This window comes from Zea mays, chromosome 10, assembly GCF_902167145.1.
Source record: "Zea mays cultivar B73 chromosome 10, Zm-B73-REFERENCE-NAM-5.0, whole genome shotgun sequence".
In the NCBI taxonomy this organism is placed as follows: domain Eukaryota; kingdom Viridiplantae; phylum Streptophyta; class Magnoliopsida; order Poales; family Poaceae; genus Zea; species Zea mays.
The window spans coordinates 99,208,828-99,353,006 of NC_050105.1; the positions used below are offsets into that span (position 1 = coordinate 99,208,828).

Sequence of the window (144,179 nt, forward strand, 5' to 3'; positions counted from 1 at the left end):
ACCCGAAGCAGTTCCTCATGAGTTACGAAGCAACCATTTCATCATATGGTGGCAACACTGCTGTCATGGTGAAATCCTTCATCATGGCAGTCAGGAGTGTTGCCCAAACATGGTATTCTTCTCTTCGACCGGGAATAATCACATCATGGCAGAAGCTGAAGGATACGCTAGTCACCAGCTTTTAGGGCTTTCAGACGAAGCCAGGTGACTGCTCAAGCCCTATTCTAGTGCACACATGACCACGAGGAGTATTTGCAGGCATATGTCCGAAGGTTTCTACGTCTCAGAGCTCAAGCGCCAATGGTGCCAAATGAAATTGTTATCCAAGCCATGATCAAGGGACTTCGTCCAGGACCAACAACGCAATATTTTGCCAGGAAGCCCCCACAAACCCTGGAGAAGCTTCTACAGAAGATGGTTCAGTACATCAGAGCCGACAAAAGATTTTTGGCAAAGAAGGGAAGAAGCTTACAGATATTCTGAGATGGCCAGGGGCTTCGGAGGAAGGCTCCACCCAAGGCATGTCAAAACGATACACAATCCTAGCCAAATTGAAGACAGACGTAACCACAACCAAGGACATCAACATTGTTCCCAGTCATTTGGGACGCAACAAAGCTCCTTCAGACCACCAGCCCCAAGAGGCAGAGGGGGACGAAGCTTTGGAGGAAGATTCATCTCACAACCACAAGAAGGTTGTTCTTCTTGTTCTATGGAGAAGATAAGGGGCACAGAACTAGGACATGCCAAGTTACAATACAGAAGCAAAAGGAGATAGCTGAGGCCGAAGCACGACAGAATCAGCCGAAGCAAGTCCTACATACTGCTTCGTGGTATTCCTCATACATTCCTGAGTATGTGGGCAATCAACAACCATTTTCACAACCCACGGTGCCAGTAGCTTTGGCGAGCCACTCCCCAGCTGCATTGGCCTTTCCACCACCACCGGTCATGGCTCCAACTTTGTCCCACAACCAACAGCCTGAAGGGCATCGCCAAATTCAGCAACAACGCAATGCAAGGGAAGAGTCCCAAGCCCGGACAGTTAACAACACTGTACCAGAATCAAGGCACATCTACTGAAGCAACAGAGGGGCTGGATCAAAAAACTTTCATACACACCTAATGTAATTTTCATTTCTCTTGATTTCATGTTTTTTCCTCAAAGACAATTTGAGAAGGTACAACCTTCGACATGTTGTAATAAATCTGGAGTTACACCATCGAGTGTAACAGAAAGGGTGGAAAAGCTCCAAAGTCGTTCCTAAGGAGATGCAGAGCTAAAATACCACCTAAGTAAAAGGTGAAGAAGTGTCACACCCGGATTTAGGGGTCCAAACCCGGGCGCGACTCACATGTGTGCTAGGATCAAGTCTCACGCATATGATGACCCATGGTACAGAAACAAATGTCACATCTTTAATATATAATGGAGTTATGTGCACAATAGATAAATAATTACATCATACGAAGAAAAAGATCTAGCAACCGTAGTTGACTGGGGACGACGGCCTAGACCACTCACGAACTCATCACAGCATCCTTTATGGGCTTTATCCTGTGGTAGTTGTCCTTGACCTAGGGAGGATGTGAGTACAACAAGGGTGATCTCACATACGTTCATCGCTCAACAAGTTGTGGGGAATAATGTGCATGAACTCACCAAATGTGGGAGCTCATGTGAAGCGTAAGGCTTACCAAAGAGGATGGTTAAAGCTGAGCATTGCCTTTAGAGTTGGTCAAAATTTTATTAGCAGTTACTAAGTATAAGTAGATACCAGCCCAAATAACAACACCCACAATGTAATGCATATGACATATTAAGTTTAGTTCCATAAATTAATCATGCGAGAGTCCTGAGTCGCTCTTGATCGTGAGCACGATTGATATACAAATTTTACACTCCGCAGAGGTTGCACATCTTTACCCACAAGTTGTGTTACCCATCTGCCATAGGGTTGTACAGACCCCATACACCTCTACCGAGGAAGCGAAGCAGGGTAGCACTACGAGGTCTTTCCAAAGTTCCACTAGTTCGAGAATACCCATTGCGGTTTTAGGACGAAGGAAGCATAGGAATCCATCATCCGAACTGCCATCGCAGCATATCGACCCGAGAACCTCCCTATACTATGCAGTGACGCCTTCCTGCTTGCCCCTTTCGGGTAAGGTAATCTCTCCCTAGCTTTCCTAATTATTTGGCCAAGGGCGTCCCATTCCACCCTTGTGGAAACTCTATTATCTCAAGTTAAGCTCCATGTTCCAATTAACACAATGATCTTATCATGAACATTAATTAAAACAACAACATAATTGGAACATGATCATAGTATAACATTAATTTCCCAAAACCAGGTAGAGCAATAGCAAATCTACCCAATAATTCTTTTGTTTGCAAGGTGTGGGGTAAACAATGCTAGGGAAACCTATTGGGTCCCATCAAATTAACCTGAGCATGTCACAGTGATTACTAGAGAACATTATTAGGTAGAGAAGAGTGATCAAGGGCACAACTTGCCTTAGACTCGAGATTCCTAGGTACCAACTTGGTCTTCAAGTGGCTTGTAACCTCGCTGCTACTCGTAGCAATACATACAAATACACAAGGAGCACATAAAAATAACATTACACCAAACATGAGAACAAATAGTGTAAGAATATTCTATGCGTCGCTATGAGATTGTGGGTTCGAGAACCACCAAATTCGGAGTTAAGGTTTAAGAGTTATGATTTTCCGAAGGTTTAAGTGTCTACTATAAAACAAAGGAGGTAAAAGATTTTAACCATAGGTTTCATGGTAATACAGGGTTACTAGATGATAAACATATGAGATTAATGCAACTGGAATGGATCAAAAAGGAGTTAGAATGAATTAATTATGAATTAAACAAGATTCTAGAATTATTTCTATACTAGAAGTCATTTTCTATATTATTTTATTTGATTTATTCACTTTCTGGGTTGCACTCATTGTTTTCAGAAAGCACGGGGACAAATCTGCAAATACCAGGACTACTTTGTGATGGTTTCATAACTGACCGAGGCTGCGGGTTAAATCCTAGAAACTCCAGGGGCTCTTTAGAATATCAGTCACGACTGACTACACATGGACCTTCCCCGGCCACAAGATCAAGATCGGACAACACGATTTTAATGAAACGAAGGGGAATTCCCTAATCTAATCTCCACCGCATGATCAAGAATCAACGACCAGGATCAGGATCCCGAACCGTTACGCAACGTGAACCGCACAATGCCAAATCTGCGGTCATGATTTTATTAAGCCCCAGATCTCGCCGCAGCTGTCCATTACGATCTAACGGTGTAGACATAATCACACGAAGGTCTAATCATGGCCCTTGGTCGAAGATCCAGCGGTGCGGGTTCAATGCATTGAAGGGGGATCCCAGTTTTAATCCAATCTGTTCTCACCCCATCCAACGGCTACCCGCCCTTCTTCCTCCCCACAGCCGACCGAGGCAAAAAAGAGTCGGCCACCACCGTGGTGGCATAGCGCACCGGCGAGCGCACAAATCAACGACACCCCCGCACAGACCCCGCTAATGAACGGGATTTAAATGAATCCCCAACCATTGCGAACCTGTTAGCCGCCCACACGACTTGAATTAGGTTGCCCAGGCACCCTGCCCACGGTGAGGCACCGCTCCTCGGTGGCGCATATCCGGCAACCCCTCGGTGAGTAGAAGCGAACTCGAGTGACTCGAATGCCTAGATGACATCGGGGCGAACTCAGAGAAGAAATTCTCATCGACACTCATGGCATAGACGGCTCAGTTATCCTCACGACGGTGACCTGAGCCATCACCCTCCCTGCTCTCTCGATCTCCCTTACCTGGCTTCGCTCCCACGAGGACAAATACGCTGGGGCTTCTCGGGTATGGATACGGGTTGTAGCCTTGTAGGGGACTCCATGTATACAGGTCTTGAGGTATGAATATGCGGCGTGTTTGGTTAGGGGATTGGCTCCATCCGGAATCAGCCGATCCGGAATGGATTCATTCCTCACAGGATTGGATGGTTCTTTCTTTATGTTTGGTTAGAGAAATGAGGTGAATCCATTTTTTGTTTGTTTTGAGGAAGCAGGTGAATCCATTTTTTGTTTGTTTTGAAGAAGCATGTCATCAAGCGACGCTCAATCTGCTTTCACTCACCACACCAAAAAGGTTGCATTTTTATCCAACATACATAAAAACTGAAAGTTATAACATAGATAAAACTGAAAATTGAAACTTGTATCTTCACGAGTACTTATCCAGCATTATCCAACATATATTAAAAACTGAGAATTTATCCAACATACATATTCAACATTATCCAGCATACAAATAAAATTGAGAAGTTATCCAACATCCATATCAATGTTCAAAGAGAAGTTTCATAGACTCCATCCATCATAGAAATAACTAAAAAGTTTCAGACACAAGTTTTAGGCTAATCTGCTTTTTTGATGCATCAATCAGAAAGATGAGTCTTGATGTACCTAGACACCCATACCATTTGATCATCTAGTCCCATCTCTAGAAAGGCATAAGCAAGGGCTGGATTCTCACACAAGTAGCCATAGTAGTGTGCTATATGTTCTCTTTCAAAAACAGGAATCTGTTTCATCATAGTCCATAGGTTGGGTGGGATTATCGGACGTGGTTGTGGTGCTGACTGCTTGATTGCATCTGAAAGAGTCTTAAAAGCTTCAGTGACAGTGCATATCAATGGATCCTCATCTTCCATTATCATGTGCCCTCTCTTCCTTCTTGCACCACTTCGAGTAGATGAGTCTCCACCATCACGAATTGGACCACTTGGGTTCAATGATTCTCCACTATCACGAGTTGGACTTGCATTGTTACTCTCATGACCAGCCAAGTCTCCAGAATAACCCACACCATATGTACCTGCACTTTCAGATGTGTCGAAACCTAGGGGATCACTGGTGCATTTTGCAAATAGTCCAGTTGCTTGATGATTCCCAAATATGACAGTCATGTAATGGTAGTTCTCAAGTGGCTTGTTGAAAAAATTAGCTTCAGATGGTTTTTTCTGAAATAATGTATAGATTCAAATTAAACAATATTGTTTACAAAAACTGTAAAATCTGAAATAGCTATAGCATTTTGTAGACACAATAAAACAGATTATAATAACACTAAAATATAAATTGTAAAACAGTAAAACAGCTTACAAGTAGTTCCCAGAAACAAAATCTAGGCAATAAAACAGCTTACAAGTAGTTCCCAGAAACAAAATATAAATTGTAAAATAGTGGCAAGCAGTAAAACAGTAAAACATAATTCATCTGGGCAATAAAACAGTAATAACAGTAAAACATTGATAACAGTAAAACAGTAATAACAGTAAACTGAAATTCCTCACAGCTGAAGAAGCTTCAAGGAGTACTGGAGTATTTATTTTAAATGCTTCAAGGAGTACTGGAGTATTTCTTGTTAGTACATACTAATAATTAGCTTAGTTTGCTTTTAAATGTTTCAGTTCTCAGTATTAGCTTAGTTTGCTTTTCCATCTTTTCTTAGGTCAAGCATATACATCTTAAACCAAAAACAAACTCTAAAAAGGCAACCGTTATAGATAGTATGGTGAATATACCTAACACTGCCATAGTGACTCACGCTAAACTATATCTCAAAAACAATTAGCCAGGTCCATATTAATTGGTGTTGAGTGTTGACCAAAACTTAAAATATAAATTGTAAAACAGTAAAACATTTTGGAAGGAGGTTGTTAAATATATACACACCTGCACCCGTTCCAAGTAGTTCTTCTCATCAAGCAATATTGTTCCAGTTTGCTCATCAAAATGGGCTGAGCTAATCTTCTTATAATTGCATATGTTTGACCAGCGAGTTCTCCATGTCTTAAGATGATTAGTAACTTGAGAACCAGAAACTTGAACCTGAAATCTTTCCTTCACCACTTTAGCACATTGATTATAGTGCGAGCTTTTGAATCCTTTGTCTACTCGAATTCCATCAGCAACCAACTGGGCCAAATATTTCAAAGCACATGCAGACATTTCTTGTGTCCAGAAAATTTGTGGTTGGGACCTTTGTTCAATTTCTTGGACATCATCCATCTCCCTACAATATTAGAACATTTGAGAATATAGATCACATCTAAGCAAATGAGCAAATAGGCAAAACAACAAAATATCTCACATCCAAAGAATGATGCCACTTTTCAATTTATGATCTAATTTTCTTGTACATGGGAAGCTGCTCTAGTTTCCCACATCCAATTTGCAAGTTGCTGCCTCCACTGAACCCATTGTCTGTTTTCTTGTACTTGCTCCTGATGGGAACTTGTTGAACTAGAAGGTTGGTTTGTTGTCCATGCTTCCTCAGGTGGGAGAAAACAATCTGCCCCGTGCGATAATATCCAATTGTGGAGGATGCAACATGCAAGAACAACATCTACTTGTGTTTTCAAAGGAAAGAAAGGTCAAGCATCATCAAGAAACTTAAAACGGTTCTTCAGGGATCCAAAGGCACGCTCAACAGTAACCCGTAGTTGTGAATGCCTTAAATTAAATAATTCCTTCTCATTTTCTGGCCTGTTATCATTACCCCACTCTTTTAAGTGGTATCGGACACCACGAAAAGGTGGTAAGAACCCTGGCTTTGCACCATAACCGCAGTCAACTAGGTAATATTTTCCTACAATACCATGACATTCATTAGAGAATGATCTATCTTTTGGTGGGTGCATATTGTAGACATTCATTAGAGAAGATTACCTTCAGGTACAACGAGACCATTCTGCCTTTGTAAGGCATCAGCTAGAACGACGGCATCATGTGCCGAACCCTCCCAACCAGCTAGCACATATGTGAAGTGAAGGTCAAAGTCTACCGCGGCCATCACATTTTGGGTTGTGAAACTCTTTCTACCTCGAAAAGCTGCCTCACGAGACTTGGGGACACTAGCTCGTATGTGTGTACCATCAATTGCGCCAATACAATTCTACATTATAATTTTGACTTGATGAGAAATAAGAATACCATTATGTGTAGGTCAAAAATAATTTTAGTGTGCCTAGACCATACCTCAAAGTAAGGATACCATCGAGGATTTCCAAGGATTTTGACTGAAGTTTCAAGAGATGAAGGCCTAATAAGGTCATCACGAAGTTCACCGATAGCACGAAGTACTAACTTAAAGTAGCGACTGACAGTTTCCCCTGATCTCTTGAAATTTTTTCCTACAACAGCATTCCTCTCGTTGTGACCAATTGTGTGAAGGAACATTGCTACTTGTTCCTCAACACAACAATGGATACTATCAGAAAGAAGGCTTCTTTGTTTCAGTGTATCACACAATAAAAAGAATGGTGCTCTCCTCAATCTTAGCATGCGCAAACAACTCGTATCATCTTTATGGTAAATACTAGAAAGGTAGTCATTTCGTTTCATTTCCATATCAATCATTGGGGCATACGAAATCAGTTTCCTTTTCATCTTCCTCCTCACAATCAGAATATAATAAAATGTAGCGGCGGCTAGAGCAACAGCTTTAATAATTAAAGATCTTCTTATTTCATTAGCATCCATCTACATGAAGTTCAGAGAGCTTTAATATATAAAAAGACATACACATGATTGCATATGCATAATTTACAGTCTAGCTAAAAAATACAGAATAGACCCAGCCCAATAGAGAATAGACAAGAAACAATACAGAAAAAAAGATGAAAATAAACATAACAGATTAGATTGTTACCTTACGCTGGTGATGAGAGAATTAAAGACCAAGATATGTGTAAAGAGAGAATTAAATACCTGCAAGAGAAACAAGAAGAGAAGATTGGTAAGAAACTGAATAAGTTATGAATCAAGTTAATGTGCAGATTTCTTTAAGTCATGAGAAATTGAATAAGGTAAACTGAACTATGTAGTATGACATAAGGAAGTATCGCCACACGATGGCTAGCAAATATAGATTCAACATGTATAAATTCAATCTTGCTACAGCTAATCATGCTACAGTTGAAAGATTCAACCTGTATAAATACAGCTAGCAAATACAGCTAATCATGCTACAGTTGAAAGATTCAACCTGTATAAATACAGCTAGCAAATACAGCTAGCAAATGTAGCAAATACAGCTGAAATAAGGTAAACTGAATTATGTAGTCACAAATAAATTCAATCTTGCTACAGCTGAAATGGTATATCCTGATATGGTCAAATGAACTTAACCAAAAGGCAGACAACAGCATTCGGATGCAAAGAGAAGATGTGAGAAATGGTATAAGCACGGGGCCTCAGATTTTTCGTTCGTCAGGACCCCTCTGGCACACACAACATGCAGCAGCTCTTCCAGTTCAACTTGCCTTGAAGCGCTGCAAAAGATATCCATGCATGGACCACACCACAGCGCTTATGAAGAACGGATTAAGGCCGCAAGCAAGGAGGAAGCCAAGGACATGGCTTGTCGCTCAGATCACAAGCTCGCTCGATCTACAGGAAGAGCAGTTCTTCATGTTGCGGCAAAGCGAGCATATCTTTCCGGGTCGGCTTGACGACCCCATCCATGGGAGATCCTGGTGCCGAGAGCGCCACCTTGCCCCGAGACAGGTCCCATGGCGGCGAGCGGCTGGCAGCGGTGCGGGGGTAGGGAGACAACGCGACGGGGAGAAGGTCGGAGGCGGTGGGGTCTGGGGAGAAGTCTGCGGAGGCATAGCGGTCATCGAGGGTGAAGATGGGCGGCGGGGGTGGTGGCGTGGAGGAGGGGAAGCCCCCGAGGCAAAGCAGTAGACCAAACGACGAGAGATCCCTCAGAACTGTCGCCGCTGGGAGGCAAAGCGGTAAATGGCGGTTGGGTGAGTACCTTGAGCCTGGGAGGGATGGAGGGTTGCTGTCGCCGCTGGGAGCCGCGTCGCCGCCGATGAGAGATCCAGATGCCCCGCCGCCGCCCCTGTGCGAGTTGCGAACGGGAGTGAGCTCATCCGGTTGATTTGGAGGAATGAGTCGCTGCTAGGGTTGCGCTGTATTTTGGAATGTGTGGATGACGGATGGGTGGACTCCGTGACGCTATCCAAACGATTTAGTAGGCTCGGATACAGGATCACTTTGGACCATGCCGCTGCAAACCAAACACACTGATGGTGTTTACGCTGGTTCGGCGCACCGTGGCGAAAAACTCGGTGTTTGTTGCTACCGACTTGGGGGAAGGGAATGAACCTGACGCATGGGCCCCACTTGGAAGAGGACTGACGCACCAGAACGCGCTTTCGCACGAAGACGGGGAGGCCGGCCAATGGGCCCCACATGGCGGTGGTGCAGTGCGTGAGGTGAGACCGCTAAGTGGGCCCAATGTGTCAGTGCCACGACACGCCCACGTCGGGGTGTTTGGTTGGGCGAGAACTGGGCCGAAGCAGTTGCTGCTTGGCCGCGTGCGTGAGTTTCGGCCCAACAGCAGATTTTCTCTTTTCCTTTATTTCTTCTATTCCTTTTCCTTTCTTATTTCATATTAAATTCAAATTTAGTTTGAAATTCACACTCAAAATTTGAAATGCTCAAGTAAATAAAACTCCAGCATGAGATGCTATAATATTTTATTGATATATTTATTTGTTATCTTATTTGAGCAAATGCTTCTAGCTATGCAATTCACGCATAAATAGTTTATTTGGGAGAAAATAATATTTCTATTGTATTGTTCCTATATATGATTTAACTTAATCATTTTTAACAGCTACTTATAAATCAATAAATATATAATATATGCATATTTAAAAGAAATATTAACTAAAATAATGTATGCATACTCTTGTGAGGTCTTTGTTAAAAAATCCCTTTTTGTTTTAGAAGATGTAGCTTCAGAATTATTATTAATAGATTCTTTGCTTGTCTTATTCATTGATTTTTTTTAAACTCCAAAATAAATTTTTAGGTGTTACAAGAAGCTCCAAAGTCGTTTCTAAAGGGATGCAGAGCTTAAATACCACCTAAGTAAAAGGTGAAGAAGCTCCAAAGTCGTTCCTAGGGGATGCAGAGCTTAAATGCCACCTAAGTATAAGGTGAAGAGACTCCAAAGTCGTTTCTAAGGGGATGCAGTCTTACTATTACGAAATGTTTGTTCATTAACATTTTTTGCATCATATCATCGCATCATGCTGCATAGCATAGCATCATTCATCATCTCGCATCATCCAAAATAGTGGAAAAGAAGGGAAATTGCTCCTTCGACCACAATGGCTAACTCATGAGGTTAAGCGTATCTTTGATAAAAAAATGAAAGGATGCTTCAATGATACTCGTTGCTATTAAACGGTAAAGAATACCGCATACAAGACCTACAGCAAGGCCTTCGACAATGGTATTTCTTATGCAAGATCTACGGCAGGACCTTCGAGTTTGATAATGACGCTTCGGCAGAAAAGGGATTTTTCTTTATGAAGCGTGAAAAGAAGGGAAAGTGTTTTTTCGCCTTTGGCTAAAAACGGTACATATGACAGTTTCACGCTACACAAAGAAATATATTACATCATGAGATATATAGTTGGCAATTGTTTTTTACATAACAAAACAGCGTACAAAAGTTCTACAGGTGTTTTTATACATAGCCTAATCATCCTCCTTCAGGACTCTCTCAGCAGCTTCGTTTAGAAGTCTATCCACAGCTTCGACAATTGCTGCATTTGCTATTCTGATTTCATCAAGAGTGCTTGTTCTCAAATGCTATGAGTTAAGAACAAGGCAACACAGAAAATGTTAAACGATAAAGTCCTTCGTCCTTTGAAGCATTATTTCCCTTAGGATATAACGATCTCCGGACGAAGGTCATGAAGGACGAACCTTCATCATCACAGTATACAAAAGACGAAGCATATAAAACATAAAAAATAACATGAATATTTATATAATATTATTCATTTAACTTTGTTATATTATCATAGAGAAATAGAAACAATATTGTATTATAAGTGTACCTTCGGCTTGGAAGGAGATGAAAGTACAAGTGTGACGCAAAAAGCGAATGCCAAGTCAGCGTGAACAGTACGGGGGTACTGTTCACCTATTTATAGGCACGGGATACAACCCATACAAAATTACATACATGCCCTTTACATTTGGTGATAATTCCATAGCAATCTATCGAGGTCTAAATGGCCTTTTCATCTTTAAGTCGGTTCCCTTTTCTGCGAACATGCCGAAGCTTTCCTGCTTCACAGCTTCGGCACTGCCAACCTTCGTATCTTTTGAGGTTCTCCCTCTTTGATATAAGTCCGAAGGTACCTGTTCACACATTACACTCTAGAAACACTGTTAAATCATGTTTTTGAGGACCTTCGGAAGCCGAAGGCCCCCAACAGTAGCCCCTCGCAATATTAATTTGTTTGAAATAATAAATTCAGATTGCGATATGAACGAAGGCTTTATGCCGAAGGTCCGAAAAAACACCTTCCCTTTGCTAGAATAGCAACATTCAATGACAAGTGGGGTCTTTCAACTTTCAACGCATCAAGCGTATAAATACGGCCATACCGCAAACTTATTTTGCACGCTTTCTGGCCAACCACTCCTGCTCACTCATTTTTTAGCTCTTGTGCACTGTGATCTGCTAAGTTTTTAGCTTTGAAGCTTCGGCTTTTAAAAACAGTTTTTTAGTGTTTCCGAAGATGTCTGAAGCTGCTAAGAAGGCTGCTGCTGAGATGAAGCTGAGTCTTGATGAAGAGAAGAACTTAGGGTTTCTTATAGCAATGTCGAAGACCAACACAGAAAAGATCACCAGGGAAATTCTGGAAGGGCTGTCTGAAGATACTGGTGACAGTGAAAGTTATGATGTGGACAGCGGTGGCGAAGACTCCGAAGATCGCCCCTGGCGACCAAGCCATTCAGTTTATGGTAAATCAACTATCAAAGAGAATCATCTTGTTAATATGAGAGGAAGGTATTTCCGGGATCTGTCCATTGTGAGGGCGGACGAAGGGGAAAAAACTTGTCCACACCCTGAAGAAAATGAAGTTGTGGTGTATCGAAGCTTTTTGAAAGCTGGATTGCGATTCCCCTTGAGCAGCTTCGTCGTGGAGGTGTTGAAAATCTTCGAAGTCTATCTTCATCAACTTACTCCCGAGGCAATTATAAGGCTAAATATCTTCGTGTGGGCCGCGAGAAGCCAAGGTCTGAAGCCTGACGCAAGAAGCTTCTGTAATGTTCATGAATTATTATATGAAACAAAGCCTTGGGGCAAAGAACAGTACCATAACAACTTTGGCTGCTACAGCTTCGTCTCTCGGTCCGGGGCAAGCTGTCCCGTACCAACCTTTCGGAAGAGATGGCCCGGGGATTGGATGACAGAATGGTTTTATGTGAAGAATGACTTATCAGCACGAGAAGACATCAAAGGTATAATTATGCGTCCTATTTGGCAAAGCTTCGGCCTTCGGAGGCCGAAGGTTGAAATGAACGAAGCCGCCGAAGAGTGCCAAAGAGCCTTCGGCGTTGTCTGCTCTTTTATAGGAACAAGGGACTTGGTACAAGAGCATATTGCCTTCAGGGTGTGGCCGCTTGCGGAGAAATGGGAAATGCCACAAGAAACCATTAAAGAGGCCGACGAAGGTGGACTTGTCAGGTTTAAGTACACTTTTAAATTTGGAGATAAATTTATTGAGCCAGATGATGAGTGGTTGAAAAGCATTGACAATTTAAGTGATGAGCTGCTTGGGACGTACTCGAAGGCCGAAGATACTGCAATGTCAGCAGCCTTCGGAGGCCGAAAAAAGAAAAGGCTGAATCGGGTATTTGATGCCATCGGGTTTGTCTACCCTGATTATTGCTACCCCATTCGAAGGCAGAAGAGAAAAAATACAACCTCTGCAAAAGAAGAAACTGCAGCTGCTCCTAGCGAGCCAGAACCGAAAAGGAAGAAGATAAAGGTTCTTTCTTATCGACCGCGTTATATTGAACCAGCTTCGGTGCCTGAGTTTACCGGAGAGACTTCTTCGGCCACCGAAGCTGAAAAACCAGCCGAGCCAACTTTGCTGCCAGAAGTCACAGAAACAGCCGAAATACCAACGAAGACAAAATTGGAGCAATCAAAAATTTTGTTACCAGAAACGAAAGAGAAGGCCGAAGCGCCATTCACAGAAAAAATGGAAGAGGTAAAGGAAGCAAGCGAGGACTCCAAAACATCAGAAGTTTTGAGTCCTGTGGCAAACATTGAAACAGTAAGAAATCAAAAAGTGCCAGCAGTGACTCCGAAAAGAAGGAGAATGGCTAATGTGCTAGATGTGCTGGAAACGATCAAATCTTCAAGCACCCCTCCGAAGAAGGCTGCCGTCACTCCTGAAACAACAGTCGAAGCTTCGGGTTCTAAAGCTCCAGAGCAAGATACTGAAGCCGAAGCTGGGCCCTCAGAGCCCTCAAAGGCAAAAACCTTGGAAAGTGAGGCAGAAAAAATAACAAAGCCAACTTTTGCTGAAGGAACTGGTGTTGTTACCCCCGAAGCATCCAAAATTCGTGATTATATTTTTCGTCATGCTTCGGGGAAAAAATTAACAGAAAAAGAAGAACAAGAGGCCCAACACTATGCCCAAAAGTTGAAATATCCAAAGGGGGCGTTGATATTTAATGGCAGTGGAGAAGAAGATTTCTTGTATTGCCTCCCCGACAGCAAGGAAATTTCTGTCTGTCGGGAGATGAGCAGAAGCTTCGGATTTCCAACTTTAGAAGACGGACTTTCGGTGCTGTCAAAGAACGATCTGGCTGACAGCCTAGCTTACAACAGTTTAAAGGTGCGACAAATGGAATTCTTATATTTTTGTTGAATTCAAAATTTTTCGTTTGTTTAAAACTATTGACACAGACATATTCCTGTCTGCAGGGCCTGATACTCAGCAATGCCCTCAGAGCACAGAAAGATGCCGAGGACGAAGGATGTACTATAGCCCTGAGCAACCTTCGTTCCGAAGTAATTGAACTGAGGAACGAAGGTCTCGAAAAAGACAAAATATTATACTCATTGATAGATAAAATAAAGGAGGACGAAGCTGCTTTCAAAAGTCAAGCTGAAGCTCAGAAACGCGAAATTGAAGACCTTCGGAAACAACTGGCCAGAGCCAAAGAAGAACGTATACTTGAAGAAACAAAGCGTGAACTCAGCGATCAATGGGCAGATCATCTAGAAGTGACTGTTGAAGAGCTTCGTTCGTCCAAAAAGAAATGCTACAATAAATCTGTAGATTGTGTTAAAAAATTAAAGGCTAGCTTCGCCAAGGTCGGCGCATTCTCAAGTGAAGAAAATTTTTTGAGGGGCAATCCCGAAAGTGTCATTGAATGGATTGACCACGAAGCTGAAGCCTTCGAAGAAATTTTAAATAGCCGAGGAGATATATGTGCCTTCTCTGGCGCCAGAGGGATTGCCACCATTTTAGAGAAGAAGGGCTGTGAGCATGTGAAAATTTTAGCACAGTCCGAAGCTGCTTTGTCCTTTGAAGATACAAAAGATCCTTCGGCCGAAGCTAGCATAATTGGTGGAAAGTTTTTTACTGATATCTGGGATAACGGTGGCCGAGAAATGGCAAGAGAAATTATTCAGAGAAGTGAAAAGGGCATCCATGATGCTAGAGAAGTGGCTAAGGCTGCTGAAAAGAGCACAGAGCCCGAAGGTCAATTAGGTACTAAATAATAGTTTTTACCGTGTTGTAATCTTTAGGCTTTTAAGATCTGTTTGCGATTTGTAATAGTAATGTAGTCGTGTCCTGCTTCAGATCCTACTAAAGCGCCTTCGGGCCCTCAGCCGAAGGGGGACGACGAAATTAAAAAGATGGCCGAAGATATTATGGACGAAGTCGTCAATCGGCTTCTGAATGAAGCTGCAGAAGTCGTTTTGAGAGAGGATTAAACATTTTTGTAAAAAACCTCGGAAATGTAATATAATGTAACACTTTGTAACTCCGAATGTAATATATCTATTTTTGCTACTCAATTCTTTACGATGCATGAAACTTTACACACGTACCGTTTTTGAGTCTGGCGAAAAAACACCTTCCCTTCTTTTCATGCTTCGTGAAGAATATCCAAGCTTCGTAAAAGAAAAATTCTCCGAAGCTATACTTCGAAGATGAAGATTGTGTCTCCTTGTGACCACGATTTTCACTCTTTCAGATCATACTTCCGAAGATCAATATTGTGTCCCCTTCTTATGACCCCGATTTTCACTCTTTCAAATCATACTTCCGAAGATCAATATTGTGTCCCCTTCTTGTGCCATATGCAACATGATGTATGATGCTTATGCTATGCAAAATGATGTGATGATGTTATGCTACGTAGATGACATTTGTTCCGAAAGATACACACATATCCCCACACAATATTTTTGTATCAGCACTGATTCTTCGCTGTAAGCTCTGCATTCCCTTAGGAACGTCTTTGGAGCTTCTTCGCCTTTTACTTAGGCGGTATAAGCTCTGCATTCCCTTAGGAACGTCTTTGGAGCTTCTTCGCCTTTTACTTAGGCGGTATAAGCTCTGCATTCCCTTAGGAACGTCTTTGGAGCTTCTTCGCCTTTTACTTAGGCGGTATAAGCTCTGCATTCCCTTAGGAACGTCTTTGGAGCTTCTTCGCCTTTTACTTAGGCGGTATCAGCGTTGACTTTTCGCTGTATGCTCTGCATTCCTTTTGGAACGACTTTGGAGCAGAAAACTTACACTGCGCTCCCTTCGGAACGACTTTTTGTGACTTCGTCAGGCTTACTCTGCGTTCCTTAGAACGACTTTTTGTTGCTTCGAAGGATTTTCGGTAGTCCGAAGGTCCTTTTTATTATCACAAACCTGTGAAGAAAACATATTTTTCTTGTAGGAATCAACGAAACTAATTACATGAAAACCTGAACAATGTCCTTTATTGTAGAAAATAAAACTGAATGAAAAAGATTGCTATTAAGGTAGGATATTTGTCAATAGATGTGCTTTGATTCTGGCACGGTGCTGTTGACCGTGCGAGCTTCGGACTGTTCTCTGAAGTCCCTTTGGTGTGGAGCATATTGGCTCCCTTCTGGCTGCTGACCTTGTTGCAACGGAGGTGGAGGCGGAGGCTGTTGCCAGGAAGCTGAAGGCTGACTTGCCGAAGCAGCAGAGACTGCAGGATGGTTGCCCACATATTCTGGGATGTAGGGCGAATGATACGAAGCTGTATGCATGACCTGCTTCGGCTGGGCTTGTTGTGCTGCTGCTTCAGCTATTTCCTTTTGCTTCTGTATAGTAACATGGCACATCCTGGTAGTATGGCCTTTGTTCTCACCGCAGAATAAGCAAAAGATTCTTCTTGGTTGATCGCCAAATCTTCCTCCGAAGCCCCTGGCGCCTCTGCCTCTTGGAGCTGGTGGCCGGAAGGAGCTTTGCTGTTGTCCAGAAGCCTGCGAGGAGCATTGTGGCCTTTGCTGTTGGCTTCCTCTGTCATCATTTTGCGTAGAATTGTGAATTGATCTCACATGCCTCGGGTAAAACCTCCCTCCGAAGCCCCTGGTCATTTCAGAAAATCTGAAAGCCTCCTCCCTTCTTTGGCGAAAGTCATTGTCGGCCCGAATGTATTCATCCATTTTCTGGAGAAGCTTCTCCAAAGTTTGAGGAGGCTTTCTGGCGAAGTACTGAGCTGACGGACCTGGCCGAAGCCCCTTGATCATGGCCTCAATGACAATTTCATTGGGCACCGTTGGTGCCTGTGCCCTCAAACGCAAGAACCTTCGGACATATGCCTGAAGGTATTCTTCGTGGTCCTGAGTGCACTGGAACAGAGCCTGAGCAGTGACCGGCTTCGTCTGAAATCCTTGAAAGCTGGTTAACAACAAATCCTTCAGCTTCTGCCATGAAGTGATCGTTCCTGGTCGAAGGGAGGAATACCAGGTTTGAGCAACACTTCTGACAGCCATAACGAAAGATTTGGCCATGACTGAAGCATTGCCACCGTACGAAGACACTGTTGCTTCGTAGCTCATCAAGAACTGCTTCGGGTCTGAATGGCCATCAAATACGGGGAGCTGAGGCGGCTTGTAGGACGGAGGCCAAGGTGTAGCCTGTAACTCAGCGGACAGGGGAGAAGCATCATCAAAAACAAAATTCCCACGATGGAAATTGTCATACCAGTCGTCTTCGTTGTGAAAGCCCTCCTGATGAAGGTCTTGATGCTGAGGCCTTCGGTGTTGCTCATCCTGAGCAAGATGACGAACTTCTTCAGAGGCTTCATCTATCTGCCTCTGCAGTTCAGCTAGCCTGGCCATCTTCTCCTTCCTGCATTGAACCTGCTGCTGAAGGATTTCCAGATTCTGAATCTCCTGATCTAGATCATCCTCCGGATGTGTTGGACTGGTAGCCTTCCTCTTCTGGCTTCGTGCCTCTCTGAGAGAAAGGACGTCTTGATTGGGGTCCAGCGGCTGCAGCGTGCCAGCCCCTGGTGCTGAAGCCTTCTTCGGCGGCATGACGAAGCTGATGCTTGCCGAAGGTGTCGAAAAGCTCAGGAAATGGAAGTGAGTTCACCGGAGGTGGGCGCCAATGTTGGGGACTTGTTCTCAAATGCTATGAGTTAAGAACAAGGCAACACAGAAAATGTTAAACGATAAAGTCCTTCGTCCTTTGAAGCATTATTTCCCTTAGGATATAACGATCTCCGGACGAAGGTCATGAAGGACGAACCTTCATCATCACAGTATACAAAAGACGAAGCATATAAAACATAAAAAATAACATGAATATTTATATAATATTATTCATTTAACTTTGTTATATTATCATAGAGAAATAGAAACAATATTGTATTATAAGTGTACCTTCGGCTTGGAAGGAGATGAAAGTACAAGTGTGACGCAAAAAGCGAATGCCAAGTCAGCGTGAACAGTACGGGGGTACTGTTCACCTATTTATAGGCACGGGATACAACCCATACAAAATTACATACATGCCCTTTACATTTGGTGATAATTCCATAGCAATCTATCGAGGTCTAAATGGCCTTTTCATCTTTAAGTCGGTTCCCTTTTCTGCGAACATGCCGAAGCTTTCCTGCTTCACAGCTTCGGCACTGCCAACCTTCGTATCTTTTGAGGTTCTCCCTCTTTGATATAAGTCCGAAGGTACCTGTTCACACATTACACTCTAGAAACACTGTTAAATCATGTTTTTGAGGACCTTCGGAAGCCGAAGGCCCCCAACAGCTGGATCAGCGTCAGGATCATATGGCTCCGGAGGAGGAGATAGCTCAGCTACACCAAGTTACTAACTTCGGTCAGATACGAAGCCAACATATTTACGAAGCTAAAATGACAAACGTACATATATGTCTTTCACGTTTAGCGGCCTCTTCAGCTTCTCTTGCCAGTTCTAAGACAATATGAGACTCTTCTTCATTTCTCCTGACGCCTTCATCTACTATCTCTTGGCCGCCATTCATCCACACTTCGGAATAAAATTATGTCAGTTGCTGAAACTGAGAAGTCTGGCTGAATTACAGCCTTGGCATGTTCACAGCTAGCTCCGCATGTTCATAGCCAGCTCCGCATCTAGTAGTGATACAACCCCTGAGCCCCTACACATGCACAAAAATCTCCCCTGCCAGTTAGGACTTCATCAAATGCTTCGACTTCGCCCTCAATCCACTTGATTACACACTCGGGATCACCACGAATGAAATTTTGCTCAGCCGAGAATGCACCAACACTAACAAAAGCATTTTTCAACTTGTTTGACCATTGTATAGCAACGTTATAACACACCTCCTTCGCCTGACGAAGCTCCTCAACATTCTTCTGAACCGTCAACCGTTCAGTGTCGGATATCTCAAGTTTTGATTGTTCAACGTGGAAGTTTTCAGTAACTTCATCAAGCTTCTTCTCTAGTCCTGTTACTTCAGATCTATGTAATCCCACTTGAATGGATAAAGCATATTCTAGATCAGCTATGTGTTTTTCATCTGCTTCTTTTTCTTTCTCAAATTTTAGAATCTTTTCGTCCACTTCGGAAAGTTTGGCCAATTTAGCTTCGCTTGTTTTTAATGTTTCGGCCAAAGAAAGCAGGATTTTATCTTTTTCAAGTGCCTCATTCCGAAGAGTTATAATTTCCGAGCGTAAATTCCTGAAGGCTATCTTTGTGGTCTCGTCTTCGCAATCCTTTTGGGCTTTTAAAGCTTTGCTTAAAATTAGAAACTAATAATAAGAGATATGTCTATTAAAACAAGCAAAAAATATACTTGAAATGATACATTGAGAGGAATAGTAAACACAAACCTTCAGACTATTGTATGCTAAGTTGTATGCTAGATGATCCTTCGACATTAAGGATAGCCCAAGCTCAAGCTTCGGATAACCCATCTTGTCCATCATCTCTTGGTAGACATCGATCTCCTTGCTGTCAGGAAAACAATATAGAAAGTCATTTTATTCATCTCCTTCGTACGCCAAGGATCCTCGAGGATATTTCAGTTCCTTGGTGTAATGTCGGGCCTCAGCAATTTGCCTCTATGTCAGCTGCTTTCCCAAAGCATGACGGATAATAAAATCAAGATCTTCGGCCGACACCGCTTCGGGTATCAGCAGTGTTAATTTCTCTGGCAAAATTTCCTTTACTTCCTCTATTGGCCTAGTTTTCGAAGGTTCGGCCTCAACACAGGCAGGAGAAGCGCTTGCAGCGATAGCTTCTCCTAATTCTTCAATCTGTCTTCAGAAACCTACGTAGGAGCAGGAGTAGCCACCTTCGAAGGTTTCAGAACAGCGTCTAGAACGCTGGCCATTCTCCTCCCTTTCCTAGGAGTCGCCACTAGAATATTTGTTGTCCTTGGCAACTCTGGCAGTACTGGAGAAATTTGCAGCTTTGGCTGTTGGTCACTTTTCAAAACTTTCTGTAACTTCTCCAGTTGAGCGGTGGTAGCTCTAGACATCGCAGAGGATATTACCTCCAAAGCTGGGAGGGTAGCTTCGGTAGGTTCAGCACCCTCTACCTTTGGACCTTCTACAACAGACAGTGCAACAGCTCTTTCCAAAACAAAAGACTTTGGCCGATGAGTTACAAACTTCATTCTTTTGGGTTTTGGTGTAATAGAAGGGGCAGTTGATGCAATCCTTCTGTTCGCCCCTTGCTTCCGAGTCGGAAAGCAGTAATCGGGGTACACAAAACCAATAACGTCAAAAACTCTATTCAACCTTTTCTTTCCATGGGCACCGAAGGTAGTATTCATGGCTTCGTCTTCAGCCTTCGTATATGCCCCCAACAAATCATCAACGGTCGCCTCAGTAGCATTGAGCCATTCGTCATCTGGCTCCTCAAACTGACTTCTGTAGTGGTATGTATATTTCAAATAAACTAGGCCACCCTCGCTTGAGCTATCAATGGTCTCCTTTGGTATTTCCCATTCGTTAATAAGGGGCCATACTTGTAGGATTATGGGGAGGCTACACTAGCGAAAAACAAAATTTTCGACCCCATAAAACCAAGAACTACTGCGGTTATAGGTCATGGAATTACCACTAGACGCGCAGGGCAGCGGAAGACGTCTCGATGTAGACGAACGCGTCGAGCAGTGCCGTGCAGTCGCCGGTGTCCTTCACGTCCTCGTGTGGTTCGCCCTAGTGCTCCAAATGCAGCACCTCCGAGGTATCCACACGTACAGGGAGGAAGCGCCGTGTACCGAACTGCTAGATTCGCGACGGCGGCTTCGCGAGGGCGAGAGGCGAGCGACTGCTCATTTGCTGGTGGCGAATTAGGGTTAGCCTAACCGTGCCCCTGGCCCTCATTATATAGGCGTTATGGTGGGCTTCTGACTCCGAGGCCCATCAGTAACCCTAAAGCCCAGTCTAAGTTCGGATCTAATCTGAGTTAGGCTTCCTTCCCCTTAAGTGTGTGACCCTATAGGTTCACTTACAAATAGACATGGCCCGAGTACTCTTACTTGGCCCAATAATTGACAGCGACCTCTAGCAAAACATGTCAACTCCTATGTGCACGTAAAGATCATATCTGATGAATCATTGCAACATTACGTATATGTTGTTCCCTTTGTCCTACGATATTTGGTCTGGCTCTAAGCTGACCACTCTTTCTCGATACTGTGAATTAGAATCCTTTCAATGGTTAACTCTTAACCCTAGCACGACTATGCATTTCTTGATCCAATCACTCGAGGGGCCCAGAGATATCTCTCTCAAGAAGAGAGGGACAGATTGTGATATCCTGGCCCCTGAGATGGTGATATCTTGGCCCAAGGCTTAATAGAATTAATAGATTATCCATACCAACAAGGTGCATCTTCTTTTTCAGAAGCCTGTCTCGAAAGAACCTCCAAGTTAAGCGTGCTTGGCTTGGAGCAATTTAGGATGGGTGATCGACCGGGAAGTTTTCTCGGGTGCACACGAGTGAGGACAAAGTGTGCACAAAAGACTCGTGTTGGTCTGTGGGGACAATATATGATTCTAGAGAACTGCCAGGAGTAAGTACCGCCGGTCCAGGGATTGAACGGGGTGTTACAAGTGGTATCAGAGCCAACCCTCGAGGTTTCACGGGCGTGTGTGGGCTAGGGGGTTTGGGTATATGGCGCATGGCGCATGTGGGCCCGGAGTGGTCACATGGCATGGTAGGGGGTTCGGGTATATGGCGCATGGCGCATGTGGGCCCAGAGTGGTCACATGCACTACACCAAAAACATACACTTCCTACGGTTTTTTAACTTCCTACAACTTTTATAACAAACCGTAGGAAATAAATAACTTCCGAGAGGCAACTGGTAGCTCTAGGAAATAAACATAACTTTCTACGGTATTTTATAAAAGCTGTAGGAAGTTAGCTTTTACATGCTGACCATGTGTGCGGTCAAGCGAGCCGCTAACTTCCTACGGCCGCCTCTAGAAACAAATCTATTTAAAAAGTACTAATGTTTATATATGGTAGGAAATTGTTAATTTTTCCTTATTCTAAAAAATGTAGAAAAACATCCATCACCATTATCTCTTGATGAGTTAAAGTTGACAATTACTTGCGTCACTTATGCTTTGGCTCCTGCGACGCTGCGGCTATGGGCCGCTATTGCGCTCAAAAGAGTAAAAAACCGACAGCGACAGGGCAAGGAGCCAGGGCCGCTCCGCTCCGCTCCGCTCGTGCTCTGCTCCTGCTCTCTCTCTCTCTCGGCGTCGATTGGGCGACCGCCGCCGCCTCCCCCAGGTCTTCGCTGGGCCCGTCGCCGGCGCCGAGCACCCACCAGGTACGTCCATCCATTCTCATCCCCACTCCCTAGGTGCTGTACGAAACCGAGCACCCAAACCCTAACTTAATCTATTTGGCTATTTGTATTCGGATCTGATTCCAATCAAAGCGCTAAGAATGGTCGCTGGCTTATGTGAAATTCTCTGTGGCTACGAACTCCCCCTGTGTCCAGCCTAGCATGCCCCTGAGGCGTACACCTGCCGCCATCTCCTTCCCCTGTCGTCGTATAGATGAGCAACTGAATTAGCAAACCTAGGTAACGTGTGATATTGCCTAAGCTGCATCTCCACACAAAGTTACTAATTGTTTTGCCTTTGTAATGGCATGATTCAGTTTAAGATATTGTGATTGTAGTACTTTTGGGCAGGGGATAAAACAATTTTTGTTATGGCTGATCTGTTAGCCCTAAGGAATTTGTTACTGCTTTTTAGGAATTATATATACTAGTTATAGATGAGCAAATGAATTAGCACACCTGGATAATGTATGCTTCTATTGCCTAAGCTGCATCTCCATACAAAGTTAGTAATTAGCAGACCCCTATTTAATATGTTTGGTTCGAATCTTACACTGGTCTTGCATTGTCTTATGCATGGCACATGGCAGTATGATCAGTGACTCAGTTTTACTTTGAAATTAAGCTACTTGCAGGTACATGGTAGTTGCTTTTTGCTGGGTGAGTGATATGCGTGGCACATGGCTTTATGTATTGTTTCTTTTCAATCAGTGAGTGATATTTCTTGAATTCTCTTAAAACTTCATTAGGATCTTTGAGGTTTGATGCAACAGCTGAAGTTTAGTTTTCTATTTATACCACTGGAACTTCGTCCCGTTCAGTTCCTGATAAGCTAAGTGCTTGTCCCTGAAATAGAATTTGTAATCAACAAACCAGTCACATGTTTGTTGCATTCTTCAGGATGAAACTGAGCCCGCTATGTATTCTTTTTCACTGTTTATAATTGTTGTTTCCTAATATACTACTGTGAATGCTTGTTCTTTGTTTATTTTCGTATATTGTTAATTCCTAATATACATAATTTCCCCAAATAACATGATAATAAATATCGGAAAAGTGGAGAACTGAACGACAATGTTTAGCGCAATGGTGAACAGTGCTTTATAGTTGGCATTAATCTTAGTTCCTACATGTTGTTAATATGTAGTCTATATACTTTGATTATTTTTTATTGATTACAAAATATTGGGAGGACCATAATAATTTTGAAAAAAATGCTTGGATTGTTTCTGAGGATTTGGGCTTGGAAAGGCGTAAGAAATCTGAAAGTTTCTTGTGTTGGGAGAGGACTAATGGGTTACATTAGGGATAAGGTTAATCAGGGTGAGCAAATGAATTGTGCACCTTTTGTTGTTGTAACTTGTCAGTCCATTTGATTTTTAATAAGTGGTCATGATTGTTGTTGTAGGGCAAGTTTTACTTGATAATGTGGACATCAAGACGTTGCAATTAAAGCGACTTAGAGACCAGATCGGATTGGTGAATCAGGAACCTACTCTTTTTGCAACTACAATTCTTGAGAATATTCTTTTTGGCAAACCTGAGGCGACAAAGGCAGAGGTTGGGTCTACGACTACTTCCGCAGGTTCATTGCTCTTCTTCCTAGTGGCCACAACACTCATGCGGGTTCTACTTCTCTTTATATTCTAATTTCTAATGCCATTTGCACTTCATTTCTGTTTTGATTTCAGAATCCTTCATTTCTTGTTTTGTAGTTTTCTCCTAAACACATTTGCTCTGATGTTGTTTGTCACCATAACTGGTATGCTACTCACATCCATCTCAATCAATCCAACCATATAAATCTGCATTATACTCCCCATAAACAGACTTGTGGACGTTTTCCATTAGGCCTTCCAATGTCTTCATAATCCCCTAAATAGACTTGTGAACAATGGACAAGCATGTCTAAATTTTCATGTCTGAACCTATGTGCTGCTTGTTCTGTTCATACTACTAGGCCTATGAGTATTAATTTTTATTTGATTGGATTAGATCAAGACTCTCACTCCCCTGTTCAGATTAATACTAAATTTTATTTGATTTGATTAGATCGGATTGGTTGGGTGTGCATTTGTTGCAGCTCGAGCTGTGTGTGTAATTGATGCAGCTGGTTCGCTTAATTTACTAATGACCTCGCTCGTTACACTTGATGCTCTGCAGTAGATTAAAGGAGCCCTAGCTTTCGGAGGACAACCCAGATGCCTTCAAAGTTCAAAATGACGGTGATGAAGGTGGACAAGAAACAAAATTTTGGATGGTTCAAAATTTTGCTATAGGTCCTAGCAACGCTTATGTGTTGCTATAGGGGGGTTATTTTGTAGTGAACTCCCAGGCCATATGCTAGCTTACTTTGAGGAGTGCCCACTATTTGTGCATGCTACAGGCGCTATCATTACATTTCCATGACCTGTAAAGTGGTGACATCTTTAAATACAGAATGGCCACATTAGCGAACCAGAGGTTTCACACGAGTATTCCCTTGTGATGAGAAAGTCCCATGTCAATAATGTGACTTCTTTTGTTGATTATCTTGCTACTTTTTAAAACATGTGCACTGTTTTGCTTATTATCAAAATCCTGCTGAGAATGCTACGTCGAATACTGTAGGCGCTGAACCGCGCTGGTGGCAAGGCTGGAAACAAGGGTGCTGAAGCTGCTCTTACTTCCGTAAGTTACCCTTCCAGTCGGAAATCCTGATTTCAAACAAACATAGATGCATTAGCATGTGAGAAGCCCAAGTTCCCCTGCAGATTGAGATGGCCTCTCTGTTCCGGCATCACTTAGGCTGACACTTTGCATATTCTGGTTTCTATACACGAGGCAAGACATCATTTCTTCCTATCAAGAGTTTCGGCTAATAGAGCTTTTCTGCCGTGGCTAGTATAATTTATTTTCAATTCTGTTGGTTCGGTGCTGATTTGTTGCTTTCTTTCTATGAGATTTGAAAAGCTCACAAGACATGTTTCTAAACCTGGCACAATGAATAATTGTCACCATGAGGTCATGAATAAGGTTGCACATTTCATGAATTGTGATATCACCCTTGACTCCGTGATAACTGAGAAATTAACATACTAACACAGCCGCTGCTCCAGCACAACTGTCACGGCGTGTGCTAGGGCAGTGGGGCTGTCGCCAAGGACATGCAGCTTGTGAAGCAGTGCTGGAGCCGTCCCCATCGCCGAGCAGCTCGTGAGGGTAATTCAAGCACGCTAATGCAGTCTGGTCCTACAATAGCGATCCTTGGTCTTCACCTACATCTTCACCTACCGAACATCAGGTATACAAATTCATCATCATTTACTTGTTATTAGTTATATTATGATGTAACTCAGCAATATCATTTGTACATGTACTTCCTACGGGCTACAGTCAGCCGTAGGAAGTTAGTCGTAGGAAGTTATTTAGCTAACGGCGGTGACGGCGTGAAGCTACTAACTTTCGAGAACCTACTAACTTCCGAGAGGCTTCTTTGGCTGTAGGAAGTTAGCTAACTTCCGACAAAAAATTTCCGAGAGCCAAACTTCCGACGGGATGGCTTAACTTCCGAGAGTTTAATTAACTTCCTAGAGTTTAGGGCTAACTTCCTAGGGTTTAGGCTCTAGGAAGTTCACTATTTTGGTGTAGTTATGGCATGGCATATGACGACAGTAGACACACAAACATGGCTAAGAGGGGAGGTTCCTGGATTGGGGTTGACCGACGAGGACGTCGGTCTTCTAAGGGCGGTGGATTGTGATATCCTGACCCCTGGGATGGTGATATCCTGGCCCAAGGCTTAATAGAATTAATAGAGTATCCATACCAACAAGGTGCATCTTCTTTTTTGGAAGCCTGTCTCGAAAGAACCTCCAAGTTAAGCGTGCTTGGCTTGGAGCAATTTAGGACGGGTGACCGACTGGGAAGTTTTCTCGGGTGCGCACGAGTGAGGACAAAGTGTGCACAAAATACTCGTGTTGGTTTGTGGGGACAATATATTATTCTAGACAGCTGCCAGGAGTAAGTACCGCCGGTCCAGGGATTGGACGGGGTGTTACACAAATTCCATCTTGACTGACCATGCCTCACATCATGCTTCCTGACAAACCCAAAATTGCCTTTATAACTACCCAATTACATAGTAGCGTTTGATAGTCCCTAAGTAGGTCAATCCACATCTTGAGAACATGCGACAATCTCAGGTCTAAGGACACAGTATACATGTTGCAAAAAGAGAACTATATTACAATATCTCACATTGGGTCGGTCCAGCCTCATGTCATACATGCGCCCACATTATTAGTTCGACATCTCCATGTCCATGACTTGTGAAATGTAGTCATCAACTAATATATGTGCTAGTCATCGACTCTGACCAGGGACATCATTTAGAATAACCATACAAGTAAAGAATCTCACAAACAATTCACATAATTGCTAATCAATACAAGGTGCCTTTCATGGATATTCAATTAAGCAATATATATCATGGATACAAAGAAATATGCTCATCTCTATGATTATCTCTAGGACATATTTCTAACAGTCTCCCACTTGCACTAGAGTTAATCTAGAAGATATCTAATACCCATAGATCTCATGTGTGCCTCATGCTTAGGTTTTGGAAGAGGTTTTATCAAAGGATCAGCAACATTCAAATCCGTATGTATCTTGCATATCTTTATCTCACCCCGTCTAACGAATTCCCGTATGAGGTGAAATTTCCGCAGTACGTGTTTGCTTTTCTGGTGGTTCCTTGGCTCCTTTGCTTGCGCAATTGCCCCATTGTTGTCACAGTAGAGGTTCAATGGACTAGAGGCATTAGGAAACACACCAAGATCGATGAGCAACTTCCTTATCCAAACACCTTCCTTCGTAGATTCAGAAGCTGCAATGTACTCGGCTTCTGTTGTAGAATCAGTCACAGTCTCCTGTTTGGAACTCTTCCAACTAACAGCACCACCATTTATTGTGAACACAAAACTTGATTGCGATTTTAACTTGTCTGGGTCAGTTTGGAAGCTAGCATCGGTGTAACCAGTTACAACGAGCTCCTCCTTACCCCCATATACTAGGAACATATCTTTAGTCCTTCTAAAGTACTTAAGAATGTCTTTTACCTCTGTCCAGTGACCTTCACCTGGATCAGCCTGGTACCTACTCGTAGCACTTATAGCATATGAAACATCTGGGCTTGTACTTATCATGGCATACATGATTGATCCAATTTCTGAGGCGTATGGTACCTTACTCATGCGCTCCCGCTCATTTGCCATCGTAGGACATTGCTTCTGGCTAGGTGTATACCATGTGACACAGGTAAGAACCCTTTCTTGGACTATTCCATGTTGAACCGTTTCAACACCTTGTCAATGTACGTATCTTGACTTAATCCTATAAGCCTCTTTGACCTATCTCTATAGATTCTTATGCCCAAAATATATGCTGCTTCCCCTAAGTTCTTCATAGAAAACTATTTTTCAGTGAAGCCTTAACGAACTCCAAAATAGGAATGTCATTCCCAACCAATAATATGCCATCCACATACAAGATCAAAAATACAACAGCGCTCCCACTTTCCTTCTTGTAAACACAAGCTTCTTCTTCATTCTGATGAAAAACAAACCCTTTGACCACTTCATCAAAACAAATGTTCCAACTCGGAGATGCTTGCTTCAACCCATAAATGGATTTCTGAAGTTTGCATATCTTTCCAGCATTGATCGGATCGACAAAACCCTCGGGCTGTATCATATATATGTCCTCATCAAGTTTCCATTAAAGAAAGTTGTTTTGACATCCATCTGCCAAATTGTAACACCCCAGGTGTTACGATAACTAAAAATTTGGCATGTCATCATATACACTCGCATTAACTTGTTTGATACACTTAGAATGCATTCACTAGGATCCAAAATAATCTAAGTATGATGTTGTGATTAGTGAAGAGTGAAGGACCTAGTTTTAAAAATCTCAGTTTAGAGCTCCAAAAGTGAAAATTGTGATTTGGCAATAATTTTCCAAAAGGTCAAATTACCAAATTTATAGAGTTCTCCAACCCAAACAACTTTCAGGTATAGAGATTTCCATGATTTATAGGAAGAAGTGGAGAAAACTCAAAAATTAACTTTTTGGACCTAAGGTTGGATGGCTGGAAACAATATCAAGTAGCTATCTTTGAATCTTCATAACATTTGATATATAGGAAATTTGAAGATGGTCACAGTAGCAAAGCTGTAGAGCTACACTAGATGTGTAATTTTGTTTAAGCTACTTAACCCTAAATTCATATGGAACTAGGTGGAAAACTGGTCCAAAGTGGGAATGTCAGAATCTGAATTTCAAACTGCAATATCTGAAACTGAAGATTTTATATGCTGAAGCAGCTTTGGAAGCCTGTTGGTGGCTGATCCATACAGCTATGGGTTACAGTTTATGCACCAAAGTGAAAGACCACATGTTGGGGTATAAGTTTGGTTAAGGTTCATACCCCTGAAACTATTTGGAACTAGTAGAAACAGTGGTCCAAAAATGTAGTGTTTAATTCTGGATTTTCAGACTTAGTGAAAAACCAAAGTCTGAATTTATGTGTTTAATGCCAACTTTGGGCTTTGATGGTTTGGAATCCATAGGGTTCTAGCTAAGGGTCATTGTACCAAACTTGTGGAGCAACATGTGGAGCACCAATTTGATTGAGCAACTTGGCCTCAGAAGCATTTGGAACTTGGAGAAAAGGGTGAGGTTGTGTCGTTTCAAAGAGAGCAAGAGAAGTTCAGAGACCTTGTTTGAAATCTAGTACAAACAAACAACTTTTAAACCAATGGAAATTTGGACATGAGCTCTATACACCAAAGTTGGGTTTGAGCTTAAGGTTAACCTTGTTTTTAGTAGGATGCAATAAATTGATCAAACCCTTGAAGCAGATCAAGTCCATTTTCAACTCTAAACTAGCCAAAAAGTGGATTTTAAGATCTAGCTATGTTTTACTAAAAGTCCATATATCAAAGTTGTGGAGCTTGAAAAAGTGAACAATTTTCATATTTGGAGCTCTCCAAGTGATGTGGGAGAATTTGAAGTAATCTGCAAAAGTTCAGATTTGGGTCAGTTGGAATAAGCCCAAAACAGTTTTGTTTATATCTTTTTGGATCCCTGTAACTTTTAATCCATGAGTATTTTGGAAACAGTTGCTATAACAAACCTGTAGAGTAACTAAAGGATAACAATGTTTATGAAATGTGGAAACCCTAAAACCATATGAAACTAGGAGAAAAAGGTGTTCAAAGTGGGGCTGTCAGACTTCTAGATCTTCAGATTTTGAATAGTAGCCTAAGTCTGAAATTAGTGTTGTTAGTGCAGTTTTGGAGCTCTATTGTAGCTAATTTAAGAAGTTTTGGACTATGATTTATGTAGAGTAGTTGAAGAACATATTATATTGAACAAAGTCCTTTAAGTGAGTTGGGCTTGATCACAAACAAAAAGGAAAGTAAAATTTGCCCAAAAATGGATTGTCAGTGTGCACTAACTGAATTTTTGTTCAAATAGCTGGAACTGAAAGTTCAGTATGATGCTCAGTTTGGACATCCTTGGTGATCAATCCATGTTCTTTTAGGCCGTAGTTTCTGTAGAGAACTTGGAGACCAAAGTAAGGTGAGCAAGTTTTCTAAGGAGAGGTAGGCTTAGTGCTGTACAAATCTGAGAATAAACTGCACCTAAACATCCTCTGTCAGTTGGGTATGGTCTGAACTCTGGTTCAGTTAGCTGCAAACTGAGTTTTTGTGAATTTGTGCTCGACTTTGGAGGTCTGTAGTACCAAATCCATGGGGTTTTGGACTGGGGTTTCTGCAGCAAAGATGTATAAGGATGTTGGGAGAGCAATTTATGTTATGGTCGGTTCCCTGTTACCGTTTGGAATCGTGAGGGGTAATGGAGTTAAAAGTGGTGGGTTCAGACTTGTCCAAGGCTGAAAATAGTTTCAGTCGCAATGGTTAATTTAGGAAACAGAACTGGATCTCCACCACTATGTGCTCTGGTTCTCTCAATTTATTTTTTTGTATGTGGACAAGTTTTGGCGCTGTGGGTAAGGATAGACTTTAAGCCTCAAATATCTAAGCCTAGAAGGACCTAAAACCTATCCACTATAGATGGCTGTGCTGTCTGCTTGCTCTCTAACAATTCACCCTTGATCTCATCCGCTTGGAACCTGCGTGGGGCTGAGTTTGGAAAACCACGTGTCCATTCCATGCAGTGATGGAGTCCCCAAATTTCTTGATCGCGAGGTTCTGGCCGAGCAATAACACTTGCTTCCTTATCCCTTTGCTTAGGTGTTGGTCCAGTGCAACCTGCTGTCTTCGAGCTCTAGCAGATCGCCTTGCCTTGCGTAGCCGCGACCACGCCGGCGCTGCAGCACTACAGCTTTACCTCACCGGGTTTAGGGTCCTCCGACCAAGCCGCGCCGACCTCCACTCCAGCTTAGACCGGCGGCGGATGCATGCCTTTCTGTCCTCGCGTTCGGATCTCAGTGTCCCACGCTGTCGTGCCGTCTCAGTCATCCCTAGCTCTTCCTCGTCCGTACCGTGTGTCACAGCAAACTCTTCTTCGGTCCTGGCGCTCGTCTCCTCGCCATCGTTTTACGGATTCGGCGTCGTCGAGTTTCACCTCGCTGTTACAACGTCCTGGTCTTTTGGAGCTTCGGCAAATTGTTGTCCTGCTGCATTGTCGTGTGGTGCTCCCTACTCCCTAGTCCCTACCTAGTGGTGAGTTGGCGTTGATCCTGATCTTCATTTTGCTGTTTCCAATCAATTTAGCACATTTACCATAGTTGTGTATGTCGATATGGTGCTCGACGTGTTGTGATTGTCCTGGGATTAAGAGGGTTTGTTGTTGGCCGTCGCAGGCAAGTTTTGCCTGGTGCAGCCTACCGTGTGGGCCGAGCCGGGTCCAAATCGGATTAAGAAGATTTTTTTTCATTTATCTAATAAAGATATACCTTGTGAATTTTTCCTAGAGCTACATGAAGAAGTAACAGTTGTGAGGTAAATTCTGTTAGGCTCACAAAAATGGGTTCTCTAGGTTAAAATAGTTTTAGGGATTCTCAGGCAAGTCCTTAATTTTGGATAATTAAAACTTGGTTTTTATAGGATTATATGAGTTTTAGTTATAAAAATAGAGCACTAAAAATTGTGTAAGCTTATCTTGAGCATGTGAACCCTTGGGTAAAGTTTGGAACTGTTTGGACAAGATTTGCTTAGCAAATTAATTATTCCTCAGTAAAGGAAAAGAGTTTTACCCTAGGGTATTTAGGACACCTAGTGTCTTAGTAAGGAATGAAGTTGTTTAGCAAGTTTTGGATGGTTAGATGAGTTCTAAGGATAAGTAGCTCCCTGGTAGCTATTACTTATGATGATAGTGTTGGGGCGAAGGCAAAGACGCTACCCTTCGCTCGAGGCCTTCGCTGCAGCCGCTGGTCCGACAGAGACAAAGCGGGCAGGGACACCCTTCGCAGGACTCGGCACTTTGACGAAGGCCTGCGGCGACGTCCTCCCACGGCGCGTCCTCGTTCAGTCCCAAGGCCCACGTGTGATCTGGCCCATTGTAACGGGCCCCGCGTGGCCGCCTCTGTATTACGGGCCTAACTTGTAAAGGAATACTTGTAATTACAGTTTGTAACCCTGCTTTATGGGAATATTCTGGGGATAAAATAGGTGTCTGAGGGCACATGCGTCCTTAACACAAGACGCTGGGCACTCAGATACCTATAAATACCCCCGCACAGTGCCCGTGAGAGGCGAGATCAACAGAGCTATTGCCCCCGAGCACGTAACCCTGTTGTCACCACCTTTCACCCTTGTTGGCCTCCTTGCTGCTGAGAGCAAGTTCCAACATTTGGCGCCCACCGTTCGTGCTACGACAAGACCACCCGCGATGGCACCCAAGAGAGCTAACCCCAAGGCTGACGAGGCTGCGAAGGCAGCACTGCTGGCCGCAAGAAAGGGCAAGGCCCTCGCCCTCACCCAATCCACCCACCAAGAGCCCACCGAAGACAACATTCCCCGCACCTGCGAAGACGACACCTTCCGCACCTGCGGGCCCGAAGGACAATCGCAGCCGCCCCCAGGCTTCGCCCCAGTGGAGGGCGCGGATCTCACCGAGGACGGCGAGGTCCTCGGCGTCTCAACAGAAGAACAGTTACAGCTGCGCGCCCTGCGCCTCAAGAACCGCAATCTCCAGAGGCAGAAGGAGATACTGGAAGCCAAGCGCCAACGTGTGTCCGCACTAGCCAAGGTGCGGCAGATGATACGCGACGAGGAGCAGAAGGCCCAAGACCTCGAGCGCGAGATCGCGCTGATGCAGCGCGAAGGCCACCTCGGTCTACAGCAAGAGCCACCCCTCCAGCAGCGCGCGCAACCGGAGGACACGCGCGAAGGCCACCTCGGCCTGCAGCATGGCCCACCCCTGCAACACCGGCCGCAGCCGGAGAACCCGCGTTTCCCCCAACATGATTACGCCTTCCAGCACGGCGCACCATTCCAAGGGGTCAACTACCTCGATGAGCGAAGTCCCCTGGCGCCACATCTGCAAGTGACGCCGTGGCCAGCTAACTTCCGAGCAGGGGCATATCCCAAGTACAACGGCAGCACCGATCCGGCGCAATACATAATGAGTTATCAAGTCGCCGTTGCATCTGCCGGAGGGGACGACGCCACAATGGCGAAGTCTTTCATCATCGCCCTAGAGGGCCCAGCACTCACCTGGTTCACCAGATTGCCTCCGCTGTCCATTGATTCGTGGAGAAGTCTCAGGGACAAGTTCCTTCTCAACTTCCAAGGGTACCGCCCAGACACCGACGCTTTGGCCGAGCTCTCGCTTTGCAAACAGCTGGAAAAGGAGACTCTGCGGGAGTATTACCGCAAATTCCTAACGCTCAAGTCACAGCTGCCCTCAGTCGATGATCAGATCGCTATCCACTACGCCATCAGTGGCCTGCGGGCCGGCGTCCTCTACAGCCACTGTATAAGAGATCCACCCAAGAACCTTCAGGAGCTATATCAGCTCTTTGAAAAATATGCCAAATCCGAAGAGCTCCACCAGCGCAAAGTTGAGTCACAGCGGAAGCCCAAGGATGCCCCGCAGTCCAGCCGCACATGGACGAGGACTCCGCAACCAGACTCCGGTCGAGATGGCCGCAGTCAGCAGCAAGTGCACAACATCGCAAACCAGCAGCCTGCTGCTGACCCCCCTCGTCGCCAGGAATATCCCCCCCAAGGCCGCGGGAACGGAACCCGTGGCAGGGGCCGAGGGCGCGCGCAGCCGCCGCGCCGGTTCTACTGCCTTTTCCACGGCGAAGACTGCGCCCACCAAACGAAAGACTGCCCCGAAACGAAGGCCACCAGAGACAGAATGGCGCGGGCGCAGCCGGCCGACAATCCCAGAATTGTCGCGCATAATTACCAGCCACCCCCTCCACCATATACCCACGCCCCCGCTCCGCATCCACCGCACCACGCTTACCAACACCATCAGGAAGTACAAATCGTACCTCCTCCACCCCCACCACCACACCAGCAACACCAAAACATCCCCCACGCCCCAAAACAGGAAGACTTCGCCGATCAACCATATCACGGAGTCATTCACATGATAACAGGGGGGTCCAGCACTGACTTCGACACCAAGCGGCAGAAGCGGGACCACTACCGCAGCATCAACCATGTCGCGGTCACCGGCCCAGTCGTGCAGACGAAGTGGTCCCATATACCGCTAACCTTCGATGCACGAGACGTCGACCTGCGCAGCGCCCCCCACATCGACGCTATGGTCATCAATTGCAGCGTGGCAGGCTGGGACTTGCACAAAGTCCTAGTCGACAACGGCAGTCAGGCGGACATTATCTTCCTCCACGCCTTCGACCGCATGGGTATAAGCCACAGCCTGCTCAAGCCTTCGGACAATCCGTTGTACGGCTTCGGCGGCAAAGGCACCTTCCCCGTTGGCAAAATAGAGCTTCCCCTCTCCTTCGGTGTAGCACCCAATGCCCGAAGTGAGCAAGTAACCTTCGACATCGTCGACATGGTATATCCGTACAACGCCATCATGGGCCGGGGCTCAATCAATAAGTTCGAAGCCGCCATCCACGGACTGTACCTATGTATGAAGATACCAGGTCCGCTAGGCGCTATCACGATCTACGGCAACCAGCAGACGGTGCGCAACATAGAGCGGGACTTCGTGCCTGGCCAGAGGAACGTACACTGTCTCACGGCCCAGCGCGAGGTCCCCGCGCCCGCCAGCCCAGCCGACAAGCAGAACGAGAAGGCACAGTTGCAGAGCCAAGATGGAACCAGGACTGTTCCCCTTGATCAGGCCACGCCCAAGCAGACAGTCACTATCAGCGAAGACCTTACGTCACATGAAGAAGAAAGGCTTCTCTGCTGCCTGGCCAAAAATAAAGATGTCTTCGCCTGGTCCGCCCTAGACCTGGTCGGAGTCAGCCGATCCATAATTGAGCACAGCTTGGGAATTGACCCTTCGGTGCGACCAAAAAAGCAAAGGCTCCACAAAATGTCCGACGAAAAGACAGAGGCCGCCAAGGCGGAAGTGCACCGCCTCCTAGAAGCTAAATTCATCGAGCCAGTGGCTTACCCCACGTGGCTCTCCAATGTCGTAATGGTGCAGAAAAAAAGCGGGAAATGGCGAATGTGCATAGACTTCACCAGTCTCAATAAGGCCTGCCCGAAGGACAACTTCCCGTTGCCGCGGATCGACAAGATAGTCGATAGCGCGGCCGGGTGCGAGGTCATGTCACTCCTCGACTGCTTCTCCGGCTATCACCAGATATACATGAAGGAGGAAGACAAGGCTAGCACCAGCTTTATAACACCCTTCGGCACTTATTGCTTCATCAGGATGCCGGAGGGACTCAAGAATGCGGGGTCCACCTTCTCCAGACTCACCAAAACAGTACTCGAGGGACAGGTCGGCAGAAATATATTTACATATGTGGACGACATCGTCGTCGCCAGCAAGAATAAGGAGGACCACCTCGCCGACCTCGCCGAGACATTCGCGAACATGCGAGATGCACGACTCCGCCTGAACCCGGAAAAGTGCGTCTTCGGTGTTCGCCAGGGCAAGATATTGGGTTACCTGGTGTCACACCGCGGCATCGAGGCCAACCCAACCAAGATCCAGGCCATCGTCGACATGTCGCCTCCGCAGTCCGTCAGGGACGTCCAGCGTCTGACAGGCAGACTGGCCGCTCTCAACAGATTCATCTCCAGGTCCGCCGAGCGAAGTCTCCCCTTCCTCAAAACACTCCGCGGCGCGAAAGACTTCGCCTGGGGACCGGAGCAAGCAGCGGCCTTCGCCTCACTCAAACAGTACCTGTCGGAGCTGGCCATCCTCACCAGCCCCGACTCCTCGCTCCCCCTATTGCTCTATGTCGCGGCTTCGCCGCACGCGGTCAGCGCGGCACTAGTGCAGGAGCAGTCAGTCGAAGGCGCAGTCAGACAGTGCCCTGTTTACTATGTCTCCGAAGTCCTGACACCGTCCAAATGCAACATGACAGAGCTGGAGAAGATCGCCTACGCAGTTGTCATGTCCTCGCGCAAACTGCGCCATTACTTTGAAGCATTCAAGGTCCGAGTCACCTCTGACAGAGGGCTCGGCGAACTATTCAGAAACCCGGAGGCATCGGTGAGGATTGCCAAGTGGGCAGCCGAACTCTCCGGCTACCACATCAGCTTCGAGCCCAGGACAGCCATCAAGTCGCAAGTCCTGGCAGACTTCGTCGTCGACTGGACTGGGCCAGCAACACAGTCGGACTCGTCCACAGAGAAGATCTGGACCATCCATTGCGACGGCGCATGGTGCCACGCAGGGGCAGGCGTCGCTGCAGTCGTCACCTCACCTGCCGGAGTCAAACACAGATATGCAGCACGCCTCAACTTCGCCCTGGAATCCGACAAATGTACAAACAATATAGCGGAGTATGAAGCGGTTATCCTCGGCCTCCGCAAGCTAAGGGCCCTCGGAGTCACCACATGTATCATCAAGACAGACTCCAAGATAGTTGCCGGACAGGTCGAGAAAGACTATGCAGCAAAAGACCCCGCCCTCATGCAATACCTCGCGGCTATCCGAAGTCTTGAGAGACAATTCAAGGGATTCACACTGCAGCTTGTGGATAGGGCCAAGAACGAGGAGGCCGATGCCTTAGCCAAGGCCGCCGCCAGGGGCGAGCCCCTGCCCTCCGACGTGTTTTTCCACACCATCGGCACTCCAGCTGTCCGGAGCCCCGAAGGGCTCCAGATAACTAATGATAGCGAAGGCCACCGTATAGTCAACCTAATCATGACAGAAGACTGGAGGGCACCAATAACCCTGTTCCTACAGGGGTACTATCATCCAGCCGACGTCAGTGAGGCAAAGCGCCTCAGACATCGAAGCCGGGACTTCGCTCTGATCGAGGGCCAACTGTACAAGAAAGGGGTCAGTCAGCCAATGCTCAAGTGCGTCACCGAAACCGAAGGCATGCAGATCCTACGCGAAGTCCACAGTGGCACGTGCGGCTCGCACGCAGGGCCAAGGGCCCTGGCTGCCAAGGTGATCCGACAAGGGTTTTACTGGCCCGCAATGATCTGCGCCGCAAATCGGGTCACGAGGTCCTGCGAAGCCTGCCAGAAGTTCTCCCCTCGGTCAGGCAACCCCTCGCAATATACAAAGCTGATTGCCCATACATGGCCTCTCCAGCGCTGGGGCCTGGACATCGTCGGGCCCCTGCCCACCGCTCAGGGGAACCTTAAGTTCGCCTTCGTAGCTGTCGAATACTTCACCAAATGGATTGAAGCGAGGGCTGTTTCCACAATCACATCAAAGACTGCCCAAAAATTCTTCTGGCAGAACATCGTTTGCCGCTTCGGAGTACCGTCCGAGCTAACAGTTGACAACGACAAGCAGTTCGACAGCCAAGATTTCAAGGATTTTTGTTTCTCCATCGGCACCAAGCTTGCCTTCGCTTCAGTCTACCATCCGCAGTCCAACGGGGTCGTGGAGCGCGCCAATGGGAAAATATTCACAGCTGTCAAAAAGATGCTCCTCGATGAAAGAAAAGGCAGATGGACCGATTTATTACCAGAGGCAGTCTGGGCGCTAAACACAACCGAGTGCAGAGCGACCGGGTTCACTCCTTTCCGCCTTCTATACGGATCGGAGGCAATGACCCCGCAAGAAATAAAGCATGGGTCCCCGCGTACAGTTCCGTCAGCCGTCCCCGACGTGGATGAGCCAACTTCAAAAGATCTCATTGACGGAGACCGGGTCTTCGCCCTACAGGCCCTAAACAAATATCAAGCCCAGACCAAAGCATGGCGCGACCGCGCAGTCATCCCGAGGGAGTTCAGCGAGGGGGACCTCGTACTCATCCGAACAGCTCGGACGGAGTCCAAGGGCAAGTTGGAGCCCAGGTGGGAGGGCCCCTTCATAGTCAAGTCAAAAGCTTCCCCCAGCGCTTACAGGCTCACAACGCCAAACGGCGAGGACCTAGAGCACTCCTGGAACGTCGACAACCTTCGCAAATTTTTTGTTTGACCCATTTAGGGCTGATTTCGCCCTTGTAATTCGCCCCAAACAATCTTGTACCGGCCCGCACTCTTTTCCTCCCGGGGGGTGAGGTTTTTAACGAGGCGGAGCCATGTAATATATGTGAGAAAAATCCCCCGCAAAAGCATGTGTCGAAAAAAGACCGCAACAACGGTCTTCGGCATTCGACCAATTCGAAGTCACCGCGAGGCTAAGCGCTAGCCACCCTCGCGTGCGACCAATCCACGCAGAAGTCGCCTAAGGGTGCAGCCGGACTAAGCACAACAAGTGCGCAAAAATCCGAAGTCTATCGCGAAGACTATCCGCGCAGAAGTCGCCTAAGGGTGCAGCCGGACTAAGCACAACAAGTGCGCAAAAATCCGAAGGCTATCGCGAAGACTATCCGCGCAGAAGTCGCCTAAGGGTGCAGCCGGACTAAGCACAACAAGTGCGCAAAAATCCGAAGTCTATCGCGAAGACTATCCGCGCAGAAGTCGCCTAAGGGTGCAGCCGGACTAAGCACAACAAGTGCGCAAAAATCCGAAGTCTATCGCGAAGACTATCCGCGCAGAAGTCGCCTAAGGGTGCAGCCGGACTAAGCACAGCAAGTACGCAAAAATCCGAAGGCTATCGCGAAGACTATCCGCGCAGAAGTTGCCTAAAGGTGCAGCCGGACTAAGCACAAGCGCGCAAAAATCCGAAGCCTATCGCAAAGACTTCGCGCAAGAGCCGCCTAAGGGCGCAGCCGACCCAGTACAACAAAAGCAGAAACAACACCAAGACCACTTATAATCATGCTGGCACAGCATAATCAATCACACCAGACAAAGTACACAGCGCCCTCGCAGGCACAGGCACGCGAGGGCACACAACTCCATTTTACAAGCCCTTACACATACACAAGCGAGGGCACCGCGCCCTACATCGGCTCAACCTTAGGAATAATCCCCATCTCTCTATAATTAAACAACATTATCCTAAGCTCCTCACCCGCAAAAAGGCTTCGCAGCTCCCCTTCCCCTGCACCCGCGGCGGCCGGCAAAGACAGCAGCTCCTGCCGACCAGCCCTGCTAACGCGAAGCCGGGCCCCTTCCTCCGCACTAATCCTACGCTTTGCAACCGCCCTTCGTCGTCGGTGCCCGGTGCTAGGACCGGGCACGTCTGGCGCGTCCGCAGCATGTGGCGCAGCCTCCGCCGCAGCCACGTCCAAGGCCGCAAAATAATCCAAGTCCCCCTCCGAAGACTCCTCAGTCCACTCAACCGAGCTCCCAGAGTCAGTAAAATCAAAAAACTCAGAAACAGACCCACCATATTCATTTCCATCTTCCGCGGTCGAAGCCGCCAAAAAACTCAGTAGTAGCGGTTGCGTGCGCAGGCCCAAAATCTTGAACCTGCGCAGCAACCAAAATTCAGTACAACATCCAAAAATTCCTCAACCCTAAACACCACCTATGCCACCTGTGAAGGCCCTGCCGCTGCGGGAGCCTCCGCCGAGGCCTCCGCCGCTGCCTCCGCCCCCACCTCCGCTGGATCTTCAGCGCTCGGCACAGCAGCTGCGGGGGCATCGGGCGCGCCTTCGGCCACCTTTGGGGGAAGGTCTTCGCCGGCCGCAGCAGGTGCAGGGGCGCCTGGTGCATCTTCCGCAGTCTCCGGGGTCGGTCCCGGGGCGACTCCAGTCGCGGCCTCCGCAGGGGTCGTCTCCGGGTCAGGCAGCGCGCTGTTCAGCGCCCCGAAGTCGTCCACCCGCTCGCCGCGCTCCGCCTAAGACAAAACGCACAAAAATTCAGCAAACACACGCACAGACCGCATCCAGCAAACGCCGAGCAAACGACAACATTACCTGAGCCCTCGCAGCCTCGGCCCGCGCCCGGACCACCTCACAACCGTATGAACCCCACATCCGGTCATAGAGGGCCCCGGCGGATTCCTTCACCACGGGGTCTTCGACCTCAAAGACATCTCGCCCAAAATCCTCATCTGCCTGGTCGAGGGCCTCAAAGTGCCGGCAGCCCTCGCGAGAGAGCGCGTTCATCGCTGCCTCGCAGGTGACCAGGGAGGTGAACGACATCAACCCCGCCAAGACAGTGGGGAGCTCCTGCAGTTCCTCCTGCACCCATTCCAGACAGCGAAGTCCGGCCTCTCGCTCCGGCACCTCGAAGTCACCCGTCCGCACACCCAGCTCGCGATATGCAGTCATGAGCTGCGTGCGCGTCCGTTCGGCCTCCGCTCGCATCGCGGCCTCGGCCCCCTCCGCGCGGCTCTCCAGGGCAGTAAGCCGCCGCTGCAGCTCTCCGGCGAGCTCCTTGGCGATATTGCCTTCCGCCCGCGCCAGCCTGGCCTCCGCCTGAGCAGCCTACTCTTCGGCGATGGCTTCGTTGGCCTCCCTCCTCTCCCCCGCCAGCTGGCGCCGGAGGTCAGCCTTCTCCTTCTCCAGGGCGGCCACCTTCTCCGCCAGTTTGTGGCACTTGCTGTCGGAGGCCGACTTCTCACGGACAGCGTCAGCATGTTGCGTCCGAAGTCTCTCGACCTCGGCAGACAAAGCTGCCGTAAGGGCCCCCGACGCGGTGCGGCTGGTGAAGTCAGCCACCTGCAGAACACACGTAAGGTCGTTGCGTAAAAAAAAAGCTCGGCGGACCTGACTCAGCGCCTCCGTCGCTCGACTCAACGCCTCCGTCGCTCCCTTCAGCCGGCGGGTCGCCACGCCCGCCTCGTCCCTGACCAGCGCGAGGGCAGACACCTCGCCTCCGGCGCCAAGGGTCTCTCCCCCCGCCTTCGGCGCTGGCGCAGCCGTCGCGATCGCCGCGCCAGGCACAACCAGAGCAAGCGGGCCCTCGTCCGACCCTGCAACGCGTCAACAAATTAAAAAAAAAATGTGTATATATATTTATATGGACTTACCCCCAAGATAATCCTCCACATTAATCTCGGTGCCGAAGTCGGCAACGCGTTTGCCGGGCGGCGGTAACGTTCGGGCCGCCTTCGCAGCCTCCGCCACTCCGCTGACAGACGGCGCCACCTTCGTCAGCTTGGGGCCTCCGGCGCCCACCGTCACCTCCGGCGCCTTGCCAGGCGCAGAGGCGCCCACCTTCGCCGGCAGCGGCGGCTTGCCTCCGCCGGAGGCCTCAGCCTTCGTCGTTCCCCGCTGCCTTTTCGGCCGGGCTTCGTGAACCCTCACAGTCGCCTGGCGTTTTCGCACCGCCCCTTGGCGATCCTTGTCCATCACTGCCCACACAACATGACCGATATTTCGCCCATAAGGAAAAACTCTCCACCGATGAACCATACGAGATGTAAAACAGTCCTCCTCAGCCGCACAGGGGATAGGAATGTCTTTAGGCCAACAACCCCCGGTAACCCTCAGCATCCGAGCCGAAGACTCCCGGAGCTCGGGCGAAGACATCCTCTCCTCCGGGGCCGCACACGTCCTCATTAACTCTCTAGCGAAACTATCAGACACCCCAAGTCTTCCCATCGCAGTACCTAATTTTCTCTTTTTCGAGGAGGCGGCGGCCACCAGCGCAGGGTCGCCTCCAGTCTCCACTGCCGGTTTCTTCCCACGGCGGTCCGCTTCGTCTTGACCAGGGTAGCCGTCGTACGGCAGTTGATTTAATTCGAAGACCCTGTTCAAACGTTCATTTGACCCGCGGATGTCAAAGCTGCGCTGGCCTTCCGTCCTCGGCACGTAACGCCCCACGAGCCGCACCGCCAAGTCCTCCGCATCACGCACAAAGGCGGCCGAGTCACGGTTTCGCAAATTCAGTGCGAAGGCAGGACTTCGCACCACCCTTCCTCCGTGAAAGGGCATCTGGCGAGGGCATACTTCGCCCAGCGCCCAGCCGTGCGCCAAGGGCCAGACCCCGTACGCCACGAACTCTTCAACTAAATCTCGACCGCTGCTCTGACCGGCGGCGCACCGAAGGGCCCCTTCGTCTGCATCCTCTTCTGCCACTTCAAAAGGCGGATACGCTGAATAATAATGAGAGCACATCTCAGACACAGGGAGACCTTTATGGCCTTCGACAGTACCCTCCGCAACGTAAAACCAAAATTCATTCCAATTGCCCCACTTGTTGCGGGCGCACGGGACCAACTCCACTACTGGCATTGTGGTCTTGCCGGTCTTCGGCGTGAATGTGCATGACCCGAACTGGGCAACTCCGTCCTCAACCATCCTTTTCTGCCAATGCAAACAATAATTCTTCGCAAAAACTTCAACTGACGGCTGTCCGCCGTACGAAGTCGTCGCCCAGACATACTTCGCCAGCGCCACTATGGCGTTCGGTGTCAGCTGATGTATTTGAACGCTGAATCTAAGCAGGACTTCGCCGACAAACCGGTGCACAGGCAAGCGGAGTCCGGCGACGAAGAACGCCTCGAAAACAACCAACTCGCCCTCCGGCTCGGGGACTTCCTCCGTCCCCGGAGCACGAGCGACTCCGCCGCCAAAGTAGCCCAACCGCTGCATATCTTCAATACGGGCTGACGTCATCCGTGACACACCAAATTCAACAGAGTCGCCGGCGCGCAACTCCTCCACCATCACGTTACTCAACGTCTCCTCAGACGAGGCGGCGGCCGGCGGCGTGGCGTCGGTGGAAGAAGAAGAGGATGGCATGGCTACGTACCGTCGTCGGCGGCGGGCGGTCTGCTTCACTCGAGCCAGAACGCCGGCGAGCAAAGGGAGCAGCGGAGGAAAAGGAGCAGCAAGACGGCGGGCGGCTAGGGTTTTGCGGAGCGCGGAAGGCAGAGTTCAAACAGCGCCGCCCCGCCCCCTTTTATAGGCAGGGCGCGGCGCTTCGGGAAACCCGCAATCCAACAGTACGCCGTCCATCAACGGTCACATCAAAAACCCCCGCGGAACCACTTCGAGCGAGGGCAGTGTCTCCGCCATCTAGCGACGTCTTCGGCACCAGGTGACTTTGTCGAAATGGTCCCTCGGAGGGCAAATGTTGGGGCGAAGGCAAAGACGCCACCCTTCGCTCGAGGCCTTCGCTGCAGCCGCTGGTCCGACAGAGACAAAGCGGGCAGGGACACCCTTCGCAGGACTCGGCACTTTGACGAAGGCCTGCGGCGACGTCCTCCCACGGCGCGTCCTCGTTCAGTCCCAAGGCCCATGTGTGATCTGGCCCATTGTAACGGGCCCCGCGTGGCCGCCTCTGTATTACGGGCCTAACTTGTAAAGGAATACTTGTAATTACAGTTTGTAACCCTGCTTTATGGGAATATTCTGGGGATAAAATAGGTGTCTGAGGGCACATGCGTCCTTAACACAAGACGCTGGGCACTCAGATACCTATAAATACCCCCGCACAGTGCCCGTGAGAGGCGAGATCAACAGAGCTATTGCCCCCGAGCACGTAACCCTGTTGTCACCACCTTTCACCCTTGTTGGCCTCCTTGCTGCTGAGAGCAAGTTCCAACAGATAGCTTGTAGGTGTAATCATGTAATGCTTTATAATACCTTATTTGCTAACTACATAAGCATAAGCATCCATGATCATGTAATTTCATGTAGAGCTCCCAAAATAAAGAGTGAAGATTTAAGATAAAGTGGTTGTTGAAGACGAGTCTACTCCAGTGCCTGTTCATTAAGTGGATGGAGCCATCTAACTGATCATCATGTTAGAAGTATCTAGAACCTCTTCTCTGCAATAAAGGATCAACTCGTAGCAAGCTTTTCTGCAAAAAGGAGTCTTTGATCATTGATAAACTTTACCTCAATTCCCAATCAGCTAGCATACCGTTGAGAGTCTTTTCTTTTGTCGGGTAAATCTTGCTGAGTAATTGTGTACTCAGGGTTTTATCCCCTGTTGTTTTTGCAGGAGAAGTTTTATTCCCTTATCTTTTGGTTAGTTACTTCATGTGGAGGCCTTGAAGCTTAGAATGTTTATGTGTATCTCTTATGGAAAGGCTTCACCCTTCCAATTATTATAATAAGTTATGCACTTTGGGTACTATCAGGACTTGTAATAAATACAATTCTTCTTATGTTGTAAAACTTGAGCTTTGGAAATGTAAAATATGTTTTGTAAAGTCTTCCACTCTATCTCTGAAGTGTTTGTGTATCGAGTGTGATTACTGTAATATGCATGAATGTGGGAGATCCTTGGGATAATGAGTTCAAGTTGTTGAACTCGCGATAGCCTTGTTAAGTTACCCGGTACACGTGCACAACCATCTAAGGCCGTTAATGGCAAGGGTTGGTGCATGTGGGCCTGATAACTTGGGAGGGCTGTCACACTAATCTCATAATCGAAATATGTGGCAATAGCTAGAATGATCCGAATAGATTTAAGCAGCACTACTGGCGAGAATGTCTCGTCATAGTCAACTCCTTGAACTTGTCGAAAACCCTTTGCAACAAGTCGAGCATTATAGATGTTAACATTTCCATCCATGTCTTTCTTCTTCTTATAGATCCATTTGCACTCTATGGGTCTAACACCATCAGGTGGGTCCACCAAGTTCCAAACTTGATTTTCTCCCATGGAATCTATCTCGGATCTCATGGCAACTTGCCATTTCTCGGAATCTGGGTCCATCATCGCTTCTGCATATGTTGCAGGTTCAACGTTGTCTAACAACAACACTTCCTCATTGCCCAACAATAGCACTTCTTGACGTGCTTCACGAAGCCTTGCTGACCTTCGTGGTTGTGGTGGTGTTTCTCTTGCCACAGACGTCTCAACTTATTCTGCTACATTAGCATCACTTGTTGGATCATGTGACACTGGCTCATCCTGAACTTCTTCAAGATACACTTTTTGTTTACTTTTCTCTCTTTTGAGAAACTCTTTCTCTAAGAACACACTATTCTGGGCAACAAACACTTTGCCCTCTGTCCGGTGGTAAAAGTAATATCCCAAAGTTTCCTTTGGATATCCCAGAAACATGCACTTGTCCGATTTTGGAGTGAGTTTATCTGACTGAAGTCTGAAAGGGAAATGTGCCCTTGGGCCATTTCTAAGTATTTTGGTGATTGAGTGCCAACACAAGTGCTTAAATGTGAATTCATGTTTATGGATGAATAAAGTGAAAATCAAGAGCAAAGGTATGTTTCTAAGTCTTAGTACATTGGTTTTGTGTACTAATATACTTGTCTAAGTATTGGAAACAGGAAGAAAAAGAAAAGAAAAGAGTTGGCTGTGTACAGCCAAGAGGCTGTTTCGGTCTGGGGCACCGGACTGTCCGGTGGTGCACCGGACAGTGTCCGGTGCGCCAGGCTGCCTCGGCCGAAGTAGCCGCTCTCGGGAATTCGCTGACGACGTACGGCTATAATTCACCGGACTGTCCGGTGTGCACCGGACTGTCCGGTGAGCCAACGGTCGGCCGAGCCAACGGTCGGCCGCGCGATCTGCGCGTGACACGTGGCCGAGCCAACGGCTAGAAGGGAGCACCGGACTGTCCGGTGCGCCAACGGCTCTCTGGCGGGCAACGGGCGGCTGCGCCATTTTAGGAAGGAAATCGGGCACCGGACAGTGTCCGGTGTGCACCGGACTGTCCGGTGCGCCCGACGACAGAAGGCAAGGATGGCCTTCCAGATTTGTTCTCAACGGCTCCTAGCTGCCTTGGGGCTATAAAAGGGACCCCTAGGCGCATGGAGGAGACACCAAGCATTTCTACAACATTCCTAAGCACCAAGACAGCGATCTCACGCATTCGTTTCATTGTGATAGCATCTAGAGCTCTTGTTGAGTTGCGAACTCTTTGAGTTGTGTTGCGAGCTCTTGTTGCGACTTGTGTGCGTGTTGTTGCTCTGATCTTTTGAAGTCTTGTGTGCGTTGCTCATTCCCCCTTTGCTCTGTGTTCTTTGTGAACTTCAATTGTAAGGGCGAGAGGCTCCAAGTTGTGGAGATTCCTCGCAAACGGGATTGAGAAAAAGCAAGCAAAACACCGTGGTATTCAAGTGGGTCTTTGGACCACTTGAGAGGGGTTGATTGCAACCCTCGTCCGTTGGGACGCCACAACGTGGAGTAGGCAAGCGTTGGTCTTGGCCGAACCACGGGATAAACCACTGTGTCATCTCTGTGATTGATCTCTTGTGGTATTGTGTTTTGTTGAGACTCCTTCCTAGCCACTTGGCATTTATTGTTCTAACACTTAACAAGTTTTTGTGGCTATAAGTTTAAGTTTTACAGGATCACCTATTCACCCCCCCTCTAGGTGCTCTCAATTGGTATCAGAGGCGTTCTCTTCAAGAAAGGGACTAACCGCCCGAAGAGATGGATCCTAAGGGGAAGGGAATCGTGATCAACGACAAGGAAAAGGAGTCCTTCGTCAACGAGCCAAAAGATGACAAATCCAACGACTCTGGCTCGGGCCACAGACATAAAGATGGGAAGAAGAAGAAGACAAGACGTATCAAGGAGATCGTCTACTACGACAGCGACGAGTCTACTTCTTCCCACAAGGACGACGACTACGACAAACAAAAGACGGTTAACTCAAACTTTTCTTTTGATTATTCGCGCATTCCGCACAACTCAAATGCTCATTTGCTCCCCATTCCACTTGGCAAGCCTCCTCACTTTGATGGAGAGGACTACGGATTTTGGAGTCACAAAATGCGTACACACCTATTTTCTCTCCATCCAAGCATTTGGGAGATTGTGGAAAGTGGAATGAAATTTGATAGCTCGGATAGTCCTTCGTTTATTAATGAACAGATCCATAAAAATGCACAAGCTACTACTGTGTTGCTAGCCTCTTTGTGCAGGGACGAGTATCACAAGGTGAGCGGCTTGGACAATGCCAAGCAAATTTGGGACACCCTCAAGATCTCTCATGAGGGGAATGATGTCACCTTACTCACCAAGATGGAGTTGGTGGAGGGCGAGCTCGGACGATTCGCAATGATAAGGGGCGAGGAGCCGATGCAAACATACAACCGGCTCAAGATCCTTATCAACAAAATAAGGAGCTACGGAAGCACGCGATGGACGGACCACGACGTCGTCCGCCTAATGCTAAGGTCATTTACCGTTCTTGATCCTCATCTCGTGAACAATATTCGTGAGAATCCCAGGTACATGAAGATGACGCCCGAGGAGGTACTCGGAAAATTCGTAAGCGGGCGGATGATGATCAAGGAGGCAAGATACGTGGACGACGCCTTGAATGGACCGATCAACGAGCCTCAACCCCTTGCTCTTAAGGCAACAAGAAGCAAGGAGGCGCTACCTAGCAGGGTGGCACAAATTGAGGCGGCCGGACTTAATGATGAAGAGATGGCCCTCATCATCAAAAGATTCAAGACGGCGCTTAAAGGTCGCAAGGGACAGCCAAGCAAGACCAAAGCCAAGGGGAAGCGTTCGTGCTTCAAATGCGGTAAGCTTGGTCATTTTATTGCTAACTGTCCCGACAATGATAGTGATCAGGACCAAGGGAACAAGAGGGAGAAGAAGAAGAATTATAAGAAGGGCGAGGCTCATCTTGGCAAGGAGTGGGATTCGGACTGCTCCTCGTCTGACTCCGACAATGAGGGACTCGCCGCCACTGCATTCAACAAGTCATCCCTCTTCCCCAACGAGCGTCACACTTGCCTCATGGCAAGAGAGAAGAAGGTAATCACTCGTAATGATATCACTTATGATTCTTCTAGTGACGATGAGTCTAGTGATGATGAAATAGATTACTCTAGTTTGTTCAAGGGATTGGATAGAAATAAAATTGATAAAATCAATGAATTGATTGATGCCTTGAATGAAAAGGATAGGCTTTTAGAAAAGCAAGAGGATTTGTTGTATGATGAACATGATAAGTTTATAGAGGCACAAAAATCCTATGCTTTAGAAGTTAAAAGAAATGAAGTGCTTTCTAGTGAATTATCTTCTTGTCATGAAACCATTGCTACTTTAAAAGGTGTTAATAATGATTTAAATGCTAAACTAGAAGTGGCTAGTAAATCTAACTCTTGTGTAGAACAGGTTATGGTTTGCACTAGGTGTAAAGATTTTAGTGTTGATGCTTGTAGTGAACACCTAGTTTCAATTTCTAAATTGAATGATGAAGTGGCTAGTCTTAATGCCCAACTTAAGACTAGCAAAAGCGAATTTGATAAATTAAAATTTGCAAGGGATGCCTATACGATTGGTAGACATCCCTCAATTAAGGATGGACTTGGCTACAAAAGGGAAGCCAAGAACTTGACAAGCCATAAGGCTCCCATCTCCGCCAAGGAGAAAGGGAAGGCCCCTATGGCTAGTAGTGTGCAAAAGAACCATGCCTTTATGTACTATGATAGAAGACAACCTAGAAATGCTTATAGGAGTTGTAATGCATATAATGCCTTTGATTCTCATGCCATGTTTGCTTCTAGCTCTTCTTATGTGCATGATAGAAATGTTGGTAGGAAAAATGTTGTTCATAATATGCCTAGGAGAAATGTTATTAATGTTCCTAGGAAAGTAAATGAACCTTCTACAATATATCACGCTTTGAATGCTTCCTTTGCAATTTGTAGAAAGGATAGAAAGGTGATTGCTAGGAAATTAGGGGCAAAATGCAAGGGTGATAAAACTTGCATTTGGGTCCCTAAGACAATTGTGACTAACCTTGTAGGACCCAACAAGAGTTGGGTACCTAAGTCCCAAGCCTAAAGTTGCCTTGCAGGTTTATGCATCCGGGGGTTCAAGCTGGATTATCGACAGCGGATGCACAAACCATATGACGGGGGAGAAGAAGATGTTCACCTCCTATGTCAAGAATAAGGATTCCCAAGATTCAATTATATTCGGTGATGGGAATCAAGGCAAGGTAAAAGGGTTAGGTAAAATTGCAATTTCTAATGAGCACTCCATATCTAATGTGTTTTTAGTAGAGTCTCTCGGATATAATTTGCTATCTGTTAGTCAATTATGCAACATGGGAAATAACTGTCTATTTACAAATGTAGATGTGTCTATCTTTAGAAGAAGTGATGGTTCACTGGCTTTTAAGGGTGTATTAGACGGCAAACTTTATTTAGTTGATTTTGCAAAAGAAGAGGCCGGTCTAGATGCATGCTTAATAGCTAAGACTAGCATGGGCTGGCTGTGGCATCGCCGCTTAGCACATGTGGGGATGAAGAACCTTCACAAGCTTCTAAAGGGAGAACACGTGATAGGTTTGACTAACGTGCAATTCGAAAAAGATAGACCTTGTGCAGCTTGTCAGGCAGGTAAACAAGTGGAAGGAGCGCATCACAGCAAGAATGTGATGACCACTTCAAGACCCCTGGAGCTGCTGCATATGGACCTCTTCGGACCCGTCGCCTATCTGAGCATAGGAGGAAGTAAGTATGGTCTAGTTATCGTTGATGACTTTTCCCGCTTCACTTGGGTGTTCTTTTTCCAGGATAAGTCTGAAACCCAAGGGACCCTCAAGCGCTTCCTCAGGAGAGCTCAAAATGAGTTTGAGCTCAAGGTGAAGAAGATAAGGAGCGACAACGGGTCCGAGTTCAAGAACCTTCAAGTGGAGGAGTTCCTTGAGGAGGAAGGGATCAAGCACGAGTTCTCCGCTCCCTACACACCACAACAAAATGGTGTGGTAGAGAGGAAGAACAGGACGCTAATCGATATGGCGAGGACGATGCTTGGAGAATTCAAGACCCCCGAGTGTTTCTGGTCGGAAGCCGTGAACACGGCTTGCCACGCCATCAACAGGGTCTACCTTCACCGCCTCCTCAAGAAGACGTCATATGAGCTTCTAACCGGTAACAAACCCAATGTATCTTACTTTCGTGTATTTGGGAGCAAATGCTACATTCTAGTGAAGAAGGGTAGAAATTCTAAGTTTGCTCCCAAAGCTGTAGAAGGGTTTTTGTTAGGTTATGACCCAAATACAAAGGCGTATAGAGTCTTCAACAAATCATCGGGTTTGGTTGAAGTCTCTAGCGACGTTGTATTTGATGAGACTAATGGCTCTCCAAGAGAGCAAGTTGTTGATTGTGATGATGTAGATGAAGAAGATGTTCCGACGGCAGCTATACGAACCATGGCGATTGGAGAAGTGCGGCCACAGGAACAAGATGGACGAGATCAACCTTCTTCCTCAACAACGGTGCAACCCCCAACTCAAGACGATGAACAGGTTCATCAACAGGAGGTGTGTGATCAAGGGGGAGCACAAGATGATCATGTGATGGAGGAAGAAGCGCAACCGGCACCTCCAACCCAAGTTCGAGCGATGATTCAAAGGGATCATCCCGTCGATCAAATTCTGGGTGATATTAGCAAGGGAGTAACTACTCGATCTCGATTAGTTAATTTTTGTGAGCATTACTCTTTTGTCTCTTCTATTGAGCCTTTCAGGGTAGAAGAGGCCTTGCTAGATCCGGACTGGGTGTTGGCCATGCAGGAGGAACTCAACAACTTCAAGCGCAATGAAGTTTGGACACTGGTGCCTCATCCCAAGCAAAACGTTGTGGGAACCAAGTGGGTGTTCCGCAACAAACAGGACGAGCACGGAGTGGTGACGAGGAACAAGGCTCGACTTGTGGCAAAAGGTTATGCCCAAGTCGCAGGTTTGGACTTTGAGGAGACGTTTGCTCCTGTGGCTAGGCTAGAATCAGTTCGTATCTTGCTAGCATATGCCGCTCACCATTCTTTCAGGTTGTACCAAATGGATGTGAAGAGCGCTTTCCTCAACGGGCCAATCAAGGAGGAGGTGTACGTGGAGCAACCCCCTGGTTTCGAGGATGAACGATACCCCGACCATGTGTGTAAGCTCTCTAAGGCGCTCTATGGACTTAAGCAAGCCCCAAGAGCATGGTATGAATGCCTTAGAGACTTTCTAATTGTTAATGCTTTCAAGGTTGGGAAAGCCGATCCAACTCTTTTTACTAAGACATGTGATGGTGATTTGTTTGTGTGCCAAATTTATGTCGATGACATAATATTTGGTTCTACTAACCAAAAGTCTTGTGAAGAGTTTAGCAGGGTGATGACGCAGAAATTCGAGATGTCGATGATGGGCGAGTTGAACTATTTCCTTGGGTTCCAAGTGAAGCAACTCAAGGACGGCACCTTCATCTCCCAAACGAAGTACACGCAAGATCTGCTAAAGCGGTTTGGGATGAAGGACGCCAAGCCCGCAAAGACTCCGATAGGGACCGACGGATACACCGACCTCAACAAAGGAGGTAAGTCCGTTGATCAAAAAGCATACCGGTCAATGATAGGGTCGTTACTTTATTTATGTGCTAGTAGACCGGATATTATGCTTAGCTTATGCATGTGTGCTAGATTTCAATCCGATCCTAAGGAGTGTCACTTAGTGGCGGTAAAGCGAATTCTAAGATATTTGGTTGCTACGCCTTGCTTCGGGCTCTGGTATCCAAAAGGGTCTACCTTTGACTTGGTTGGATACTTAGATTCCGACTATGCTGGATGTAAGGTCGATAGGAAGAGTACATCAGGGACGTGCCAATTCTTAGGAAGGTCCCTGGTGTCATGGAACTCTAAGAAACAAACCTCCGTTGCCCTATCCACCGCTGAGGCCGAGTATGTTGCCGCAGGACAGTGTTGCGCGCAACTACTTTGGATGAGGCAAACCCTCCGGGACTTTGGCTACAATCTGAGCAAAGTCCCACTCCTATGTGACAATGAGAGTGCTATCCGCATGGCGGAAAATCCTGTTGAACACAGCCGCACAAAGCACATAGACATCCGGCATCACTTTTTGAGAGACCACCAGCAAAAGGGAGATATCGAAGTGTTTCATGTTAGCACCGAGAACCAGCTAGCCGATATCTTTACCAAGCCTCTAGATGAGAAGACCTTTTGCAGGTTGCGTAGTGAGCTAAATGTCTTAGATTCGCGGAACCTGGATTGATTTATAGCATACATGTGTTTATGCCTTTGATCATATTCCTTATGCATTTTGTTGCTTAATAATGGTGCTCAAGTTGTACAAACACTCCCTGGACCTCACAAGTCCGTTGCAAAGTGATGCACATGTTTAGGGGGAGATGTGTTACAACTTGACCCTTTGAGACTAACCCTGTGCTTGAGTTTGATGCTTTAGTCTTAAAGAAGGATTGAAAGGGAAAAGGTGGACTTGGACCGTGAAAGACTTCCACTGCACTCCGATGAAAAGAGTAATTTCTCCAAGTTCATCTTTTAACTCTTATTGCCTATTTGCTCTTAGTTGAAGATTTTGGTGAGGCAATGGGGTTAAAGGGCCAAGATTGATCCCGTTTTGGTGCTTGATGCCAAAGGGGGAGAAAATAAAGGCCAAAGTGATAAATGGATCAGCTACCACTTGAGAGATTTTGAAAACAGTAGAATAGAGCTTTTGGTTTGTCAAATCTCTTTTGTTGTCTCTCTTGTCAAAAGTTGGCTTCTTGTGGGGAGAAGTATTGATTATGGGAAATAGGGGGAGTTTTTGGAATCTTGAATCAATTTTCTTTGGAAAACCTCTCTTTATGTCTCTACAAGTGGATTTGACTTAGAGATAGGATTTTGAGGCTGATTTGAAAAACAAACCAAGTGGTGGCAAAGGATGATCCATATATGCCAAATTGAATCAAAATAAATTTGAGTTTTTTATTTGAAGTGATATTGCACTTGTTCTAGTTGCTTTATGTAGTGTTGGCATAAATCACCAAAAAGGGGGAGATTGAAAGGGAAATGTGCCCTTGGGCCATTTCTAAGTATTTTGGTGATTGAGTGCCAACACAAGTGCTTAAATGTGAATTCATGTTTATGGATGAATAAAGTGAAAATCAAGAGCAAAGGTATGTTTCTAAGTCTTAGTACATTGGTTTTGTGTACTAATATACTTGTCTAAGTATTGGAAACAGGAAGAAAAAGAAAAGAAAAGAGTTGGCTGTGTACAGCCAAGAGGCTGTTTCGGTCTGGGGCACCGGACTGTCCGGTGGTGCACCGGACAGTGTCCGGTGCGCCAGGCTGCCTCGGCCGAAGTAGCCGCTCTCGGGAATTCGCTGACGACGTACGGCTATAATTCACCGGACTGTCCGGTGTGCACCGGACTGTCCGGTGAGCCAACGGTCGGCCGAGCCAACGGTCGGCCGCGCGATCTGCGCGTGACACGTGGCCGAGCCAACGGCTAGAAGGGAGCACCGGACTGTCCGGTGTGCACCGGACATGTCCGGTGCGCCAACGGCTCTCTGGCGGGCAACGGGCGGCTGCACCATTTTAGGAAGGAAATCGGGCACCGGACAGTGTCCGGTGTGCACCGGACTGTTCGGTGCGCCCGACGACAGAAGGCAAGGATGGCCTTCCAGATTTGTTCTCAACGGCTCCTAGCTGCCTTGGGGCTATAAAAGGGACCCCTAGGCGCATGGAGGAGACACCAAGCATTTCTACAACATTCCTAAGCACCAAGACAGTGATCTCACGCATTCGTTTCATTGTGATAGCATCTAGAGCTCTTGTTGAGTTGCGAACTCTTTGAGTTGTGTTGCGAGCTCTTGTTGCGACTTGTGTGCGTGTTGTTGCTCTGATCTTTTGAAGTCTTGTGTGCGTTGCTCATTCCCCCTTTGCTCTGTGTTCTTTGTGAACTTCAATTGTAAGGGCGAGAGGCTCCAAGTTGTGGAGATTCCTCGCAAACGGGATTGAGAAAAAGCAAGCAAAACACCGTGGTATTCAAGTGGGTCTTTGGACCGCTTGAGAGGGGTTGATTGCAACCCTCGTCCGTTGGGACGCCACAACGTGGAGTAGGCAAGCGTTGGTCTTGGCCGAACCATGGGATAAACCACTGTGTCATCTCTGTGATTGATCTCTTGTGGTATTGTGTTTTGTTGAGACTCCTTCCTAGCCACTTGGCATTTATTGTGCTAACACTTAACAAATTTCTGTGGCTATAAGTTTAAGTTTTACAGGATCACCTATTCACCCCCCCCTCTAGGTGCTCTCAAAGTCGCTTAACGTAAACCTCACAACCCCAAATCTTTAGAAAAGACAAACTGGGAGTCTTCCCAATCCACATCTCATATGGTGTCTTAACTACGGACTTAGACGATACCCTATTTAGTGTGAAAGCTGCTGTTTCTAGAGCTGTTGTTTCTAAAACGACAAAGGTAGGTCCGACTGGCTCATCATTGATCGAACCATATCCAATAAAGTCTGATTACGTCGCTCAGACACGCCATTCCTCTGAGGCGTTCCAGGCAGCGTAAGCTGCGGAACAATTCCACAACTCTTTTAGATGATTGCTAAACTCATGGCTCAAATATTCACCTCCACGATCAGATCGCAGTGCTTTAATTTTCTTGCCACACTGATTTTCCACTTCATTCTGAAACTCTTTGAACTTTTCTAAAGATTCAGACTTGTGTTTCATTAAGTAGACATACACATATCTACTAAAATCATCAGTGAAGGTTATGATGTATTGGAATCCTCCCCTAGCTGTCGTACTCATTGGTCCGCAAACATCAGTATGTATGAGTTCCAACAAATCTAATGTCCTCTCAGGTAAACTCGTGAAGGGTACCTTGGACATCTTGCCAAGTAAGCATGCTTCACATGTCTCGTATGATTCAAAATCAAACAAAGTTAAAAGCCCATCAGAATGAAGCTTCTTCATGTGATTCTCACTTATATGACCCAAACGACAGTGCCACATGTAGGTAGGACTTAAATCATTAGGCTGAGGCCTTTTAGCACAAATATTACAGATAGGTGCATCATCAAGATTTAAAATTGAAAGGGAAATGTGCCCTTGGGCAATTTCAATAATGTTTTGGTGATTAAGTGCCCAACACGGTTAATTAAGTTCTTATGTGCCAAGTAAAGTGAGAAGTGCAAATCAAAGAAAAAGGTACGTTTCTAGACTTAGTACATTGTTTTGAGTACTAATGTGTGAAAGTCGCCTAGAGGGGGGTGGATAGGCGAAACCTGAAAATTAAAACTTTATCCCCCAACTAGATCCTTTGATTAGTGGTTAGAACAAGATAACAATTATCGGAGTATAAAAACTAAGTTCTTGCTAGTAAAGAGTATAGCTTTCAAATAATGTGGAAGTGATAAATCAATACAACTAATAAGTCTATGATAATAAAGCAAGAAAGCTTAGATGAAAAGAGCACTAACTCAAGTTCTTTCTTGCGGAGTGTTGCTTCACTTAAATGAGAGTTTAACTAGAAGCAACACCAAATGATATGAGCAAAGAATAGTGCAAGAGAACTTAGAGTAAGGGAAAGCAAACAAATCACAAGCAAAAGCACAATGAACACGGGTGATTTGTTTTACCGAGGTTCGGCCCTCGAAGGCCTAGTCCCCGTTGAGGAGTCCACTTAAGGACGGGTCTTTTTCAACCCTTTCCCTCTCTCCCCCGATCACACAAGGATCGGCGAGCTCTTCTTCTTCTCAAGGATCACTCTCGATCCCACAAGGACCACCACACTCTTTGGTGTCTCTTGCTAGCTTTTACAAGTCTCCAACACTTTGGAGGAAGTTCGAATGGGAGACAAAACTCCACGCACAAATGAACACAAAGATGTAGCACACACTATCTCTCAATGAATCTCATAAGGCGCTAGGGCTAAACTCAATTGAGTAGCTCTCAATTGCTTGCTCTCTCTTTTGTGGCACTTATGTTGGTTGTAGTGGACTAAATCTTGTGTATAGGATGGATCAATGAATATAGGTGGTTGGGAGGACTTGAGTATGTCAACTAGATGACTTGGAATGTTGCTTGGACTCCCACTGCTTGAAGTGGCCGGTTGGGGTGGTATTTATAGCCACCATCCAAAAACTAGCCGTTTGGTGGGGCTGTCTGTCGAATGGTGCACCGGACAGTCCGGTGTACACCGGACATGTCCGGTGCCCCAGCCACGTCACCAATGCCTTTGGGTTCCGACCGTTGGAGGTCTGACTTCTGGGCCCGCCTGGATGTCCGGTGGCGCACCGGACATGCACTGTAGAGTGTCCGGTGCGCCAGCATGGGCGTGCCTGCCTTCTGCGCGCGCTGGCGCGCATTCAATGCGCGTGCAGGTAGCCGTTGCGCCGAAGTAGCCGTTGCCCCGCAGTTACACCGGACAGTCCGGTGAGCACCGGACATGTCCGGTGAATTATAGCGGAGCAGCCGTTGCATTTTCCCGAGGCTGCCAAGTTCCAGAGCCGCGTCCTCTTGGAGCACCGGACACTGTCCGGTGTACATCGGACAGTCCGGTGAATTTTAGCGTGCAGGCTCTAAGAATTCCCGAAGGCGACGAGTTTGAGTTGGAGTCCTCTGGTGCACCGGACACTGTCCGGTGGTGCACCGGACACTGTCCGGTGGCACACCGGACAGTCCGGTGCGCCAGACCAGAGGAGCCTTCGGTTGCCCTTTTGCTCTTTTGTTGAACCCAACACTTGGTCTTTTTATTGGCTAAGTGTGAAACTTTGGCACCTGTATAACTTATACACTTAGAGCAAACTAGTTAGTCCAATTATTTGTGTTGGGCAATTCAACCACCAAAATTATATAGGAACTAGGTGTAAGCCTAATTCCCTTTCTCCCCCTTTTTGGTGATTGATGCCAACACAAACCAAAGCAAATATAGAAGTGCATAATTGAACTAGTTTGCATAATAGAAGTGCAAAGGTTGCTTGGAATTGAGCCAATATGCATTTCATAAGATAGGCATGGATGCTTTCTTCAAATATAACATTTTGGACCACGCTTGCACCATGAGTTTTGTTTTTGCAATTCCTTTGGAAATTCTTTTCAAAGACATTTTGCAGATAGTCAAAGGCAGATGAATAAGATTTTTGAGAAGCTTTTACAAGATTTGAAATTCTCTCCCCCTGTTTCAAATGCTTTTCCTTTGACTAAACAAAACTCCCCCTAAATGAGATCCTCCTCTTAGTGTTCAAGAGGGTTTTGATAAATCATTTTTGAAGTACTGCTTTCTCCCCCTTTTGAACATAATAGGATACCAATTGAAAATACTCTTTTGAGAGACTAAGTTTTTGAAATTGGTGGTGGTGCGGTCCTTTTGCTTTGGGCTCATACTCTCTCCCCCTTTGGCATGAATCGCCAAAAACGGAATCATTAGAGCCCTTTTAAATTACTTCCTCCTCCTTTGGTCATAAATAAAAGAGTGAAGATTATACCAAAGTAGGAGTCCTTTTGTTTTGCTCTCTCCCCCAAGGATAGAGAGCGGCTCGGAGTGACGGCGAAGGATGAGTTACGAAGTGGAAGCCTTTTGTCTTCGCCGAAGACTCCAATTCCCTTTCAATCTACGACTTAATCATAGAGATCACTTGAATGCACATTAGTCGTAGACATAAAGAGATATGATCAAAAAGATATATTAATTAAGCATGATCATAGTTCTATATGATATAGATTGCTCCCCCTAAATATGTGTCTTGAGTGGAATACATATTTTGGCCTTGAAATGCCAATTGCACATAATAAGGTTAGTGAGAACATATCTATACCATACAGAATGAGAAGTGCATTGTGTCATAGGATAGGTGTGATGCTCATGACAGTTTATGCACTACTGAAAGCATGTTACAAATATTTTAAGCATTTTCCCTTAAGGATTTCAAAGAGACTTAAGGACCATCCACCTTTGAGACAAAGGCAGCTTATCCTCGTTACAAGGTCAAGCTTTAAGCTCTTTGACAATAAGATTACTTCATCCAGTTTTAACAAAGATGCATAAATGCAATAATGAAAATGTTTAAGAGGTTAAACTAGGTATGAAGCAGAAAAAAAATGCAAAGGACATGCTTTCTCTTCCTTATATATAAGATATGCAAGGAATGCTTATAAGAGGAAGATTTAGGTACAAGTTTAAATGAAAGGAAGTGATTTTATCCTTTTGTACCTTCTCATAGAGACACTCTCTTCATTGTGCTTTGTCCTTAGTCTTAGTTGCTTAAGACCTATACTCAATGACAATATATGGAAATACTTTGCACAAGAGAGAGTTCTACAACTAGTGATCTTTTTCAAGTTATTGTTAGCATAAATCAAATGGATCACAAGTTGCATAAATGAATCATGAATTCTCCTTTTTCCTTAGTGCATATCAAGATAGATGTCAATTAAAATTACTAATTGAGATCAAATTGAAATTACATGAGGCACTAAGAAGCATAAGTGATAATCGAAGTTGTTCAATGATCAACCAATATGCGATCAAGAGAACAACATAGGCATTAGATTTTCAATCAAGCTTAAAAATAGGAGAATCCAATGAGCATGCTACTTTAGAAATGAAAGCAACAATCCTTGATAAAAGCGACATTATTTTAACAAGTTGGATTGATGTGAAGTAGCATACTATATGAGAAACATTATTCTCATGTAAGAGACTATAAGAATTTATTAAGATAAAGCAATAGTCTCAATATAATCAAAATATAAGAATGGACTCCATCTAAAGATATGCATCAAGTAATTGAAAGAATTTATTTCGATGCATTCACTGTTAAGGATATAAAGGGAGAAGCATTATACATCTTGATCAAGGCTCATAAATTTAGCAATAAACAACTTAAGCCTGGTAATCTCATAATGAAAAAGGATTTAGAATGCTTACAACCACACCATTGATTGTTGTGAAGACCTTTTTGTCCAAGTAGGTGTTGTTGTCCTTGATGTTCTTTCTTTTTCATTTGAGTGTCCTCCCTTTGTATTTGTCTCTTTTTCCTTCCAAACTTATTGAAAATACTCAAGAGACATGTTAATAGCGCAAGGGAGTATATGGTGAAGGATGATTACTTTAGATGATTAGCATACATAATTCATCATCCACAAGTCACACAGACATGAAGTAAAATCCTTAACATTAGTGCATTTCATTTGAGAAAAATGAGTGAGCACCTTTTAAGCATTTTAATAATCATTGGAGATTTTACTTTATCATATTGAAGTTAGTTAATCATTACTTGGAAGCAAATCAATATGATAACATATATATAAATATCGCAAAGGCATTAAATAGATTCTAATGGACATGAGCTTTTAAAAGAATGATATTGAATGCACATCTAGTTGAATTGAGTCCAATAAAGAATCTATTTCTCACATGGGTAGAATATGATAATTTAGATTAAATAGTCATTGAGATGGGAACTAAATTTAACTAACAAGATGAGTTCCCATACCTTTGCTTTTACCTCTCTTCCTTTGGGTGAAGAGCAACCCATGAGGCTTGTGGCATTAAACTTGCACTTACTCTCTTGTAGATTTTCATAAGTAAGCTCAAGAGAGATGTTAAAAACAACACAAGCACTAGTTTCCCTTTTTGTAATCATTTTTGATAAAGAATGAAAAGTGAATTACTAAAGCATGGAAATTTTATAATATGAATTAGATTATTCCATGAAGTATGCCTAGTTTTAACTCATAAAACAAGCATGGTTAAATTCTTTGAGACTTAAGGGAGTAAATCTAATTCATAACATGGAGAGCGATAAATATAGAAGAATCATATCCAATTTAAGCAATAAAACATACAACATAAATTATTGGATTGATTTTCCTTGTCATGATGGATTACGCATTTCCATAGAGAAAATTATCTCTACAAGTGAGACTACTTAAATTACTTAGATAAAAACATTAGTCTCACTTTTCTAGCTATAGAGAGAATTTTTTCCTTTTATAAGTGTCCTAAGTATTTGAATTTCTTACATGACACCTTATTCTTTTAAGAACATGAAATATCTCTCTATATCTAGAACATGGCAATAATAGAATAATTAATGTAAAAACATGCCATGAGAACTTGCAACAATTTAAAACATGTAGATTGTCATAATATAGAATTGATAAATACACAATCTACCATATGAGAGGAATTTCTTCAAGAAATGATAACATAATTTTAACATATGCTTAAGTGCTTTCTATTTCTATGTGACTACACAAGACACATGACAAATTAAGATAATTGCACTTAAGAATATAAATGTTACCATCCCTTGACTTTCCTCCATGTTGTAGGCTTTGATATTCCGCACATGATGATTCTTTATTTCCTACAACATTAATATCTTCCCGAGATGATATGAGTTTTGAATACAATAAATTGAAGTAACCTTGGGTCAATCTTGAATATGTAGATCATTTGAAGATTGATAGCTTGAGTTGATAAGAATTGAATTAACTCCCTCAAGCACTCCAAAGGTTCATACCATCTCCTTCTACAAATCTTGTCAAGCACATTTTGGTACCCATCGCTTGATGGGTCCGTTAAGGTTAGTAAACAAATATCTAGGAACCCAAGTGTCCATTGTGCTAGTGCTTGGTAAACTTGTTACCTTTCTAGCACAAGTTGCAATCTTGGGTTGCCTAGTTATATATGAATCAAATGACAAGTTAGGAGTGAGATTTTTACCAATGGGACAATCTTTGCATTGATGTCCCTTTTCCCGGCATGTGTAGCATAGGCGTTTTCCAAGTTTTGAAACTTTCTTCCTTCCTTGTTTGTTGCTTGCTACATGGTTAGTAAAAATTTTCTTTTCTAACCCTATGCCTCTTTGTTTTAAATGGGGACAAGATCTAAGTGAGTGTCCCTTCTTGGAGCATGTAAAACAAAGTCTATCATCCTTGTTAATAATCAAGCCATTAATATAGGGACATGACCTAATCAAGTGCCCCTCTTCAAAGCATTCACTACACCTCTTAATGTGAAGTGTGGCTTGATCATTACCTTGGATGTTACCTTTTGTGGAGGCGTGGTTGAGGCTTTTGGAGGAGGTGTTGAATTTCATATTTTGTTCCCTCTTCTTGGCAATCCTCAAATTCTTGACATTTTCTTCAAGGGATGTAGTGCATGCCACGGTTGTTCCCGTCTCAAGCTTCTTCACCATGTGATCACGGTTATCTTGAGAAGGTTGAGCGATGCATTTCCCTTTAAGTTGTGTCAAGCTCATCTTTAGCCTCTCATTTTCTTCTTTGAGCTTTTGATATGTATTATCATTTGTTCCTGCAAATTCTAGCTCAAAAGAAGATTTGCTTGTCGACGGACAACAAGCATTAGCACATGGTAATATAGTATCAATATGAACACATGTGCAAGAGTGAGGTTGTTGGAATTTTAAGTTTTCTATCACAACCTCATGAGCAATGTTTAACATGATATGATCATCCATAAGATTTTCATGAGAGCATAGGAGCATATCATGTTTTTCTTGAAAAGCTTGATTTTCAACTTTTAGCTTTTCTACTTGGTCCTTAAGCAAGGTATTCCTATTTACTAATTGAGCAATACAATGTAAAGCGTTATCTTGCTCAATTGAAATAGTTTCATACCTTTGGACCAAATCAACATGAGAGCACCTTAGCTCCTCATGTTCTTTAGTCAACTCGTCAAAGTGTAGCATTTTCATGGAGAGAACATCCTCTAGCCTTTGACGAGCTTCGCTTTGCTCTCTCGCTCTTTCTAGAAGTTTGAGCATGACCGCCTTATCTTCTTGGCTTAGGCGAGCGTAGAGATGCAAGAAGCTTTTTTCTTCCTCCTCATCCTCATTTGTCCTTCCGCTATCATTTTCATTAGCCACACAACATATGTGAGAATCGAAATGGGAAGACAAACCTTTTGGAGAGGTGGATTCATCGTTTGGTCTCCATCGTTCATTTTCTTCTTCTCCCTTGCAAGGGTTAGTATCACAAAGACTAAAGGAAGTAGAAGCATCAAATGAACTATCATGTTTGGACTCATCAAATTTATTTTTAATTCTAGTCCAAATATCATGCGCATCATGGATAGATTCGTCATAGTTTGATATGAAGGCATGATAATCTTCTCTACTAAGAGAATTAGTTAAGATGTCAAAAGCTAGATAGTTTAAGCGATAACATCTTTGATCCTCCTCGGAATTAATTTTTCCATTGAAATTAGAGGCAAAAATACTCTTGTCTATAATTTGTTCTAATCGTGGATCTATGGTTCTAAAAGCATTTATCACACTAGTAGACCATGAGTCATAATTAGAACAATCATCAAATAAAATCTCAAGAGTTACCTCCTTCTGAGTTGTGTTCTCCTGGGTCTTCTTGTTCTTTTGGGATCTTCTACGAGCCATCACTTCGAGTTGTTAGACTCAAGATGAAGTGCATAGCTCTGATACCAATTGAAAGTCACCTAGAGGGGGGTGGATAGGCGAAACCTGAAAATTAAAACTTTATCCCCCAACTAGATCCTTTGATTAGTGGTTAGAACAAGATGAACAATTATCGGAGTATAAAAACTAAGTTCTTGCTAGTAAAGAGTATAGCTTTCAAATAATGTGGAAGTGATAAATCAATACAACTAATAAGTCTATGATAATAAAGCAAGAAAGCTTAGATGAAAAGAGCACTAACTCAAGTTCTTTCTTGCGGAGTGTTGCTTCACTTAAATGAGAGTTTAACTAGAAGCAACACCAAATGATATGAGCAAAGAATAGTGCAAGAGAACTTAGAGTAAGGGAAAGCAAACAAATCACAAGCAAAAGCACAATGAACACGGGTGATTTGTTTTACCGAGGTTCGGCCCTCGAAGGCCTAGTCCCCGTTGAGGAGTCCACTTAAGGACGGGTCTTTTTCAACCCTTTCCCTCTCTCCCCCGATCACACAAGGATCGGCGAGCTCTTCTTCTTCTCAAGGATCACTCTCGATCCCACAAGGACCACCACACTCTTTGGTGTCTCTTGCTAGCTTTTACAAGTCTCCAACACTTTGGAGGAAGTTCGAATGGGAGACAAAACTCCACGCACAAATGAACACAAAGATGTAGCACACACTATCTCTCAATGAATCTCATAAGGCGCTAGGGCTAAACTCAATTGAGTAGCTCTCAATTGCTTGCTCTCTCTTTTGTGGCACTTATGTTGGTTGTAGTGGACTAAATCTTGTGTATAGGATGGATCAATGAATATAGGTGGTTGGGAGGACTTGAGTATGTCAACTAGATGACTTGGAATGTTGCTTGGACTCCCACTGCTTGAAGTGGCCGGTTGGGGTGGTATTTATAGCCACCATCCAAAAACTAGCCGTTTGGTGGGGCTGTCTGTCGAATGGTGCACCGGACAGTCCGGTGCACACCGGACATGTCCGGTGCCCCAGCCACGTCACCAATGCCTTTGGGTTCCGACCGTTGGAGGTCTGACTTCTGGGCCCGCCTGGATGTCTGGTGGCGCACCGGACATGCACTGTAGAGTGTCCGGTGCGCCAGCATGGGCGTGCCTGCCTTCTGCGCGCGCTGGCGCGCATTCAATGCGCGTGCTGGTAGCCGTTGCGCCGAAGTAGCTGTTGCCCCGCAGTTACACCGGACAGTCCGGTGAGCACCGGACATGTCCGGTGAATTATAGCGGAGCAGCCGTTGCATTTTCCCGAGGCTGCCAAGTTCCAGAGCCGCGTCCTCTTGGAGCACCGGACACTGTCCAGTGTACACCGGACAGTCCGGTGAATTTTAGCGCGCAGGCTCTAAGAATTCCCGAAGGCGACGAGTTTGAGTTGGAGTCCTCTGGCACACCGGACACTGTCCGGTGCGCCAGACCAGAGGAGCCTTCGGTTGCCCTTTTGCTCTTTTGTTGAACCCAATACTTGGTCTTTTTATTGGCTAAGTGTGAAACTTTGGCACCTGTATAACTTATACACTTAGAGCAAACTAGTTAGTCCAATTATTTGTGTTGGGCAATTCAACCACCAAAATTATATAGGAACTAGGTGTAAGCCTAATTTCCTTTCAATGTGTTTTGTCTAAGTGCTAGAAATAGTGAGAAAAGAATTGGAAAAAGAGTTGACTATGTGCAGCAAACTCCAGCTCGGCCTGGCACACCGGACTGTCCGGTGGTGCACCGAACAGTGTCCGGTGCGCCAGGCTGGTCCACGGAGAACTCGCCGCTCTCGGGTTTCGACGGCGACGTACGGCTATAATTCACCGGACTGTCCGGTGGTGCACCAGACTGTCCGATGAGCCAACGGCCGCCAGCGCCAACGGTCGGCCGCGCAATCTTCGTGCGACACGTGGTCGCACCAACGGTCGGTTGGGCACACCGGACTGTTCGGTGTGCACCGAACAGTGTCTGGTGCCAACCGATCCCGAGGACCAACGGTCGACTGCTCTTCGTATGGAAAGAAATCGAGCACAGGACATGAACAGTAGTTGTCCGGTGGTGCACCGGACTGTCCGGTGCGCCACTCGACAGAAGGCAAGATTGGCCTTCCAAGTTGGTCTTCAACGGCTCCTAGCTGCCTTGGGGCTATAAAAGAGACCCCTAGGCGCATGGAGGAGTAACCCAAGCATTCACTAAGTATTCTAAGGCATCCTGACTCTGCTCCCGCGCATTCACTTTGTTGTGTTAGAGAATTGAGCTCCATTTGAGTCGCGAACTCCCTGTGTTGTCATTTGAGCTCGAGTCTTCACTTGTGTGCGTGGGTGTGCCGCATATTTGAGTCTTGCGTGTGTTGCTTTTCCCAACCTTACTTTGTGCCTTCATTGTGATCCTTGCTGTAAGGGAGAGAGACTCCAAGTTGTGGAGATTCCTCGCAAATGGAAAATACTCTAAGGAAAATACCATGGTATTCAAGTTGATCATCGGATCACTTGAAAGGGGTTGAGTTCAACCCTCATCCATTGGGACGCCACAACATGGAAGTAGGCAAGTGTTACTTAGCCGAATCACGGGATAAAAATCGCGTGTCTTGTGTTGATCTCTCTGTGATTGTTTGTGTTCACAATAACTCGCTTCAAGCTACTTAGTCGTACTAACACTCATAACTAAGTTTTGTAGCTATTAGTGTTTGATTTTTACAGGATCATCTATTCACCCCCGCCCCTCTAGGTGCTCTCAATTGGTATCAGAGTCGAACTCTTCATCTAAGGGACTAACCGCCCGAAGAGATGGATCCTAAGAGAAAGGGGATGGTTGTCAACGACAAGGAGAAGTAGTCCATCTTCAACGAGCCAAGAGATGACAAGCCCACTAACTCAGGCTCAAGTCACAAGAAGAAGGACGGGAAGAAGAAGAGGTTCATCAAGAAGATCATCTACTACGACAGCGACACATCTTCTTCTTCACCAAGAGACGACGACGACTCTTCGTCAAAAAAGAGAACGGTTAATCAAAACTACTCTTTTGACTATTCTCGCATGCCATATAATTCGAATGCACATTTACTTTCTATTCCTCTAGAAAAACCACAACACTTTGATGGAGAGGACTACTCAGTCATAAAATGCGTAGTCATCTATTTTCTCTCCATCCTAGCATTTGGGAAATAGTGGAAAATGGAATGCATTTCGATAGTACGGATAACCTTGTGATTATTAATGAGCAAATCCATAAGAATATCCAAGCTACTACTGTGTTGTTAGCATCTCTTTGCAGGGACGAGTATAATAAAGTAAGTGGCTTGGACAATGCCAAGAAAATCTGGGACACCCTCAAGATCTCACATGAGGGAAATGATGCTACAATGATCACAAAAATGGAACTGGTGGAAGGCGAGCTAGGGAGATTCGCCATGATCAGGGGAGAAGAGCAAACACAAACCTACAACAGGCTCAAGACCCTGGTCAACAAGATTAGAAGCTATGGAAGCACAAGATGGACGGATCACGACGTCGTCCAACTCATGCTCAGGTCCTTTACAGTTATTAACCCCCATCTTGTGAATCTTATCCGTGAAAATCCCAGGTACACAAAGATGATGCCCGAGGAGATACTCGGAAAATTTGTAAGCAGACGCATGATGGTTAAGGAGGCAAGGTATGTAGATGACGCCTTAAACGGCTCTCTGCCCATCTACGAGCCGCAACCCGTTGCGCTCAAGGCAACTAGCAGCAAGGAGGCACTACCAAGCAAGGTAGCTCAAGTGGAGGTTGTCGGCCTCAACGAAGATGAGATGGCGCATGGAGGAGTAACCCAAGCATTCACTAAGTATTCTAAGGCATACAGACTCTGCTCCCGCGCATTCACTTTGTTGTGTTAGAGAATTGAGCTCCATTCGAGTCGCGAACTCCCTATGTTGTCATTTGAGCTCGAGTCTTCACTTGTGTGCGTGGGTGTGCCGCATATTTGAGTCTTGCGTGTGTTGCTTTTCCCAACCTTACTCTGTGCCTTCATTATGATCATTGCTGTAAGGGCGAGAGACTCCAAGTTGTGGAGATTCCTCGCAAACGGGAAAATACTCTAAGGAAAATACAGTGGTATTCAAGTTGATCATCGGATCACTTGAAAGGGGTTGAGTGCAACCCTCGTCCATTGGGACGCCACAACGTGGAAGTAGGCAAGTGTTACTTAGCCAAACCACAGGATAAAAATCACGTGTCTTGTGTTGATCTCTCTGTGATTGTTTGTGTTCACAAGAACTCGCTTCAAGCTACTTAGCCGTACTAACACTCATAACTAAGTTTTGTAGCTATTAGTGTTTGATTTTTATAGGATCACCTATTCACCCCCCCCTCTAGGTGCTCTCAATTGGTATCAGAGTTGAACTCTTCATCTAAGGGACTAACCGCCCGAAGAGATGGATCCTAAGGGAAAGGGGATGGTGGTCAACGACAAGGAGAAGGAGTCCATCTTCAACGAGCCAAGAGATGACAAGCCCACTAACTCAGGCTCAAGTCACAAGAAGAAGGACGGGAAGAAGAAGAGGCTCATCAAGAAGATCATCTACTACGACAGCGATGCATCTTCTTCTTCACCAAGAGACGACGACGACGACTCTTCATCGAAAAAGAGAACGGTTAATCAAAACAACTCTTTTGACTATTCTCGCATGCCATACAATTCGAATGCACATTTACTTTCTATTCCTCTACGAAAACCGCCACACTTTGATGGAGAGGACTACTCATTTTGGAGTCATAAAATGCGTAGTCATCTATTTTCTCTCCATCCTAGCATTTGGGAAATAGTGGAAAATGGAATGCATTTCGATAGTACGGATAACCCTGTGATTATTAATGAGCAAATCCATAAGAATGCCCAAGCTACTACTGTGTTGTTAGCATCTCTTTGTAGGGACGAGGAAAGTAAGTGGCTTGGACAACGCCAAGCAAATCTGGGACACCCTCAAGATCTCACATGAGGGAAATGATGCTACAATGATCACGAAAATGGAACTGGTGGAAGGTGAGCTAGGGAGATTCACCATGATCAGGGGAGAAGAGCCAACACAAACCTACAACAGGCTCAAGACCCTGGTCAACAAGATTAGAAGCTATGGAAGCACAAGATGGATGGATCACGACGTCGTCCGACTCATGCTCAGGTCCTTTACAGTTATTGACCCCCATCTTGTGAATCTTATCCGTGAAAATCCCAGGTACACAAAGATGACGCCCAAGGAGATACTCGGAAAATTTGTAAGCGGGCGCATGATGGTTAAGGAGGCAAGGTATGTAGATGATGCCTTAAACGGCCCTCTGCTCGTCTACGAGCCGCAGCCCGTTGCGCTCAAGGCAACTAGCAGCAAGGAGGCACTACGAAGCAAGGTAGCTCAAGTGGAGGCTGTCGGCCTCAACGAAGATGAGATTGCGCTTATCATCAAGCGCTTCAAGACCGCACTTAAAGGACGCAAGGAGTACCCCAACAAGAACAAAACAAAGGGAAAACGCTCCTGCTTCAAATGCGGTAAGACTGGTCACTTTATTGCAAATTGTCCCAATAATGATAATGACCAGGAACAAGAAAAGTATGGGAAGAGGGAGAATAAGAAGGTTTACAAGAAGGCGAAGGGCGAGGCGCACCTTGGAAAAGAATGGGATTCGGACTGCTCTTCATCCGACTCCGACGATGAAAGACTGGCAGCCTCGGCCTCCAACAAGTCTTCGCTATTCCCCAACAAACGTCACACTTGCCTCATGGCTAAGGAGAAGAAGGTACGTATTCAAGATTCCCCGAAGTACTCTTCTTCTAGTGATGAGGAATCCGATGACGAAGTAGATTACTCTAGTTTATTTAAAGGTTTAGATAGAGCCAAAGTAGAGAAAATTAATGAATTAATTGATGCTCTAAATGAAAAAGATAGACTGCTAGAAAAGCAAAAGGATATATTGTATGAGTGAAAGTCGCCTAGAGGGGGGGTGAATAGGGCGAATCTGAAATTTATAAACTTAAGCACAACTACAAGCCGGGTTAGCGTTAGAAATGTAAATGAGTACGCGAGAGAGGGTGAAAAACAAATCGCAAGCAAACACAGAGTGAGACACAAGGATTTGTTTTACCGAGGTTCGGTTCTTGCAAACCTACTCCCTGTTGAGGTGGTCACAAAGACCGGGTCTCTTTCAACCATTTCCCTCTCTCAAACGGTCACTTAGACCGAGTGAGCTTCTCTTGTCAATCAAACGGAACACAAAGTTCCCGCAAGGACCACCACACAATTGGTGTCTCTTGCCTCGGTTACAATTGAGTTTGATCACAAGAAGAATGAGAAAGAAAAGAAGCAATCCAAGCGCAAGAGCTCAAATGAACACAAATGTCGCTCTCTCTAGTCACTATTTGGTTTGGAGTGATTCCGGACTTGGGAGAGGATTTGATCTCTTTGGTTGTGTCTAGAATTGAATGCTATAGCTCTTGTAATGTGTTGAAGGTGGAAAACTTGGATGCAATTGAATGTGGGGTGGTTGGGGTATTTATAGCCCCAACCACCAAAAAGTGGCCGTTGGAAGGCTGCTGTCACATGGCGCACCGGACAGTCCAGTGCGCCAACCACGTCAGCCGGCCGTTGGGATCTGACCGTTGGAGCTCTGACTGATGGGGCCTCTGGGCTGTCCGGTGGTGCACCGAACAGGTCCTGTAGACTGTCCGGTGCGCCAACTACGCGTGCTCTGACTTTGGCGTGCACTGTAGCGCATTGAATGCGGTTGCAGTCGACCGTTGGCACGAAGTAGCCGTTGCTCCGCTGACACACCGGACAGTCCGGTGAATTATAGCGGAGCGGCCTCCCATTTTCCCGAAGGTGGCAAGTTCAGCTTCGAGTTCCCTGGTGCACCGGACACTGTCCGGTGGCACACCGGATAGTCCGGTGCGCTAGACCAGGATGCCTTTGGGTTGTCTTTTGCTCTCTTTGTTTGAACCCTTTCTTGGTCTTTTTATTGGCTTATTGTGAACCTTTAGCACCTGTAACTTATAGACTGGAGCAAACTAGTTAGTCCAATTATTTGTGTTGGGCAATTCAACCACCAAAATCAATTAGGAAAAAGTTGTAAGCCTAATTCCCTTTCAATCTCCCCCTTTTTGGTGATTGATGCCAACACAAACCAAAGCAAGTATAGAAGTGCATAATTGAACTAGTTTGCATAATGTAAGTGCAAAGGCTACTTAGAATTGAACTATTATAAATTCTCATAAGATATGCATGGACTGTTTCTTTATATTTTTACCATTTTGGGCCACGCTTGCACCACATGTTTTGTTTTTGCAAATTCTTTTGTAAATTCTTTTCAAAGTCCTTTTGCAAATAGTCAAAGGTAAATGAATAAGACTTTGAGAAGCATTTTCAAGATTTGAAATTTTCTCCCCCTGTTTCAAATGCTTTTCCTTTGACTAAACAAAACTTCCCCTTAAAGAAATCCTCCTCTTAGTGTTCAAGAGGGTTTTACAATTTTCGAAGATACTACTTTATCTCCCTTTTGAACACAATAAGATATCAACTTGAGAATCTTTATTTTAAAATTAGGTGGTGGTGCGGTCCTTTTGCTTTGGGCTAATACTTTCTCCCCCTTTGGCATGAATCGCCAAAAACGGATACTTTGAGTGAAATATAAGCCCTTATACTACTTTCTCCCCCTTTGGCGAACAAAATATGAGTGAAGATTATACCAAAGTTGGAGAGTGGCTCGGAGTGATGGCGAAGGATGAGTAATTTCGATGGAGTGGAGTGGAAGCCTTTTTCTTCACCGAAGACTCCTATTCCCTTTCAATCTATGACTTGGTTTGAAATACACTTGAAAACATATTAGTCATAGCACATGAAAGAGATATGATCAAGGGTATAGTAAAGAGCTATGTGTGCAAAACATCAAAAGAAATTCCTAGAATCAAGAATATTTAGCTCATGCCTAAGTTTGTTAAAGGTTTGTTCATCTAGTGGCTTGGTAAAGATATCGGCCAATTGTTCTTTGGTGTTGATATAAGCAATCTCGATATCCCCCTTTTGTTGGTGATCCCTTAAGAAATGATACTGAATGGCTATGTGTTTAGTGCGACTATGTTCAACGGGATTATCCGCCATGCGGATTGCACTCTCATTATCACATAGAAGAGGAACTTTGGTTAATTTGTAACCATAGTCCCTAAGGGTTTGCCTCATCCAAAGTAATTGCGCTCAACAATGGCCTGCGGCAATATACTCGGCCTCGGCGGTAGAATGAGCTACGGAATTTTGCTTTTTTGAAGCCCAAGACACCAGAGACCTTCCCAAGAACTGGCAAGTCCCTGATGTACTCTTTCTATTAATTTTACACCCCGCCCAATCGGCATCCGAGTAACCAATTAAATCAAATGTGGATCCCCGAGGGTACCAAAGCCCAAACTTAGGAGTATAAACTAAATATCTCAAGATTCGTTTTACGGCCGTAAGGTGAGCTTCCTTAGGGTCGGCTTGGAATCTTGCACACATGCATACGGAAAGCATTATATCCGGTCATGAAGCACATAAATAGAGTAAAGAACCTATCATCCACCGGTATACCTTTTGATCTACGGATTTACCTCCCGTGTCGAGGTCGAGATGCCCATTGGTTCCCATGCGTGTCTTGATGGGCTTGGCATCCTTCATCCCAAACTTATTTAGAATGTCTTGAATATACTTCGTTTGGCTAATGAAGATGCCCTCTTGGAGTTGCTTCACTTGAAATCCTAAGAAGTATTTCAACTCCCCCATCATCGACATTTCGAATTTCCGTGTCATGATCCTACTAAATTCCTTACATGTAGATTCGTTAGTAGACCCAAATATAATATCATCAACATAAATTTGGCATACAAACAAATCATTGTCAAGAGTTTTAGTAAATAAAGTAGGATCGACCTTTCCGACTTTGAAGCCATTAGTGATAAGAAAGTCTCTTAGGCATTCATACCATGCTCTTGGGGCTTGCTTGAGCCCATAAAGCGCCTTAGAGAGTTTATATACATAGTTAGGGTACTCACTATCTTCAAAACCGGGAGGTTGCTCAACATAGACCTCTTCCTTGATTGGTCCATTGAGGAAGGCACTTTTCATGTCTATTTGGTGAAGCTTGAAGCCATGGTAAGTAGCATAGGCAAGCAAAATGCGAATTGATTCTAGCCTAGCTATGGGTGCATAGGTTTCACCGAAATCTAAACCTTTGACTTGTGAATAACCCTTCGCCACAAGTCGGTCTTTGTTCCTTGTCACCACACCATGCTCGTCTTGCTTGTTGCGGAAGACCCACTTGGTTCCCACAACATTTTGATTAGGACGTGGAACCAAATGCCATACCTCGTTCCTAGTGAAGTTGTTGAGCTCCTCTTGCATCGCCACTACCCAATCCGAATCTTGTAGTGCTTCCTCTACCCTGTGTGGCTCAATAGAGGAAACAAAAGAGTAATGTTCACAAAAATGAGCAACACGAGATCGAGTAGTTACCCCCTTTTGAATATCGCCGAGGATGGTGTTCACGGGGTGATCTCGTTGGATTGCTTGGTGGACTCTTGGGTGTGGCGGTCTCGGAGCTTGTTCATCTTCCTTGTCTTGATCATGGGCATCTCCCCCTTGATCATTGCTCTCCTCTTGAGGTGGCTCAACTTCTTGATCTTCTCCTTCATTATCTTGAGCCTCATCCTCATCTTGAGTTTGTGGAGATGCTTGCATTGAGGAAGATGGTTGATCTTGTGCATGTGGTGGCTCTTCGGATTCCTTAGGACACACATCCCCAATGGACATGTTCCTTAGCGCGACGCATGGAGCCTCTTCATCACCTATCTCATCAAGATCAACTTGCTCTACTTGAGAGCCGTTAGTCTCATCAAACACAACGTCACAAGAAACTTCAACTAGTCCAGAGGACTTGTTAAAGACTCTATATGCCCTTGTGTTTGAATCATATCCTAGTAAAAAGCCTTCTACAGCTTTAGGAGCAAATTTGGATTTTCTACCTCTTTTAACAAGAATAAAGCATTTGCTACCAAAGACTCTAAAATATGAAACATTGGGCTTTTTACCGGTAAGGAGTTCGTAAGATGTCTTCTTGAGGATTCGGTGTAGATATAACCGGTTGATGGCGTAGCAGGCGGTGTTGACGGCCTCGGCCCAAAACCGATCCGAAGTTTTGTACTCATCAAGCATGGTTCTTGCCATGTCCAGTAGAGTTCGATTCTTCCTCTCCACTACACGGTTTTGTTGTGGCGTGTAGGGAGAAGAGAAATCATGCTTGATGCCCTCCTCCTCAAGGAATCCTTCGATTTGAGAGTTCTTGAACTCCGTCCCGTTGTCGCTTCTAATTTTCTTGATCCTTAAGCCGAACTCGTTTTGAGCCCGTCTGAAGAATCCCTTTAAGGTTTCTTGGGTATGAGATTTTTCCTGCAAAAAGAATACCCAAGTGAAGCGAGAATAATCATCCACAATAACTAGACAGTACTTACTCCCGCCGATGCTTATGTAAGCTATCGGGCCGAATAGATCCATGTGTAGGAGCTCGAGTGGCATGTCAGTCGTCATGATGTTCTTGTGCAAATGATGAACACCAACTTGCTTCCCTGCCTGACATGCGCTACAAATCCTATCTTTCTCAAAATGAACATTTGTTAGTCCCAAAACGTGTTCTCCCTTTAGAAGCTTGTGAAGATTCTTCATTCCAACATGTGCTAGTCGGCGATGCCAGAGCCAGCCCATGTTAGTCTTAGCGATTAAGCAAGTGTCGAGTTCAGCTCTATCAAAATCTACTAAGTATAGCTGACCTTCTAACACTCCCTTAAATGCTATTGAATCATCACTTCTTCTAAAGACAGTAACACCTGTATCCGTAAAAAGACAGTTCTAACCCATTTTACATAATTGCGAAACTGAAAGCAAGTTGTAATCTAAAGAATCTACAAGAAAAACATTGGAAATGGAATGGTCAGGAGATATAACAATTTTACCCAATCCTTTGACCAAACCTTGATTACCATCCCCAAATGTGATAGCTCGTTGGGGATCTTGGTTTTTCTCATAGGACGAGAACATCTTCTTCTCCCCTGCCATATGGTTTGTGCACCCGCTGTCGATGATCCAACTTGAGCCCTCGGATGCATAAACCTACAAAACAAGTTTAGTTCTTGATTTTAGGTACCCAAACGGTTTTGGGTCCTTTGGCGTTAGATACAAGAACTTTGGGTACCCAAACACAAGTCTTGGTGCCCTTGTGTTTGTCCCCAACATACTTGGCAACTACCTTGCGTGATTTGTTGGTTAGCACATAAGATGCATCAAAAGTTTTAAATGAAATGTTATGATCATTTGATGCAGCAGAAGTTTTCTTTTTAGGCAATCTAGCATGGGTTGATTGCCTAGAACTAGATGTCTCACCCTTATACATAAAAGCATGATTAGGGCCAGAGTGAGACTTCCTAGAATGAATTCTCCTAATTTTGCTCTCAGGATAACCGGCAGGGTACAAAATGTAACCCTCGTTATCCTGAGGCATGGGAGCCTTGCCCTTAACAAAGTTAGACAATTTTTTAGGAGGGGCATTAAGTTTGACATTGTCTCCCTTTTGGAAGCCAATGCCATGCTTGATGCCAGGGTGTCTCCCACTATAGAGCATGCTTCTAGCAAATTTAAAATTTTCATTTTCTAAGTCATGCTCATTAATCTTAGCATTAAGTTGAGCTATGTGATCATTTTGTTTCTTAATTAATGCTAGGTGATCATGAATAGCATCAACATTTATATCTCTACATCTAGTACAAATGGAAACATGCTCAACAGTGGATGTAGAGGGTTTGCAAGATTTTAGTTCAACAATCTTAGCATGTAAAATGTCATTTTCACTTCTAAGATTGGAAATTGTAACATTGCAAACATCTAAATCTTTGGCCTTAGCAATTAATTTTTCATTATCATTTCTAAGGCTAGCAAGAGAGATATTCAATTCTTCAATCTTAGCAAGTAAACTAACATTATCATCTCTAAGATTGGGAATTGAAACATCATTAACATTAGAATCAACCTTAGCAATTAATTTAGCATTTTCATTTCTAAGGTTGGCAATAATATCATTACAAGTACTTAGCTCACTAGATAATTTTTCACATTTTTCTACTTCTAGAGCATGAGCATTCTTAACCTTAACATGCTTCTTGTTTTCATTAATAAGGAAGTCCTCTTGAGAGTCCAAGAGTTCATCCTTCTCATGAATAGCACTGATTAATTCATTTAATTTTTCCTTTTGTTGCATGTTTAGGTTGGCAAAAAGGGTGCGCAAATTATCCTCCTCATCACAAGAGTTATCCTCATCACTAGAGGTTTCATATTTAGTGGAGGATTTTGATTTTACCTTCTTCCTTTTGCCGTCCTTTGCCATGAGGCACTTGTGGCCGACGTTGGGGAAGAGGAGTCCCTTGGTGATGGCGATGTTGGCGGCGTCCTCGTCGGAGGAGGAGTCAGAGGAGCTCTCGTCGGAGTCCCACTCGCAACACACATGGGCATCGCCGCCCTTCTTCTTTTAGTATCTCTTCTTTTCTCTCCTCTTTCCCTTCTTGTCGTCGCCCCTGTCACTATAACTAGATAATGGACATTTAGCAATGAAATGACCGGTCTTACCACACTTGTAGCACACTTTCTTGGAGCGGGATTTGTAGTCCTTTCCCCTCCTTTGCTTGAGGATTTGGCGGAAGCTTTTGATGATGAGCGACATCTCCTCATTGTCGAGCTTAGAGGCGTCGATGGGTTGTCTACTTGATGTAGACTCCTCCTTTTTCTCCTCCGTTGCCTTGAATGCGACCGGTTGTGCTTCGGGCGTGGAGGGGCCATCTAGCTCGATGATTTTCTTTGAGCCTTTGATCATCAACTCAAAGCTCACAAAATTTCCTATCACTTCTTCGGGAGACATTAGTGTGTATCTAGGATTACCACGAATTAATTGAACTTGTGTAGGGTTAAGAAAAACAAGTGATCTAAGAATAACCTTGACCATTTCATGGTCATCCCATTTTGTGCTCCCGAGGTTGCGCACTTGGTTCACCAAGGTCTTGAGCCGGTTGTACATTGCTTGAGGGTCCTCGCCTTGGTTGAGTCGGAACCGACCGAGCTCCCCCTCGATCGTCTCCCGCTTGGTGATTTTAGTCACCTCATCTCCTTCGTGTGTGGTCTTTAGCACGTCCCAAATCTCCTTGGCGCTCTTCAATCCTTGCACCTTGTTATACTCCTCTCGACTTAGAGAGGCGAGGAGTATAGTGGTGGCTTGAGAGTTGAAGTGCCGGATTTGGGCGACCTTGTCCGAATCATAGTCTTCATCCCCCGGTGATGGTACCTATACTCCAATCTCAACAACATCCCAAATGCTAGTGTGGAGTGAGGTTAGATGATGCCTCATTTTATTACTCCACATATTATAATCTTCACCATCAAACATAGGTGGTTTGCCTAATGGGATGGAAAGTAATGAAGTACGTTTGGAAATGCGAGGGTAGCGTAGGGGGACCTTAGTAAACTTCTTGCGCTCATGGCGCTTAGAAGTTACGGACGGCGTGTCGGAGCCGGAGGTGGATGGCGACGAAGAGTCGGTCTCATAGTAGACCACCTTCTTCATCTTCTTCTTCTTGTCACCGCTCCGACGCGACTTGTTGTGTGAAGGGGATCCCTTCATCTTGTTGGCGGACTCCCCAGATGGAGCCTTCCCATGGCTTGTGGCGGGCTTCTCGCTGATCCCGATCTCCCTCTTGGCGGATGCTCCCGACATCACTTCAAGCGGTTAGGCTCTAATTAAGCACCGGTCTTTGATACCAATTGAAAGTCGCCTAGGGGGGGGTGAATAGGGCGAATCTGAAATTTATAAACTTAAGCACAACTACAAGCCGGGTAAGCGTTAGAAATGTAAATGAGTCCGCGAGAGAGGGTGAAAAACAAATCGCAAGCAAACACAGAGTGAGACACAAGGATTTGTTTTACCGATGTTCGGTTCTTGCAAACCTACCCCCGTTGAGGTGGTCACAAAGACCGGGTCTCTTTCAACCCTTTCCCTCTCTCAAACGGTCACTTAGACCGAGTGAGCTTCTCTTCTCAATCAAACGGAACACAAAGTTCCCGCAAGGACCACCACACAATTGGAGTCTCTTGCCTCGGTTACAATTGAGTTTGATCACAAGAAGAATGAGAAAGAAAAGAAGCAATCCAAGCGCAAGAGCTCAAATGAACACAAATGTCGCTCTCTCTAGTCACTATTTGGTTTGGAGTGATTCCAGACTTGGGATAGGATTTGATCTCTTTTATTGTGTCTAGAATTGAATGCTATAGCTCTTGTAATGTGTTGAAGGTGGAAAACTTGGATGCAATTGAATGTGGGGTGGTTGGGGTATTTATAGCCCCAACCACCAAAAAGTGGTCGTTGGAAGGCTGCTGGCGCATGGCGCACCGGACAGTCCGGTGCGCCAGCCACGTCAGCCGGCCGTTGGGATCTGACCGTTGGAGCTCTGACTGGTGGGGCCTCTGGGCTGTCCGGTGGTGCATCGAACAGGTCCTGTAGACTGTCCGGTGCGCCAACTACGAGTGCTCTGACCCTGCCGCACACTGTAGCGCATTGAATGCGGTTGCAGTTGACCATTGGTGCGAAGTAGTCGTTGCTCCGCTGACACACCGGACAGTCCGTTGAATTATAGCGGAGCGGCCTCCCATTTTCCCGAAGGTGGCAAGTTCAGCTTCGAGTTCCCTAGTGCATCGGACACTGTCCGGTGGCACACCGGACAGTCCGGTGCGCCAGACTAGGGTGCCTTTGGGTTGTCTTTTGCTCTCTTTGTTTGAACCCTTTCTTGGTCTTTTTATTGGCTTATTGTGAACCTTTGGCACTTGTAACTTATAGACTGGAGCAAACTAGTTAGTCCAATTATTTGTGTTGGGCAATTCAACCACCAAAATCAATTAGGAAAAAGGTGTAAGCCTAATTCCCTTTCAATGAGGAACATGACAAATTTGTAAGTGTGCAAAAATCCCTTGCTTTAGAAACTAAGAGAAATGAAATGTTGTCTTCTGAGTTATCTACTTGCCATGAATCGATCTCTAGTTTAAAGAGTTTAAATGATGAATTAAATGCTAAGCTAGAGAAGGCAAATGTAACTAGTTCATGTGTAGAGCATGTTGTTATTTGTAATAGATGCAAGAATTTTGATGTTGATGCATGTGATGAACATCTTATGGCTATTACTAAATTGAATGATGAGGTGGCAAGTCTTAATGCTCAACTTAAGACTTGCAAAATTGATTTTGATAAATTAAAATTTGCCAGGGATGCCTACACTATTGGTAGACACCCCTCAATTAAGGATGGACTTGGTTTTCGAAGGGAAACCAAGAACTTAACAAGTCAAAAGGCTCCCATTCTCACCAAGGAGAAAGGGAAGGCCCCTATGACTAGTAGTCCTCAAAGGAACCATGCTTTTATTTATGATAGGAAAATTGCTAGTCGTCCTCATCATAATAAGAGTCATATTCATGTTGCTTATAATGATTCACATGCTATGTTTGCTTCTAGCTCTACTTTTGTGCATGGTAGAAGTAGGCCTAGGAAAATGTGTAATATACCTACTACTTTTTCCATGCTTGCAACACTTCGTTTGTACTTTCATGTAAGAATGAAAAAGTGGTTGCTAGGAAGTTGGGAGCCAAATGCAAGGGAGACAAAACTTGCATTTGGGTTCCAAAAGTTATTGTGACTAACCTTGTAGGACCCAACAAGAGTTGGGTACCTAAAACCCAAGCGTAAATTGCCTTGCAGGTTTATGCATCCGGGGGCTCAAGCTGGATTATCGACAGCGGATGCACAAACCACATGACGGGGGAGAAGAAGATGTTCACCTCCTACGTCAAGAACAAGGATTCCTAGGATACGATCATCTTTGGAGATGGGAACCAAGGCAAGGTCAAAGGATTGGGCAAGATAGCCATCACCAACGAGCACTCCATATCGAATGTATTTCTAGTAGAGTCGCTTGTTTACAACCTTCTGTCTGTAAGTCAATTGTGTCACATGGGTTACAATTGTCTTTTTTTCAAATGTTGATGTATCTATCTTTAGAAGGAGTGATGGTTCATTAGATTTTAAGAGTGTATTAGACGACAAACTCTACTTAGTTGATTTTTCGAAAGAGGGGGCCGATCTAGATGCATGCTTAATAGCTAATACTAGTATGGGCTGGCTATGGCATCGCCGTCTAGCACATGTTGGGATGAAGAACCTTCATAAACTTCTAAAGGGGCAACATGTGTTAGGACTAACCAATGTTTGTTTCGAGAAAGATAGACCTTGTGCAGCTTGTCAGGCAAGAAAATAGGTGGGAAGCACTCATCACAGCAAGAATGTGATGACAACATCAAGACCACTAGAGCTTCTTCACATGGACCTCTTCGGACCCGTCGCCTACCTTAGCATCAGGAGAAGTAAGTATGGTCTTGTAATTGTTGATGATTTTCCCGCTTCACTTGGGTGTTCTTTTTGCAGGATAAATCAGAAACCCAAGAGACCCTAAAGCTCTTTCTAAGGAGGGCTCAAAATGAATTTGAGCTCAAGGTGAAAAAGATAAGAAGCGACAACAGGTCCAAGTTCAAGAATCTGCAAGTGGAGGAGTATCTTGAGGAAGAAGGCGTCAATCACGAGTTCTCCACTCCCTACACACCACAGCAAAACGGTGTGGTAGAGAGGAAGAACAGGACGCTTATCGACATGGCGAGAACGATGCTTCGAAAATTCAAGACGCCAAAGCGGTTTTGGTCGGAAGCTGTGAACACAGCTTGCCATGCCATAAACCGGCTCTACCTACATCGCCTTCTCAAGAAGACCTCGTATGAACTCCTTACCGGTAACAAACCCAACATTTCTTACTTTCGTGTATTTGGGAGCAAATGTTACATTCTGGTGAAGAAAGGTAGACATTCTAAATTTGCTCCCAAGGAAGTAGAAGGGTTTTTACTAGGGTATGACTCAAATACAAAGGCGTATAGAGTCTTCAACAAATCATCGGGATTGGTTGAAGTCTCTAGCGACGTTGTATTTGATGAGACTAATGGCTCTCCAAGAGAGCAAGTTGATCTAGATGACATAGATGAAGATGATGTTCTGACGGCCGCAATGCGCACGATGGCGATAGGTGATGTGCGACCACAAGAACAACAAGAGCAAGATCAGCCATCTTCCTCCATAATGGTGCATCCTCCAACTCAAGACGGTGAACATGTACCTCAAGAAGAGGGACAAGATCAAGAAGGAGCACAAGAAGAACAAGTGATGGAGGAAGAAACACCACGGGTCCCTCCAACTCAAGTCCGAGCGACGATCCAAAGAAATCACCCCGTCGATCAGATTCTGGGTGACATAAGCAAGGGAGTAACAACTCGCTCACGTTTAGCTAATTTTTGTGAGCATTACTCGTTTGTCTCTTCTATTGAGCCTTTCAGGGTAAAAGAGGCCTTGCAAGGTCCGGACTGGGTGTTGGCCATGCAGGAAGAGCTCAACAACTTCAAGAGGAATGAAGTTTGGAGCCTAGTGCCACGTCCAAAGCAAAATTTTGTGGGAACCAAGTGGGTGTTCCACAACAAGCAAGACGAGCATGGGGTGGTGACAAGAAACAAGGCTCGACTTGTGGCAAAAGGTTATGCCCAAGTCGCAGGTTTGGATTTCGAGGAGACTTTTGCTCCTGTGGCTAGGCTAGAGTCTATTTGAATTTTATTAGCCTATGCCGCTCGCCACTCTTTCAGGCTATTTCAAATGGACGTGAAGAGCGCTTTCCTCAATGGGCCAATAAAGGAGGAGGTATACGTGGAACAACCCCCTGGCTTTGAGGATGACAGGTACCCCGACCATGTGTTCAAACTCTCTAAGGCGCTCTGTGGACTTAAGCAAGCCCCTAGAGCATGGTATGAATGCCTTAGAGATTTCTTAATTGCTAATGCCTTCAAGGTTGGGAAAGCCGATCCCACTCTTTTTACAAAGACTTGTGATGGTGATCTTTTTGTATGCCAAATTTATGTCGATGACATAATATTTGGTTCTACTAATCAAAAGTCTTGTGAGGAGTTTAGCAGGGTGATGACACAAAAGTTCGAGATGTCGATGATGGGCGAGTTGACCTACTTCCTTGGGTTCCAAGTGAAGCAACTCAAGGACGGCACCTTCATCTCCCAAACGAAGTACACACAAGATCTTCTCAAGTGGTTTGGGATGAAGGATGCCAAGCCCGCGAAGATACTGATGGGAACCGACGGGCATGTTGATCTCAACAAAGGAGGTAAGTCCGTTGATCAAAAGGCATACCGGTCTATGATAGGGTCATTACTTTATTTATGTGCTAGTAGACCGGACATTATGCTTAGTGTATGCATGTGTGCTAGATATCAATCCGACCCCAAGGAATGTCACCTTGTGGCCATTAAGCGAATCCTTAGATATTTAGTTTCTACGCCTTGCTTCGAGATCTGGTATCCAAAGGGGTCTACCTTTGACTTGATTGGATACTCAGACTCCAATTATGCCGGGTGCAAGGTAGATAGGAAGAGCACATCGGGGACGTGTCAATTCCTAGGAAGGTCCCTGGTGTCTTGGAGCTCTAAGAAACAAACATCCGTTGCCCTATCCACCGCTGAGGCCGAGTATGTTGTCGCAGGACAGTGTTGCGCGCAACTACTTTGGATGAGGCAAACCCTCCGGGGCTTTGGCTACAATCTGAGCAAAGTCCCACTCCTATGTGACAATGAGAGTGCTATCCGCATGGCGGATAATTCTGTTGAACACAGCCGCACTAAGCACATAGACATCCGGCATCATTTCCTGAGAGACCACCAGCAAAAGGGAGATATCGAGGTGTACCATATTAGCATCGAGAACCAGCTAGCCGATATCTTTACCAAGCCGTTGGATGAGAAAACTTTTTGCAGGTTGCATAGTGAGCTAAATGTCTTAGATTCGCATAACTTGGATTGATCTATAGCATACATGTGGCTATGCCTTTGATCATGTTACTTTATGCATTTTGTGTTATCTATGTGTGGTGCTCAAGTTGTACAAAATCTCCCCGGACCTCACAAGTCCATATGCAAATGGTGCACATATTTAAGGGGAGACATGCTACAACTTGACCCTTTGAAGACTAATCTTTGTGTTTGAGTATACTCGATGTAGTCTCAAAAGTGAATTGAAAGGGAAGGTGAACTTGGATGATGCAAAGACTTCCACTGCACTCCAGTATTAGTGTACTCTCTTCCAAGTTCATACTTATGCTCTCATTGCCTTTTTGCTCTTAATTGACATTTTTGGTGAGGCAATGGGGTTAAAGGGTCAAAAATGATCCCGTTTTGGTGCTTAATGCCAAAGGGGGAGAAATTAAGGCCAAAGCAAATGGATCAGCTACCACTTGTGAATTTTGAAAACAATAGAGTTAGAACTTTTGATTTGTCCAAAATACTCTTATTGCAAAATTTGGTCTCTTGTGAGAGAGAACTTTGATTATGGGAAAAGGGGTAGTTTTTGGCACTTGATCAATTTCTCTCTTGGAACATCTCTCCTTGTGCCCAAACAAGAGTGTTTGACTTAGAGATAGGAAAATGAATTTGATTTGCAAAAACAAACCAAGTGGTGGCAAAGAGCGATCCAAATATGCCAAATTATAGTCAAAAACAAATTGGTCCTCAATTGCATTGATGTTGCACTTCTTTTGGTTGCTTTTGTGTGTGTTGGCATAAATCACCAAAAAGGGGGAGATTGAAAGGGAAATGTGCCTCTGGGCAATTTCAATAATGTTTTGGTGATTAAGTGCCCAACACGGTTAATTAAGTTCTTATGTGCCAAGTAAAGTGAGAAGTGCAAATCAAAGAAAAAGGTACGTTTCTAGACTTAGTACATTGTTTTGAGTACTAATGTGTTTTGTCTAAGTGCTAGAAACAGTGAGAAAATAATTGGAAAAAGAGTTGGCTATGTGCAGCAAACTCCAGCTCGGTCTGGCACACCGGACAGTGTCCGGTGCGCCAGGCTGGTCCGCGGAGAACTCGCCGCCCTCGAGTTTTGACGGCAGCGTACGGCTATAATTCACCGAACTGGCCGGTGGTGCACCGGACTGTCCGGTGAGCCAACGGCCGCCAGCGCCAACGGTCAGCCACGCAATCTTCGCGCGACACGTGGTCGCACCAACGGTCGGTTGGGCACACCGGACAGTGTCTGGTGCACTAACTAATCCCGAGGACCAACGGTCAGCTGCTCTTCGTATGGAAAGAAATCGAGCACCGAACATGAACAGTAGCTGTCCGGTGGTGCACCGGACTGTCCGATGCACCACTCGACAGAAGGCAAGATTGGCCTTCCAAGTTGGTCTTCAACGGCTCCTAGCTACCTTGGGGCTATAAAAGAGACCCCTAGGTGCATGGAGGAGTAACCCAAGCATTCACTAAGTATTCTAAGGCATCCAGACTCTGCTCCCGCGCGTTCGCTTTGTTGTGTTAGAGAATTGAGCTCCATTCGAGTCGCGAACTCCCTGTGTTGTCATTTGAGCTTGAGTCTTCACTTGTGTACGTGGGTGTGCCGCATATTTGAGTCTTGCGTGTGTTACTTTTCCCAACCTTACTTTGTGCCTTCATTGTGATCCTTGCTGTAAGGGCGAGAGACTCCAAGTTTTTGAGATTCCTCACAAACGGGAAAATACTTTAAGGAAAATACCGTGGTATTCAAGTTGATTATCAGATCACTTGAAAGGGGTTGAGTGCAACCCTTGTCCATTGGGACGCCACAACGTGGAAGTAGGCAAGTGTTACTTGGTCGAACCACAGGATAAAAATTGTGTGACTTGTGTTGATCTCTCTGTGATTGTTTGTGTTCACAAGAACTCGCTTCAAGCTACTTAGCCGTACTAACACTCATAACTAATTTTTGTAGCTATTAGTGTTTGATTTTTACAGGATCACCTATTCACCCCCCCCCTCTAGGTGCTCTCAAAAATGAACAACCCATTCATAATGGATGCAAAAGCCACAAACATGCCATTCTTAGAGATCACACAACCATTGTTTTCACTCGCAAATGAATAACCATCCTTCATCAAACATGAAGGATACATAATGTTTCGACTCATACTAGGAACTAGATAACAATTATTTAACTCCAAAATATATCCTGATGGGAAGTGGAGTTGCATCATCCCGACGGTCAACGCAGCAACTCTTGCATTATTGCCTACCCGGAAATCAACTCCTCCTCTTTTCACGCTTCTACTTCTTATCATTCCCTGCATCGAATTGCAAATATGGGCAACCGATCCGGTATCAAATACCCAAGAATTAATATAAGAATCAGCAAGAAAAATTTCTGTAATGTGAATAGCAAGTGTACCTTCTGTGGCTATACCCTTACTGCCGTGATCCTTAATAAAGGCCAAGTACTGCTTGCAATTCCTCTTCCAGTGAACAAGTTCTTTGCAATAAAAGCACTTTGCATCGGCAGCTGCTCCAGCCTTGGGCTTTTGGTTTGGCTTGGATACTGTATCCTTTGCGTTGCCCTTCTTCTTTTGAGATTTACCCTTCTTCTTAAAGTTGGGTTTGTTTTGGATCGCCATCACATGGCCTCTGCTGCCAGCGCTTTTCTTTATGTCACCCTCTGATGTTTTCAGCATGCCACATAGTTCATTGTGGCCCTTCTTCGCCCCATGCATATGGTAGTTCGTAATGAAGTTTCCATAGCTGGGCGGAGGAGATGCCAAAATGAAGTCAGTGGCCAACTCTTGGCCTATTGGGAAGCCTAGCTTCTCCAACCTCTGACTGTAACCAACCATCTTGATTACATGTGGCCCAACTGTTGCGCCTTTTGCTAGCTTGCATTCTAGAAAGGCTTTGGACACATTGAACCTTTCAGTCCTAGCCTGAGTCTGGAACATATCCTTGAGCGCCATGATCATATCGTGCGCCTCATGGTTTGTCTCAAACTGCACCTGTAGCTCAGGCTCCATGCAAGCAAGCATCAGGCAACTCACTTCAAGATTAGCATCCATTGCCTTCTTGTAAGCGGTTTTAGCTTCAGTAGTTGCATCTTCACCAGGATCCTCTAGCATTGGGGTGTCTAGAACGTCTTCCTTTTTTCAGCCCTGAGAACAATTCTCAGGTTACGAATCCAATCCGTATAGTTTGTTCCATTTAACTTATCTTTTTCAAGAATTGATCGCAAAGTAAATGTTGGTGTGCTAGGTGCCATTTATCTACAACAAAATAATGCAAAATACTAAGACAAAAATATCCATGACAGAGTAAATCATATTAAACATTTAATAGAGTCTACTCCCACTAAAATCAATATCCCTAGATTGATACTTAGTGATTCAGAACCCGCAACTAACAAGTCTACTAGTGAGCTTTAGCATCACCACTAGAAGACAAGGTAGATCGGTAAGTAACTCCTTGCTAATCATATCATATATATGACTTCTGTTGTTGGGTGACATCTCTATGTCTCGGCTCCCAACCTTATGCCCCAAAGTCCTTAACCATTAAGCTGACTTTGTTTAAGTTAACCAACCCTTTCTGCAGTTCGTATCTGATACAAACCTATCTAGTCAAGGAAAACTGGTGGCACCCTAATTTCATAGACCCACCACCAATTGTACATGACTTATGATAGTGCAAGGTTTGGAGAGGCATTTAAGCTTAAACATTTATGAGGGATCGTCCTACTTATTTCATCGCACACAAGGACATATATGCAACATGAACAAGTAGAACATTAAGAATTGCATTCACACAACAATTGTGATTCGGTATGGCTTGTTGTCACATGGTGATCCCCATCTCCAATAATCTGTCCATCACAATGATCTCCATATCCATTATATAGGTATGTCATCCTTCAGGTGATGAGTCCTTCAAGACCTATCTAATGTATGCTGGTAAACAAATTGCATATACGCTTTGGATCATCACATGTTGACACGCAGGTCATTACATTAAATTTGGACAATACATGTGGCTCCAGCCGTATTTCCCTGGTCACGACACGTAGGTCATGAATAATTCATTAATATGCATCATATACACACAATAGCCATACCGATCACAAGATGTCCTACAAAAACAGGTTAGACAAACATGTTTCTATATGTTCGCCAGTACAGCAGATAGCCATGGCGGAGAATCTCATGCGATTGATCAAATCAACCCAAATCCAAGACTTTCGACCCGAAGGAGATTACACTCATGACGTCGATTTGTTACGTCAATCTGCTGGTTGTGTATGCAGTTAGCCCCGATGGTGATTCCAGCCGGTAGGGGCAAGTCACACACATAACAGAGAAGGACGAACTAATCTCTTTAGTCATATAAGATGTAATCTACTCCAACCCCTTAGAACCAAATGATCTAATCACACTGTGCATCAAGTAGATCCATCTCATGAACCTAGATCCAGACCTAAAACTACGCAGAACCTGGCTTTGATACCACTGTAGGATTATGGGGAGGCCACGCTAGCAAAAAACAAAATTTTCGACCCCATAAAACCAAGAACTACTGGGGTTATAGGTCATGGAATTACCACTAGACACGTAGGCAACAGAAGACGTCTCGATGTAGACGAACGTGTCGAGCAGTGTCGTGTAGTCACCGGTGTCCTTCACGTCCTCGCGTGGTCCGTCCTAGTGCTCTAGACGCAGCACCTCCGAGGTATCCACACGTACAAGGAGGAACCGCTGCGTACCGATCGAACTGCTAGGTTCACGACGGTGGCTTCACGAGGGCGAGAGGCGAGCGGCTGCTCGTTTGCTGGTGGCGAATTAGGGTTAGCCTAACCACGCCCTTGGCCCTCATTATGTAGGAGTTATGGTGGGCTTCTGACTCCCAGGCCCATCAGTAACCCTAAAGCCCAGTCTAATTTCAGATCTGATCCGAGTTAGGCTTCCTTCCCCTTAAGTGTGTGACCCTATAGGTTCATGTACAAATAGACATGGCCCGAGTACTCTTACTTGGCCCAATAATTGACAACGGCCTCTAGCAAAACATGTCAACTCCTATGTGCACACAAAGATCATATCAGACGAACCATTATAACATTACGTATATGTTGTTCCCTTTGTCTCACGATATTTGGTTTGGCTCTAAGCCGACCTCTCTTTCTCGATACTGTGAATTGGAATCCTTTCAATGGTTAACTCTTAACCCTAGCACGACCATACATTTCTTGATCCAATCACTCGAGGGGCCCAGAGATATCCCTCTCAAGAAGAGAGGGACAAATTCCATCTTGACTGACCATGCCTCACAGCATGCTTCCTGACAAACCCAAAACTATCTTTATAACTACCCAGTTATGGAGTAGCGTTTGATAGTCCCTAAGTAGGTCAATCCACATCTTGAGAACATGCGACAATCTCAGGTCTAAGGACACAATATATATGTTGCAAAAAGAGAACTATATTACAATATCTCACATTGGGTCGGTCCAGCCTCATGTCATACATACGCCCACATTATTAGTTCAACATCTCCATGTTCATGACTTGTGAAATGTAGTTATCAACTAATATATGTGATAGTCATCGACTCTGACCAGGGACATCATTTAGAATAACCATACAAGTAAAGAATCTCACAAACAAGTCAAATAATTGCTAATCAATACAAGGTGCCTTTCATGGATATTCAATTAAGCAATATATATATATATCATGGATACTAAGAAATATGCTCATCTCTATGATTATCTCTAGGGCATATTTCTAACAATACTTTGAAAGCTATATGTTCTTGGACCAAGTCTCTGGTGCCAATGTAGCTGCACATAATGTTGAAGGCTACCAGGCAGGCTTGTGATTTATCACTATTCACGATTGAGGGCCTTCGGATGCCGAAGCAAGATCGTATTGGATGATGAATTATATCTTTTACATCCTACATCTCAACCAAATCATTCTAAACATAGAACCATTGCTTCATCCAAGATCCTAGCCATTTCTTGCGAAATGTGGGAATAGGGCATCTTGCATCAGAGTGGTACACGAAGGAATAGAAACCAAAATTGTTATGATATTGTTCCTTCCCCACTGCCTTCGTGTGATAAGACAATTCATGAATATTATAGAAACAATCGGCGTCTAGTTCCAATCCCTGGCTCCTCATTGCCTAGATGAAAACCTGGATTTTGATCAAAGCTTCGGGGGTGAGTTGATGAAGATATATCTCGAACCTTTTTAGTACTTCAACAAGCATTTTATGTAGAGGAAACTGAAGGCCAGCCTTCATAAAACTCTTAAAAACAACAACTTCATCAGCTTCGGAAAGAGGAACAATATTCTCTTCTCCGGCCCTCACTATAGTTGTGTCACGAAAATATTTACCTTTCATTGCTTCAATCTATCCTCTCTTAACAGTGGATTTTCCAAATACAACATGACTAAGTCTCTACGGCCGATCTTCGGCGTCATCGTTGTCACTCTCCACATCAAAATTCTCGTTGTCACTAGAACCCCCAAACAGTCCAGCTAACATCTCATCAGTAATTTTCTCAATAATGGTCCTTTCCATGGCTTCGTAAAAACCAGCTAGTGTGGGGTCCATGCTTTTCTTTTCTTTGGCCATCTCAACATTGATTGCAACAAAATAGCCGAAGCTCAAAAGCATCCATGGTCCCAAAATCAGAAAGCTAAAACGACAAACCCAACACAAAGCTTGATGGCACGAAAAATATTTTCAACGTTGTCACACCCGGGTTTCGGGGCACCAAGACCCGGGCGCGAACATAATCACCACGTGTGCTGGGACCAAGTCTCACACATATGATGAATCATGGTACAGAAATGAATGTCACATCTTTACTATATAAAAGGAGTTTTGTACAAAATAAATAAATAATTACATCATAAGGAGACAACGATCCAGCAACCCAAAGTTTACTAGGAGACGACGGCTTAGACCTCTCACGAACTCGTCACAACATCCTCCATGTGCCTCATCCTGCGGTACCTGTTCTTGATCTATGGGGGTGTGAGAAAGCAAGGGTGAGCTCACATACGTTCATCGCTCAACAAGTTGTGGGGAATAATGTGCATGAACTCACCAAAGGTGGGAGCTCATGTGAAGTGTAAGGCTTACCAAAGAGAATGGTTGAAGCTGAGTATTGCTTTTAAAGTTGGTCAAAATTTTATTAGCAGTTACTAAGTGTAAGTAGATACCAACTCAAATAAGTAGTAGATCAAAATTGATAACAACGCCCACAATGCAATGTGTATGACAAATTAAGTTTAGTTCCATAAATTAATCATGTGAGGGTCCGAGCTGCTCATGACCGTGAGCATGGCTGATATACCAGTTTTACACTCTGCAGATGTTGCGCATATTTACCCACAAGTCATGTTACCCATCTGCCAAGGGATCACGACTTCCCATACACCTCTACCAAGGAAGCGAGGCTGGATAACACTACGAGGACTTTACAAAGTCCCACTAGCTTCAGAAAACTCGCTACAGTTTCGAGGAAGCTCCAATGCAGGGACCCTCGCCTGACCGCCATCGCAGCAAAATCAACCCAAGGGCCTCCCTACACTGACCACTCCCCTACTGCCCTTGCCCCTTTCGAGTAAGGTAGTTCTCAACTAGCTTTCCTAATTAGTCAGCCAAGGGCGTCCCATACCACCCTTGTGGTAGCACTGTTTTCCCGGGTGGTCGCTCAATGTTCCAATTAACAATATGATCTTATATTGAACAATAAATAAACAATAACAATTGGAACATGATCATAATGAAACATTAGTTTCCAAAAACCAAGTAGAGCAATAGCAAAACTACCCAATAATTCATGTGCTTACGAGGTGGGGAATAAACAATGCTAGGGGAAACCTATTTGGTCCCATCAAATTAACCTATGCAGATCATAATGATTAACAGGAACATTATTGGGTAAAAAGAAGTGAACAAGGGCACAACTTGCCTGGGACTCAAGATTCCAGGCACCAACTTGCTCTTCAGGTGACTCGTGACCTCACTGCTAAGCGTAGCAATACAAACAAACATGGTATAGGCAAAATTAACATCACACCAAACATAAGCATAAGATGCATAATAATAATCTACGCGTTACTACGAGATTGTAGGTTCGAGAACCACTAAAATCAGAGTTCGGTTAAGGAGTTGTGATTTTCCAAAGATTTAGGTGATTTAAATAATAAAAATATGTTCTATGTTGACTATAATTCATGTGATAGAGATATTATAAATGCATAACGTAAGTGGGCCTCATTCTTAAGTTATAAATTAGTTAGACGTCATGTCTTAGTCAAGTTATAGCCATATGCTAGATTAAATTATTGTTTTCACTATAATTAGAGAAGTTAATCAAGTATTTCATTAATTTTGAAGACATGTTACATGATAAAATAATATTACAAAAGTGTAGGTTATAATATTATGAAGCTAATGCAACTGGAATGGATCAAATTGGATTTAAAATGATCAAGATACGAGTTTTCTAAGATTATTTGATTTATTTATATACTAAAAACCCATTTCGGGATTTATTTTATAATTTTCTGGAAATTTCTGGCCAGTGGGCAAATTTAATAAAAGTTTAGGGTTTTATCGACAAACTTTTGGGCTGATCTGTAATTATCTTCTAACAGGCAAGTGACGGCGGGTTGTTTTGTGAAAGCTGAGGGGCTCTTTTGTAAAATCTCTCAGCCGAAGGGATATGGGCTTATCCAAGCCGACCGATCAAAAACGAAGGGCTGAGATTAGGTTTCAACTCGGCGAATCGGTTCACAGCAGTAGTCACCCGATCAAGATCTAATAGCTATTAGTGGCTCACGCCTTAATCAAATCGTATCCACTCATTCCGATCTCGACGGCTCCGATTAAATTAAATGAATAGGTATGCGATGGTCTAATCGGAGCCCTCCATATACGAGTTGACGGCCAGGAGCCATCACATCCGACCGCGATGGCCCGAGGCGGCGCCGCCGGCCTCCATGGTGGCGCACCTCACCGGAAATACATGACCAGACGCCCTAAGCGACAAACGGCAATCCAAACGATGCTACGTGTTCTAAGAACCGAGGCGAATCGCTTGAGGGAATTCTCACAGGTGGCGGTGTTGCGAAGAAGCCGGACGTCGGCGGACAGAGGCTTCACGGCGACGCTGGAACTCTGGCGTCATATCCCCAGCTTGCATGTCGATAATACCTTTTGGTGCGACTATGAAGACTTGCAGGGACCTCCTGCAAAGCGCCCCCGACCCTCTTCTCCCCTCGAGCAGCCCCATTGAGGAATAGCTACGGCGGCGGAATGGTCTTCTGGAGTTTTGGGAAGAGCACGAGCACGACGGTCGCGTGGGATGGCAAGGAGTGCCCTCGAACGCTCCGCTTTATAGTCCCCATCAGAGGGAATGGAGTCCGTGTGAGGACCGAGCCCTCCCCCGGCGATCTCGGTTGCAAACTCAACGGTGCGAGAGGAGCGGCGACTGGTTAGGATTTGGGAGAAGACGCAACTGACGAGTGGCTCCCACCCGTCAGAGAGACAGTGCACATGGCGCGGCGTTAGCTGGGTGGTGGTCCCCAGTTGGCGGTGAGTGGCACGTGCGCAAACAGAGGGCTAGATCACCCGACCCACTGGTCAGCGCGGAGGTGGCGTTGGGCGGGTGCAGCTGGAAGGAAGTTGGGCCTAGCTGGGAATTGGGCCCAATTGAGGTCTGCCCCTATTTTTTTCTTTTCCTTGTTAATTTCTTTCAAATTTTCAATTCCTATTTCAATTTCAACTTGATTCAACTTTCTGTTTGAATTTTAGACTCCTATTTCCAAACACAATTCTAATGTGGATATAAATCCTACTATATTCAATATTACTATTTATTTCCATTCTATTACTTAATTCTAGACTTAAATGACTTATACTTTCTTTTCTTATTTTCTCTTTTATGTTTTCATTTAAAATTTTGAGGTCAAATTTAAATTATGATACCTCATTTCAATAGAATGTATCACCACAAATTATAAGTAAGAGATGCATCTCCCCATTATTTATTTAGTAGCTACTTAACTAAATTAACATTATTAATTGATTATGAATAGGAAAGGTCCTAGTAAATTCTCCAAGGTTTAAAAAATTCTAGAAATACTATCCTAGATATTCTTGTTTCTTTATTTTATTATTTTATGACATATATTTTTTTCTCCAACTTTAGGCTTTACAAATCCTACCCCCTTAACAGAAATCTCGTCCTCGAGATTCATAAGAAAAAGGATGTATACCCTTATTGATTCAGAACTTATGCACAAACAAGAATCTCAACATGATGCATAGCAAACTATATGGTCAAATAGACCTTATTATTACTCCTAAAATAGTAAAATACTAGCTACTACTAAAGTAATATTTAGGTCTTACAAATAGTACTTAAATATATATATATATATGCTCTAATCTTGCTGCTCGTTTACTTCTTCACCAACTCCTTCATCTTCAGCCAGTACTCCTTCTTGGTTTTCAGGTTCACCGGGTTCAGCCTCTACTTCTGCATGGTGGACTTGCCCTCGGTTGACAGATAAGGGCTGACTTTTGCCTACCAAGGCCTGACCCTGCTTCATCGGAGCCAGAGTAGTATAAGCGGCCCTGTTGGGACAGTAGTTGGCATAGTGTCCTGACTGTCCACACTTGAAGCATGACCTGTTTGTGGATGTATTAGGAGCAACAGGTCCCGTTGGGGTGCTTGCTTGAGGAGTAGCTTGTGTCTGTTGAGTTTGTTGAACGGAACTGCCACGAGCAGGTGTACTCGGAGTAGTAGTATATCGAGGACGGGAACTACTCCCAGCCTATCCCTGATTAGCAGCCCTCCTTTTTTCTCCAAACTCAAACCTCTTGTTTTCCACAGCGATAGCTTTGTCCAGTAGTATTTGGAAGGACAAAAATGTGTGTGATACCAGTTGGTATTGTAGTGGTCCAAACAAACCTTCCAGGAAGAGCTCTTGTTTCTTCTCATCATCCTCAACATCCCTAGGAGCTTATCGGGATAGCTGAATAAATTTGTCCCTGTATTCGCTCACGGACATACCTCCCTGTTTGAGGGATAGAAACTCCTTCCTTGTAATCTTAATGAGTCTAGCAGGAATATGGTAATTCCTGAATTGAGTGGAGAATTCTGCCTAGGTGATTGTGTTGACGGCAGCATGAGCAGCGCAGTACGCATCCCACCAATCCGCAGTGGGGCCGATAAGGCGACCTGATGCATATAGCACATTCTCTCTGTCCGTGCACTGAGCTATGTTGAGCATCTTGTCCATAGACTTTAGCCAGTCATCTGCTTGTAGTGGGTCCGCGGAGTTGGAGAATGTCGGTGGTTTGTGGCTCATAAACTCCCGGTGCTTATCCCTAGGTGGAGCTGGTGGTGGTGGTGGAGGTGGTTGTTGTTGCCGTTTCAACCGTTCTTGCTTCATTTCTTGACGCATTTCCAGTCGTTCCTGACGCATTTCCTAGCGTTCTTGCCTCATCTGATTTTGCATTGCGTGCATCGTGTTGGCCATTTGTTGTAGTATCTGCATCTGAGCGGCAACCACTGGATCGGTTCCAGCCGGTGGAGGATTTGGAGGATTCATTTCTGTTTGCTGTTGTCTGATAATCCTCCTGTTGTGGGGGTTGGCTGGTAGATCGATTCCTCCTCCCCTCCTAGTATTAACCATCTGGTTAGAGACATATGGTAAGATAGTTTTGCAAGGGGAATTACTTAGTAGGCAACCAGATAGGCTAGTAGCTAGGCATAAACTGAAGGTTCTTTGGCAGGGCTTTGATCTGTTGTTTTATGTCAAGAATAGGATAACTAGTCGTATAAGGTGAATGTCCATAGGTAAGATAGAATTTGTCAAGATGAGATAGATATGTGGTACTAGTTGTATTCTAATGGAGAGTTAATATAGGTTGTCTAACTATTTTATAAACATTTTTTATGCCTAGGTGTATATGCAGATGCAATTGTGGACATTACTCCACAACTCATCATACTTAACTAAAGATCCAAATCAGACAAGTATCATAAGAACAAACATTGAAGCACATAGATACATACAAAAATAGTTTTGTTTTTGTTCCTAATATTAGGTTTCCTATTCCTAAAAGTTACATTAGGTACATGATTTCAAAGTGTGAAATCCACATTTGTCTTTAGAAGTGAAAAGGTAAGAGCAATCAGAGTAAAGCAGCAGTGGATGAGAAAAGATTAAGGAAAGTTTAAAAAGAATTAGAATAGCAAAGGTAAGTGGATAATGGTTATCCAGTTCTATCTAGGTTTCGTCCTATAGTAAACATCGCTCTGATACCACTTCTGTCACACCCGGGTTTCAGGGCACCAAGGCCCGGGCGCGAACATAATCACCAGGTGTGCTGGGACCAAGTCTCACACATATGATGAATCATGATACAGAAGCGAATGTCACATCTTTACTATATAATATGAGTTCTATACAAAATAAATAAATAAATACATCATAAGGAGACAACGATCCAGCAACCCAAAGTTGACTGGGAGACGATGGCCTAGACCTCTCACGAACTCATCACATCATCCTCCATGTGCCTCATCCTGCGGTACCTGTTCTTGACTTGTGGGGGTGTGAGACAGCAAGGGTGAGCTCACAGACATTCATCGCTCAACAAGTTGTGGAGAATAATGTGCATGAACTCACCAAAGGTGGGAGCTCATATGAAGTATAAGGCTTACCAAAGAGAATGGTTGAAGCTAAGCATTGCTTTTAAAGTTGGTAAAAAATTTATTAGCAGTTACTAAGTGCAAGTAGATACCAACCCAAATAAGTAGTAGATCAAAATTGATAACAACACCCACAATGCAATGCGTATGACAAATTAAGTTTAGTTCCATAAATTAACCGTTTGAGGGTCCTAGCTGCTCATGACCGTGAGCACAGCTGATATACCAGTTTTACACTCTGCAGAGGTTGAACATCTTTACCCACAAGTCATGTACCTATGTGCCAAGGGATCGCGACTTCCCATACACCTCTACCAAGGAAGCGAGGCAGGGTAACACTACGAGGCCTTTACAAAGTTCCACTAGCTTCAGAAAACCCGCTACAGTTTCTAGAAAGCTCCAATGCATGGATCCCTCGCCTGACCACCGTCGCAGCAAAATCAACCCAAGGGTCTCCCTACACTGACCACTCCCCTACTGCCCTTGTCCCTTTCGGGTAAGGTAGTCCTCCACTAGCTTTCCTAATTAGTTAGCCAATGGCGTCCCATACCATCCTTGTGGTAGCACTGTTTTCCTGGGTGCTCGCTCCATATTCCAATTAACAATATGATCTTATCATGAACGATAAATAAACAATAACATAATTGGAACATGATCATAATGAAACATTAGTTTCCCAAAACCACGTAGAGCAATAGCAAAACTACCTAATAATTCATGTGCTTGCAAGGTGGGGAATAAACAATGCTAGGGGAAACCTATTTGGTCCCATCAAATTAATCTGTGGAGATCATAATGATTAACAGGAACATTATTGGGTAAAAAGAAGTGATCAAGGGCACAACTTGCCTAGGACTCAAGATTCCAGGTACCAACTTGCTCTTCAGGTGACTTGTGATCTCACTGCTAAATGTAGCAATACAAACAAACATGGTATAAACATCACACCAAACATATGCACAAGATGCATAATAATAATCTACGCGTGCTACAAGATCGTAGGTTCGAGAACCACTAAAATCGGAGTTACGGTTAAGGAGTTGTGATTTTCCAAAGATTTAGGTGATTTAAATAATAAAACTATGTTCTATGTTGACTATAATTCATGTGATAGAGATATTATAAATACATAACTTAAGTGGGCCTCATTCTTAAGTTATAAATTAGATAGACGTCATGTCTAAGTTAAGTTATAGCCGTATGCTAGATTAAATTATTGTTTTCACTGTAATTAGAGAAGTTAATCAAGTATTTCATTAATTTTGAAGTTATGTTACATGATAAAATAATGTTACAAAAGTGTAGGTTATAATATTATGAAGCTAATGCAACTGGGATTGATCAGATTGGAGTTAAAATGATCAAGATATGAGTTTCCTAAGATTATTTGATTTATTTATATACTGAAAACCAATTTCAGGATTTATTTTATAATTTTCTAGAAATTTCTGGCCAGTGGGCAAATTTAATAAAAGTTTAGAGTTTCATCTACAAACTTTTTGGCTGATATGTAATTATCTTATAACATGCAAGGGACGGCGGGTTGTTTTTGTGAAAGCCGAGGGGCTCTTTTGTAAAATCTCTCAGCCGAAGGGATATGGGCTTATCCAAGACGACCGATCAAAACCGAAGGGCTAGGATTAGGTTTCAACTCGTCGAACCGGTACACAACAGTAGTCGCCCGATCTAGATCTAACAGCTAGTAGTGGCTCACGCCTTAATCAAAATCGTATCCACTCATTCCGATCTCGATGGGTCCGATTAAATTAAACGAATGGGTATACGATGTTCTAATCGGAGCCCTCCATCTACGGGCCGACGGCCAGGAGCCATCCACATCCAACCGCGATGGCCCGAGGTGGCGCCGCTAGCCTCCATGCTGGCGCACCTCATCGGAGTTACACGACCAGACGCCCTAAGCGCCAAATGACAATCCAAACGATGCTACGTGTCCTAAGAACCGATGCAAATCGCTTGAGGGAATTCTCACCGGTGGCGATGTTGCGAAGGAACCGGACGTCGGCGGACAAAGGCTTTGCGGCGGCGCTGGAACTCCGGCGTCAAATCCCCAGCTTGCCCGTCGACAATCCATTTTGGCGCGACTATGAAGACTTGCAGGGACCTCCTACAAAGCGCCCCCGACCCTCTTCTCCCCTCGAGCGGCCCCACTGAGGAATAGCTATGGCGGCGGAATGGTCTTCTGGAGTTTTGGGAAGGGCACGAGCACGACGATCGCGCGGGATGGCGAGGAGTGCCCTCGAACGCTCCGCTTTATAGTGCCCATCAGAGGGAACAGAGTCCATGTGAGGACCGAGCCCTCCCCCCGCGATCTCGGTTACCAACTCAACGGTGCGGGAGGAGCGGCGACTTGTTTAGGGTTTGGGAGAAGACGCAGCTGACGAGTGGATCCCACCCGTCAGAGAGACAGTGCACACGGCGCGGCATTAGCTGAGCGGTGGTCCCCAGTTGGCGATGAGTGGCACGCGCGCAGACAAAGGAGCTGATCACCCGACCCACTGGTCAGCACGGAGGTGGCGTTGGGCGGGTGCGGGCGGAAGGAAGTTGGGCCTAGCTGGGAACTAGGCCCAATTGGGTCTGCCCTTATTTTTTCTTTTCCTTTTAATTTCTTTCAAATTTTCAATTCCTATTTCAATTTCAAATTGTTTCAACTTTCCATTTGAATTTCAGACTCCTATTTCCAAACACAATTTTAATGTGGATATAAATCCTACTATCTTCAATATTACTATTTATTTCCATTCTATTACTTAATTCTAGACTTAAATGACTTATACTTTCTTTTCTTATTTTCTCTTTTATGTTTTCATTTAAAATTTTGAGGTCAAATTTAAATTATGATACCTCATTTCAATAGAATGTATCACCACAAATTATAAGTAAGAGATGCATCTCTCCATTATTTATTTAGTAGCTACTTAACTAAATTGACATTATTAATTGATTATGAATAGGAAAGGTCCTAGTAAATTCTTCAAGGTTTCAAAAATTCTAGAAATTCTATCCTAGATATTCTTATTTCTTTATTTTATTATTTTATGACATATATTATTTTTTCTCCAACTTTAGGCTTTGCAAACGCAAACCCTCATATATATACACACAAAGCAACACTGAACGATGGGCCCCACAATACGGAATGTCTCGCTATTCTAGCGAAGGGAATGCATTTTTTTCGAAATTTCGACTAAAGGCCTTCGTTTATTTCGCAGTCTGAATTTGTTACAAAGAAACAAACTAATACTGCGAGGGGCTACTGTTGGAGGCCTTCGTTTTCCGAAGGTCCTAAAACACGACTAACCATTTGCTTTCAGCATACTACTAAATATTACATGAGCTTCGTCACCAGAAAAGCTTCGACATAGCTTAAGAGAAGTACAATGAAGCAAGCTTCATCACGGTGAAACAGGAAGACGTAAGGAGGTGTTGTTCAAGTTATTGAATAAAAATGACGATACTGCCCTTATGATATTTGTAAATCCTGTATGTAATTATTGAGGGCATGAATGTAATAACGTGCGAAGTTGTACGGTTGCCTATAAATAGATGAACAGTATCCCTGTATTGTGACGCTGATTGTAATTGTCTTCGCGTCATCAATTTCAAACAAGCCGAAGGTACCAATGTAGTATAAATTTTGACAATGCTTGTACATTTATTATGAAAAAAACATGTGGTATGATATCACATCTCGCATGTATATTTTCATATTTGCGAATGATGAGAACTTATTATTCATGATCTTCGTCTAAAATTCATTAAACCCGAGAGGGTATGATGCTTTGAAGGACGAATGTCTTTAACCTATGACAAATGTGTTACCTTGCTCTTGATTCACGGCAATTGAGAACAAGTGATCAACAGGCGGCGCAACACCTAGAAGGCAGATTCACCATGAGCGTAGATGGCGCATACACTTTAGAAAACTTCTCGTCCTTCATTCTTCAGAATCATCACGAAGTCTAATTCACGTGCATGGGCTCGAGTGAGTGGCGCTTGTGCTGGTTCAGTTGGGGGTAGCCATTCCTTTATTGGGGTAGATGTCCTCATCAACTTGGTAAGAGATGCGTCCATTTGTGAAGCACCTACATTAATAGTTATGTATAATCAATTCTCTAAATTTTCTAAATTTATGGTCGAGTCATGACACGTAGTACACGAGTCTAATGATCTTTCTTGGTATTTGGTGTGGTTCAGTAACTTAGGCGTCGTTGTTTTCGCCTGTTGTTCGGTGCAACTATGCAAGTGTAGTCATTAGTCAGTGTACTGTACATATCAAAGTTTCTAGACATGTCACACGTACATAGGTCTAGCCAGGGAGGGGAAATTGTTTGGTTAGATCCATTTTAGATGTGGGAAAAGAATCTGTGCAAAGCCAATTGCTGAAGTTGTTTTTGTGTTCATGCGTCGTCCACGTGCATACGCGATCTCCAGAAGACGAGACTCATTTCCAGGGACAAAAGTAATGCGAAAATACAACTGAAACTGGAAAAGCAAAAGAACTTATGAAGCACGCTGCTTTGGTCCTTACACGATCTATTGCCCGTCAATCAGTACATATCCGCGCACCCGGCCTAATTCCACCTGCGGGCCTGGAGGTGGAAGACGGCTACTGACGCTGCTCGAGGAAGAAGACGGCGACGGTCGACCATGATCTGGTACGAGCAGGAGATCCCTTCGTGCAAGCAGTGGCGTTTTCTTCGATTTGGGGAAAAAAGAAGGAACTAGTCCCACATGTTAGGACCTGTTGTGTCCCATCTGTCAGATATGTAACGAACGGATTGAGTCCGTAGGCTGATTTCTGAGCATAGGCATAACGGTGGAAGAGGAAAACTGAGGAGAGAATTTAGGTAGGGATAGAACTGAGTAAATAAAGTGTACAGACTAGTGGGAGGGAGGAGTGTAAAAATCGCTTATTACAAGGCGTTTCCTTCCTATATATGAAAGGCGGTCCAAAATGCGGCCTTCGAGTCTATCCACGTCGTCTCTTATTTCTCCGACCATTCAATCGCAATATGATGTCTAAAACCCGAATATTTTGTTTTTTAGCCATTTTTGTGACAAAAATTTACACTTAGACCCCTGGAAAACTTATTTCCCGTTTTGGATCCGATACTCGGCGCCATAGGCTATGGCGTCGAGCTCTGACGTGACATTTGTTGCTCCCGGTGGCTAGGGCTGGCGTGGCGTCGACGCGGCCTCCTAGCTCGGCGCCACAGATCTTGGCGCCGAGCTAGGGAGGCCTATAAAACGACCGCGCTGCTCGCCGAGAAGAGCTCGTTTCCCCTCAATTCAAAGCTTCTTCAAAGTTGCTCTATTCAAAGATTCGAGTTTGAATACTTCGTAGAGTAAGGTATGGTGTCTCACTGATTCGTTTTGTATATTGGGTTGTAATTTTTCAATTATTAGTTTCCATTGTTGCTCCTAGAATATATAATATACTTCATATGATGACTACATTTGATTTGATAGTTTGTGAAATCCGATTATAAAGTCTATTAGGTACATGTGTTAATTATAATCGTTTCTTAGATGAAAGACATGTACCAGGAGGCGTTGTGGCAGAAGAGAGGTCGTCCTCGGGAGTTATATCAGGACGTATCTAGTAAGGATGCTTCTGTTCCTCCTGAACTTCCTGTGCCTAACTGTGACTCTGGCAGATGGCTTGGGTATGTCAATCCAAACATCCAAACACGGTTGCTCGCTGCTTCTACCTTTGTAGTGGTTTTAACGTACGTATCTTATGACTTGTGACTTAATATTGTTTACTAGATGTGTAATAATGCTTCGTTGCATTTTTTAGGAGCACCTGAGGTGTTTCTTTTTCCAGTGGATCGGCGGTCCTGATAAATTTGACCCTCGATATCTTCTTTTCGCTAATTGGTTGTGTGGAAGGACTAGTCATGAGCGTTTTAAGCATTGGGTACCTCCTCCCCCGAATCCTCCACCAATGACGGATGTGGAGGAGGTAGCAACAAAAAGAAGAACGGACTCGCCACCTCAATGCGATTGCGGAGATCGTGCTGTCATCGACGAGGACACTGCGAAGCACTTCATGTGTCCGAACATTGATTATGTGAGCCCATAACAAATGTCTAAACTTTTGTTATTTTTTGCAAAAATTTACTAAATTATTCTCCTACTGTCATACGGGTGGCGTAAGTGTCATTTCAGAGAGTGGTTGTATGGTCCTTTGTACCATTGCCCAGAGGAAGAGACAAAGGAAAAGAAAAAAATGAGTGGGCGGAAGAGTTGAAGTTTGATCCAGTACTCTGCAAATGTGGTATTAAAGCTAAGTATGGATTAGTTCCTTCCGAGCTTGGTGTTGGCTATTTTTGTGGACATATGGTAGATTACGAAGAGGTTGGTATTTATTTATTGTTTGCACTAGCTTTAATGTTACACCCGTACTTACTCTTTTTTGTAGGAGACGAGGAAATGCAGTTGGGAGAGTTACGACGACAAAGGAGAGGTGATGCGCACAATAAAGTCCAAGAGACTAATGGGACAGAAGATGCGTTGTGGATCTCAGCTCGTCGATTCGTACATTAACGATCGCATACAACACATGCATAGGTACGCGAAATCTGTGAGTTTTGACAGCCCGATGCATGCAGAGCAAAGGAGGTCAAAGGCTGTCACACCCGGTTTTAGAAGGCAAACCGAATGTGAACCATGTACGTGCCAGGATCAGTTATTCACGTACACAGCAGTTACATAACATGGACATCATCACACAGTGCTCAAAATAGCATTAAAAGGGGAATAATAGTCGATTACATCATACGTCTGAGACGTCCATATAGTTCTTACAATAAATCAAAGTGCGGAAAAGAAACGTAGATAACTGCGGCCTTCACAGGCAGCAAACTGGGCGTTGCCGCTAACCCACACCTAGAACTCGTCGTAGTCTTGGAACTCCTGGAAGTCTCCTTCCACAGCTTCATCTTCTCCTGAGCAGTGGTTGCAATGCTGACAACCTGGGGATGGGGGGGTTTGGTGTGTAGAGCAAGGGTGAGTACACATCAACATACTCAGCAAGTATCCTGTTTGGCTGTAGTGGACTAGCTTTATGTGGGGATAAGTCAATCAGTTGCTTTTAGTTGGTCAGATTATTATTTACTAATAGAAAGCCAGGTTTTAGCATTAACCCAAGTTATTATCCCGATGTACCCTTTCCAAACGGAAAGAATACCACTTACCAGCACCATAGTCAATACCAAGAACCATCAATCTCATAGCCACCTGTACCAAAGCATCTCTGATCAAGTACCACTAATCACTGGAGCTCCCTTGGCCGCTCATAACCGTGAGCACGGCTGATATATCAGTTTTCAAACACTCTGCAGAGGTTGTGCACTTTACCCACAAGCCGTGATTCCCTTTCTGCCCGGAGAGAGCTACTCCCCATTGACCACTACCTAGGTGGCCTAGCAGGGCATCACTACATAGCCTTTACAAAGATTCCCCGGGGCTGTAGCCACCCGTTAGGTTTCCTAAATGCACCGCACTCCTCCCCAAGGGGCGAACCCAAACTTGGCGGAGCGAGCCGCATACACCGAGCCCCATTGACGGCACGACGGCTAAGTGAACCACACCCCGGATCCTCTAATTATTCAGCTAAGGGCATCCCATTCCACCCTCATGGTTGCACTGTTTTCTCGGGCGGTCATCCATAGAACAGGTCCTTACGGAGAGGCACTCGAGAAACCGCTCGAGCCCCCTTGAAGACCACAAGTATAACATCATCATAAGAAAGGGGAAAACAGCGTATCATAGATGATCTCATCATGTTCATTGATTAGAGTTAAGCAATAGCATGAAGCTAAACAATAATAATCCAACCCAGATAGGTAGACAAGGACATGGATAACAAAAGCTAGTCAATCCTTAAGTATAAATGTGTAATGCGGGAGGTGAATTAAAGAATGAATAGGACAGAGATAGGTCAAGGGACACTTGCCTCCACCAACCGACTGCTGCTCAGGGGCTTCTTCTGCGGTTTCCTCGGGCTCTTCGACCGGATCGTTCTCTATGCGATTGCAAGCATACATACATTCATCCATTCAAATTGGGAAACAAACAGTACATCATACAAGGGAACAAATAAAGTGAATATGCATCAAGTATGACATTCGATATCGCATTCATTATGGTTAGAAAGAAACGGGAAAAGGTCTCGCGGGGGGGGGGGGGGGGTTAAAGCTTATGCACTAATGATTAGTTACAATTGGTTCTAACAAAAGAATTTAGTTATATGCACTAATGGAAACCTAGTCATTTTTAGTTGATCAACATTGAACTGGATAAACAATTGATTATATGAATTAACTAGCGTAACGGAATTCTAAATTAAGTTTCCTATTTCATTAACATGAACGATGATCAGCTTGCCTAGAATAAAATAACTAACAATAATAAAATAAAATAAAATAAAATAAAAAATAAAACAAAAAAAGGGGGGCGGTTGAACCGGCCAGGGGGCGGTTGAACCGGCCAGGGGGCGGTTGAACCGGCCAGGGGCAGGGGCGGGGGCGGCCTAGCCGGCGGTGGGCGGCCGAGCTGGCGGGGGGCGGCTGAACCGGCGGGGGCGCGGGGCAGGGGGCGGCCGAGCCGGCCAGGGGCTGGGCAGGGTGCGCAGGGGCGGCCGAACCGGCCAGGGGGCGGCCGAGCTGGGCGCGCAGGGGCGGCCGAACCGGCCAGGGGCGCGGGGCGGCGGCGGCCGAGCCGGCCATGGGGCGGCCGAGCTGGGCGGCGGTTGGGCCAGGGTGGGGGAGAGGAGGGGAGATGGGAGAGGGAAGGGAGAGAGGAGGGCTCACCGGGGACGGGGACGGGGCGGCCGAGCGGCGGCTGGGCGCGCAGGGGGCGACCGAGCTGCAGGGGGCGGCGGCTAGGGCAGGGGGCGGCGGCTAGAGAGAAAATGGGAGAAAGGGAGGGAGAGAGAGGGATTTGGGGGGAAGAGGGGGGCGGCTGGGCCAGCTGGGCCCAAAGGAGGCGCACGGGGGGGGCGGCTGGGCCGGCCAGGGGCGGCCCACGGCGCGGGAGAGAGAAAAAGGAGGAGAGAGAGAAAGAAAAAGAAAAAGAAAGAAAAGGTTTTTCTCCTTTTCGAAATCCGATCTTCCTAGATGAATGCACTTACATTTCTAAGCAATCAAAGAATGCATAGTTCGGCATGGTGCATCAAACAACATAAAGTAATTTAGGGTTTTTCCTTACACGAGGTCTAAAGCCAAAACCCGCTATAACTTTGGAAAAGATCAAGGTTTAGCGAGGGAACGAGAAAAAAAGAAAAGGGTAACGCCTGAATTTGGTGAGAGAAAAGAAGAAAAAAAAAATCTACCCCCAAATTCAGGGCGTTAAAAACCAATCCCCCTTAAAAGAATCTCGCCCTCGAGATTCAGGGCTGGCTAGCAAAGAGCTCAGGGTACTTGGCCATCATATCATCTTCACGCTCCCAGGTTGCTTCTTCCTCAGAGTGATGATTCCATTTGACTTTGCACATTCTGATGGTCTTCCTTCGGGTGACTCTGTCTGCAACCTCAAGGATCTGCACTGGCTTCTCAACGTAGGTCAAGTCCTCTTGGACTTCGAGACCTTCCACTGGCAACTGCTCCTCTGGCACACGCAAGCACTTCTTCAACTGAGACACATGAAAGACATCATGCACAGCGGACAAATTCTCTGGCAAACTGAGCTGATAGGCCACTTCTCCACGTCTTGCAAGAATCTGATACGGACCAATGTAGCGGGGTGCTAGCTTGCCTTTGACTCCGAACCTCTTGACTCCTCTGATTGGTGACACTTTCAGATAGACAAAGTCTCCGACTTCGAAACTCAGCTCTCTTCTTCTTGTGTCTGCATAGCTTCGCTGCCTCGATTGCGCTATCTTCAGATTCTCTCGGACCATCTTGATGTTTTTTTCAGCTTCAAGCAAAATGTCTGGCCCAAACACCCGCTTTTCTCCAGGCTGATCCCATTGCAACGGAGTTCTACAACTCCTTCCATAAAGCGCCTGAAATGGTGACATCTTCAAACTGGCCTGATAACTGTTGTTATAGGAAAACTCTGCATAAGGCAATCTCTTATCCCATCCGGACTGATCCTGCAATGCACAGGCTCTCAACATATCTTCAAGAATTTGATTGGTCCTTTCGGTCTGGCCATCTGTCTGCGGATGATAAGCTGAACTGAAATTCAGATGTGTGCCCAAAGCTTCATGCAACTGCTGCCAAAAATGAGAGGTGAACTGCGTTCCTCTGTCTGATACTATCTTCTTTGGCACACCATGAAGACAAACGATCCGAGACATAGGGTCTGTTTGGTTGGGCTGTGGCTGTGAAAAAAGCTGCTCTGGGCTGTGAGCTGTGAAAAAAGCTGCTGTGGGCTGTGAACTGCTAAAAATCTAAAAATCGTTTGGTTGAAACCACTAAAAGTCGATAAAAATTATTCCATATATATTTTCACAGTTTCACCTAAAAGCTGCTAAAAGCAGGTCCAGAGGTGCTTTTAGTTTTGCACTACAAAAAAGTCGGCTTTTAGAAAAAGCTGCTTTCCAGATTCAGCCCTTTGGTTTAACTTTTGGCTTTTAGGGGGCAAAAGCCAAAGCCAAAAGCCAAACCAAACACACCCATATACAATTCTGCCAACACGGCACTGCTATAGTTGGTCTTGACAGGTATGAAGTGGGCTGACTTGGTCAAGCGGTCCACCACTACCCAAATGGAATCGTAGCCGGCTCGAGTGCGAGGCAATCCGACTATGAAATCCATACCAATTTCATCCCATTTCCACTGAGGGATCTGCAACGGTTGCAACAATCCAGCAGGTCTCTGGTGCTCTGCCTTAATCCTTCGGCAACTATCGCACATAGCCACATGCTCTGCGATTTCCCTCTTCATTCCGTACCACCAGAATTTCTTCTTCAGATCCTGATACATCTTCTCACTGCCAGGGTGAATCGAATAGGCTGTCTCATGAGCTTCCTTGAGAATTAACTCCCGAATAGACTGGACATTGGGAACACATAAGCGGTCTTTGAACCATATCACACCTTCTGCATCTTCTCGAAAATCTTTGCCTTTGCCTTCTAGAATCAGTCGCCGGATCTCACTGATCTTCTCATCATTCTTCTGCGCTTCTTTGATTTCGCGCTCCAAGGTAGGTTCCAACTCGACTGTGACTCCTCGCGAATTGTTCAGAAATCCGAGACTCAACCTGTCAAACTCCTTGGCCAACTCATAAGGCATCGGACGAGCGACCATCAGATTGACCTGACTCTTTCTGCTCAAAGCATCTGCCACTACGTTTGCTTTGCCTGGGTGGTAATGGATCTCCAACTCATAGTCTTTGATCAACTCTAACCACCTTCGTTGCCTCATGTTCAACTCTGACTGGGTGAATATGTACTTCAGACTCTTGTGGTCTGTGTAAACATCACATTTCTGTCCATACAGATAGTGCCTCCATGTCTTCAGTGCGTGAACCACTGCTGCCAACTCTAGATCATGGATTGGGTAATTCTTCTCATGAACCTTCAGCTGTCGGGACGAGTAAGCCACAACTCTTCCCTCTTGCATCAACACACATCCCAAACCTGTGTAACAAGCATCGCAATACACCGAGAAGGGCTTGTGCACATCAGGCAAGACTAGGACAGGCGCTGTAGTCAACTTTTCTTTCAGCGCTTCGAAGGCCTCTTGGCATTTCTGGGTCCACTTGAACTCAACTTTGTTGCCTAGCAACGCTGTCATTGGTTTCGCAATCTTCGAAAACCCTTCAATGAATCGCCGATAATATCCGGCCATTCCAATGAAGCTCTTGATTCCTCTAGCATCTGTTGGCGCTTTCCAGTTCAAAATGTCTGCCACTTTCTTCGGATCCACAGCCAATCCTTCTTTGTTGATTATGTGACCCAAGAACAGGACTTCACTGATCCAGAACTCACACTTGCTCAACTTTGCATACAGCTGGTGCTCTCGCAATCTCTGCAATACCATCTTCAAATGATCTGCGTGTTCTTCTTCGCTTTGAGAATAAACTAGAATGTCATCAATGAATACCACCACAAACTTATCAAGGTAATCCATGAATACACTGTTCATCAAGTTCATGAAGAACGCTGGCGCATTGGTCAAACCAAAAGACATCATTGTGAACTCATACAGACCATACTTGGTAATGAATGTCGTCTTCGGGATGTCTGAAGGTCGGATCCTGAGCTGATGATAACCTGACCTTAGATCAATCTTGGAGAACACACTGGCTCCTCTCAACTGGTCGAACAGATCTTCTATTCTGGGCAAGGGATACTTGTTCTTGATTGTGACCTCATTCAAAGCTCGGTAATCAATACACATCCTTTTGGTGCCATCTTTCTTTTCCACAAACAAGACAGGGGCGGCCCAAGGCGAGGTGCTTGGCCGAATGTAACCTTTCTCTGACAGCTCATCAATTTGCTTCTTAAGTTCAACCAACTCTGGTCCGGATATTCTGTAAGCTCTCTTGAAGATAGGGGCGGTTCCAGGAAGAAGTTCTATAGCAAACTCAACTTTCCGCTCTGGTGGCATACCCGGTAAGTCCTTTGGAAACACATCCGGGAACTCAGACACAACCTTGATACTCTCAATTGGGTCTGCTTCACTGCTATCCACAGCTATCTGATAACAACTTCCTTTATTTGGCTCAGGCGGGACTAACTCGGTCACCACTTCCTCTCCTAGTGGGGACACCAACTTGATGGTCCTTTTATCACAACTGATAACTGCCTGATACTTATCTAGCCAATTCATCCCTAGGATGACATCTATTCCCTGAGTACCCATTACTATAAGGTTGGCGGGAAACGCTATCCCCCTTATTTCCACACTTATATTCAAACAAATGCTATCGGCTCGAATTCTACCACCGGCTGAGTCAATTTGAATGGGGGTTGACATGGTAGTAATTGGAAGATTATGTGCTTCTACCCATGATGCAGTAATGAAAGAATGTGTTGCTCCAGTATCAAATAACACTTCTGCAATATGGGAGTCGACTGGGAACATACCTACTATCATGTCGGGGGTCTCCTGAACTGCTTCAGCCTCCAAGTGGTTCAGTCTCCCATGATTGTAACGCGGCTGAGAGCGGTTGCCTGCTCCAGGCTGAGGCACATTCTGCTTTGCTGGGGCATTGGGGCCTGACTGCTGCTGGGCTGCCTTCTTCGGACATTGCATCACCCAGTGGCCTTGCTCTCCACAGTGGAAACATGCTCTGTTTCCAACCTGAGCTGGTGCTGCCTGACTGTTCTGCTGATTTGCTGGGGCAGGAAGGCGAGGTGCCTGCTGATTCTACCTCTAAAACTGACCTCCTGACTGATTGCTCTGACGGTTCTGGTACTGGTGCTGAGGATACTGCCTTTGGAACTGCTGATGCTGCTGAGGTGGATGCTGGTTCTGCCTGAACTGCTGAGGTTGATTGCTTGAGAAACGAGGACGGTTGCTGCTTCCAGGCTGGGGTCCACTGATCTTGCGCTTACGATCCTCCATCTCCTTACGCTTTCTCTCTGTCATGATTGCTCTGTCAATCAGGTGCTGGAATGTCGGGAAGGTGTGATTCATCAGTTGGTACTGCAGAGGGTCAACCAAGCCTCTCAGGAAACGGTACTGTCGCTTGGCGTCGGTGTTGACATCTTCAGGAGCATAGCGAGACAATTGCAGAAACCTGTCCCGGTACTCACTGACAGACAATGGCCCTTGCTTGAGGGCCAGAAACTCCTCCTTCTTCACTGTCATCAGACCTGCAGGAACATGGTACTGACGGAAGCTACCTCTGAACTCTTCCCAGGTGATGGCGTCAGGGTGGGCATGGGTGGCGAGGTAAGACTCCCACCATGACTGGGCTGCTCCTCTCAACAGACGGGGACCATACAAGACTTTCTCCCTATCATCGCACTGAGCGGTATGCAACTCCCGCTCCACAGTGCGCAGCCAGTCTTCAGCATCCATGGGGTCAGAAGAATGAGCGAACGTTGGTGGATGACCTCTCATGAATTCAGCACGCTTGTCTCTGGGCATCTGAGGCATCTGAGGCTGAGGTGGGGCCTGCTGCTGTTGCTGCTGCTGCTGCTGAATGGCGGCCAGAGTCTGACCGATGGCTTGAACTGCCTGAGTCTGCATCAGAAACATCTGCTCGATGGACATCGGGGGCGGGGGCGGCAGGTGCTGCTGCTGAGGCACTTCCTCCTGTTGAGCGGCTCGCTCCTGCTGAGCACGCCTTCCTCCTCTGCGCCTGTTCTCTGACATCTGCAGAATGCAACCACACATCAGAACTGATCTGGCAAATCTTGCAGCATAAGAAAAGAGTATAGAATTCTCCACCACGCTGAACGGATGAGCATATTCACTGATCTCCAACACAGACCAACACAGCTTCTCAGATAAAGAGGAAAGTGGAATAAAAGGTTTCCCAACTAGATAACTAACTCCTTTAACATATAACAGGTAAACCAAAATGCAGGGGATACCCACACTCTGGTGACAGTCATTACAAAGATCCAAATCCAACATAGTTCATCATGACAAGCATAAATGCACAGGATATAGCAAACTACCCTGTCTAACTAAGACTAACTAAGAGCGAGACTAACGCTAAGACTGAGACTAAGACTAAGACTAAAACTTCTATATTAAGCACTTATTACAAGACTCCACACTAACGATCTATGGTTCCAAGTCTATCTTGGTCTTGCAGTCGGGATTGCCATAAGGCTGGTGTCCACGCCGGGGTGAGCGGTACGGGTGCTGAGTCCCTACTGGAGCGGGGGAACCATCATCCAGGTGACGACGCTCCACGCGCTCAGCCTGCAGCAGGGCGATCTCAGCACGAGCCCTACTTAGCTCGTCTAATGCATGGTCCAGCTCCGTGTTTAGCACGACGGCTAGGTTGACTGTGCTGCTCAACCTAGGATTGCCCTCACCAACAGGTGAGACAATCACGCCTCCTGTGCTGCCAGATGGACGGCGGGGGTAATACTTCAGGTCAAGGCCATCAGCTACCCCACCGAAAACCGAGCAGTAGTGCGAAAGCGCACGCCGTGCAACATCTTGCATGGCTGCCTCAGCTAAGTCCCGCTCAGAGATAGAATAGTGCTCTGAGCAGGCCTCCGCACCCTGGAGACTGTTCTCCGGGCGGCGCACCAAGCAGGTTGCCTCCCAGCGGTCCGGGTAGACCCCGCGACTGTGCTGGTAGACCACACAGCGATACTCGATGGACCAAGTATGCCGGTTAAGTGCCCGACGTAGCAGGGTGTCGAGCGCATCGTGGAAGTGACACCCGCGAGCAGCGTCGCGAGTGATGGGTCGAGCAACCCATCCTTCCGGCTCATGGTTAGCAGAGAAGTCGGTGTCGTGGCTCGAGCTGTCGTCGCCACCTCCGTCGTCTGGGTCTCCTCCAGCAGCTACTCCAGAGGCTGGGGCGCCCAGTGGTGGTGCAGGGGGCGCCTCCAGAGGAAGCACAGGGGAGCAGCTCCTCACGGACTCTATCTCCTGGTGGAGCGAGAGGGAAGAGCCCTGCTGCTCCTGTCGTCGACGTTCCTGCTCCTCATGCAGGCGGTGGTGCAGTCTCTCCAAGTGGCTGGACTGTCCGGCCACGGGACGGCGAAGCGGACGCTCAGCAAGGCGGGAGGGTAAGAAGGGGATGACGGACTTTCGTACAGTGTGTCTAAGTCGAGCCATCTACAAAAGACATCGCAAGCAAAAGGGTGAGAACAAAATCAATATGACCAGCAAATAATGAATCATAAGTAAATGAAGGATTAGAATAAAACATGATTTTCAGCAAGGTATAATATATAGTAGAACATATGTTTGGTCGGTATGACCAACTTTTGAAGGGATATCAAAGTCAAGGCAGGGACAGAGGTCTATAGTCCTTAGAACGACCATTCTATTCTAGGTTAGCGGTCCTACAGTCAGCACGGCTTTGATACCACTTATGTCACACCCGGTTTTAGAAGGCAAACCGAATGCGAACCATGTACGTGCCAGGATCAGTTATTCACGTACACAGCAGTTACATAACATGGACATCATCACACAGTGCTCAAAATAGCATTAAAAGGGGAATAATAGTTGATTACATCATACGTCTGAGACGTCCATATAGTTCTTACAATAAATCAAAGTGCGTAAAAGAAACGTAGATAATCGCGGCCTTCACAGGCAGCCGACTGGGGGTTGCCGCTAACCCACACCTAGAACTCGTCGTAGTCTTGGAACTCCTGGAAGTCTCCTTCCACAGCTTCATCTTCTCCTGAGCAGTGGTTGCAATGCTGACAACCTGGGGATGGGGGGGTTTGGTGTGTAGAGCAAGGGTGAGTACACATCAACATACTCAGCAAGTATCCTGTTTGGTTGTAGTGGACTAGCTTTATGTGGGGATAAGTCAAGCAGTTGCTTTTAGTTGGTCAGATTATTATTTACTAATAGAAAGCCAGGTTTTAGCATTAACCCAAGTTATTAGCCCGATGTACCCTTTCCAAACGGAAAGAATACCACTTACCAGCACCATAGTCAATACCAAGAACCATCAATCTCATAGCCACCTGTACCAAAGCATCTCTGATCAAGTACCACTAATCACTGGAGCTCCCTTGGCCGCTCATAACTGTGAGCACGGCTGATATATCAGTTTTCAAACACTCTACAGAGGTTGTGCACTTTACCCACAAGCTGTGATTCCCTTTCTGCCCGGAGAGAGCTACTCCCCATTGACCACTACCTAGGTGGCCTAGCAGGGCATCACTACGTAGCCTTTACAAAGATTCCCCGGGGCTGTAGCCACCCGTTAGGTTTCCTAAATGCACCGCACTCCTCCCCAAGGGGCGAACCCAAACTTGGCGGAGCGAGCCGCATACACCGAGCCCCATTGACGGCACGACGGCTAAGTGAACCACACCCCGGATCCTCTAATTATTCAGCTAAGGGCATCCCATTCCACCCTCATGGTTGCACTGTTTTCCCGGGCGGTCATCCATAGAACAGGTCCTTACGGAGAGGCACTCGAGAAACCGCTCGAGCCCCCTTGAAGACCACAAGTATAACATCATCATAAGAAAGGGGAAAACAGCGTATCATAGATGATCTCATCATGTTCATTGATTAGAGTTAAGCAATAGCATGAAGCTAAACAATAATAATCCAACCCAGATAGGTAAACAAGGACATGGATAACAAAAGCTAGTCAATCCTTAAGTATAAATGTGTAATGCGGGAGGTGAATTAAAGAATGAATAGGACAGAGATAGGTCAAGGGACACTTGCCTCCACCAACCGACTGCTGCTCAGGGGCTTCTTCTGCGGTTTCCTCGGGCTCTTCGACCGGATCGTTCTCTATGCGATTGCAAGCATACATACATTCATCCATTCAAATTGGGAAACAAACAGTACATCATACAAGGGAACAAATAAAGTGAATATGCATCAAGTATGACATTCGATATCGCATTCATTATGGTTAGAAAGAAACGGGAAAAGGTCTCGCGGGGGGGGGTTAAAGCTTATGCACTAATGATTAGTTACAATTGGTTCTAACAAAAGAATTTAGTTATATGCACTAATGGAAACCTAGTCATTTTTAGTTGATCAACATTGAACTGGATAAACAATTGATTATATGAATTAACTAGCGTAACGGAATTCTAAATTAAGTTTCCTATTTCATTAACATGAACGATGATCAGCTTGCCTAGAATAAAATAACTAACAATAATAAAATAAAATAAAATAAAAAATAAAACAAAAAAGGGGGGCGGTTGAACCGGCCAGGGGGCGGTTGAACCGGCCAGGGGCAGGGGCGGGGGCGGCCTAGCCGGCGGTGGGCGGCCGAGCTGGCGGGGGGCGGCTGAACCGGCGGGGGCGCGGGGCAGGGGGCGGCCGAGCCGGCCAGGGGCTGGGCAGGGCGCGCAGGGGCGGCCGAACCGGCCAGGGGGCGGCCGAGCTGGGCGCGCAGGGGCGGCCGAACCGGCCAGGGGCGCGGGGCGGCTAGGCAGGGGCGGCGGCGGCCGAGCCGGCCATGGGGCGGCCGAGCTGGGCGGCGGTTGGGCCGGGGTGGGGGAGAGGAGGGGAGATGGGAGAGGGAAGGGAGAGAGGAGGGGAGATGGGAGAGGGAAGGGAGAGAGGAGGGCTCACCGGGGACGGGGACGGGGCGGCCGAGCGGCGGCTGGGCGCGCAGGGGGCGACCGAGCTGCAGGGGGCGGCGGCTAGGGTAGGGGGCGGCGGCTAGAGAGAAAATGGGAGAAAGGGAGGGAGAGAGAGGGATTTGGGGGGAAGAGGGGGGGCGGCTGGGCCAGCTGAGCCCAAAGGGGCGCGCGGGGGGGCAGCTGGGCCGGCCAGGGGCGGCCCACGGCGCGGGAGAGAGAAAAAGGAGGAGAGAGAGAAAGAAAAAGAAAAAGAAAGAAAAGGTTTTTCTCCTTTTCGAAATCCGATCTTCCTAGATGAATGCACTTACATTTCTAAGCAATCAAAGAATGCATAGTTCGGCATGGTGCATCAAACAACATAAAGTAATTTAGGGTTTTTCCTTACACGAGGTCTAAAGCCAAAACCCGCTATAACTTTGGAAAAGATCAAGGTTTAGCGAGGGAACGAGAAAAAAAAGAAAAGGGTAACGCCTGAATTTGGTGAGAGAAAAGAAGAAAAAAAATCTACCCCCAAATTCAGGGCGTTACAAAGGCGGCAAATGAGAAGAGAGCACATGATGCAAGAGAATGGGAGGTGGCTAGAGCCGAGAAACAGATGTTGGATAATCTTGCTGATCATCTCAAGGGAAGTGAGTGAGATAAAATGATACTATAATTTTGTTTGTACAATTTATTTATCCTGACTTTGCAAACTTATTTTTCTCACTATATTTGCAGAGATTGGATGTGGCGTAAACTATATCGCAGATGAAGCACATGCAAGATACGTTCAGGAAAAACTGGCGACGGTGGAGCTGATGGAGGAGAAGGACGACGACACATCTAGGTTGTGTGAGCTTATCGCTCTCGCAGAGGTAGGATTACATGGGGAAGAGGAGGACGACACATCAAGGTTGAGTGAGGTCATCGCACTAGCTGAGGCAGGGTTACATGCTCAAGAGGAGGAGGACGAGTGTTGGGGGCCTTCTTCTCCGCCGAAGGTCCTCTAAGAAAAAACACCTTCGGCAGAATGACATGCAAACAGGCGTGACATGAAGATGTATGCCGAAGCTACAATCGGAAGAGCTTCGGCATGATGATACGCTTGAGATGAAGGTTGGCATTAACTTAAAAAGGAAAAGACTGCATGGCCTTCGATAGTTTGTATCATAATTGTGATTAGTTGTCAAGGGCATAGATGTAATTTTGTTCGGGCTGCGTCCCGTGCCTATAAATAGATGAACAGTACCCCTACAATGTTCACGCTGACTTGTAATCACTCGCACGTCATGAAGCGTCCCGGTCCTCTAGGACTCAAATGTGATACAATTACTAGTCCCTGGAGGCTAGTAAACACATTTATACATCAGATGATTACAGATCTGCTTAAACGAGACAAACCTATAAAGGTGGCGATCAACTTTAAGAGTTGGTCCACAACTCGGGACATATCATCAGAGTGGGGCTGAAGCAGCGCAATATAAGCAGCGAAGCAAATCAGCGGTCCAACAGCCACAGGCAAGGTTGGGAACAGTCGTAACTCTTACCCGATCTCCTTTTTCTGAAGAACAACAAATAAGCAAGGGTGAGTACAAACGTACTCAGCAGCCCACCTTCACCAGCGGAATGGGGAAATTAGATATAATACGTGGAATATGTGGAGCTCGGGATATTTTGCAGAAACAACAATATTTTATGCAGGGTTGTTTTGTAAAAATATTTTGTATTTTTCAAAGCGCATCCTCTCCCAAAGGAGCAGGAAGTTTTTCAATATAGAATAAAATCCCCTGGACGAAACCATCCAGGTATCTCAGTAGTTTCCCACTGGTTTTCATTTTCGAAAACAGCTACTGGACTTCCCGTCCACCATAGCTCACGGCTCAACTGCCGGACCTTTTAAAACCCACTTTTCTCAAACGCACCTTTTTTTGAAAACAAAACACTAATTTTCATACCGCACCAGACTCGTCCATTCCTGTGGACACAGACTATTCAAATAGGTTTGAACTCTGCGCAGAGGGGTACACTTTACCCACTAGTCCGGCTCTGCGATCTCATGGCCAATGAGATCCGAATCTGAATCTCTTTCTTTCCTCGCACATCCTAACCTTAACGGTTATACCAAAAGGAGTCAGGCCACCGCCATCCAAACCAGACAAAACATTCCCCCTCCTTATCCTCCCGGTGCTCCCCAGCCTTCATAACCCTGGGGTTGGACCGTACGAGTTCAGATTGAGTGACTGCCCACACAGTCTCGAGTGGTTGTACTTATCATGAGTACAGGTAGTGAAAGATGACAAACTGGTCCTTATATGAGGGGACAATCCTTCTGCTCACGCCTAAACCAGCTGAGCCTTCGCCTTAGACCCTCCCCTAAACCAGGGAGTCCCTGATCATCCCTACTCAAAGGTGATAAGGGTGAAAACCCTTCATCATACACATTTTGAAAAGCATTTTCTTTTGAAAACTCACACCTTTTCTCAAATCATTTGGAACAAATATATCAAGGATTGATTGCGGCAAGCGGCTGGGTGGCCATAATAACTTGTCTCAAAATCATATGATGCATAAAATAACAGGCTGAGGGTTGTGGTTGAAAAATCATAGGTAATTTATGCATCAAAGGGATCCAGTGAGCTTGTCGTGCTTATCCGGTGAAGGGGGAAGGAGAGCTCGCAGAACTGGCTTCTGGCTCCACCGCCTAGCGTAGACTTGCAGATCTGGCCTCCACGAGACGGCACGAACGCTCCGATAACTATGCAACATGAACAAGCAAACATACAAACTAGCAAGTATACCAACAAATATTTAGTATAGTGGTCAGAATAGCGATATATGGATGGGTAGAGTCTTGAGTAGAATTTGTGTCATGTGGTGTTGTGATATTACTGGTGGTGGAGCGGAGGTGCTTACCAGGAGGGTGGACTGGAGGCGAAGCGACACTATGCGTGTAGCCGGTAGAGTGGAGTAACTGAGTGGGTGGGGTGTTTGCCTTGGCTGAGGGTGTTGAGTGTGTGTGGAGAGGGAGAGGGTAGTTGGGTGTATTTATAGTTGAGTGTATGTGGTGTAGCACAGTGAAGTTCACTGTTGGTGAGAATAGTGACGCATGAATCGTCTGACTTAGTATGAACAGGAGAGATTATAGGCAGAATATGGGATAAGAGTATTTTAGGAGTTTTCTGGAACATGAACCATGCTTAAGGGATGACATGGTTGGATAGGGAATAGTTTGATAAGAATTTAGAAACAAGAATTATTGGAATCTGAGTTTGGAAGCCTAGTTCGAAGGAATCTCAAAGTTAAGCATGCTCAACTTGGAGAAACCTGGGATGGGTGACCAGATGGGGAGTTTCCTACTGAAAGGAAAATCACAGTCACCGGAGTTCGTATGACTGGAATATGTGTCTGGCTGGTCTTAGGTGGACTGGACAGCATGATGGATGAGTAGTTGAAATTTGGGGTGATCGGATGATCGATGAATAGTAACGATGAATAGTGACAACGAAAAAGTAATTAGAGATATCATCGATGAATAGTAACGATGATGAATAGTAATGACGAATAGTAACGATGACGAATAGTAACGATGACGAATAGTGTCGGTGAATAGTACCGATGAATAGTAATGGTGAATATTGATGGTGAATAGTCCGTATGAACGAACGATGAACGATGAATAGTGACGATGAACGAACGATGAATAGGAACTATGAACGAACGATGAACGATGAATAGGAACTATGAACGAACGATGAACGATCGAATGATCGAACGAACGAACGATCGGAATTTCGGCAGCATAACGGCTGAACAAAGATTATTTGGACGAACGATCGAACGATCGGAATTTTGGCAACTTAACGGCAGGACAAAGATTATCTAGAAGAACGATGAATAGGGACTATGAACGAACGATGAACGATCGAATGATCAAACGAATGAACGATCGGAATTTCGGCAGCATAACGACAGGAAAAAGATTATTTGGACGAACGAACGGATGAACGATCGAACGAACGGACAAACGAACCATGAACGATCGGACGAACGATCGAACGATTGGACGAACGATCGAAGAACGACCGAATGATCCTTGTGCTAGTGTGTGCTTGTGTGGAACATGGAGTGGGTGTGGGGGGGGGGGGGGAAGAGTTACCATGAAATGGCTTGGGGTGGGATGAGAGGAGGCCCCTGCCCCTCTATTTATAGCCATGGTGGGGGATTAGGGGGAGGGATGAGAGGATTAGTGGGAAGATGAGAGGATTAGTGGGAGATTAGCATGTATTTGTCTTGTATAAGTGAGATTAGCTTGTAGAGCTCACTGTATGACACTGGAGGCATACGTATACGTATGAGCATGAGGAAAGTTATGAAGAAAATATTTGTAGGGACTTGAAAATGATTTTGAAGGTATTTCTCAGGAGGAAAATACTTGGAGATATATCGATGGAATATCTGGACAATATTTCTGGAAAGAACTTGAAGGGGATCACTAGGGAAATATCTGGGCAGTATTTCTGGAAAGAATTTTAAGGGGATCATTGGGAAAATATTTGTAGGATATTTGAGGAGGATTTTGGAGAGAATATAGACCACTATATTTTATTTGCTGATATCAACTCGCAAACAAACATTTTGAAATGAAATTTGAAATTCATTTTGAACTTAGAGCGAGTTTGAGAAAATTTCAAGATTTGAATTTTTGGGATGCTACAAATCTACCCCACTTAAAAGGAATCTCGTCCTCGAGATTCGGCTTAGAAGGGTTATGGGTATAGCTTTACTTCAGCTACATATCTTCACTTTGCAACTCTTCGAGGAGATGGAACTTCAACAAGATCTGGCCTTGAGGAGCATCTGGTTGCCGATTGCAAACGCTGATTCTGGCTACTTAAGATCATCTTCAGGCTTCTAGGTTTCGCTTGGCAACTAGCTTATTGAAGAAGCATCGATGCCAACATGCAAACCTTTCTCTTGCGAACTCCCACATGGATCACTTCCTTGATTGGTCTTCTGGTGCTTCATCAACAAAACTTGGGTGACCACTTCTCATCCAGAAACTTATAAGCTTCGATGATCTGGTCCTCCACAAGCTTGCTACAGGCCTTCTTCTTTTTCTCCATAGCAGGAACCTTACTGGAACACTACCCCACTTAAAAAGAATGAGGGTAGAAGTCTTGAATCTTGGGGATTTGAACTCCTTGAAGTACCTCATAACAAGGGTGTTACGGGGCCTTCTTCTGCTGTTGCTACTTGAACAGGCTGCGGAGAGATGACTGACACAGGGTTGATTCTAGGAGAACCTTCTTCTTATCTTCTCTTCACTATCTTCTTTTCACTGACCCTTTCTTTCTCTTTGCTCTTCCCACTAGAGGATTCTATCAAAGAGTATTACTATCACACATTGGAGGAAACCAAAGATTATGAACCATGTACAACAGTCTTCAACCCAAGAATCACCAAGCATTGTGATCTTAGGGGCGAGGGAGTGGAAAATGAAGTTGCTTGCGATTTGGCAGAGGAGATTTTATCAGGTGTGTGCTTTGCTTTCAGCGAGATGGGTGTTGAGGGAGCTAGTGTGCGGAGTTTTATAGGCGAGCGATGGTGTTCGGTTGTGGAGTGGTGGTGATGGAGCAGGTGACACGCGGCAGCAGGTGCGACAAGGGGAGGGGGCGGTGTTGCCAGCGATGATGGCGGCGGTGGGTGCACTGCAAAGGGGGCGTGGGGCGATGGTGGTGCGCATGGAGGCGGACACGCGTGCGAGGGGCACGGGTGAGTGGTGGGGTCAATGACCCTAATGTTTGTGGTCTCTGGTTCCAAGAATCTTTGCCTCTCTATATGGTAATAACTCTTTTTGTCCTCTTTTCCTATTTACTTTGACTCAGGGGCAGTGCTTTGATTCTCACGGTCGGTCCTTTTGACTGAGCGACTGGATAGGTTTCTTCTGTAGCTTATTCCAGGCTTCAAGGGTAAGCTTCCCGGTATCTTCTTGGGTAAGGCACTTTTCTCTTGAGATGGGTTAAGATGAGAATGGAAGCATAAGGTGAGAATTAGCTCTAATTTGTTATCTATGTTTTTAGAGAAAACCTTTCTTAAAAAGAAAGAAAACACACAAGCTCAGCAATGATAAGCACAAACAAATCAAATGTTTTGAATAAGGGAAGAATAGAGTTTTTTTTCCAAAGCACGAACTAATCAGATTCGGGGGCTAAGCATAACTACTATTGCTTGGCTCCTAAATTGAGAATTATGCTAAATGCAACTTATGAGCACTAACGTTAAAGCATCATATATGCACTCAAAAGAGGGTAAAACATCAAGCAAAATTCATTTTGAAATGCCCTAGGGGGCCACACAATTAGAGTTTTGCAAAACACGAGTCTACACGATTACCTTTCATATATGCAGGGCTCTAGCCAAAGTGAAGAAAAACTTCACTACTCAATGCATGCAGAGGACTGGGCATAACTAACTTCAGACCAGGCAGCTTCTCTTCATGCAAGGCTGGCACACAACTTCAATCTGAGACATCTCCTGGATGTGTCAAGAGGGAGCTGATGTTGATGACTTTTTCTGGCGGCGACTGAGATGGCAACACGGGGTCGAACTCTTCTTCAAGCGGGACTGGCTCTTGTAGCTCCTCAGAGGGCAGCGGTGCTAGTGGGGTGCTTGCAGCTTCTTCTTTGATCTCATGGGACGGTGCTGGAATCTTCTTCATGGTGAGGGGCTCAAACAACTCTGGCGGGGGATCTAGGGAGGACTTGGGGTGCTCTTGCTTATTCATAGCCTTAAGGATACTGGAAGTCCTTCCAAGACTATGGCTCCTTCCGGGAGTTCCCAAGCCTTCTTTTCTCCTTTGATAGAGACCGGGTGACCTTCAAGAATCTGGGGATCTTCAGCTCTTCTGGGTTGAACTAGGTTGGATGAAGCAGGCTCTTGGATCCGCAGGGCTCTACGTTGGTTATGGGTTACCAAGTAGGCCTCCATCAACTTCTGGACATGCTCATCCTTGGCTTGCTTCAGGGCTTCAACAGCAATGACTTCACGACTTTCCAAGGCAGTTGCACGGGCTTGAGCTGTGGTGAGATCCACATGGAGTTGACGGTTGCGCTTCTCTGCATCTTCTGCTCGGGCAATCATCTGACGGTGGCGTCGAGCCAAGAAATCATATTGGGCATCCAGGGTGAGCAGGCATGCAGTGAGGTACACGACTGTGGGGTCATCCTCAAGCAGCTGCTTCCCTTCCAATGCACGCATCCTGGCCATCCAAACTGGACGGTCTCTCTGAAAGGGTGGAAAGAATCTGAGCAGGGTATTGGCCACTTCTTCTTCATAGATCTGACACAGGGCCCTCAATGCCTTGCGGGCAACGACTTGGCAGGTGTCTTTGAATCTGTGCCTAGCAGCAGTGACACTCCATTCCACATGGTGCGGACTGGATCCAACGTATACAGTCACGACACACTTCTATGTGCCATGCTCGACGAATTCACGACCATTGTACTTTGGTTGGCTCCTTATTCCGAGGTGAACTGTGCATGCTCTCAGCAACTTGGGGAAACCATCTTCATTCTGGCAAAAGCTGGTTTGGCAGCGAACCTCCATCTGACTTCTGAGAGAAGGAAAGGGGGAAAGCATTTTTGAAATGAAGGGATGAGAGCAAGAATCTTTTTTTAAGAAAATAGTTTGGACTCAAAAAAACTTTTTGATCAGGCTAAGGGTTCGTCCTGCGGCCAACCTAACAGCTTCGATACCACCTGAAGCGTCCCGGTCCTCTGGGACTCAAATGTGATACAATTACTAGTCCCAGGAGGCTAGTAAACACATTTATACATCAGATGATTACAGATCTGCTTAAACGAGACAAACCTATAAAGGTGGCGATCAACTTTAAGAGTTGGTCCACAACTCGGGACATATCATCAGAGTGGGGCTGAAGCAGCCCGATATACGCAGCGAAGCAAATCAGCGGTCCAACAGCCACAGGCAAGGTTGGGAACAGTCGTAACTCTTACCCGATCTCCTTTTTCTGAAGAACAACAAATAAGCAAGGGTGAGTACAAACGTACTCAGCAGCCCACCTTCACCAGCGGAATGGGGAAATTAGATATAATGTGTGGAATATGTGGAGCTTGGGATATTTTGCAGAAACAACAATTTTTTATGCAGGGTTGTTTTGTAAAAATATTTTGTATTTTTCAAAGCGCATCCTCTCCCAAAGGAGCAGGAAGTTTTTCAATATAGAATAAAATCCCTGGACGAAACCATCCAGGTATCTCAGTAGTTTCCCACTGGTTTTCATTTTCAAAAACAGCTACTGGACTTCTCGTCCACCATAGCTCACGGCTCAACTGCCGGACCTTTTAAAAACCACTTTTCTCAAACGCACCTTTTTTTGAAAACAAAACACTAATTTTCATACCACACCAGACTCATCCATTCCTGTGGACACAGACTATTCAAATAGGTTTGAACTCTGCGCAGAGGGGTACACTTTACCCACTAGTCCGGCTCTGCGATCTCATGGCCAATGAGATCCGAATCCGAATCTCTTTCTTTCCTCGCACATCCTAACCTTAACGGTTATACCGAAAGGAGTCAGGCCACCGCCATGTCCAAACCGGACAAAACATCCCCCCTCCTTATCCTCCCGGTGCTCCCCAGCCGTCATAACCCCGGGGTTGGACCGTACGAGTTCAGATTGAGTGACTGCCCACACAGTCTCGAGTGGTTGTACTTATCATGAGTACAGGTAGTGAAAGATGACAAACCGGTCCTTATATGAGGGGACAATCCTTCTGCTCACGCCTAAACCAGCTGAGCCTTCGCCTTAGGCCCTCCCCTAAACCAGGGAGTCCCTGATCATCCCTACTCAAAGGTGATAAGGGTGAAAACCCTTCATCATACACATTTTGAAAAGCATTTTCTTTTGAAAACTCACACCTTTTCTCAAATCATTTGGAACAAATATATCAAGGATTGATTGCGGCAAGCGGCTGGGTGGCCATAATAACTTGTCTCAAAATCATATGATGCATAAAATAACAGGCTGAGGGTTGTGGTTGAAAAATCATAGGTAATTTATGCATCAAAGGGATCCAGTGAGCTTGTCGTGCTTATCAGGCGAAGGGGGAAGGAGAGCTCACGGAACTGGCTTCTGGCTCCACCACCTAGCGTAGACTTGCAGATCTGGCCTGCACGAGACGGCACGAACGCTCTGATAACTATGCAACATGAACAAGCAAACATACAAACCAGCAAGTATACCAACAAATATTTAGTATAGTGGTCAGAATAGCGATATATGGATGGGTAGAGTCTTGAGTAGAATCTGTGTCATGTGGTGTTGTGATATTACTGGTGGTGGAGCGGAGGTGCTTACCAGGAGGGTGGACTGGAGGCGAAGCGACACTATGCGTGTAGCCGGCAGAGTGGAGTAACTGAGTGGGTGGGGTGTTTGCCTTGGCTGAGGGTGTTGAGTGTGTGTGGAGAGGGAGAGGGTAGTTGGGTGTATTTATAGTTGAGTGTATGTGGTGTAGCACAGTGAAGTTCACTGTTGGTGAGAATAGTGACGCATGAATCGTCTGACTTAGTATGAACAGGAGAGATTATAGGCAGAATATGGGATAAGAGTATTTTAGGAGTTTTCTGGAACATGAACCATGCTTAAGGGATGACATGGTTGGATAGGGAATAGTTTGATAAGAATTTAGAAACAAGAATTATTGGAATCTGAGTTTGGAAGCCTAGTTCGAAGGAATCTCAAAGTTAAGCATGCTCAACTTGGAGAAACCTGGGATGGGTGACCAGATGGGGAGTTTCCTACTGAAAGGAAAATCACAGTCACCGGAGTTCGTATGACTGGAATATGTGTCTGGCTGGTCTTAGGTGGACTGGACAGCATGATGGATGAGTAGTTGAAATTTGGGGTGATCGGATGATCGATGAATAGTAACGATGAATAGTGACAACGAAAAGTAATTAGATATATCATCGATGAATAGTAACGATGATGAATAGTAATGACGAATAGTAACGATGACGAATAGTGTCGGTGAATAGTAACGATGAATAGTAATGGTGAATATTGATGGCGAATAGTCCGTATGAATGAATGATGAATAGTGACGATGAACGAACGATGAACGATGAATAGGAGCTATGAACGAACGATGAACGATGAATAGGAACTATGAACGAAAGATGAACGATCGAATGATCGAACGAACGAACGATTGGAATTTCGGCATCATAACGGCTGAACAAAGATTATTTGGACGAACGAACTGACGAACGATTGAACGATCGGAATTTCGGCAACATAACGGCAGGACAAAGATTATCTGGAAGAACGATGAATAGGGACTATGAACGAACGATGAACGATCGAATGATCAAACGTACGAACGATCGGAATTTCGGCAGCATAACGACGGGAAAAAGATTATTTGGACGAACAAACGGATGAACGATCGAATGATCGGATGAACGGACGAACGAACCATGAACGATCGGACGAACGATCGAACAAACTAAGAACAGGGGGACGAACGATCGAAGAACGACCGAACGATCCTTGTGCTAGTGTGTGCTTGTGTGGAACATGGAGTGGGTGTGGGGGGTGAAGAGTTGCCATGAAATGGCTTGGGGTGGGATGAGAAGAGGCCCCTGCCCCTCTATTTATAGCCATGGTGGGGGATTAGGGGGAAGGATGAGAGGATTAGTGGGAGGATGAGAGGATTAGTGGGAGATTAGCATGTATTTGTCTTGTATAAGTGAGATTAGCTTGTAGAGCTCATCGTATGACACTGGAGGCATACATATACGTCTGAGCATGAGGAAAGTTATGAAGAAAATATTTGTAGGGACTTGAAAAATGATTCTGAAGGTATTTCTCAGGAGGAAAATACTTGGAGATATATCGGTGGAATATCTGGGCAATATTTCTGGAAAGAACTTGAAGGGGATCACTAGGGAAATATCTGGGCAGTATTTCTGGAAATAATTTGAAGGGGGTCATTGGGGAAATATTTGTAGGATATTTGAGGAGGATTTTGGAGAGAATATAGACCACTATATTTTATTTGCTGATATCAACTCGCAAACAAACATTTTGAAATGAAATTTGAAATTCATTTTGAATTTAGAGCGAGTTTGAGAAAATTTCAAGATTTGAATTTTTGGGATGCTACACGTCACTCTTGGATTCTTACCTTCTGTCAAGCCGAAGGTACAAATGTAATTCAATATCATCAATGTTTGTTTTATGATCATATAATGAGAATATAGATGGTCTAGTGATTTGATATTATCATTCATGTTCTTTGTAAGTCCTATATGTTCATGTTTTCTATTATTACATATTGAGATGCTGAAGGTTTGTCCTTCATGTGGCACAACCACCCAAATTATTCCAACTTAAGTGCCTAAGTCACGCCTCAGGGGTCGTAACAAACTTAAATCAGAATAACCCGTCAGTCCCTCAGATCTAGTCTGATAGAGCCACTTAACCAGGATCAAATTCCACAATCTCACTCGAAGTTGAGTCACAGAAGAAATACAATAAAACAAGAAACCTCAAATTAAGTACTGAATTATTACATAGATCGGGGTTTTTCGAGTAACAAAAAAAATTTCACAAAATAAAATGCAGTGGATAATCGATGTCGTCGATAGCGAGGAAATGGGCAAGGCCTAGCCCACTACTCCTCGTGCTCCTCTCCTACCGGAGCAACATCCCACTCGACCGTCCAACCCAGTGGCAGGGTGCTAGGCCAAGTCATACCATCAACCATATCCTGCAGCGTACCTGCAAAATTATGCCACAAGCAAGGCTGAGTATACTAATGCAGTTGTTTGGCTGAGGGGTTTGGTTTGCCAAAAGCACTAGCTGTTTCTCAAATCATTTCCTAGCTTTTCAAATTCTAGTATCATTATTTTAGCTAAGTTTGCTCCTTCTAAGCATACATGGTAACAAGCATTTAGTTCAATCAACAAATTGTCTCATGTAACCTCATTTCACTTCTTACTCAATGTAGTACAAGGGGTCAAGCAGTCTCATTAGCTGCGAGAAGCAGATGATTCGAATCAAGTTTTATCCTTGCAAGGTAAACCTAAACACACGACATGTCAGGGTACTCCGACCCCACACATGTCAACCGTCCCCATCGATTCCCCGTTCGCGTCCAGGCCTCACCGCCTTGGCATACAATGCTCCACTGACCCCGGTCGTCGCCGTGCAGTGACCGCACTTGTACCCACCATAGCTAGCATGGGAGACCCAGTCTTAGGTCGCATGAGGGATAAAGTCCGCGCCCGACTTCACTCAGGTACTAGGTTTACCGGTTACCTTATTTCCTGACATGTGCTTAGTACGTTCAAAGGCTTGACTCAGGTATCCACCAATTAATCCTTAATTCCTTTTTCTCGTCTCATGGACAAGGCATCTTCCCTGGATCCATGTCCACAGACTATCATAGATCTCGTTATCAAGATGAATACAATCAATTCATGACCTCGCGCGAGTGCTAGAAAAATCACTCGACTTCTACCGAGATCCTGATTAGCATAGCAGCTACTCGACCTAGCATACTAGTATCCATCTCAAAAAGAATCCTAAGTTCATGCAACTAGAGGTTTCAAACAACTCCTACACTTAAGTGCACATTACAATCCTACAAGCATTAAGTGTAGTAAAGTAGCATATAATCATATGGTTATGCATAAAAACCGGGGCTTGCCTTCAATAGCTGGGGCTGCGGGGAGATCCTCGATAGCAGCCTCGGGAGCTTGCTCCTGGTCTTCCTCTTGGACAGTTCCTTGCTCGGGGATAAGCATGTACTCTCCGTCAGCGAGATTACAATCTAATGAATGCAATGAGTAAGATACATGCATGATATGATGTGTGCTTTAGCAATTAAACTTTGATGGTGAATGGTCCACTTAAATTAGATAGAGTTAAATCTCGCTACTAAAGACCTTTGGTGGTATACTTTGTATTTTAGATCACACTCAATTAATCTAAGTGGTAAGTTCATTTTGGTGTTTCACTGAATTCTCTTTTGAATTTTTAGTGAGAATTGTCAAAATTTCAAGTTGGACTTATTGGGGGCGAGGTTTATCTTTCATTTCTTTCCCTCTATTTCTTTTATGATTTTAGAGTGGGTTTGAACTACAAGTTATCTTAATAAATTTTAAAAAATTCTCAAAAACTTACAGTGGCTTATTACTGGTGTATAATTCTCTGTCCTAAAATTTGGGTAGAAGGGGTGGTTTGAACTATAACTACCATTTAACAGTAGGTAATTTTCTAATACTTATTTTTGCTGGCATTTAGATGTTATAACATGACTTGGCACAAATTTCTAGCCATTAATACTTACCAGTTATTTTATTATGATTTTCCCAAGTTTCTAGCAAAAGGGGTGCTTTCTACTACCACTACATTTGAAAAATATCAAACAATAGATTTCTGATTTTTCCTAGCTTCTATTTTGTGCAAGAGCAATCATTCTAAAGTCTGGCATCTTTTTGCTTAAGGGAAGGGGTGGTAGGAATTATTTGGATTAAATGGCCTTTTTCATGAAGTATTGGTAATAGGCATTATTGTGCATCTTTCAAATGGGTTTGCATTTTTTTTCTGGTGGCCTATCTCATTAGTGACCTAGCAAAATTTTATTTGCCCATTATTTCATTATTTTGGGTTACTCATGATTTATTTGGAATATGACTCACTATCATGTTCTATTTATTCACCTTACTTAAAAAGATGGGCTGGGGTGTTTATTATTTTTGCAGTGGGGTTTTAGTGGTTACAAGTCTACTGAATTTTTATTAAAAAATTTGGGTCTGGTTTTATAACTCTAATAACTGTTTTCTTGTTGGAAAAATACTAAATAAAATATTCCACTTTAATTCTATTCTGGACTAGTGATCTTTTTATTTTTCCTAGGTTCTTTGTTACTTAAGTAGGCTAGGAAAAATAATTTCATCCACTGGTCATTAATTTCTAATGCCTTTCTGGTTTTCCTAAGTTTTGGGCAAAATGGCTTTTAATAGATATCCCTACTAAATTTTTCAATACTGGAGTTCTCACTATTTTTAAACAGTGTTTAAATGGGGTTTGAACATCTACAAATTTTCTTAAGTTCAGCACAGAAGCATAACTAATTTTCTTTAATTAAATAAGGTTTGGTCAGTTTCTGTATTAAATTCTAAACTCTAAAATTTAAAACAGAAAGCATGGGATTCAGTATTTTTAGTTGGTAGTCCATAATATTTAGAATCCAGCAAAATTAGTTTGACAATTTTTGGTTAAGTATTTCTTAAGTTATGAATTTTCTAAGTTCTCTATTCATTAAAAAGATTAAACAGAAATGATTAAATGGAAAACTACTTTGCAACGGGGTCCCTGGCGGGTGTTTTCAAGTTTCCTTACAGACTAGTCCTTGGGCTACTATTCAAATGAGTCGCTGACAGTTCAGAAAACCCCCTGGGTTTTTCTAATCCTAACCCGAGGTCCTTCCCCCAAATCAAACAGTACCCGCGGCGAAAGAAAGGGCGGAGGGGCTTACCGGCGGCGAGACTGCTCCGGTGAGGTGGCCGAGGGTGTAGGGGAGGTCCTGAGGGTCACGGCGATGTGCGGGTCGCCGTTGGGGATGGTCAGAGTAGGTCGGTCCACGTGCGCAGGCGGGGGAGCTCGTCAGCGGCGAGGAGTCCGGCCTATCCAGGGCACAATTACTAATCAAATGGGTCAGAGAGCTTCACCGGGGATCAAGGAAGGTGTGTGCGCGAGGAATTGAAGAACGGCTCACCGGATTGTTCGGTCTACGCGCGCAGGCGGGCGGCCGAAGTCCGGTGAGGGTGATCTTGGCTTTCCGTTGAAGTTCTGCCGGGTCCGAGAGCTGGGAAAGCTTTACAAGCTAATGGCAAAGCTAACCGAGCGGTTGGCGCGGCTTGGAAGTGACTGGAGAGGGGTGGCCACGGTGGCCGAGGCTCTGGTGGCAATGGCGGGCGGAAAGAGCTCACCGGAGCTAAGGAGGGGCGTCTGGCCGGCGAAGATGGGCACGGGGTGATGTGAGGCGCGCCCGGGGAGGCTTTATAGGCGCGAGCGAGCACGGCCGAGGGCGAGGGCGCGCGACGGACTTGACTGAACGCTGGGGCGAGCGCGCGCGCGGGTTGGGCGAACGCCGGCGTGCCGACCAGGGTCGAACACGTGTGCACGTTCGTTCTGCCCAAGTTCTGGTGCGTGTGGTCATTCATCCGAGCCTGCTCTCGCCTTGGTCAGTGCACAAAACCTCTTCTCCTCCGTACAAGCTACCGATCTTGTGTGGGGGTCATAAGATTTTGCCTACTGGTTTCAGAGATTTGGAGCCCTGAAATCCGGTTTGTCTCTCTGCTCAAACCCGAGGCAAATCCAGGGTTTTGTCATGTCTAGGGCTCGCGTCCCAAAGCCATCTTCTGGCATGTGACAGAGGGGTTAGTTAGACACGTTTTTGTCAATGGGGTCATTAGAATTTTGAGGTAGGGATCAAGGTGAACACGCTTGGTCTTTGGCTCAAGGTCTGAAATTCAGAATTCTGAATTTCAGAATTCCCTATTGAGTCCCCACTTGAGAAGCTTGCTTGGGGTCTTATTTAAATTATTTTGGCCAAGGTTCCTTAATCTTTATTGTTGCTTATTAATTATACTTCAATGTTTGTATTTGGCCTAAGCCATGATTCTATATTTTTCATACTCTTTTGCCTCTTTTCTTCAATTTTACTTATAGGGCTCAATTAGGGTTGTTATTAGGGTTTCAACATTTTTGCTTTTTAGAAAAACTCATTTGTTTTGATCATGATGCTTTTAAGTTTAAACTTAGTGGATCCTTTATTCTTAAGTCAATTTGATGCTTCATGCTTAATTTGGCTCACAAGAAATGATGGCTCTTGGGTTAGCACTTGAGAGAAACCCTATCTCCAAGTGGTGCATGTCTAGGTGGTCATTAGCTTCTTCGAGTTCCCGCTGCACATCATGGAGCTGGTTCTCCAAGACATCAATAGTGTTGTCTCGGATCTCCACCTGCTGCTCCAAGGTGGTAATGCGCTGGCTCAGCCTTTCCACCTGCAGATCCTTCTCCACCAACTCGGAGGATAAGTCGACCACAAAATCTTCTCGGCTGTCGAGGGTGAGCTTGGTGGTTTGAGCGATGTTAGTAAGGTGTGCCATAGCGTCGCTCTGCAGGGCCTGAAGGCGGTACAGCGCACTCATGCACTGAACAGTGACCCTCCCAACCAAGTCAGGATACATTGCCCACACATCTTTTACATGGCTCACACGGTTACACCACATGGGGTCATCCTTCTTATCAGCAGGGAAGAGTCCCAAGGGATGCATCACCATCTCCAGAGGATGGTAGCCACAGAAAGTTGTCAGAGTCTTCATGGATGCTGCTTCAGTGGTGTCGTCCGTCCTGAATCCAAACGTCTCGGAGTCAAGAGAACGCCAACCCGGCTGAAGGGGATGAGCCTCCAAAGTCAGCCAGACTCGGCAACGGGGTACCCGATGCTCCTCATACAACTGCATCGTGTACAAAGGGGGCGTAGGGTAACCGGCGGAGTTAAGCACTTCCCACAAGATGGAAGGAAAGCCATCATGAGAAAGGAAGTCAGAGCTGAAACGAGTGTCTCCTCCACTGGCGGGGGTGGGTGAATTCATCTGCGGAAGGGTATCAAAGGTAAAGATTATGGTGGAAGGAAGAAAAATAAAAGAGCCTGGATGGTTTTAAAAGGAAGCAGGTTAGCTCAAGTTTTAATTCCTTTTAGTGTTTATAATGCATGCATGCTGAAAGTAACGTCTCCTCTACGAATATTAGGGTGCTTCAAGGCATCCTTTAAAAATCTAAATACTGGCCCACAGAGCCTACTTAATTAGCCACCTATTTCTCCCACTATCCCTAAGGCCTTTCGTCCTAGGTCTAGCGGTCTAGTCCTGACGATTCTTAGCAGTTTCTATGCAAGTTTTAGATTTTTAAAATCGGTATTCATGGTTTATTGTCCTTCTCTATGGTGGAATTTGCTCCGATACCAGCTGTGGCAGAACCACCCGAATTATTCCAGCTTAAGTGCCTAAGTCACGCCTCAGGGGCCGTAACACACTTAAATTGGAATAACCCGTCAGTCCCTCAGATCTAGTCTGATAGAGCCACTTAACCAGGATCAAATTCCACAATCTCACTCGAAGGTGAGCCATAGAAGAAATACAATAAAACAAGAAACCTCAAATTAAGTACTGAATTATTACATAGATCGGAGTTTTTCGAGTAACAAATAAAAATTCACAAAATAAAATGCAGCGGATAATCTATGTCGACGATAGCAAGGAAATGGGCAAGGCCTAGCCCACTACTCCTCGTGCTCCTCTCCTGCCGGAGCAACATCCCACTCGACCGTCCAACCCGGTGGCAGGGTGGTAGGCCAAGTCACACCATCAACCATATCCTGCAGTGTACCTGCAAAATTATGCCACAAGCAAGGCTGAGTATACTAATACTTAGCTAGACTTACCCGGTGTGAGGAATCTACTCCTCTACCTCTAGACCATGCAGCTGTTTGGCTGAGGGGTTTGGTTTGCCAAAAGCACTAGCTCTTTCTAAAATCATTTCTTAGCTTTTCAAATTCTAGTATCATTATTTTAGCTAAGTTTTCTCCTTCTAAGCATACATGGTAACAAGCATTTAGTTCAATCAACAAATTGTCTCATGTAACCTCATTTCACTTCTTACTCAATGTAGTACAAGGGGTCAAGCAGTCTCATTAGCTGCGAGAAGCAGACAATTCGAATCGAGTTTTATCCTTGCAAGGTAAACCTAAACACACGACATGTCAGGGTACTCCGACCCCACACATGTCAACCGTCCCCATCAATTCCCCGTTCGCGTCCAGGCCTCACCGCCTTGGCATACAATGCTCCACTGACCCCGACCGCCGTCGTGCAGTGACCGCACTTGTACCCACCATAGCTAGCATGGGAGACCCAGTCTCAGGTCGCATGAGGGATAAAGTCCGCGTCCGGCTTCACTCAGGTACTAGGTTTACCGGTTACCATATTTCTCGACATGTGCTTAGTATGTTCAAAAGTTTGACTCAGGTATCCACACATTAATCCTTAATTCCTTTTTCCCGTCTCATGGACAAGGCATCCTTCCTGGATCCAAGTCCACATACTATCATAGATCACGTTATCAAGATGAATACAATCAATTCCTGACCTCGCACGAGTGCTAGAAAAATCACTCGATTTCTACCAATATCTTGATTAGCATAGCAGCTACTCGACCTAGCATACTAGTATCCATCTCAAAAAGGAATCCTAAGTTCATGCAACTAGAGGTTTCATGCAACTCCTACACTTAAGTGCACATTACAATCCTACAAGCATTAAGTGTAGTAAAGTAGCATATAATAATATGGTTATGCATAAAAACCGGGGCTTGCCTTCAATAGCTGGGGCTGCGGGGAGATCCTCGATAGCAGCCTCGGGAGCTTGCTCCTGGTCTTCCTCTTGGACAGTTCCTTGCTCGGGGATGAGCACGTACTCTCCATCAGCGAGATTACAATCTAATGAATGCAACGAGTAAGATACATGCATGATATGATGTGTGCTTTAGCAATTAAACTTTGATGGTGAATGATCCACTTAAATTAGATAGAGTTAAATCTCGCTACTAAAGATCTTTGGTGGTATACTTAGTATTTTAGATCACACTCAGTTAATCTAAGTGGTAAGTTCATTTTGGTATTTCACTGAATTCCCTTTTGAAGTTTTAGTGAGAATTGTCAAAATTTCAAGTTGGACTTATTGGGGGCGAGGTTTATCTTTCATTTCTTTCCCTCTATTTCTTTTATGTTTTTAGAGTGGGTTTGAACTACAAGTTATCATAATAAATTTCACAAATTTCTACAAAATTACAGTGGCTTATTACTGGTGTATAATTCTCTGTCCTAAAATTTGGGGCTTAAAAAGTAAATAGTTTTCTCTGGACAAAATTACCAAATATTAGGGCAGAAGGGGTGGTTTGAACTACAACTACCATTTAACAGTAGGTAATTTTCTAATACTTATTTTTGCTGGTATTTAGATGTTATAACATGACTTGGCACAAATTTCTAGACATTAATACTTACCAGTTATTTTATTATGATTTTCCCAAGTTTCTAGCAATAGGGGTTCTTTCTACTAACACTATATTTGAAAAATATCAAACAACAAATTTCTGATTTTTCCTAGCTTCTATTTTGTGCAAGAGCAATCATTCTGAAGTTTGTCATCTTTTTACTTAAGGGAAGGGGTGGTAGGAATTATTTGGATTAAATGGCCTTTTTCATGAAGTATTGGTAATAGGTATTATTGTGCATCTTTCAAATGGGTTTGCATTTTTCTCTAGTGGCCTATCTCATTAGAGACCTAGCAAAATTTTATTTGCCCATTATTGCATTATTTTGGGTTACTCATGATTTATTTGGAATATGACTCACTATCATGTTCTATTTATTCACCTTACTTAAAAAGATGGGCTGGGTGTTTATTATTTTTGTAGTGGGGTTTTGGTGGTTACAAGTCCACTGAATTTTTATTAACAAATTTGGGTCTGGTTTTATAATTCCAATAATTGTTTTCTAGTTGGAATAATGCTAAATAAAACATTCCACTTTAATTCTATTCTGGACTAGTGGTCTTTTTATTTTTCCTAGGTTCTTTGTTACTTAAGTAGGCTAGGAAAAATAATTTCATCCACTGGTCATTAATTTCTAATGCCTTTCTGATTTTCCTAAGTTTTGGACAAAATAGCTTTTAATAAATATCCCTACTAAATTTTTCAATACTTGGGTTCTCACTATTTTTAAACAGCGTTTAAATAGGGTTTGAACATCTACAAATTTTCTTAAGTTCAGCACAGAAGCATAACTAATTTTCTTTAATTAAATAAGGTTTGGTCAGTTTCTGTATTAAATTCTAAAGTCTAAAATTTAGAACGGAAAGTATGGGGTTTAGTATTTTTTTAGTTGGTAGTCCATAATATTTAGAATCTAGAAAAACTGGTTTGACAATTTTTGGTTAAGTATTTCTTAAGTTATGAATTTTCTAAGTTCTCTGTTCATTAAAAAGATTAAACAGAAATGATTAAATGAAAAACTACTTTGCAACGGGGTCCCTAGCGGGTGTTTTCAAGTTTCCTTACAGACTAGTCCTTGGGCTACTATTCAAATGAGTCGCTGACAGTTCAGAAAACCCCCTGGGTTCTTCTAATCCTAACCTGAGGTCCTTTCCCCAAATCAAACAGTACTAGCGGTGGAAGAAAGGGCGGAGGGGCTTACCAGCGGCGAGACTGCTCCGGTGAGGTGGCCGAGGGTGTAGGGGAGGTCCTGAGGGTCACAGCGATGTGCGGGTCGCCGTCGGGGATGGTCGGAGTCGGCCGGTCCACGTGCGCAGGCGGGGGAGCTCGTCGGCGACGAGGAGACTGGCCTATCCAGGGTACAATTGACCAATCAAATGGGTCAGAGAGCTTCACCGGGGATCAAGGAAGGTGTGTGCGCGAGGAATTGAAGAACGGCTCACCGGATTGCTCGGTCTACACGCGGAGGCGGGCGGCCGAAGTCCGGTGAGGGCGATCTTGGCTTTCCGGTGAAGTTCTGCCGGGTCCGAGGGCTAGGAAAGCTTCACAAGCTAATGGCGAAGCTAACCGAGCGGCTGGCGCGACTTGGAAGTGACTGGAGTGGGCTGGCCACGGTGGTCGAGGCTCTGGTTGCAATGGCGGGCGGAAAGAGCTCGCCGGAGCTAAGGAGGGACGTCTGGCCGGCGAAGATGGGCATGGGGTGAGGTGAGGCACGCCCGGGGAAGCTTTATAGGCGCGGGCGAGCACGACCAAGGGCGAGGGCGCGCGACGGACTTGATTGAACGCTGGGGCGAGCGCGCGCGGGTTGGGCGAACGCCGGCGTGCCGACCAGGGTCGAACACATGTGCATGTTCGTTCTGCCCAAGTTCTGGTGCGTGTGGTCATTCATCCGAGCCTGCTCTCGCCTTGGTCAGTGCACAAAACCTCTTCTCCTCCCTACAAGCTACCGATCTTGTGTGGGGTCATAGGATTTTGCCTACTGGTTTCAGAGATTTGGAGCCCTGAAATCCGGTTTGTCTCTCTGCTCAAACCCGAGGCAAATCCAAGGTTTTGTCATGTCTAGGGCCCACGTCCCAATGCCATCTTCTGGAACGTGACAGAGGGGTTAGTTAGACACGTTTTTGTCAATGGGGTCATTAGGATTTGAGCTAGGGATCAAGGTGAACACGCTTGGTCTTTGGCTCAAGGTCTGAAATTCAGAATTCTGAATTTCAGAATTCCCTATTGAGTCCCCACTTGAGAAGCTTGCTTGGGGTCTTATTTAAATTATTTTGGCCAAGCTTCCTTAATATTTATTGTTGCTTATTAAATATACTTCAATGTTTGTATTTGGCCTAAGCCATGATTTTATATTTTTCATACTCTTTTGCCTCTTTTCTTCAATTTTACTTATAGAGCTCAATTAGGGTTGTTATTAGGGTTTCAACATTTTGCTTTTTAGAAAAACTCATTTGTTTTGATCATGATGCTTTTAAGTATAAACTTAGTGGATCCTTTATTCTTAAGTCAATTTGATGCTTCATGCTTAATTTGGCTCACAAGAAATGATGGCTCTTGGGTTAGCACTTCAGAGAAACCCTGGGTGACACTGGGGTGTCACACTTCATAACCTTCGTCCGAAGATCATTATATCCTAAGGGAGATAATGCTTCGAAGGATGAAGGTCTTTAACCATTAACATTTGTGTTGCCTTGTTCTTAACTTATAGCATTTGAGAACAAGTGACCAACATTGGCGCCCACCTCCGGTGAACTCACTTCCACTGTTGTGACAATGGCTTCGTACAACGACCAAGCTGAAGCACCTTCGATCACGAAGCTGGTATTTCCAATCACAGGTGGTTCAAGCTCAGAGCCAGCTAACAAGAAGCAGAAGAAGGAAGCACAGAGAATAGTGCAGCATGTTGGGGTGCAAGGACCCTTCATCAGATCCAAGTGGTCTCATATCCCAATCACCTTCTCCCAGGAGGATCTTCAACTTAAAGACTATCCTCACAATGATGCCATGGTTATATCTTGTGTCATCAAGGGATTTCTGGTTCATAATGTTTTGGTTGACACAGGCAGTGCAACAGACATCATATTTGCAAAGGCTTTCAGACAGATGCAAGAACTAGAAGACAAGATTCATGATGCTACACATCCCCTTTGTGGCTTCAGAGGAAGACAGATTGTGTCACTTGGCAAAATGACAATGTCAGTTACCTTCGGTTACGTCCACAACACAAGGTCTGAACAAGTTGTCTTTGACATCATTGACATGGAATACCCATACAATGCAATCATTGGTCGAGGGTCGCTTAATGCCTTCGAAGCCATACTCCACCCAGCGTACTTATGCATGAAGATACCTTCGGAACAAGGGCCCATTGTTGTTCACGGGAGTCAAGAAGCTGCCAGGAGAGCTGAAGGAAGTTGGACGGATTCAAAGGCGATCCATAACATAGATGGAGCCGAAGCTTGTCAACAATATAAGCACAAAAGAGAGAAGGCTGCTTCGGTAGATCAGCCAAAGCCTATGCTCCTGTGTGAAGATATAGCAGATCAAAGGGTACTGCTGGGATCTCAGTTATCTGATGAACAAGAAAAGACTCTGCTAAGATTTTTGTTCAACAACAAAGATGTCTTCGCTTGGACAGCTAACGATCTCTGTGGTGTTAACAGAGATGTCATTGAGCATTCACTCAACGTGGATCCATCTTTCAGGCCAAGGAAGCAAAGACTTCGGAAAATGTATGAGGATAAAGCCGAAGGTGCTCGGAATGAAGTAAAGAGACTTCTCAATGATGGTGTTATCAGGGAAGTAACTTATCCAGAGTGGCTAGCCAACACTGTTATGGTGAAGAAGGCTAATGGGAAATAGAGAATGTGTATTGATTTTACAGATCTCAACAAGGCATGTCCGAAGGACGAGTTCCCTTTACCAAGAATAGACTCCCTTGTAGATGCAGCAGCTTCTTCGGAACTCATGAGTCTATTGGACTGCTACTCGGGCTATCACCAAATTTGGATGAAGAAAGAAGATGAGCCAAAGACAAGCTTCATAACTTCCAGTGGTACTTATTGTTACCTTCGGATGCCTGAGGGGCTCAAGAATGCTGGAGGAAGCTTCAGCAGAATGACAGCCAAGGTTCTTCACTCTCAAATAGGCAGGAATGTGCTGACTTATGTTGATGACATCATAGTAAAAAGTACGAAGCAAGAGAATCATATTGCTGACTTGCAAGAGATGTTTGCCAAATTCAGGCAAGCTGGTCTTAAGTTAAATCCAGAAAAGTGTGTTTTTGGAGTAAAGAAGGGCAAGTTCCTTAGCTATCTAGTATCAACGAAGGGAATCGAAGCTAACCCAAGTAAGATCGAAGTTATCCTTCGGATGGAGCCGCCAAATTCAAAGAAGGGGGCTCAACGATTGGCAGGAAGGCTGGCATCATTAAATAGATTTATATCAAGATCAGCAGAAAGGAATCTGCCATTCTTTGAAATACTGAAGTCAGCCGAAGTTTTTCAATGGGGTCCGGCTCAACAAAAGGCTTTCGAAGAGCTAAAGCAATACTTAATAGACTTCACAACTCTAACTCCACCTTCATCAGGGACTCCATTACTCCTGTATGTGGCAGCCTCTCATTCTGCAGTCAGTGCGGCACTTGTACAGGAGATGCAAGATGGCCAAGTAAAAAGACAAGCACCAGTATACTTCGTCTTCGAAGTACTCAGTTTATCAAAGCAAAATTACACAGAATTGGAGAAGGTGTTGTATGTTGTGCTAATGGCCCCCAGAAAGCTTCGGCATTGTGGCAGAACCGCCCGAATTATTCCAGCTTAAGTGCCTAAGTCACGCCTCAGGGGCCGTAACACACTTAAATCGGAATAACCCGTCAGTCCTTCAGATCTAGTCTGATAGAGCCACTTAACCAGGATCAAATTCCACAATCTCACTCGAAGGTGAGTCACAGAAGAAATACAATAAAACAGGAAACCTCAAATTAAGTACGGAGTTATTACATAAATCGGAGTTTTTGCATAGCAAATAAAGTTCACAAAATAAAGTGCAGCGGATAATCGATGTCGTCGGTATCGAGGAATTGGGCAAGGCCTAGCCCACTACTCCTCGTGCTCCTCTCCTGCCGGAACAACATCCCACTCGACCGTCCAACCCGGTGGCAGGGTGGTAGGCCAAGTCACACCATCAACCATTTCCTGAATGGTACCTGCAAAAATTGTGCCACAAGCAAGGCTGAGTATACTAATACTCAGCTAGACTTAACCGGTGTGAGGAGTCTACTCCTCTACCTCTATACTATGCAGTTGTTTGGCTGAGGGGTTTGGTTTGCCAAAAGCACTAGCTGATTCTAAAAACAAATTTTAGCTTTTCAAATTCTATCATCATTAACTTAGCTAGATTTGCTCCTTCTAAGCATACATGGTAACAATCATTTAGTTCAATCAACAAGTTATCTCATGTAACCACATTTCACTTCTTACTCGATGCAGTACAAGGGGTCAAGCAGTCTCATTAGTTGCGAGAAGCAGACGATTCGAATCGAGTTTTAACCTTGCAAGGTAAACCTAAACACACGGCATGTCAGGGTACTCCGACCCCACACATGACAACCGTCCCCATCGATTCCCCGTTTGCGTCCACGCCTCACCGCCTTGGCATACAATGCTCCACTGACCCCGGCTGCCGCCGTGCAGTGACCGCACTTGTACCCACCATAGCTAGCATGGGAGACCCAGTCTCAGGTCGCATGAGGGATAAAGTCCGCGCCCGGCTTCACTCAGGTACTAGGTTTACCGGTTACCATTTTTCCCGGCATGTGCTTAGTACATTCAAAAGCTTGACTCAGGTATCCACACATTAATCCTTAATTCCTTTTTCCCGTCTCATGGACAAGGCATCCTCCCTGGATCCAAATCCATAGACTAACATATATCCCGTTATCAAGATGAATACAATCAATTCCTGACCTCGCGCGAGTGCTAGAAAAATCACTCGACTTCTACCGAGATCCTGATTAGCAAGCAGCTACTCGACCTAGCATACTAGTATTCATCTCAAAAAGGAATCCTAAGTTCATGCAACTAGAGGTTTCAAGCAACTCCTACACTTAAGTGCACATTGCAATCCTACAAGCATTAAGTGTAGTAAAGTAGCATATAATAATACGGTTATGCATAAAACCGGGGCTTGCCTTCAATTGCTGGGGCTGCGGGGAGATCCTCAATAGCAGTCTCTGAAGCCTGCTCCTGGTCCTCCTCTTGGACAGATCCTTGCTCGGGGATGAGCACGTACTCTCCGTCGGCAAGATTACAATTAATCTAATGAATGCAATGCGTAAGATATATGCATGATATGATATGTGCTTTTAGAAATTACAACTTTAAAGGTGTATGATCTTTTGAGTTAAACAAAGTTAACTTTACTTATGTAAGTCCCTTGGGTGGTATACTTGGTAAATTGGGTCAAACTTAGCTAAGGTAAGTGGTAGGTTTATTTTTGGGGTTCCACTGAATTCTTTTTAAGTCTTAGGGAGAATTGATAAGTTCTCAAGTTAGGCTTATTGGGGTGAGGTTTATTTCTTCTTCCCTTTTCTTTTATTTTCTTAAGGTTTTGGGAGTAGATTTGAACTACAAGTTGCTTTTATAAAATTCTAAAAATTCTGCAAAAATTACAGTGGCTTGGTACTGGTGTATGTTTCTATGTCTCAAAATTTGGGGATCAGAAAGTGAATGGTTTTCTCTGGACAAAATTACCAAATTTTAGGGCAGAAGAGGTGCTTTGAACTACAACTATTATTTAGCAGTGGGTAATTCTCTAAAACTTATTTTTGCATGCTTTTAGGTGTTATAACATGACTTGATTCAAATTTCTAGTCATTGATACCTTTTAATTATTTTTCTATGGTTTTCTCAAGTTTTTAGCCAAGTAGGTGCTTTCTACTACCACTATATTTGAAAAATATCAAACAACAGAGTTCTCATTTTTCTTAGTTATTGTTTTGTGCAAGAGCAATCATTCTGAAGTCTGGCCTCTTTTGCTTAAGGGAAGGGGTGGTATGCATTATTTGAATTAAGTGGCCTTTCTCTTAAATCATTAGCAATAGGTATGAATTTGCTTCTTTTCATGAGTTTGCATTTTTCTCTGGTGGTTTATCTCATTATGGACTTAGCAAATTTTTGGTTGCCTATTATCACATTATTAGGGGTTGTTCATGATTTATTTGGAAAATACCTTATTAGCATTTTATATTTATTTTCCTTACCTAAAAAGTTGGGCTCAGGTGTTCTTTATTTTTGTAGTGGGGCTCTGGTGGTTACAAGTCCACTGGATTTTTATTGTCCATTTTGGTTATAGTTTTGTAACTCTAATAATTGATTTTCAGTCCAAATAAGACTAAATAAAACATTTTAATTCAAAACAGGTCTGAACTAATAGTCTCTGTATTTTTCCTAGGTTCTCTGTTACATAAGCAAACTAGGAAAAATAATTTTAATTAATGTTCATTAAATTCTAATGCCTTTCTGATTTTTCCTAAGTTTTGGGCAGAATAGTTTTAAATGAATAACTACATCATAATTTCTAATGCTGGGGTTCCTACTATTTTTAAACAGTGTCTAAATGAGGTTTGAATACCTACAAATTTTCTTAGGTTTAGTACAGAAGAAAAACTAATTTTCCTCAATTAAACAAGGTTTGGTGGGTTTCTGTTTTTAATTTTAAACTCAAAAATTCAGAACAGAAAGCATAGGGTTTATCATTTTTAAATGATAGTTCATAATATTCAGGAGCTAGCAAAATTAGTTTGACAACTTTTTATGAAGAATTCATTAAGTTATGGGTTTTTTAAGTTCTCTGGTCATTTTAAAAAGATTAACAGAATTGGTTTAATGGAAATCCACTTTGCACTGGGGTCCCTGGCGGGTTTTTAAGTTTTCCTCGTGGATTGGTCCTTAAGTTATTATTCACATGAGTCACTGACGTTACAGAAAACCCCTCGGGTTCTACAAATCCTAACACGAGGTCCTTCTTCTATCTTAAACAGTAACCGCGGCGGAAAAAGGGCGGAGGGGCTTACCGGCGGCGAGATTGCTTTGGTGAAGTGGTCGAGGACGTAGGGGAGGTCTCGGGGATCACAACGGTGTGCGGGTCGCCGTCGGAGATGGCCGGAGTCGGTCGGTCCACGCACGCAGGCGGGGATGCTCGTCGGCGGCGAGGAGTCCGGCCTGGTCATGGCGAGATAGAGCAATTGGATGGGTCAGAGAGGTTCATGGGATGCCAGAGAAGATATGGGTGCAAGGAATTGGTCGGAGACTCACTGGATAGCTCGGTCCACGCGCGGCGGCGGAAGACCGAAGTCCGGTGAGGTCGATCTCGGGCCTCCGGTGAAGTCTGGCCGGGTCCGAGGGCTTGGCAAGCTTCACGGGCTACTGGCGGAGCTAGCCGAAGCACTGGCTCGACTTGAGGATGGCTGGAGTGGGCTGGCCACGATGGCCGAAGCTCTGCGGCAATGGCGGGCGGAATTGAGCTCGCCGGAGCTAAGGAGAGGTGGCTGGCCGGTGAAGGTGAGTGCGGGGCGAAGTGAGGTGCGCCCGGGGAGGCTTTATAGGCGCGGGCGGGCACGGCCGAGGGCGTGGGCGCGCGGCGGACTTGACCGGACGCCGGGGCGAGCGCGCGCGGGTTGGGCGAGCTCTGGCGTGCCAACCAAGGTCGAACACGTGTGCCCGTGCGTTCTGCCCAAGTTCTGGCACGTGTGGTCGCTCATCCGAGCCTGCTCTCGCCTTGGTCAGTGCACAAAACCTCTTCTCCTCCCTACAAGCTACCAATCTTGTGTGGGGGTCATATGATTTTGCCTACTGGTTGCAGAGATATGGAGCCAGGAAATCCGGTCTGTCTCCCTGCCCAAACCCGAGGCAAATCCAAGGTTTTGTCGTGTCTAGGGCTCGCGTCCCAATGCCATCTTCTGGCACACGACAGAGGGGTTAGTTAGACACAATTTTGTCAATGGGGCCATTAGGATTCGAGTTAGGGATCAAGGTGAACATCCCTGATCTTTGGCTCAAGGTCTGAATTTCAGAATTCTGAAATTCAGAATTCCCATTAAGTCCCCACATGAGAAGCTTGATTTGGGGTTTTATTTGAGTTATTTTGGCTAAGCTTTCTCAACCTTTCTTGTTGCTCATTAAATATACTTCAATTTTTATAATTGGCTCAAGTCATAATTTTAAACTTTTCATCCCCTTTTTCTCATTTTCTTGAATTTTGCTCATGGGTCTCACTTAGGGTTTTCATTAGGGTTGTACATTCTTATCTTTTTAAAAGACTTAATTGTTTTGATCATGATACTTTTAAGTATATACTTGGTGGATTCTTTCTTACTTAAGTTAATTTGATGCCCATGCTTACTTTGATTCACATGAAATAATGGTTCTTGGTTTGGCATTTTAAGAGAAACCCTAGGTGACACTGGGGTGTCACAGCCTTCCCCCCTTAAAGGAATCTCGTCCCGAGATTCGGGCTAGAGTCCTCCCAGGGTGAAGCGAAGGGTGAGACTTATAGGAAATGGGTGATTGTTGTTATTATTAGGGTAAAACTGCTCTTCGAATGTCATTCTCTTTGCAACTTCAGAAGGAAGTCCTTTTAAGTTTTACTTCATAGTTACTTCATTCTAAATTAAGATCATATTTTTGGAAATTAGATTCGAAGGGCAGGAGGAGGGGTTGGGGGTGATTACGTACCAGCTTCCTTAGGTAGGCAATCGGGGAAGTTGGATCTCAAGAATTCCTCGGTTTCCCAAGTAGCTTCCTCCTCTGAGTGATTACTCCACTGGACCTTGTACATCTTGATCGATTTAGCCCGAGTTGATCTTTCTTTGCAATCCAGAATCTTGGAGGGGTACTCTTGGTACGATAGATCTGGCTATATCTCCAATTTTGGCTCTGCTATGATCTCGGTCGGCAATCGAACACACTTCTTCAACTGAGATACATGGAATACACTGTGAATGGCAGACATCTTTGAAGGTAACTTCAGCTTGTATGCCACGGGTCCACATGCTTCTATGATCTCATAAGGTCCAATGTAACGAGGGGCTAGCTTGCCTTTGATCCCGAACCTCTGCACTCCCTTGGTGGGTGATACCTTGAGGTATACAAAACTTCCCACCTCGAACTGGAGAGGTTTCCTTCTTCTATCATGATAGCTCTTCTGCCTGGCCTGAGCAGCTTCTAGATTCTTCCTGATTAGCTTGACCTTCCTTTCGGCTTCGGTCACTAAGTCAGGTCCAAAAACTTCTCTCTCACCAGGTTGAGACCAATTAAGTGGTGTCCTACACCTTCTTCCATAGAGAGCTTCAAAAGGTGCCCTCTTTAGGCTGGATTGATAACTATTGTTATAAGCAAACTCTGCCAAGGAGAGGTGCTTATCCCAGTTCTTGCCACAATCGATTGCACAAGCTCTCAGCATATCCTCCAGAATTTGGTTTACTCTTTCCGTCTGACCATCAGTCTGTGGGTGGTAAGCTGAACTCCTGATTAGCTTGGTTCCCAAAGACTCCTGCAATTGTTCCCAAAATCTGGCAACAAATTGGGCTCCTCGGTCAGAAACAATGGTCCGAGGTAATCCGTGCAAACACACGATCTGGTCAATATACAATTCTGCATACTTCTAAGCCTTATCAGTGGTGTGCACAGGAAGAAAATGTGCCACTTTCGTCAATCGGTCCACAATAACCCAAATGGAATCATGATGACGAGAGGTGTTGGGCAGACCCACAATGAAATCCATGCTGATATCGTCCCACTTCCACGAAGGTACGGACAGTGGTTGCAAAGCTCCAGCTGACTTCAAGTGGCTTGCCTTTATCCTCTGACAGGTGTCACATTCTGATACATACTGGGCTATCTCCCTCTTCATTCTGGTCCACCAGTACAAAGGCTTCAGATCATGCTACATCTTGGTGCTTCCCGGATGCATAGAGAATTTGGAGAGATGAGCCTCATCCAAAATTTTCCTCTTGAGGTCCTGATCTTTAGGAATCACCAATCTGCTTTTGAACCATAGCACACCTTTCTCATCCTAGCGGAAACAATTATACTTCTCAACCTTCTGATGGAGATTCTTCTTGATAAATTGCACTCCCTTGTCACTAAGCTGGGCCATGATAACCTGGTCTTGCAAAGCTGGCTCAACAGAAATGTGAGACAAAGAACCCGAAGGAATCACTTCAATTTGCATCTTGCTCAACTCATCACACAAGGTGTTAATGCGAGAATCCATCAGAACACAATTGCATTGCAACTTCCGACTCAAGGCATCTGCTACCACATTAGCTTTTCCTGGGTGATAATGTACCTCCAGGTCATAATCCTTGATCAGCTCTAGCCATCTTCTTTGCCTCATGTTGAGATCAGCCTGAGTAAAAATGTACTTAAGGCTCTTATGATCAGTGAAGATGTTGCAGTGGGTTCCCATTAGATAGTGCCTCCACATCTTCAATGCATGAACCACTGCTACCAACTCGAGGTCATGTGTGGGATAGTTTTGCTCATGAGGCCTGAGTGCTCTTGAGGCATAAGCAATGACTCGGTTGTCTTGCATCAAGACACAACCTAGCCCGGTGCCAGAGGCATCGCAGTATACATCAAAAGGCTTGCTGCTGTCGGGTTGCGCCAATACTGGTGCTGTGGTCAGATGCTGCCTTAATGCATGGAAGGCATCTTCGCACTTCTGACTCCAAACAAATTTGACTTCTTTCTTCAGCAACTCAGTTATAGGCTTCGCAATTCGAGAGAAGTCCGGAATAAATCTTCGGTAATAACCAGCTAATCCCAGAAAACTCCGAATCTGGCGAACAGTTGTTGGTGGCCTCCAGTTCATCACCTCTTGCACTTTATCAGGATCAACAGCTATTCCAGCCTGAGAGATAGTGTGACCCAAAAATTTGATTTCCTTTAGCCAAAAATCACACTTGGATAACTTGGCATAAAGGTGGTGCTCTCGCAGACGTTGAAGCACTACATGCAAATGCTCGTCATGTTCTTCTTCGTTCTTTGAGTACACCAAAATGTCATCAATGAAAACCACCACGAACTTGTCCAATTCCGGCATGAAAACAGAATTCATCAGATACATGAAATATGCTGGTGCATTTGTCAGCCCGAATGACATCACCAAGAATTCATATAGCCCATATCTGGTTGAGAATGCCGTCTTCGGAATATCACTTGCTCGTATCTTGATCTGATGGTAGCCAGAGCGAAGGTCTATCTTGGAAAACACCTTGGCCCCGACCAACTGGTCAAAGAGAACATCAATACGAGGCAAAGGATACTTGTTCTTGATAGTTACCGCATTAAGAGGGCGGTAATCTATACACAGCCTCAAGCTTTCATCCTTCTTCTTTACAAACAGTGCTTGACATCCCCAAGGAGAAGTGCTTGGGCGAATAAAACCCTTATCCAGCAACTCTTGCAATTGCTTCTTCAATTCTGCCAACTCAGCTGGTGGCATTTAGTAGGGCCTCTTGGAAATTGGGGTCGTTCCCGGTTGCAACTCGATGGCGAATTCAATATCCCGGTCTGGTGGCATTCCTGGCAATTCATCAGGAAAGACATCTGCATACTCACAGACCACTGGGATCTTCTTCAGAGGTAGCTCCGTCATAGAGAAAGCACACGACTGCGTAGAATCTCGACTAGGCAGAATTAAAGTGAAATTCTCGCAGAACGGAGAATTAACTTCCATGGTACGGCTGGCTACATCAAGCACAACTTGGTGCAAGGTCATCCAATTTGCTCCTAGAATAATGTCCACATTTTCCAATCCCAACACAAGAAGAGTGGTTTTGACAATGTGGCTTCCCAGTTGAATAGGCACACTTTGGTTTAATTGGTTAGTTGCAATTTTACCCCCAGGTGTGACTATCATGAATGACCCTTTTGAGTGAGAGAATGGCAGTTTGCATCTAGCACTGAACTTTTGGCTAATGAAACTATGAGATGCACCAGAATCAAACAGAATTAAAGCAGGTTGATTATAAACTGAAAAGGTACCAGTCATGATAGGAGCTCCTTCAGGTACTTCCTCCAGAGTAGTGAAGTTGAGCTTCCCTGGCCTGACTTGCACCTTCTGCTTTCTTCCCTTGCCTTGATTTGGTGCTGGCATCTGCCTCTGCTGGTTCCTGGGACAATTCTTGGCATAGTGGCCCACATTGCCACAAGTGAAACACTTGTTCCCATTGCCCTGGCGGAACTGCTGCTGCTGCGGAGGCTGATTGTTTCTTGGGGCGGGAACTGGAAAGCGGTTGGGTGCCGGT

The 144,179-nt window shown here is 45.0% G+C and overlaps 3 protein-coding genes across 52 annotated transcripts; 1 reads left to right on the plus strand and 2 right to left on the minus strand.

The window, feature by feature from the left end:
• Positions 1-3,972: 3,972 nt before the first annotated feature.
• LOC118473570 (uncharacterized) lies at positions 3,973-5,052 on the minus strand. The gene has a single exon (XM_035963421.1). It carries the CDS (start codon positions 5,002-5,004, stop codon positions 4,474-4,476), a length of 531 nt encoding a protein of 176 aa, XP_035819314.1. The 5' UTR covers positions 5,005-5,052; the 3' UTR covers positions 3,973-4,473.
• A 1,133-nt stretch (positions 5,053-6,185) lies between these two features.
• LOC109943051 (protein ALP1-like) lies at positions 6,186-8,207 on the minus strand. The gene is made up of 3 exons (XM_035963422.1): positions 7,079-8,207; positions 6,770-6,995; positions 6,186-6,689 (listed from the first exon to the last, which is right to left on the minus strand). The coding sequence occupies exons 1-3, from the start codon at positions 7,580-7,582 to the stop codon at positions 6,475-6,477; spliced, it is 945 nt and encodes a 314-aa protein (XP_035819315.1). The 5' UTR covers positions 7,583-8,207; the 3' UTR covers positions 6,186-6,474.
• Positions 8,208-21,971: 13,764 nt separating this feature from the next.
• Positions 21,972-91,971, plus strand: LOC103641465 (uncharacterized). 50 transcript variants are annotated; one of them, XR_004853205.1, is made up of 10 exons: positions 22,017-22,216; positions 22,328-22,474; positions 22,870-23,557; positions 23,643-23,819; positions 23,950-23,996; positions 24,398-24,468; positions 24,845-24,904; positions 24,988-25,249; positions 25,333-25,517; positions 43,615-43,859. XR_004853205.1 is itself a non-coding variant. In XM_035963423.1 (5 exons), the coding sequence occupies exons 1-5, from the start codon at positions 22,874-22,876 to the stop codon at positions 24,414-24,416; spliced, it is 444 nt and encodes a 147-aa protein (XP_035819316.1). In that variant the 5' UTR covers positions 22,021-22,873; the 3' UTR covers positions 24,417-24,765. The 50 variants fall into 50 exon arrangements, 1 of the variants encoding a protein (XP_035819316.1); XR_004853207.1 differs by having other exon boundaries at positions 22,018-22,216; positions 22,391-22,474; XR_004853221.1 differs by lacking the exon at positions 24,398-24,468 and having other exon boundaries at positions 22,020-22,216; positions 22,870-22,944; positions 23,469-23,557.
• Positions 91,972-144,179: the final 52,208 nt, after the last annotated feature.

What these genes read in the sequence shown, in the direction of transcription:
- LOC109943051 (XM_035963422.1), bottom strand. Translation starts at nt 7,582, where the DNA reads ATGGATGCTAATGAAATAAGAAGATCTTTAATTATTAAAGCTGTTGCT. An exon ending in GATGGTATCCTTACTTTGAG is followed by an intron (nt 6,996 to 7,078) that starts GTATGGTCTAGG and finishes ATTATAATGTAG; the next exon opens with AATTGTATTGGCGCAATTGA. An exon ending in TGGTCTCGTTGTACCTGAAG is followed by an intron (nt 6,690 to 6,769) that starts GTAATCTTCTCT and finishes ATGGTATTGTAG; the next exon opens with GAAAATATTACCTAGTTGAC.
- LOC118473570 (XM_035963421.1), bottom strand. Translation starts at nt 5,004, where the DNA reads ATGACTGTCATATTTGGGAATCATCAAGCAACTGGACTATTTGCAAAA.
- LOC103641465 (XM_035963423.1), top strand. Translation starts at nt 22,874, where the DNA reads ATGGTAGTTGCTTTTTGCTGGGTGAGTGATATGCGTGGCACATGGCTT. An exon ending in GTATTGTTTCTTTTCAATCA is followed by an intron (nt 22,945 to 23,468) that starts GTGAGTGATATT and finishes ATTGTTTCTGAG; the next exon opens with GATTTGGGCTTGGAAAGGCG. An exon ending in TAGGGATAAGGTTAATCAGG is followed by an intron (nt 23,558 to 23,642) that starts GTGAGCAAATGA and finishes TTGTTGTTGTAG; the next exon opens with GGCAAGTTTTACTTGATAAT.